General features: G+C 43.6%; 3 protein-coding genes across 8 annotated transcripts; 2 read left to right on the forward strand and 1 right to left on the reverse strand.

Moving 5' to 3' along the window:
- The first annotated feature begins 810 nt into the window (after nt 1-810).
- On the forward strand, nt 811-35,997 carry TNFAIP8L3 (TNF alpha induced protein 8 like 3). 2 transcript variants are annotated; one of them, XM_058155960.1, is made up of 2 exons: nt 811-1,100; nt 32,672-35,997. In XM_058155960.1, the coding sequence occupies exons 1-2, from the start codon at nt 1,049-1,051 to the stop codon at nt 33,232-33,234; spliced, it is 615 nt and encodes a 204-aa protein (XP_058011943.1). In that variant the 5' UTR covers nt 811-1,048; the 3' UTR covers nt 33,235-35,997. The 2 variants fall into 2 exon arrangements, with proteins under 2 accessions (XP_058011943.1, XP_058011944.1); XM_058155961.1 differs by lacking the exon at nt 811-1,100 and adding an exon at nt 19,217-19,308.
- Nucleotides 35,998-37,337: 1,340 nt separating this feature from the next.
- On the reverse strand, nt 37,338-64,609 carry AP4E1 (adaptor related protein complex 4 subunit epsilon 1). Of its 2 annotated transcripts, none has more exons than XM_058155954.1 (21): nt 64,157-64,609; nt 62,599-62,670; nt 62,018-62,141; nt 61,317-61,390; nt 59,385-59,506; nt 58,253-58,412; nt 56,482-56,648; nt 56,186-56,259; nt 55,649-55,771; nt 55,438-55,547; nt 54,292-54,435; nt 51,884-51,992; nt 51,660-51,778; nt 50,895-51,194; nt 48,486-48,600; nt 46,906-47,032; nt 44,636-44,897; nt 42,390-42,947; nt 42,082-42,266; nt 41,726-41,883; nt 37,338-39,639 (listed from the first exon to the last, which is right to left on the reverse strand). In XM_058155954.1, exons 1-21 carry the CDS (start codon nt 64,496-64,498, stop codon nt 39,479-39,481), a joined length of 3,606 nt encoding a protein of 1,201 aa, XP_058011937.1. In that variant the 5' UTR covers nt 64,499-64,609; the 3' UTR covers nt 37,338-39,478. The 2 variants fall into 2 exon arrangements, with proteins under 2 accessions (XP_058011937.1, XP_058011936.1); XM_058155953.1 differs by having other exon boundaries at nt 55,438-55,565.
- On the forward strand, nt 64,518-110,174 carry SCG3 (secretogranin III). 4 transcript variants are annotated; one of them, XM_058155956.1, is made up of 13 exons: nt 64,518-64,621; nt 72,990-73,031; nt 73,832-73,884; nt 77,459-77,504; nt 77,621-77,845; nt 81,927-82,069; nt 83,147-83,308; nt 84,134-84,287; nt 86,564-86,680; nt 101,590-101,664; nt 102,343-102,468; nt 106,140-106,220; nt 108,115-110,174. In XM_058155956.1, exons 2-13 carry the CDS (start codon nt 72,995-72,997, stop codon nt 108,231-108,233), a joined length of 1,338 nt encoding a protein of 445 aa, XP_058011939.1. In that variant the 5' UTR covers nt 64,518-64,621; nt 72,990-72,994; the 3' UTR covers nt 108,234-110,174. The 4 variants fall into 4 exon arrangements, with proteins under 4 accessions (XP_058011939.1, XP_058011940.1, XP_058011938.1 ...); XM_058155957.1 differs by lacking the exon at nt 64,518-64,621 and adding an exon at nt 69,240-72,351; XM_058155955.1 differs by lacking the exon at nt 64,518-64,621 and having other exon boundaries at nt 69,240-73,031.
- Nucleotides 110,175-112,374: the final 2,200 nt, after the last annotated feature.

Consider the following 112,374-nt stretch of genomic DNA (forward strand, 5'->3'; position numbering starts at 1 on the left):
AACACTGGAAACTTTTAAGAAGATGTTGGATAACCATTTGTCTGAAGTGGTGTAGGGTTTCCTACCTGAGCAGGGGGTTGAACCAGAAGATCTCCAAAGTCCTTATGATTCTTGATGAAGGTATCTTTTCTTTTATGTATACTGAGAGCCTATGCACCAAGACAAATTCCTTGTGCGTCCAATCATACTTGGCCAATAAAAAATGCTATGCTATTCTATTCTATTCTATTCTATTCTATTCTATTCTATTCTATTCTATTCTATTCTATTCTATTCTATTCTATTCTAATGATTCGATTGCTTATTTGTACCCTATGACTATCATTAAGTGTTGTACCTTATGATTCTTGATGAAGGTATCTTTTCTTTTATGTACACTGAGAGCATATGCACCAAAGACAAATTCCTTGTGCATCCAATCACACTTGGCCAATAAAAAATGCTATGCTATTCTATTCTATTCTATTCTATTCTATTCTATTCTATTCTATTCTATTCTATTCTATTCTATGATTCGATTCTTATTTGTACCCTATGACTATCATTAAGTGTTGTACCTTATGATTCTTGATGAAGGTATCTTTTCTTTTATGTACACTGAGAGCCTATGCACCAAAGACAAATTCCTTGTGTATCCAATCACACTTGCCCAATAAAGAATTCTATTCTATTCTAGAAGAGGAGGAAGGGTAGCTCCAGAAACACACCGTTCCTCCTCAGGCGCCCCTCCCACTTTGTGTGTGTGTGTGTCCCCCGTCCCCCACACGGCAACCAGCACCGCCCACCTGCCTTTTGGCTCCGCCCGAGCCGGCGACAGGCGCTTTTTTGGCGGAGAGAGGAGCGGGCTGGACCTCTCGCCGTGGCTGCTGCTGCTACTGCATGCGCTGGAAGCGACCCGGTGCGTGGCTGGATCGTCTCTCCTCGCTCTCTCGGGACTCCGCGGTCCTGCAAGCGGCCGGGCGGCGCGGAGGGCTTGGAGCTCCTGCCAAGGGGCTGCGCTGCCAGCTCCACTCGGTGCCCTGCACCGGAGGCTCCCCCCCTGCACGCCATGGACTCGGATTCCGGGGAGCTGAGCGACGGGGACCTGGTCTCCGCCGCGGGTAAGGCAGGCGTGGGCTTTCCGATGGAGGCGGGAGGGTGGCACGAGGGAAAAGACGCGGGTGGAAATCGGGTTGGCTCGGGAGGAAAAAAAAACCCCTCTTCTTCTGGCTTCACGCCGTCTTGGTTCCGATCCCGGTGCGCGAGTGGGCTGCAGTCCAGAGGGAAAATACTTTGCACATGCTCAAGAGCCTCATTGTTGGACGGGCCTGCCTGAGCGCTCCTAGGGAGATTGGTCCTGCAGGTAACAGACGCGGAGGGTGGGGGGAGAGGTTGTTGGTGAGAGTCGATCTCTTTCCCCGCCGCCTGTAGCGTTTGCTTCCTCGGAAGGAAAAGACGTTGGCAGGGTCGGCGAGTTCTCACGCTTTCCTAAACCCTGGTTTCTCGGATCGCCCAGAGTTTGGCTGCGTTCCCAGCTCTGCCGGGGTAAAACTACAATGTGGGTAGGCGCACATTGCGCGACCTCAAGGTACGTGTTTGACGCGGAGGAATGTAGTTGGCGAGTGCTGTGACCGCTTGCTCTCCGAGAGAGGAGGTCCACTCTGTCTATGCTCAGAAGCATGCTAAGTAGGGGGTAGGACTAGAAGACCTCCAAGGTCCCTTCCAACTGTTATTCTATTCTATTCTATTCTATTCTATTCTATTCTATTCCTCTCCTCTCCTCCTCTCCTCTCCTCTTTTCTTCTCCTATTCTATTCTATTCTATTCTATTCTCTTCTATTCTACTCTTCTCTTCTCTTCTCTTCTCTTCTCTTCTCTTCTCTTCTCTTCTCTTCTCTTCTCCTCTCCTCTCCTCTCCTCTCCTCTCCTCTCCTCTCCTTCTATTCTATTCTATTCTATTCTATTCTATTCTATTCTATTCTATTCTATTCTATTCTATTCCATTCCATTCCATTCCTCTCATCTCCTCTCTCTTCTCTCTTCTATTCTCTATTCTATTCTTCTCTCTCTCTCTTCTCTCTCCTCTTCTCTCCTCTCCTCTCCTTCTATTCTATTCTATTCTATTCCATTCCATTCCATTCCTCTCCTCTCCTCTCCTCCTCTCCTCTTCTCTTCTCCTCTCCTGTTCTACTCTTCTCTTCTCTTCTCCTCTCCTCCTATTCTATTCTATTCTATTCTATTCTATTCTATTCCATTCCATTCCATTCCTCTCATCTCCTCTCCTTTCCTCTCCTTTTCTCCTATCCTATCCTACTCTTCTCTTCTCTTCTCTTCTCCTCTCCTCCTATTCTATTCTATTCTATTCTATTCTATTCCATTCCATTCTATTCCATTCCATTCCATTCCTCTCCTCTTATTCTATTCTATTCTATTCTATTCTATTCTATTCTATTCTATTCTATTCTATTCTTCCCTTCCCTTCCCTTCCCTTCCCTTCCCTTCCGTTCCGTTCCGTTCTGTTCTGTTCTAGAAGACTACTGCTTGATCGGGTTTAAAAAGTGCTTGGGATGGAGGGCCTTGGCTGGACTTGGTGACCAAGAGGTTTCCAGAATGGTCACCTGTCGATCAGGAAGTTCATTATGCATAAAACTAATTCTAACTTCTAAAATGAATTAGATTGTCACTTGTTGTGTTTCAGCAGTGATAAATGGGTTCCTTGGTAGAACATAATATTTGTAATGTGTAATAATTGGAGTCCAGGGACCAGAATTCAAATTACCACCCTGTTATAAAACTGATGGATGGATCCTGCAGTTGTGTGCAATTCACAATTGTTCTCATCCTAGTTAAAAGTACATATATTGCGCCATGAACTCTGTGGAAGAAGGTTGCAGCTTATTTATTTTTTTTAAGTTATGTTTTGTTGCTGTTTCCAGGTCAACAGGACTAATTTAGGTATTTAGAGTTCTCTACACTAGTTGTGCTATCGTGGCTTTTTAAAAAAAAATTGGAAGGGTGGTCTGGAGTGGGTTCGCATCTTATACTAAGCCAGGCCTTGTTTAATCGTGGTTTATCAAAGCACCACAATTAGATTCATAGCCATGTTGAGGAATTCATCAGGGCTAACTTCACACAACATGTGGAAACCACGATAGGATTTGGTTCCTGGCAGGCTGTGTGATTTCAGCCCTTCTTGCATCCTGGACATAAACTGTTTCAACTCCTACCCTCAAAACGACGCTATAGAGCACTGCACACCAGAACAACTAGACACCAGAACAGTTTTTTCCCGAAGGCCATCACTCTGCTAAACCAATAATTCCCTCAACACTGTCAGACTATTTACTGAATCTGCACTACTATTAATCGTTTCATAGTTCCCATCACCAATCTCTTTCCACTTATGACTGTATGACTATAACTTGTTGCTGGCAATCCTTATGATTTATATTGATATATTGACCATCAATTGTGTTGTAAATGTTGTACCTTGATGAAGGTATCTTTTCTTTTATGTACACTGAGAGCATATGCACCAAGACAAATTCCTTGTGTGTCCAATCACACTTGGCCAATAAAAAATTCTATTCTATTCTATTCTATTGTGTAAAAGAGTGGATCTTGCATAATAATAACAGTAACAGAGTTGGAAGTGACCTTGGAGGTCATCTAGTCCAACCCTCTGCTCACGCAGGAGACCTGTAGTAGGGATTCAAACCGCTGAACTTTCTGACTGACAGGCTCAGCCACCGAGCCACCTGTTAGGATCAGACATCAGCTGAATCTATAGTTTGAGAAGGGTTTAACTGCCTCCTTGATGAGGATTGACCTCAGACTGAGAGAAAATGAGGGAAGCCGAAGGCCAGTGAGATTGAAAACTCAGGATCAAAAGGATGTTTCTATGCACATCACAAGATCTGTGCACATCATACAAATCAGAGCAGTGTTTGTTGAGGTTGGCAACTTTATGATGTGTCGGATTTCAGCTGCCAGAATTCCCCAGCCAACATGGATTGCATCATGCCATGTTTGTGTTACAGTTGCTTACATCGGGACTTTGTATGTTTCACAATGTTTTATAATGTTTCAAGTAGTTTTAATCGTAAGAAGGACCGCGAGCAAGCCATCGTTACAGGTATATATCTACATATGACAGGAACTGGAAATACCTCACAGGAGCAGCTGAAGGCAGCTCATCCAGTCAGGAAATCCATTTCAAACTACAGTAATCCTGTCAAAACTGCAGCCATAACCCTTGTAATATCTTCCCTTTTTCATTAATACAACTGTCACATTTTATAACATTATAAAACTTTATTAACCTTATAAGTATACATACATACATACACATACATTAAAACAATATAAACTGCTTCAAGTAGTTTTAATTGTTAGAATGACCCCGAACAAGCCATCATTACAGGTATATATCTACATATGACAGGAACCAGAAATACCTCACAGAAGCGTTTCCAGGGCGTCTGGATCTTGGACAAGTTGAAGAAGGCCTTCATTCGGTCCCAATCCAGAACCAACTGCCTTTTAAGTGTGGCTTGTTTTAGCCATGGTTTATCAACACACCATGTGAAGCCATTTTGGGAATCTGTGAACTCTATCTTTTAAGGCAGGGGTCTCCAACCTTAGTAACTTTAAGACTTGTGGACTTCAACTCCCAGATTCTGGGATTTGGATTTGGATTTGAATTTGAATTTGGATTTGGATTTGGATTTGAATTTGGATTCTGGGAGTTGAAGTCCACAAGTCTTAAAATTTTCAAGGTTGGAGACCCCTGTTTTAAGGCAAGGTGCCACATGGCAACCTATGGCATCTCGCCAGGGCTACACCAAGATCCCCAGTCCCTTCACTTTCAAATATATTTGCCTTGTGACATGTCTAGTCCACAAGCTTTACACGAGCCTCTCTCTTATCCCAGTCCTCTGCTGGAAAAAAATACAATTTTTTTGTTTTTAATTCTCTGACCTGGTGGAAGAAAACTTTCCCTGATACAAATTTCTCTAGGAAGGTGGTATTTGAGGTTGTTCTGCAGCTGGGGCTGGTTTTCTGAAGCCTCTGAAAAGCAAGTATGATTCTCAGATTTTGGCAATTGGGCGTTGGGTCGAAGCTACATAAACCAGCTGTTTTCCCTGGATGGAAACCAGATAAGGTTTCCAAACGAGACCGGATGGGCAAATCTGCTCTTGGTAGAGGCAATTCCTGTAAAAGGATTCAATGAGTCACACTTATTCCATCCAGTAACAAAAGTTGGATGTCTATGGACCGATGTGTAGCGATTTAAGAATGTATATCCTTGTAGGATTACAACTATATCTGTGCTTGGAGATTATCTTAACTTTCAGCTGATCTCGACTGAAGTGGAAACTGAGTGTTAACAGAACAACAGAGTTAGAAGGAACCTTGAAGGTCTTCTAGTCCAACCTCCAGCTCAAAGAGAAAAACCCAATACCATTTCATTCGGTTTTGGGTGCCACAATGTAAAAAAAGGATGTTGAGACTCTAGAAAGAGTGCACAGAAGAGCAACAAAGATGATTAGGGGACTGGAGGCTAAAACGGTTTCAGGAACTGGGTATGTCTAGTTTAATGAAAAGCAAGAGTAGGGGGAGACATGATAGCAGTGTTCCAATATCTCAGGGGCTGCCCCAAAGAAGAGGGAGTCAAGCTATTTTCCAAAGCACCTGAGGGCAGGACAAGAAGCAATGGGTGGAAACTAATCAAGGAAAGAAGCAACTTAGAACTAAGGAGAAATTTCCTGACAGATAGAACAAGTAATCAATGGAACAACTTGCCTCCAGAAGTTGTAGATGCTCCAACACTGGAAGTTTTTAAGAAGAGGTTGGATAACCATTTGTTTGCAGTAGTGTAGGGTTTCCTGCCTAAGCAGGGGGTTGGACTAGAAGACCTCCAAGGTCCCTTCCAACTCTGTTATTCTATTCTAGTCTATTTCAAACAAATGGCTGTCCAATCTCTTCTTATAAACTTCCAGGGTTGGAGCACCCACAATTTCTGGAAGCAAGTCCATTCCACAGATTGTTTTCACCGTCAGAAAAAAAAAATTTCTTCTTCCAGGTTACTTCTGTCCTTGATTAGTTTCCATCCATTGCTTCGTGTCCTGTCCCAATTGCTTGAGGTTTGCAAGTTTTCATCAAATCCTGATATTAATCTAAGAGTTTTTATGAACTGTGGTTTTAATGTTGTACCTTGATGAACGTATCTTTTCTTTTATGTACACTGAGAGCATATGCACCAAGACAAATTCCTTGTGTGTCCAATCACACTTGGCCAATAAAATTCTATTCTATTCTATTCTATTCTATTCTATTCTATTATTGTTTGCCTACCTCTGGGAGAGGAACATAAATATAAAATAGATCAGGGGTGTCCAACCTTGGCAACTTTAAGCCTGGAGGATTTCAACTCCCAGAATTCCCCAGCCAGCAAAGCTGGCTGGGGCATTCTGGGAGTTGAAGTCCTCCAGACTTAAAGTTGCCAAGGTTGGCGACCCCTGAAATAGATCCTTTAGCTGTCTCTCTCTCTCTCTCTTTCTCCCCTGCCACCATCACAGCAACAGTATCTCTCAAACTTGGCAACTTTAAAGTATGTGGACTTAAAACACTCAGAATTGAATTGAATCTGTTTCAAGTTAGAAAGATAGTTAGTTCGCCCTGTGTCATAAAGCCAAAAAATTTTCCTGCATATCTCTCGTTCGTATCACTAGGGCTCAGCCTTAAGAGAGCAAACCAAAGACTAATATTTACAATAAGGGATGAGTCCTGAGTAAATTGTTTAAAAATCTGCTTCTATTTTGGTTACAGGATTTACATTCACGTTACATGTGGATTCTGGAAAAAGCTGTTGTAAGAGGCCTGGCCTCGATACAACACATTTATATTTATATAAATGTATTCATGTAAACACATTTATATTCTCAACGTTGCACACTTTTTACCAATGTAATCACTAGGATTTGATGCTGGTTTTCTCTAAATGGTTTGCTATGAAGGCAAGCTATTTTTTTAAAAAAAAAGTTTAAAGACACAAATGGTAATGAAAAATGGCAGCAGACAATAAAATGCATTTTTCAAAAGTATGCAGTGGAAAGGCTATTTCTTTTAAAAAAACTTATTAGCCAGGAACTGAGGAACATTAAAATATCTAATCTTCTCAACATCTACTAGAGCCAGAAATATAGTAGATGGAGTACAGTGGTGGGATTCAATTTTTTTTACTACCGGTTCTGTGGGCGTGGCTTGGCTTGGTGGGCGTGGCAGGGGAAGGATATTGCAAAATCTCCATTCCCTCCCCACTCCAGGGGAAGGTTCCTACAAAAATCTCCATTCCCTCCCCACTCCAAGGGAAGGTTACTGCAAAATCCCCATTTCCTCCTGATCAGCTGGGAGGCAAAGAATAGATGGGGGCGGGGCTAGTCAGAAGTGGTATTTACCGGTTCTCTGAACTACTCAAAATTTCTGCTACTGGTTCTCCAAAACTGGTCAGTATCTGCTGAATATCACCATTATTTGTCCCAACTTCTGCCAACCTAGCAGTTTCGAAAGCACGTAAAAATGCAAGTAGAAAAAATAGGGACCATCTTTGATGAGAAGGTAACAGCGTTCTGTGCACCTTTGGCACTGAGTCATGCCGGCCACATGACCATGGAGACGTCTTCGGACAGCGCTGGCTCTTCGGCTTTGAAACGGAGATGAGCACCGCCCCATAGAGTCGGGAACGACTAGCATGTATGTGCGAGGGGAACCTTTACCTTTACCTTTATGGGCTTTTCAGGCTATAAATTCAGACTTGAAAACTTCTTGTTATATGCTTTCAATACCCAGAATTTCCTGGATAGCATGGACGTTGCTAGGAATTCTGGCGGAAAGTGTCAACACTGAGAAATCCATCTGGGATCTTCATCCATCCAAAGAAGAAGAATTATTATTATTTTTTTGTCCAATCTGGAAATGGGCTAAGAAGAAGAGTTTAGAAATTCAAAGGTGCTTTTTTTCCCAAGAGGCCCAGTGGACTTTCTTGTTTTTTTTCTTAGAAGACGTTTCGCTTCTCATCCAAGAAGCTTCTTCAGCTCTGACTGGATGATGGGGAATGGATGACATCTCCATAGACTGTTAGAAGTTCATTACAAATGTCTTGGTGAAAATCAGATTAAGGTCGAACGCGAACCTGTCAGTCAGGCAAACCATTTCATCATAGGCATTTGTAGCTGTTATTGTCGTGTCCCCCTCCCCCTCCAACGACCGGGTCTAGGAAGTCCGTATCAAGCATGGCCATGAAGCCTCTGCAGCTTTCAGATTTCTCAGGGCAGGCAGGAATCCAAGTTGTGACTTCAGCAAACGAAAGGAGACTTTGCTTGACTCAAAGTTGCTTGACGCAAGCTGATCCTTTATATAGGCTGTGGGGTGTGGCTCCATGACTCCGCACTTATCCAGGCCTGCCCCTCCCTTCCTTCTGCTGACATCGCCTCTCAGATCTCCGGAAGCGGGGATCCGTCCATTGTGAATTCCCTTCCTCTGGATCTGCTGCCGGTAATTCTAGCACGTGGCTGGCTCCCTGCTCACACGCTGTAGGAGTGAGGTTTGTTTGTTCATTCCTGACATTCTGTCTGGGCATGGGGCCAAGGCTGGGGGCTGGAGGCATGCCAAGCCATTCCTCTTCATTATCAGACTCTGAATCTGATAGCAGGCCCGGGAGGCGACAGGAGGGGCCCGGCTGAGGAGGGGAGGGCGAGGCACAACAGTTATTCTCCAACTATATCAAGCTGGTGAAACCATTAAGGCCATGGAGAAAACCTTGTGTGTTTCATCAGGACCATCCATAATCAACCAATAAACCATAATCAATTGATGGAACCGAAGTTGCCTTCAGAAGTTGTGAGAACTTCATCACTGGAAGAGGTTGGACTGCCATCTGTTAGAAATGGTGGAGGAAAGTGCATGCGCGCGCCGGGAAGATGATCTTCCGGTTTCTGGCATGCGCATGCGCATTGGCCACCTGGTGTTGCAGTTTCTGGCATGCATGCGCACGCGAAGACGAGCTGGCCGATGCGCATGCATGTACCGGGAACCGGAAGAGCAGTTGCATGTGTGAAGACCAGCTGGCCAGTATACCGGAACCCGGAAGAGCAATGAGTTACAGCTGGCATGTCTGGAGAGATGGCTCTGTTTGCCACTTCCAGCATGCATGCCATAGGTTCGCCATCATAGGTATAGGGTTTCCTGCTTGGGCGGGGGGTTGGACTAGATTAGGGGTCTCCAACCTTAGTAACTTTAAGGTTTGTGGACTTCAAAGCTGGCTGAGGAACTCTGGGAGTTGAAGTCCATAAGCCTTAAAGTTACTAAGGTTGGAGACCCCTGGACTAGATGACACGGTCCCTCCCAATTCTGTTAATCTCGATGAGGCTGGTCAGATCAAGGCAAGAAGTAACTCTGGTGTAACCAACAGGTAACCAACTGCTCACTTTCCCAATTCTACAAGGTCCCTCCCAATTCTGTTAATCTTGATGAGGCTGGTCAGATCAAGGAAAGAAGTAACTCTGGTGTAACCAACAGGTAACCAACTGCTCACTTTCCCTGCTTCCCAATACAGATACTAGACTTACACTAGAGATAGTTCTCAACTTACAACCAGTTGTTTAGTGACTGTTCGAAGTTACAACGGCACTGAAAACTGTAACGTATGACCAGTTTTCACATTTACGACCATTGCAGCATTCCCGTGGTCACGTGATCGAAATTTGGGTGCTTGGTCACTGGTATGTACAGGTAGTCCTCAACTTACAGCAGTTCGTTTAGTGACCGTTCAAAGAACAACGGCACTGAAAAAAGGGGACTTATGGCTGTTCTTCAGGTATGACCTTTCCAGCATCCCTTATGATCGTGTGATCAAAATTCAGAGGTTTGGCAACTTGTTAGGGTTATTGACCGTTGCTATGTCCCGAGATCACGTGATTCCCTTATGTGACCTTCGGACAAGCAAAGTCAACGGGGAAGCCAGATTCACTTAACAACCGAGTTACTCACTTATCAACCGCGGTGATTCACTTAACAACTGAGGCAAGAAAGATCGTAAAATGGGGCAAAATCCACTTAAGAAATGTCTCGCTTAACAACAGATAAGTTGGGCTCAATTGCCATACATCGAGGACTACCTGTATTGTGGTTGTAGTCTTCTGTATAGGACAAACTGATGATGTCTTTCCTGATTTTTCCACTTTCCCTCAAACTGGAATAGTGCTGATGGATTTCTTGGCCGCCGTTGATTCTTAGAGACCACATAGATACATTTCTCCATGATGAACTGATCTGGTCCTTCAACTTTTCCAATGATGCAACTCATCCCTACGGTCTATCTCTCTTGTTACTGGTCAGCTCCTCCTCCTCCTCCTCCTTCTTCCTTCCATCTTTGACAGCATTACAGCCTACTCCAGAGAGAAGCTAAGAAGTCTTTGCATGTAATGTGCCTGGAGAAGTGTCTAATTTGAGTCTAATCCTTTGTGCCTTGAATGAGGATGCTGGGTTGACTTGTTCGGTGATCTACTAGCTTGTATCCTTGGCTGTCCATTGGTTTTCTCGGAAGTCTTCTCCAGCATCAAAGTTCAAAGCCATAAAAATGGGGTAGTAGCTGAAGGAAATAGCCAAGCAGCAGATGTTCACAGTCATAGGAACTGGGGGATGAAATTGCTCTGTGACTGTTAATTAGTATCCAAAGAGACATTTCCTTTCAAGAGGTTTAAAATGTGAATGGGGGAAAAAAATTGAGGATAGGAAAGAACAGTGGGTGGAAAACTTAAGCTGTACTTTGAGAAGAACATGTCTGTTCAAAGATGATGGAGAAGATCTAGGAGTACTGAAATAACAGAACAACAGAGTTGGAAGGGACCTTGGACGTCTTCTAGGAGCCTACCCTCTGCTGAAGCAGGAAGTCCTATACCATTTCAGACAAATGGTTGTCCAGTCGTCTCCTTAAAAACCTCCAGTGTTGGAGCAACCCACAACTTCTGGAGGCCAGTTGTTCCATGGATTAATTTTTCTCACTGCCAGGATATTTCTAGGTTGTGGTCACATGACCGGGGGGCTGTCAGAACCTTGGAATCAGGTTGAAAATGACCCTAGAGAGGTCATCGTAACTTTGAACCATTGCTAAGCAACCGGTCATAAGTTAGAGACCAGGCATGATGCAATTGTGGACATAAAAGAGAAAAATGTCCAACTTTCAAAAGTGGCTGGATGCTCTACAGAATGAGTTGGAACACAAACTAATAAGATAACTTAATAAATAAAAAGTCATTAGAAGGACCGGACTAAATGTCAGAAAAGGATAACCTGGTTTTCGAGTCCTCTGCAAACTTTTTCCTGAATGAGGTGTTGTGAAATCGAAGGGATGGGGTAAATCAGAGGTGGGTTTCAGCAGGTTCTGACCAGGTTTGGAGAACCAGTAATGGAAATTTTGAGTCGTTCGGAAAACCAATAGTAAAAATTCTGATTGGCCCCGCCCCCATCTATTCTCTGCCTCCCAAGTCCCAGCTGATTGGCAAGAAATGGGGATTTTGCAGTAACCTTTCCCTGGATTGAGGAGGGAATGGAGATTTTACAGTATTCTTCCCTGCCACGCCCACCAAGCCATGCTACACCACCAAGCCACACCCACAGAACTGGTAGTAAACAATTTTGAAACCCACCACTGGGGTAAATGCAGTTAAATCCAGAAATGACACTAAGTATTTCAGTAGTAAATATTGGGTCTTATCAGAGTTGAGTTCTACCCATCAATCTTCCAAGGCAAAGAATAATGTGAACACCCTTCCCCTCTGAGAATGCAGAAGCAGCAAAACCAACAAGAATAGAATAGAATAGAATAGAATAGAATAGAATAGAATAGAATAGAATAGAATAGAATAGAATAGAATAGAATAGAATAGAATAGAATTCTTTATTGGCCAAGTGTGACTGGAGACACACAAGGAATTTGTCTTTGGTGCATATGCTCTCAGTGTACATAAAAAGACAAGATACATTCAAGAATCATAAGGTACAACACTTAATGATAGTCATAGGGTACAAATAAGCAATCAAATCATACTAGGAAACAATCAATATAATTCGTAAGGATACAAGCAACAAAGTTTCAGTCATGCAGTCATAAGTGGAAGGAGATGAGTGATAGGAACGATGAGAAGATTAATAGTAGTGTAGATTTAGTAAATAGTTTGACAGTGTTGAGGGAATTATTTGTTTAGCAGAGTGATGGCCTTCAGGAAAAAACTGTTCTTGTGTCTAGTTGTTGTGCAGTGCTCTATAGTGTTTTTTTGAGGGTAGGAGTTGAAACAGTTTATGTCCAGGATGTGAGGGGTCTGTAGATATTTTCACAGCCCTCTTCTTGATTTGTGCAGTATACAGGTCCTCAATGGAAGGCAGGTTGGTAGCCATTGTTTTTTCTGCAGTTCTAATTATCCTCAGAAGTCTGTGTCTGTCTTGTTGGGTTGCAGAACCAAACCAGACATGCCCAGTTTGGTTAGTTTCAACTTGGGTTTGTTTTCTGTAGTGGTTTGAGCTCCTTCCGTGGCTCCATGGAAGGGCTGATGATGGACAGGTGGGAGCCATGGTGTTGCAATGGTTAGAATGCAGTACTGCAGGCTAACTCTGCATGCCCACTGTCAGGAGTTCAATCCTGCCCGCCTTGAGGTTAACTCAGCCTTCCATCCTTCCCGAGGTCAGTAAAAGGAGGCCCCCAGATTGTTGTGGGGGAAATATACTGACTCCGTAAACCACTTAGAGAGGGTTGTAAAGCGCTATGAAGCGGAATATACTGTAAGTGCTACTGCTAATCTGGGGCTTGGCTGAATCATTGTCTAAACCCAACCAAGTTGCCTTGTTGACTTCAAAGAATAGGAGGAAAAGGCTTAGAATTGATATCCTGACACAGGCAGTTGTATTTTGCAGGTGGCCAACCTTCTGAATATGTTTATTGTTTTTTTTACACACATATACAAAGCTTCCCTAGCTGTATCAAGTCTCTAAAACATGCTACCAAGTGCAGGGTTGAGTATATGGAAAGGCACCGGTTCTGGCCGGCCCTACTGAAGTCTGATCTGGTGTTTGTGTTTGTGTTTGTGTTTTATTTATTTATTTATTTATTTAATCACATTTGTATACCGCCCTATCTCCCGAAGGACTCAGGGCGGTTTACAGCCTAATAAAAACATACACATGAATACAAAATAAAACACCAATTTAAAAAACTTATTAAATAAGGCCGAATATTAAAAATTGCAATAAAAATAATAAAACCCCATTAAAACCAAATTCAAAATTTAAAACTCTAGTCCAGTCCTGCGCAAATAAATAGATGTGTCTTAAGCTCGCGGCGAAAGGTTCGAAGGTCGGAAAGTTTGTGTTTGTGTTTGTGATGTGTTGTGTTGTGTTGTGTGTGCTGTGCTGTGCTGTGCTGTGCTATGCTATGCTATTTCTATGGTGCAAATCCAGAAAAAGTGTCAATGCAGTCATCAGTGTTAATGTGTTCCATGAAGATACACTACAGATAGTCCTCAACTTACGACAGTTCACTTAGTGACCCTTTGAAGTTACAACAGCAATGGCAAAAAGTGACTTATGCCCATTTTTTCACACTTTAAGACCATTGCCGCATCCCTAGGGTCACGTGATTTACATTTGGATGCTTGAGAACCGACTCACATTTATGACGGTTCCAGTGTCCTGGGTTCACGTGATCCCCTTTGGTGACCTTCTGACAAGCAAAGTCAATGGGGGAAGCCCAATTCACTGAACAACCAGGTTTCTCATTTAACAACTGCAGCGATTCCCTTAACAGCCAGATAAATTGTTAAATTAGTAATTGGGTTGTTAAATGTGGCAAGAACAGTTATAAAACTGTTGTGCAACTTGGGCGTTCTCCTGGATGGACGGCTCTCGTTTGAAGACCAGTTGGCAGCCGTCTCCAGGAGAGCTTTTTACCAGGTTCGCCTGGTTCGCCAGTTGCGCCCCTTCCTTGACCGGGATGCCTTATGCACAGTCACTCACGCTCTTGTCACTTCTCGTCTGGATTATTGCAATGCTCTCTACATGGGGCTTCCCCTGAAGTGCACTCAGAGGCTTCAGTTAGTCCAGAATGCAGCTGCACGGGTGATTGAGGGAGCACCACGTTGCTCCCGGGTAACACCGCTCCTGCACAGTCTGCACTGGCTACTTGTGGTCTTTCGGGTGCGCTTCAAGGTGTTGGTTACCACCTTTAAAGCACTCCATGGCTTAGGGCCCGGGTACTTACGAGACCGCCTGCTGTTACCTTATGCCTCCCACCGACCTGTACACTCCCACAGAGAGGGTCTTCTTAGGGTGCCGTCCGCCAAACAATGCAAAACAGTGTCGGCTGGCGGCCCCCAGGGGAAGGGCCTTCTCTGTTGGAGCACCTACCCTCTGGAACGAACTTCCCCCCGGTTTACGCCAATTACCTGACCTTCAGACCTTTCGCCGTGAATTGAAAACATATCTGTTTATCCAAGCGGGACTGGCTTAATTTTTTAAATTTTTTAAATTTTTCGAATTTTAATAATTTTAATTGGGGTATTTTATTTATGGGTCAAATTTGACGGTTTTAATTTTCGGCCATTTATAGAATAGGTTATTTTAACTGTGGTTTTAATTTGTATATTGTACTGTTTTAATCTGGCTGTACATTGCCCTGAGTCCTTCGGGAGAAGGGCGGTATAAAAATCTAAATAATAAATAAATAAATAAATAAATAAATAAATAAATAAATAAATAAAATGGGGCAAAACTCAATTAACAAATTTCTTACTTTGCAACATGAATTCTGGGCACCGTTGTGGTTATAAGTCTAGGACTACTACCTGTAGTCGAAATGTCTCTTAGGAAGAATGGAGTTCAAAAGTTCCTAATCGGGCAGAGAGGGGAATCCAGGGGTTGGCTGCAGCTTAGAAAATAAAAGGTAAAGGTAAAGGTTCCCCTCGTGCATTTGTGCTAGTCGTTCCCGACTCTAGGGGGCATCTCTATTTCAAAGCCGAAGAGCCAGCGCTGTCCGGAGACGTCTCCGTGGTCATGTGGCCGGCATGACTCAACACCGAAGGTGCACAGAACGCTGTTACCTTCCCACCAAAGGTGGTCCCTATTTTTTCTACTTGCATTTTTTACCTGCTTTCAAACTGCTAGGTTGGCAGAAGCTGAGACAAGTCACGGGAGCTCACCCCGTTACACGGCAGCACTAGGGATTCGAACTGCTGAACTGCCGACCTTTCGATCGACAAGCTCAGCATCTTAGCCACTGAGCCACCGCGTCCCTCAGCTTACAAAATACAAGCCTGAAAGCTCAAATGAGCTCTTCCTTTGGCTGCATGCATGAGGCCTGCAAGGGGGGAAAAAAAGATGGCGAGAAATCCAGAAGCATTCTCAGAGTTTCCACCAAAATCGGTTACTCTGAACGTTAGAGTTGGCCCGGGAGAGAAATTGCATTTAATTAACTCTCCGGTTCTATTGCAGCCAGGGATTGGGGGGATGGAGGAGGCTGGCAACGGCTTTTCCTGCTGCTCCCCCCCCCCTTTTTTTTTTTTTTGGTGGGATGGGATACAACTTCAGCCCAGTGACTGCTTGGCAGCTAGCCGTCCAAACGGAGTTTGCACCCAGCTGTGGAGTTGTCTAAATCGGTTTGCGGTCCATGAAATTCCTTTCGCTGCCAGCTGAAGCCCCTGAAACCATTTCCGTGTTTTCTTTAACTCCTGACATGAAAAAGTGGATGCTCGTTAAATTATCCCATGGACATCTTCTCCAGATTAGTGGAAGGAAGATAAATACTGCCAGGAAGCGCCCAGTCCTGCATTTCAACGTTTATTTATGAGAGTGGGGCTATGACTGGGGAAGTCAGAGTATATAATTTATTTGCCTGGTGTCGTGTATCTTTTATGATCTGATTTGCAACATCGAGCCATCATTTTTCCATAAACTGTTTTGGTCATACTTCATGATCTGCCTTCTGTGAAAGCTTCAAACGTCCAAAACAGCAGTATTCCCTCTAGTAATTGGAACAGGTTTATTTTAATGGGTTTGAACTGAAATTGCCTCCTTCTCTGACTCGGTTTGCAAGTAGCAAAACTGAGTAGAAAAAATGCTGCATAAAGGGGAGGGGGTCTGCATTTAAAATGGGGGGGAGAGGGGAGCTACAACCCAAAACCAAACAAGATATCAAACCTAGGGGGAGGGATAGAAACATTTTTATGTTACTCTCTTTGATTTAAATTCAGGTAAAATTAAATGAAATTAGTTATTGTGGATATGACTCCTCGGCGTTCAGACGGATTGACCGCCAAGTGCCTTATCTAAGAGGGACCATGCGCAGTGACTCAGCAGTTAAAGATCCTGAACTTGTCACCTGACAGCCCAGGTTCGAGACCCGAGCTCCACACGATGGAGTGAGTTCCCATCCTTGCCTCAGCTCCTGCCAACCTAGCAGTTCGAAAGCATGCAAATGCGAGTAGATTAATAGGTACCACTTTGGTGGGAAAGTAACAGCGTTCCATGCCCCTTTGGCATACAGCCATGCTGGCCACATGACCACAGAAAATGTTTTTGGATAAGGCGGGCTCCCTCGCCCACGAAACAGAGATGAGCACCATGCCCTAAAATAGGACACGACTGGACAGGGAAACCTTTAACTTTTATTCTGTACTTAAACCATGGAAGAGCTGTAACAATCAGAGAGGACTATATCTGTTGTCTGGCATTTTTTAAAAAAATTATTTTTACATACTAACAAATTTGTACAGCCTAAGCTTTTGTGAATCACTTCAATAGATGCATGCAGGGGTGGGCTGCTGAGGGGTTCGCAGGGGTTCGGGAAAACCTCTAGCTAAGATTCTGCGCAGTTCGGAGAAATTCCAGTCTTGGCTGGCTCTGCCCACCCCACTCTTCCCAGAAGTCCCCCACGCAGCCCATTTGGACGCAGGTAAGTGCGGTGGCTCAGGGGCTAGGACGTTGAGCTTGTCGATCGAAAGGTCAGCAGCTCAGCGGTTCGACTCCCTAGTGCTGCCGTGTAACTGAGTGAGCTCCCGTGACTTGTCCCAGCTTCTGCCAACCTAGCAGTTTCGAAAGCATGTAAAAATGCAAATAGAAAAAATAGGGACCACCTTTGGTGGGAAGTTAACAGCATTCCGTGAGCCTTTGGCCTTGAGTCATGCCGGCCACATGACCACGGAGACGTCTTCGGACAGCGCTGGCTCTTCGGCTTTGAAATGGAGATGAGCACCGCCCCCTAGAGTCGGCAACGACTAGCACATATGTGCGAGGGGAACCTTTACCTTTACCTTTAAGTGCAGGGCGTGCATGGAGCCTTGGGGAGGATGAAAAATGGGCCTACTGGAAGTTTGGGAAGGCCGGAAACAGGCCCATTTCCGGCCTCCGGAGCCTGGGGTGGCCTTTTTCACCCTCCCGGAGGCTCAAGGAAAGCCTCCGGAGCCCAAAGAGGGCAAAAACACTCCCCCACTCCACGCCATGGTGCAGGAGGCCAACTAGGCCACGCCTACCATAGCCATGCCCACCCAGCAACGGGGCAGAGAAGCCCTTGCTAAAATTTTTGAAGCCCACCCCTGGATGCATGGATTATTTGACGCACGCACTTGTGTAAGAGGGGTACAGGGAGCCAGAATTGCACTTGGAGAGCAGTGATAGTAAGAAAAGTAGCGAGCTGTGGAACTCATGAGTACCAGGTGAAGCAACAGCTTCAGCTAACGCAGAGGTGAAACCTCATTCTTGGTGCTTGTTACTACTCCTTGTGACTAATCGTGACCAACGAACATTATTTCCACCCAGCATTGCAGGCAGAATAACTGCATTTTCTCCTCCCGTCGCCAGATATCCAAAGACCTTGTTGTTGTTGTTTTTAATGCCGGTATCTGTTTCCACCAAGGCCAGCTTGCCATCACGCTGGCTGGTGAGGTGGCGTTTTCATGTTAGCTGGAAGGAGGTGTAATTTAGAGCAGTTCTGGATGTTTCATAATAGAGACCAGAAAGAAACCTTGGTTGCTGTGGAAAGCAGTTTTGTTCTCTGGTGTGTTTTTGGTGTTTTTTTTCCTTTCCTTTCCTTTTTTTCTTCTGCTTCTTTTGTGTGCTGGAGAAGACCTATGAGTCAGCCAAGATCGGAGGCCTTTTAAGAAAAGGACTTTGCGTGTCGCAGTGGATCAAACAATTTGGTAAACTATGTGGGCAGCATAAGAGCAATACATAACCCTCTGCAGAGACTCACTCGTGGGTCATTTTTGGGACCCAAAAGGATTAAGAGTTGGCTGAAGGGTTGTCATCTCACAAGCATCTCAAGGACTTGCCCTCTCGGCAGGCCCGGCTTAGCATTAAATTAAAAATTCTGTAACGGGATCCAACTGCGTCACCGTGCATTTAATGAATGTTGGCACCGAAGCCTTCACTCTCCAGATGTTAGATGACTACAGCTAAATTTGAATCAGATGTTCTGGTGGGGGTTGGGTAAAATAACAACCAGATTTGGCCCATTATAGCCAACTATAACTAGGAACGCGGTGGCTCAGTGGCTAAGACGCTGAGCTTGTCGATAAGAAGGTCGGCAATTCAGCGGTTCAAATCCCTAGTGCTGTGTAACGGGGTGAGCTCTCATTATTTGTCCCAGCTTCTGCCAGCCTAACAGTTCGAAAGCACGTAAAAAATGCAAGTAGGAAAATAGGGACCACTTTTGGTGGGAAGGGAACAGCGTTCCGTGCCCCTTCGGTGTTTAGTTATGCCGGCCACATGACCACGGAGACGTCTCCAGACCGCGCTGGCTCTTCGGCTTTGAAACGGAGGTGGGCACCGCCCCCTAGAGTCGGGAACGACTAGCACGCCTGTGTGGGTAACCTTTACCGTAGCCAACTATACATCTTATGGACAAATTCTTTATGTAATTGAAAAATGAGTGCAGAAAGAGAGAGAGAGTGTGTGTTTGCTAAATTGTTTTATTCTCAGTTGTTGCCTACTGACAGTTGTCACCAAGACAACTGCATAGCTGTTTTCATGACTTGCAATACGGTCACATAGCAAGGGGAATGTTAAAAAGTCGTATTAAGGAATTCCTGTTTCCCTTTCGAACAATGAAGCTGAAGAGGAATGAGTAACGGGTTTCCATCCGTTCGTTTGCCTTTGATTCACACCGTTATAGGGTGGTTGTTTTTTAGCAGCCTTTTTAGTCTTTGGATGGGAAGAGAAGCTATCTTTCAAAATCTCAACTTTTTGGAAAAGAGGGTGGCGAGAAGCCACTATATTTATGATAATGTGAGTATAAATTCCGTAATGAAAATAGGAACAGATGTCAAACAATGTACTCATGATTCATCCTGCATAGTAAATGTTAGTATTTGATTTGCTGTTTAGCAAGTTGAGCCTGGCTGATATGAACAATAGATATGCAGGAAAAGTGGTGTTTTATTGCAGGGGTCTCCAACCTTGGCAACTTTAAGCCTGGTAGACTTCAACTCCCAGAATTTGCTGGCTGGGGTATTCTGGGAGTTGAAGTCCTCCAGGCTTAAAGTTGCCAAGGTTGGAGACCCCTGTTTTATAGCATTGGGCAAACTCTACATTTCTAACTTGAAAGATCTCTCATGCCTCAGCCAAAACAATATTTAAAAGTTCTTCGGGGTTACAAATGGAGATAAAAATGAGATGCACGTTGGTTTACACACTCCTGATCAGATTCATAAGCTTTTACAGTACAATTGTTAAATGGAGGAAGGAAAACAGAGCAAAAGGAAGTCAGAATCACAATGTGGAAATTACTGTGATCCTACTAGGATCCTACCAATAAAACCAGTGCCTCTCTCTTCTCAGACTTTGCTTGTGCATCTATAAAAATTAAGGGGGAATCATCTTTCTGTAAGTTCAGGAGAAAACAGAAACAGAATAACAGAGTTGGAAGGGACCTTGGAGGTCTTCTAGTCCAACCCACTGCTTAGGCAGGAAGCCCTACATCATTTCAGACAAATGGTTACCAATCTCTTCTTAAAAACTTCCAGTGTTGGAGCATTCACAACTTCTGGACGCAATTTGTTCCACTGGTTAATTGTTCTCAGTGTCAGGAAATTTCTCCTTAGTTTAAGTTGCTTCTGTCCTTGATTAGTTTCCACCCATTGCTTCTTGTCCTGCCCTCAGGTGCTTTGGAAAATAGCTTGACTCCCTCTTCTTTGGGGCAGCCCCTGAGATATTGGAACACTGCTATCCTGTCTCCCTTAGTCCTTCTTTTCATTAAACTAGACATACCCAGTTCCTGCAACCATTCTTCATACGTTTTCACCTCCAATCCCCTCATCGTCTTTGTTGCTCTTCTCTGCACTCTTTCTAGAGTCTCCACATCTTTTTATACATCGTGGCGACCAAAACTGAATGCTGTATTCCAAGTGTGGCCTTACCAAGGCATTATAAAGCGGTATTAACACTTCACGTGATCTTGATTCTATCCCTCTGTTTATGCAGCCTAGAATTGTGTTGGCTTTTTTGGCAGCTGCTGCACACGGCTGGCTCATATCTAAATGGTTGTCCAGTGGGACTCCAAGATCCCTCTCACAGTTACTACTATTGAGTGAGGTACCACCTATACTGTCCCTGTGCATTTTGTCTTTCTTGCCTAAATGTAGAACCTTCCTTTTTTCCGCATTGGATTTTGTTTTGTTAGATAGGGGAGTTCTTAAGAAAGAATCTTCACCGAGTTTATGATTCCCAGAGGTGGGAAGGTACGTCCATGAAACTCTTGGATAAGGCTTGAGGGTCACTTAGTGAAGTTGAAGAGGTGTCACACTTGATGGCCATAGTCTACAACAGTGGTAGTCAACCTGGTCCCTACCGCCCACTAGTGGGCGTTCCAGCTTTCATGGTGGGCGGTAGGGGTTTTGTCCGATACTGAAGCACTTTCCTTTTTTTTAATTTAATTGACTTTTTAAAAAAAATTCATAGCATTATTTAAAAACATTTTCATTAAGTTTTCATAAAATTCCCCATGACAATTTAAATTTCTGAAAATATACTATTTGTATCGCCCGCACATAACTTTAGTTCATGTTACGTAAGTGAAACTAAATGGCGCTATAGTGCGACCGCAAATAAAAGAGTCTCATCCCAGAATAGCTTGCGCATCTCCCCCCACACCACCCAGCTGTAACAGACAAGCAGAGCTGGTAGCCGGCGGCCCGTCCCCAACCCAATCCACGATGTGCGAGAGGCATGCGCAGATGACAATACACGACGCATTACTGTGGAACCGGTGGGCGGTTAGAAAATTTTACTACTAACAGAGATACAAAAATGGGCGGTAGGTATAAAAAGGTTGACTACCCCTGGTCTACAACATATTAATCACAGCTCTTTGGCTTCGTATATGGTGTGAATCAAAAACCCAAGATGTGACATCCACCAGCGTAGAACCTGATAACCCATTAGTACTGATTCATAATGCAACGTTTTGGATATTTAGCTCGCAATGTTATGGAACAGTGTTTCACAACCTCAGCGACTTTAAGATGTCTGGACTTCAACTCCCAAAATGTGTCTGGATTCACTTCCATCACTGGGCTGGAAAGCTGGGCCTGTTGGATTTCTGCCTGCCGAGCAGCTCTTACAGGCAGTGCCAGCTATGAAGTAGCTATGTGGCAAGCTGGCAAGCTGTTGCCAAGAACAACCAAGCTTTATTGTAACAAGGAAATCATCTTTTTTTTTTCCCCTCTTCTTTTTAACGGTCCTTATTAGCAGGCCAGGAAAGAGTTTAGAGGTTGTTTGTATTCTTCCCAGGGTAATTTTCCAATTTGTATATGGGGGGGGGGGAAATGGGTTGCTTCTGATGTTACTGGGGAGCAGGGGAAGATGATAGTTTTAAGATATAAGATGGGTTTAATTCAAGAAAAAAGATTGGGTCATGGCTATCATTTACACAGCAAGCATAGAGTAGACGCTACTCAGATTGCAACTGACATTGTCTGCTTGCCAGATTTTATGAATGGAAGGACGGGCATGAATGAACCCTGGAAGAGCTGGTTCTGTCTTCAGTTGCCAATTTTCTGTGCAACACTTTCACAGCAAACCCCCCAAACTCCTTCCCCCCCCCCGCCCCTCTACTCATTGGCCTCCCCTACAAACTGCCAATCTGGAAACCTTGGCTGTAAGGTAGGAACCCTTCATCAGCAAATCTAATCAGAAACCATTTATGGAAGAAGGACCGTTGGCAAATGAATACCCATATTGGAGAATGGTGGAGTGCTAAACCTCAATAGGTTGCTTTCATCAAAACAGAATGGGCCCCCTCTGGAAAATGGGTAAAACTTAACTTCCAAAGCAGTAGTGTAAGAATAACTCCTGGAACTAAACAAATATTGAGTTGTTCTAATTGGTCTTGCTTCCTTTTGGGTCCCCTATCCATGATATATCCTGAGAGTCTGTATAGGATTCGGGTAAGATATAAATAGCATTGATAAATAAATAGGTTGTTATCCACCTTTATTCTGTGCAACTTCGGACAGCAGACGTACGGTTCTCACAACAACAGCCCTGTGAGGTAGGTTGAGTGGAGAGAGGGGAGCTGGCTGAAAGGGACATAGCCAGCTTTCATGACTAAGGCAGGATTAGAACTCATGGTCTCCTGGTTTCTAGTCCAGCACCTTAGCCCTTATAACAAACTGGCTCATAGAACGTAGAATCATAGAGTCGGTAGGGACCTTGGAGGTCTTCTAGTCCAACCCCCTGCCCATGGCAGGAGATCTAGATACCAATCTTGCCTCGTGTGTTTTTTTTTTATTTGCATTTATATCCCGCCCTTCTCTGAAAACTCAGGGTGGCTTACACTGTGTTAAGCAATAGTCTTCATCCATTTGTATATTATATACAAAGTCAACTTTTTATTGCCCCCAACAATCTGGGTCCTCATTTCACCTACCTTATAAAGGATGGAAGGCTGAGTCAACCTTGGGCCTGGTGGGGCTTGAACTTGCAGTAATTGCAAGCAGCTGTGTCAATAACAGACGGACTTAGTCTGCTGAGCCACCAGAAGCCCATCTTTTTCATCTTGTCTTTGTATCTACGGTGCTATGTAGTGTGTGTGCATGTAAATGTGTATGAATGTGTACGGGGGGGGGGCAACCATTGGAACTTTGGAAACTGTTTGTAAATAGCTTTTGGGTAGGAGTCTGGCGTAACGTAACATCAATACAATTGAACATCAATACAATTGAACGTGTCCAGAAATACTTTACAAGGAGAGTTCTCCATTCCTCTCTAAACAACAAAATACCTTATCCCACCAGACTTGAAATCCTAGGCTTAGAAAACTTGGAACTCCGTCGCCTTCGACAAGACCTAAGTTTAACTCATAGAATCATCTACTGTAATGTCCTTCCTGTTAAAGACTACTTCAGCTTTAATTGCAATAATACAAGAGCAACCAATAGATTTAAACTTAATGTTAACTGCTTTAATCTAGATTGCAGAAAATATGATTTCTGTAACAGAACCATCAGTGTTTGGAATACTTTACCTGACTCTGTGGTCTCTTCCCATAATCCCAAAATCTTCAACCAAAAACTGTCTATTATTGACCTCACCCCATTCCTAAGAGGACCATAAGGGGCGTGCATAAGCGCACAAACGTGCCTACCGTTCCTGTCCTATTGTTTTTCTTTTCTTCTTCCTATATATATATATATATATATATATATATATAGGTCTTTGGTTGTTCGGGTTTTCTCCCGTGTAAAATTGGAAGTGTCTTGGCGACGTTTCGACGAAGTCTCATTCGTCATCTTCAGGCTTCAGCTTCGTGCTTCTGGGAGCAAATGAAAACCTCAGAAAACAAATATATATATATATATATATATATATATATGCTTATTCCTCCTAATATTTACTCATATATATGTTTATATACTATATGACCTTTCTATATGATACTTACATATATCGTTGTGACAAAATAAATAAATAAAAAAAATAAAAATAAAACGTCAAACTCTTTCTAAGCAATCAGTCATAAATTGATTATATGCTGCCGCTTCCTCTCATTATTTCCCAAAAGTTCCTGAAGTAGGTTGGTCAGTTAGGTTATTGGCTCAAAACTATTATTTATTTATGTATTTATTTATTTAATTAGATTTTTATACCGCCCTTCTCCCGAAGGACTCAGAGCGGTGAACAGCCAAATAAAAACAACTAGTACATAAATAAGCTTAAATACATATTAAAAACTAATTATAAACTGGCCAAATTTAAAATTAACACTAAAATAAACAGTCCTAAAACCCCTCTTAAAATTCTCTCAAGCTAGCCCTGCACGGTGGAATAGAAAAGTCTTGAGCTCGCGTTTAAAAGACCGGAGGTCGGGGAGTTGACGCAGTCCTGGGGGCAGCTCATTCCATAGGGCTGGAGCCCCCACAGAAAAGTCCCTCCCCCTGGGGGCCGCCAGTCGACATTGTTTGACTGACGGCACCCCGAGGAGGCCCTCCCTATGGGAGCGCACAGGTCGATGGGAGGCTATATAGGTGGCAGTAGGTGGTCCCGAAGGTAACCCGGTCCTGTGTCATTGAGTTAAGCTTCCACAACCGCAGTGGACTTGAAGCCGGTTCTCACTAGCATTAATCTAATGCTGTCGTGGTCATTAGGACATTGCCAGGGGATCCATTAAATTTAGTTTTCTCTAGAGGAACAACTCAAATTGGGATGGAAACATGACCTGTGGATTCTATTTGTTGGTTTTCTGCTAAAAGTGAACCTGTGCCCATAAAAAGCGGCAATTTTACCGTCTGGAAGTCTGAAAATTCAATCCTCCGATTTATTAATTGGCTGAATTTGGCCTAAACGAGTTTCTGAAGGGGTGCCTGGAGGGGAATGTAAGCATTTTTTGAGATCCACATCACTTTCCCAAGTATTATTATTATTATTTTTGAAATAATAATATCATTATGCACAGTCACTCACGCCCTCGTCACTTCCCGCCTGGATTACTGCAATGCTCTCTACATGGGGCTCCCCTTGAAGAGCACCCGGAGGCTCCAACTGGTACAGAATGCGGCCGCGCGGGGGATTGAGGGAGCACCTCGTAGCTCCCATGTAACACCTCTCCTGCACAGGCTGCACTGGTTGCCGGTGGTCTTCCGGGTGCGCTTCAAGGTGCTGGTTATCACCTTTAAAGCGCTCCATGGCATGGGACCGGGATACTTACAGGACCGCCTGCTGCCACCAGTTACCTCCCATCGTCCTGTGCGCTCCGCTCTCACAGGGAGGGCCTCCTTAGCGTGCCATCAGCCAACCAATGTCGGCTGGCAGCCCCCAGGGGAAGAGCGTTCTCTGTGGGGGCTCCAGCCTTGTGGAACGAGCTGCCGGTGGGACTCCGTCTTCTCCCTGATCTTCGGACCTTTAAGCGCGAGCTCAAGACCTTCTTTTTTCACCAAGCGGGGCTGGCCTGAATGATTTTAATACTGTGGGTTTTTAGTGGGCTTTTAACAGGGGTTTTATTCTATTTTGTAATTTTCTTACTTAATATTTTAACATACAGCGATCGAGTTAGATTTTTAAACTGGATATTGTATTTTAAAAATTTTTTGGATTATTGGTGTTTTATTTGCTGTACACCGCCCTGAGTCTTCGGAGAAGGGCGGTATAAAAATTTGAAAAATAAATAAATAAATAAAATAAATAGTTCATCCGACAACGTATCAAGGATGCCCAAAGTTGGCATCCCTGGGGTTGGATCCATTGTGATGAATGGCCCCTTGGTTGTTCCCCTTTAAAACGAAAGGGTCACAAAAAATAGTTTCCATGCCTTAAAAGGCAAAGGCTTGTTAGGGCAAGAAACGCCATGAATTCTCAGCTGAGACCACTTGAGATGGTTGAGATTCTGGAACAACAAAAAGGGAGGAACAGGTGGGTCAGAATTAGCCTTGCGAACAACAGTCTTTGCCGACATTGAGAAGACTGCAATGAACAGAAACAATACTTGAGAGTCAGATTATATTTTTAGGAGGATCAGCGAGGAGATATTTGGGTTCTTCAAGACACTTGGATGTTAAAAGCCACGAGATGGAGAGAAAGCGAGAAAGTCCTGAAGCTTTCGTGTCTTGGACGTAGCAAAAATGGGTCAATCTATCTTATCGCGGCTTAATGTCCTGTTGGAAGAAATATCCATCTGGGTTCAGTTCCAAGTGGGGACAAAGACACTGGAAACATGGAGGCTGCTTGGAAAGATGGTTTAATGGTGGCCAGGATCACATGGCTTGAGATCCTGAACAGAAAAGGGCTGAGATCCTGTGTGCTCCCTGGTTTTATGCTTTTTCTGAACTTTGAACTTTCTAGGGCACAGGAAGAGTACCCTGATTGGCTGTCAGACTCCCAGGGGGTGGGGGTCTTAGCTAGCCTTGCTGGCTGATGTAATCTTCCCAGGTGCCATGTGGTGAATTTCAGTTGCTAGATGGGTTCTATTATGATGCAGATGATGGTTGACAAAGGTGGGGGGAAATGAGTGAGCTTAGCTGAGGCTTTAATGGCCCATTGACAAAGGTGGGGGGGAGTCAGGAAGTTGCAGGGAGCTGCTTTGTCTTTAAAACATGTTTCTCCATTTCTCATCCAGGGAAATATATTTAATAGCCTTTTAAATATTTTCTAAAATATTTCATTCTTCTAGGAGGGGGGTGGGTGCTAAATTCCTACAATCCATAACCCAGAACAGTGTCTTGATTGAACCAGGTTAAAATACGTTGGATTTGTGTGATGGGTGAATCCCACAAATCAAACCTCACGTAGAGCAGTGTTAAGAAGGAATTTGCAGACCGATACTATGGACTTTTGTATTCATTTGATTTGTTGTTGTTGTCGTTCGGTCACTAAGTTGTGTCTCATTCTTCGCAACCCCATGGACTATAACATGTCAGGCCCCTCGGTCCTCCCCTGTCTCCCAGGGTATGCCCAAACTCATGTTCATTGTGTTGATGGCAATATCTAACCATCTTATGCTCTGCTGTCCCCTTGTCCTGTCCCCTACAACCCTTTGTTAGAAATGGTGTAAGGTTTCCTGCTTGAGTAGGGGGTTGGACTAGAAAACCTCCAAGGTTCCCTTCCAACTCTGTTATTCTTGGCTATCATATGGAAGCGGTTTGCCAATGGTTTCTTCTGAAACTTCCTAGCCTTCAGTCTTGTGTGTAAATATCCACAGCTTCCAGCTTTAATTGGCTTAGCTTGGTAGATGTTTGACAAGTTTGGGGTTGCAATTAGAATTGCTGGAGACAAAGAATTACACAGCAGATCAGACTTTAGAGTTTAGCATTATGAGTGAACAATGCTGATGGCTCATCCCCATTTCTATTCAGATCTATTTCCATCCCTAAGTAACAAACACGGGCTATTTTTAAACAATAATCAAAGAGAAATATAAAGCATTAAACTCAAGGCTGACTAACAGTCTATACCATGCCTTGAATGTTGATGAGAATTGGGGTGGAGGGGCATGGCTGATGACTGCTTTCTTATTCAGAATTAGTCCCAACAACCTTAATCAGCTTTCGTTCCAATTAAACATGAGTTTACAATTATTGCTCTGATGAGTTTCCAACAACAGGCTAGGCCGCTGCGGTTGGGATTTGGCCTTCCAGTGTTCTAAGTGAATACAAACGTTTTGGTTTGTTAAAACCATGATTTTAAAATTCTGTCTTAGCATGATTCTGAACCTAAGTTTCCTAAGCAAGCAAACCATGATTCTGGACCCAGTGTTCTAAAACTTAGCAAACCTTTTGAATCCAGATGTCTGTGGAGATTCCAGTCATCCAGGTCACGTTTTCAAGAGGCAACTGGAGTTTCTAGTTTTTCTTTGAAGACGTTTCGCTTCTCATCCTAGAAGCTTCCAGACCCGACACAATGTAAGCCGCCCTGAGTCTTCGGAGAAGGGCGGGATATAAATGTAAATAAAAAATTTAAAAAAAGCGAAACATCTTCAAAGAAAAACCAGAAACTCCAGTTGCCTCTTGAGAGAAAAAAAAAGGCAACTTTGGGACAACCTTGAACCCAGAGTTGTAGACTGTATTTCACACTTGCTATACCCCGAGAGCTTTTATGTGGTGTGTTTAGTCTTAAGACTAGTCAAAGCAATGCTTCAGTTCCCCATCAAGAGAGTTTGATGTATTTATTCTAACTAGAATTATTACACTTAGCATATTTTTTTTTCATGAGCATATTTCTTCCTGACGTTTGTTTACATCCCGTATCAACAGTGAGTTACTGCACTGTGAAAACTATTTAAACATTTTTGCAAACTATGAGGTTCAGCTTGTTAAACCAGATTGCTTTGAGCCAAGGGCAGCGCATTTTGTTAACCCAAATTGCCATGACAGTGAGTTCCGGCGAAAAGTGGGGAAACGCAGCTTTATTCCATCCACATTTATCTGAAGTACGGATAGTCCTTGACTTACGACTAGAATTAGGACGCAGAATTGCTAAGTAGCGTGCTTGTTAAGTGAGTCCTAATTGATTTTTGCTACTGCTGTTAAAGCAAATCACTGTTTAGAATCAAGATCACGTGAAGTGTTAAGACCACTTTATAATGCCTTGGTAAGGCCACACTTGGAATATTGCATTCAGTTTTGGTCGCCACGATGTAAAAAAGATGTTGAGACTCTAGAAAGAGTGCAGGGAAGAGCAACAAAGATGATTAGGGGACTGGAGGCTAAAACATATGAAGAACGGTTGCAGGAACTCGGTATGTCTAGTTTAATGAAAAGAAGGACCAGGGGTGACATGATAGGAGTGTTCCAACATCTCAGGGACTTCCACAAAGAAGAGGGAATCAAGCTATTCTCCAAAGCACCTGAAGGCAGGACAAGAAGCAATGAATGGAAAGTAATCAAGGAGAGAAGCAACTTAGAACGAAGGAGAAATTTCCTGACAGTTAGAACAATTAATCAGTGGAACAATTTGCCTCCAGAAGTTGTGAATGCTCCAACACTGGAAGTTTTAAAGAAGAGATTGGATAACCATTTGCTGAAGCGGTGCAGGGTTTCCTGCCAAATCAGGGGGTTGGACTAGAAGACCTCCAAAGTCCCTTCCAGCTCTTGTTATTCTATTCTATTCTACTGCAGTCCTTAAGTAAGTCATCTGGTCGTTAAGCGAATCTGGCTTCCCCCATCGACTTGACTTGTCAGAGGCCAGCGGAGAAGGTTGCAGATGGCAATCCCATGACCCTGGGACACGGCAATCGTCGTAACTACATGCCAGTTCCCGATTATTATTTTTATCATGTGACCAGCATGATGCTGCCATGGTTGTAAGTTTAACAGTCTTTATTAATTCAGCCACCGCATTGAATAGTGAAGGAACAGATTGGTTTTGTGCATTGTATATTTGCACGCCTGTAGTGCCTATGTTGAATAGGAACCATATTTACATGCAAATAACATAGCTGAGCTACCCACGTATGGGGGGGAAAAAAGCCCTGTTAACACTGTGTACATTTTATTCGGCCATCTGGAGATAAAATATTTTAGGAATCTCACAGATGCTCACATAGTCTGCGTTTATGATATGGGAAGGGCGAAGGAAATATTTTAGGAAGGTTCCTTTTAAAGAACATTTCGTATCCTTTCTATAATTATAGTCTCGGTGCTTGTATCAATAATAGCCCTGAATATCTTCTGCTCTTTCTGATCCATTGACCTGAAGTTCACACAGATGCAGAATTGAAATATATTGCCCGCCTCCACACAAGTGGTCATGTAAAAAAAAAAAAAGGATTAACTTGGTTACTCAACGATTGGTTACTCAGCTTTGCTGGCTGAGGGACTCTGGGAGTTGAAGTCCACAAATCTTAAAAGAGCCAAGTTTGCAGATAGTTCAACTCCAGGCTACAAATATCTTCTATTAGAGTTGAAAGCACTGGAAGTTTATTTCATGCTGTCTATACACAAGAATCTGATCTAATGGTCAAGCCAAATTGGTGCTAGATAAGAGCCAACGGATGTCACGAGGGCCTGGATTTAGCTCTCTTGTGGGAAGGTAATGACTCCAAACTCATGACGCCTTTGACCCTGCCCTCATCTGCTACACCCACTATCTAAACTCTGGTGGTCTCACAGAGATGTTCTTAACTGAATCATTACTATTCCAGTCTGTTTTTCTTTAACAAACCGGCCATTGGCCTGAACTCAGACATGACCATCATTGACTAGCTAATTCTCAGAACATGGAGATAAAATAGTGAGGCACATTGGGGTGGGGGGGGAGAATCTTGACCCCTCTCAAAATGAATGCAATTGTCCATTTGCAGGTGAAACGCCCCATTCATTAATAGTTTCTATTCTTAATTTTTATGTCTTCAGACATTTCCACAATTGTTTAGAATATTAAAAATGTGCTGAGGAGGATCGGCGGTGCTGGCCTTCCCCCCGCCCCCCACTGATCTGCTAACACCCTCCTCTCCCTGTAATCTAAATAGATATTAATTCAAATAAATAGTGGGCTACTTTAGAAGTCTTGGGCAGTTAAGAGCAAAGCTCAAAAACAGCTCGTTTGAATTCCAGAAGCAGTTTCAGAGCTGGACGAAAAAGAAAAAAAAAGTTTTCTTATTTTTTTCGTTTGGCTTTGAGAAGCTTCAAGAAATTGTCAGAATAAATCCACTTGTAAAAGGGAGATTTAAAAAAAAATTAGGAACATACTGCCACATGTGGTGGATGTGCCCTAAAATAAAAAACGTTTTGGTGCAAGATAAAGAGCTGGTTGGAAGAAATCACATTACAAAAGATACAATCCAAACCGGATCTATTAGGAATAATAGATCCAAAAGTAGAGAAATCTTCGCAATACCTAATACTTCACATACTAATGGCAGCAAGGGTTATCATTGCACAAGGGTGTAAACAAACTAATACACCACCAGAGGAAATAGTGATTAAGAAAATTTTACAGTGTGCAGAAATGGATAAATCAACCATGAAAATTAAGGAAAGAGAAAATTCGGACTATTATAGATTGTGGAACAAATTCTACAAATGGTCAGAAAAAAGAAAATCTAAATAAGAATTGGAAAAATGTAAGTTAATATCGCTGAAATAAAGAACTATATGTTACCAATTATTGTTAACCTCATAGTATTGATTGTGTAAATAAATATAATGTAAATGTATGTATTTGGTAGACGAATTGAACAAAAATAGACAATATGCAGGTCGATACAGAAGGCTATAAAAATAGCATATAATGTATTGTTAATGTTTGTCGTGTTTTTTACTCTTGTTTTTGTCCTTGTTCTTTTTTATTTTATTTTTTTCTGTTTTTAAAAGTAAAAAAGCTTAATAAAAACTATTTTTAAAAAAATTCAAAGGAAGGGATATAGTTTTGCAGATGCGCGACAAACGCAGCTCATCGCAAAATGCGTCTGGAGCACCAGATCGTCAGCTTGAAGGCCAACAACAATGAAAGAAGAGCGTTAGAGAATACCATTAAATATTTATATGCTTTGACTTTTAAGCCCTCCCTCCCTTTGTGGCTTTTGGTAGTTTTCAGGGAAATGGGACTCCCTGCCACTGAACACAAAGCAACAGTGTCTCTCAGTGACCAAAACGGGCACATCTTTGAAGCAACTTGGGTATAGCGAAGAATCTGACAGCTTTCACTGGCTTTGCTTAGCCAATTCTCACCGCCTACTATTTGTCCTGCTTTTCTAAAAAAAAAAAGGGGGGGGAACATACCATATGGCTTCAAAAGCCTCTGTATGCTTCCCCCTCAATTCTACACAAGGTTAGTCAAGTACAACCAGTTGGGTTTGCAATTCTGCCCATATATGGATTATTGGTGGCTTCTGATTGCCATGGAAAAGAGAGAGAGAAAGACTAAGCAGCAAAGGTTTAAAAAAAAATAGCTCGGTCGCTTTTCACCGGTCGCTTTTTTTAAGCTGTCATTGGCTATTCCAGATTCTCAAATGATAAGGTATGTGTGCCTTCTAATATGCATATGAGAAATGGCCAAAGGGCATGTCACTTCAACACTTGCTTTCTGTCCATCCACATTTGTAGGAGAAGAGCAGGCAGAGCTGGGAGGGGTGGAGTTAAGTACGTCATCAGTTTCGAGTCTTTGCATTGCCCACAAACAGTCCAAGTCCAACCCTCTTTTGAATTCCATTGACCTTTATCTGGTGCCAATTTAATTATGAACTTTAGTTGATTAGATTCTTGTGTGTAGGCTTGAACAATAAATCTACATTGTGAGATTATATTATTATCTGATTGAATATGAAAAATGTTGAAATGAATATTTGGTATTATTCGGTAGCTGAATAGCAATAGACTTGTGTTACAGTGCTTTACAGCCCTCTCTAAGCGGTTTACAGGGTCAGCCTATTGCCCGCAACAGTCTGGGTCCTCATTTTATCCATCTCGGAAGGATGTGAGGCTGAGTGAACCTTGAGCCTGGTGAGATTCGAACTGCCAAATTGCAGGCAGCGGCAGTCAGCAAAAGTAGCCTGCAGTACTGCACTCTAACCACTGCACCACTGCGGCTCATAGCTTTCTTCTCCTAGATTATTAACAAGTATGAAATAAAGGTGACAGCGCTTATGTTAAATTATGAGATATATTACAAATGACTTGCAATTCATTCTCTCTTTCTCTTGTTGACGTGTTGTGTTCTTTAGGTCCTGATCACTTTAGTTCCAAGAGTCTTGCTTTACAAGCCCAGAAGAAGATTTTGAGCAAGATGGCGAGCAAGACGATGGCCAACATGCTCATCGACGACACCAGCAGCGAAATCTTCGACGAGTTGTACAAAGTGACCATAGAGCACGTGAAAAACAAGAAAGAAGCCCACAAGATTATGAAAGACTTGATCAAAGTCGCCATCAAGATCGGGATTCTCTACCGAAACAACCAGTTCAACGCGGACGAGATGGAGATCGTTGAGAAATTACGCAAGAAGCTGAATCAGGCGGCCATGACCTTGGTGAGTTTTTACGAAGTGGAGTTCACCTTTGACAAGAACGTTCTTTCGGGACTGTTGAATGAGTGCAAAGACCTCGTCCATGAACTTGTAGAACGGCACCTGACAGCCAGGTCTCATGCACGGATCAACCACGTCTTTGATCACTTCGCCGCTGTTGAATTCCTCACTGCTCTCTACAGCCTAGATGGAGAATGCCGTCCACATCTCAAAAAAATATGCGATGGGATCAACAAACTACTTGATGAGAAGGTCCTCTGAAACTCGGCTTTCCAAGACTTTTAAAGAACAGATCAAATTAAGAGATGCAAACAGAGTTGAGAAAGGAATACAAGAGCCTGCTGCTTTTTTTTATAATCCCCCCCCCCCGACAAAATATCTTAGTAACAAAATACATTTATTCTGGAACATGTTCACATTCCGCTTGTAAGGAAGCGAGATGTACTTCACCCCACAAATAAAAAGAAACATTTTCGCACAGAGAACGGTTTACAATGCAAAAGGAATTGTGCGAATTGGAATTCAGCGCTACAAAATAAACGATCCACTTCGGAGAGCAAATAAAATGGCCCACCTTTTCATTGCAGAAGAAAAACTTTTAAAATGGAAAGAGCGAGTGCCAAGCTTCGTTTTAAAAGAAAAACCACACGATCCATACTGAAAAAATGAGGAAGAACTCTTAAGTGCAAGAAAACCCAAAGCACACGAACAAGGTTGCTTTTAAAGGGCATAGTGTTTCCACTGAAAATAATGGAAAAATTGGCACGATTCTCTTAATGAAGGATAATCTCAAGACTCTAAAAAAGAGGAGCGATTAAAGAAAGTTCATTCCGTAAAGTCCTCACGCGTTGCTGCAGTCAGTACCAAAGCGAACGAAATTCGCTTCTAGAGCAGAGAAAGTTTGAAACGGACACAGGCCCTTTCGGAGAGATCTTTTCATGCTCAGCTGCAACAAGGGATGTTCTGAAATTGAGCAGACATTCCAGGTACGGGAGACCTCCTTGCAGCCTTCCATCATCCCCTCAGTGTTCCATCAGAAGGACTGCTCGCTTGGAGAGTCACCGGAGAAGAACGGACAACTGATGAGTGATAGACACCTTGGGTGGGATACAGGAGAATGTAAGGGAGGCCAGAGAGAAGAACAGCAGATGGCCTTCTGCTGAAAGAAATGGGCCAAGCCAAACTACATCCACGCTGTACCAAAAATATACTTGGTAATGCCCATGTTGACCCAAGGTACCAACACGAGGATTATTTTTTTTTACCATCTCCTTGGAGATATACTGTATTTTTGGGACTATAAGACACACCTGAATTTAGAAGAGGAAAACAACAACAACAACAAAGTTTTTAACCTATCTTTTTTCGGCCCTTTTCCAGTCCTTTTTCCGGCCTGTTTCGGGGGTGGGAGTTGGCCCATTTTCAAGGCTTTTTTCAACCCGTTTTCAAGGCTTTTTTTGGCCCATTTTTGAGGCTTTTTACAGGCCATTTTGGGGGCTTTTTTTGCCCATTTTTGAGGCTTTTCTCGGCCTGTTTTCAGGGATTCTTTGGGCCCATTTTCAAGGCTTTTGTGGGGCTGTTTTTTTTGGAAAAAATGGGCCAGAAGAAGCCTCAAAAATGTGCTGAAAAAAGCCTCAAAAATGGGCCAAAAAGCCTCAAAAATGGCTGAAAAAAGCCCCCAAAATGGTCCCAAAAAAGGCTGAAAAAAGGCCCAAAAACAGGACGTGCAGAGCCCAAAAAACAGCCAGCGGGTGGGCAGGGCTTCGGCAATATTCGGTCTATAAGACACACAGACATTTTCACCCCCTTTTGGGAGACAAAAAAGTGCATCTTATAGTCCGAAAAAAAGGCTGGTTGCTTAAGTTTGCCCATTTTTTATAACCTTCCCCCTCCCCAAAAGTGTTATCATTCTGGTCTGAAAGGCTTATGTGATTCACAATTTCCGTTCAGGAAGCTGACACAAGTATATAGCAAAATGTTTAGACAAGAGCTGATAGCTAATTATTTCACAGCATCAAAAGAACAGCCATCCCTTGTTAGATAGGACAACATACCTAATCTTGCTGACGACTCCCAAAGTCAATCTATTAAAGCTCAGCGAGTGGGTGCACAAAAATACGTTTCTAGCGAAAGAAAATGCAACAGAGAATCTGCAGAGTAGCCATGGCGCGTTAAGCCGAGATGGCCATGCCACAGGCAAGAGACGATACAATATTTGCTTGCTTTCAGGTAAATACTTGTAATTGCATGAAAGCAGGTGTGAATATTTTAATTGCATGAAGTGCAAGTTCGTACAATTTCATTATTCACGACAGCGAATACTGTAATTGCATGAAAGCAGTCCTATTTTAACTGCTTCATCTTACAGAAAGTGACTTTTAACAGGAGCTAAATCAGGTTCTTGGCAAACCATGTTTTTGCATAATGCTTGCTTAATCGTCTGTGCCAATGTAGCCATTTAGACACACACACACACACACACACACACACCCATAGGACAAAAAGATGGCTCAAAGCACAACTTAAGAAACCGGATTGAAAACGGGGTCTAATTCTGCCACCTTTCAGTGTTTGTCTTTATCAAATGGAAAATTAGCATCAAATCTTTTTTTGAATGTACAAGCAACTTCTCTGGAAGCTTGCGCAGTTATCCATATCTACTAAATGTTGAGCAAAACTCTTTTTTAAGTTACTCACTGTGGCCAGACTCATCCAATTACTTTCAGCCAGGCAGGCGTGTTACCTCTTGCACATATTGGTGTTCAGACTTGGGACTATTTTTTTAAGGAGTCAAATGTCTTGCCATTTATATTTATATGAGACTTGGGTAGCCTTAAACATACGCAGGAGTATTTATGTATTTCCCAGACTGGTTCTACGCTGTATGTTCAATGTGTTTACTTTTATATTGGGGTGGGGTTACCATGTAAAACCATTGGTTCCACACTATCTATGGTGTTCCAGTCAGACATAATGTTTCCTTACCATAAATTATACATTAAATGATTTGTGATGAAAAGGTTTCCTCTCCTCTGGGATTCTATTTATTGTTGTGGCCCGCCAGCGGCCAGTGGAGCAGGCAGATTTGGACAGTGAGGTGGTTGGGGAGGAACATGGGCCAGTCCTGGAGTCTGGGGAAGGCTCTGATGAGTGCTCTGCGTCGGAGGCAGAGAGGGGGACAGGGCCGTATGCCAGTTATCAGCTGCCTTAGGAGTCAGATGTCAGTGAGGCAGATGAACAGCTGGAGCCTGTTCCCAGTATGTGCGTGTGCAGAGCTACCAGGAGAAGGGAACAGCTGAGGAACAAGGGTCGACTCAGGAGTAAAGCCACGGGTGGACAGTGAATGGCCCCTCCCTTAGGGAATAAAGAGGAGCGAAAGGGGAATGGAGTTTGCAGGAGACAATTAGTTCGCTTAATTGGTTCGTGATTCTCGGAGACTTCTTGCCAAGTTTTGAAGGTATCGGCCTGGCAGGTCTCCAAGCCAGATAAGGTCTGTGACTGTAAATTCTCCCTTGAAAGACTTTGCTGGGTGTGAATGAGAGAAATTCACAGTAACTTAATAAAAAGCGATTTTTGTCGGGACAAGGAGTCTGCTTCATGCTCTTGGGAAGCCTAGGTCAGAACATATATTGCTATTTTAACTTTAATCCCTCTCGCTCACGTCTATCTTCTGCCGTTTGGTGCCTTCCAGAAACAATGGGGACGTAACTACAAGAACCTTTGGCTATGTGATTTCTGGTAAGGAGTCCTTGCGGGTTTTACTCCACCAGTTGTAGCCAACTTTAGGGTGGGTTCATCTCCATTTCCAGGCCTTTGAGCCAACACTGTCCAAAGACGTTTCTGTCGTCACGTGGCCAAGCATGACGTCATACCATAGCACAGAGCGTGTGGTGAAACACAGACCACTGTTACCTTCCCACCGAAGTAGTATCTATTTAATTTATTTGCACTTAATGTGCTTTTGAATTGCTAGATTGGCAGGAGCTAGAAAAGTGACAGGAGCTCACACCATCACACGCTGTTAGGATTCAAACCACTGGGGCACAGACCTTCTCCAGTGTCTTTGAAACCTCTGAGCCACCACACCTCCATGTGGATCTGGAGAAATGATAACCCTATTCAGTTCATGGTTGGAATGATTTAGGATAGAGCATGGTATTTTATCCAAGGACCAAAGATCCTCGCTCTGCCACACCTAATCATTGTGAATGATATAAGTAATAAGACATGTTTAAGCCAGCTGGGTACCATACCTATATTTGAATACCTGGGGTTAAAATGATCATTGCAACATGCGTAGATTTTGCATTACACAATAATAGTCCTTTGATCTTATAAATGGTCCAGAGACGGATGCACAACAATTTGGTGCAGCAGGATAATTTATTACATTGCAATTATTTTAAGTTAGGTGGTAATAAGAACAGTAAGAAACCACTTCTGCAGACAGTTTGAAAATAAAACGGAAGTAGAGAGGGTACAATTAAGGAAAACCCAGTAAGATTCACGCACCAAGCTTTGTTCCGTTAAGATCCACATACTTGGCAGAGAAGGACAGTAAACATTTGGGAAGGGGAATGAACAGGAGGCTCTGCAGTGTATAGATGGATAAATCTTTATATTGGGAAATGGGCAAGAAGCTTCTCAGCCTCCAAATATGCCTCAACTACAACTGCAAATTATAATGGAGAATTCTGGGAGTTGTAGTTGAACAAGACGTGGAAGGCCAGAAGCTTAAACGTCATTTGATAACAATGGTTAAAAACTGCATAGACTTGAAATTATAGCTTTCCTAAACTGTTATAGGATAAATCCTATAATATACCATTAACAGTCATATAGAAACAATTATTTCCAATGTATTCATTCTTCTAACCCCTAAATTCCTGTTTTTAATCCATAAGGCGTATATAGTAAACATGATCATAGTCTCCAACTTTGGCCAACAAAGTCTCCAACTTCGGCCATTTTAAGATTTGTGGACTTCAACACCCAGAATTTCCTATCCATCATGCTAGCTGGAGAATTCTTAAAGTCGCCAAGGTTGGAGACCCCGATTTAATACATTTCTTTAGTGCATTTTAAAGAATTCCTTTATGACAACACTGAAAAAATCAGGAGAAAAAAAAAACCCTACCAAAATTCAATCCCTTTGTTAGTTAATTGCATTCTACTTTCTTAAAGTGAGAAGACTGAAAAAGTGGATGTTCTACTGTCAAAACCACGTGCAGTTCACAAAGGATATTCTTGTATTTTCTCTCACGGCGCCTTGCAAACTACTTAGCAACACAGTCTTCTTCTATCCATTAACTTACACCTACATATTCATATCCATAATTGTATGTTTTTCAGAACAAGCTACATTACCAGGACTAAGAAATGGTAAGCAAAAGAAGTTAATGGCATCAGCTATGAAAAAAATAAATTATATACCTAGTGTTCCTCAACTTTTGCAACTTGAAGCTGTATGGACTTCAACTCCCAGAATTCCCCTGCTAGCAAAGTGTAATAAAAAACCCACAAAATGGTGGCATATAAATTAATCATAATTTTATATTGCCAAACAGTTGCTCACTCTCTCTCAGCCGAACCTACCTCACAAGGTTGTTCATGAGGAGAAAACAGGAGGAGGAAGGAGTATTAAATATGTTTGCCACCTTGAGTTATATATTTTTTTAAAAATCATGAGGTCCTTCCAAGTTCATCTTTTTCATATAAATAAAAGTTAAGTATATTTATACGTTTTCACATGGCCATAGATAGTGGGAAGATGAAGAAGGACAGCCCACCAAGTCAGAAGATCTGGAAGTTGACGCGAAAACTTTAGAAACTCTGTATTGCATACCTAGAATCACACGGCCCATCTCAAGCTGTGTTGGCAAAAAAGGTACTTCCTTGATCACACACACACACACAAACAAAAAAAACTTGTCATCCTACTATATATCCATACCATAAAAACATTGAAGACAAGGCTCCCCAACTTTGATGACTCTGACTGTTGAGGTACAGTCAATGGTGCCAAGTCAAGAACTTTTCCGCAGTGTCATGACCCAGCCATGATGCATTGATGGGGCAATCACGGATAAACTCATAAACTGAAGATAATCCCTTCCTGATCATGATCCGCAGGTTGTTTCTATAAGAAGCCACCTCAAGACCTTCAGCAAAATAAGCAGAAGGCAGTTCTCTGCACTAGGGAGAATTACTTGAGTAATTCAAGTAACTGATCCTACGAATAAATCCCGTGAGTTATACAAATACATTAATAGAAAATATGAGCCTTGCATAACATGTCTCAGTTCAGCTACCCGTACCTTACTGCCTGTCAATGTTAGGCAAACATCCTTGATGGGTTTACCCCTCCCACTGGAAGGTGAGCCACACTTGATGCCAAGATACATCTTCGCTCCATGGAGAACAGAAGTTGGGTTTGGTAAACCCAACCAACGCACAACCACACCCTTTGTTCATACAAGTCCAAAAAAGGAGACCGTGCGATTTTTCAGGATTCTTCCATCACCTTCTGACATTGATAAAGTAAACAGTCTGGTAGAGCAGAGCAAGGTGATCTGAACCACAAGGCCAATGTCCCACCATGGAGCCGGCAGTGGAGAAGACACGGGGTTGATGGAAGCAGTCGACAAGCGGCTATTCCTTCATTTCCTAAAAGAAGGCATTTGGAAAGTTCTTAATATCGGGGTTTCAAGCGCAAAGGCTCAGGACCACACATGAAATGGCAGTTCAGGAGATTTATCGCTCGGGCCTATATACAAGAATCTAATCCACTGAAAGTTCAGTGCCGCATTGGCGCTAGATAAGGGTCAACAGAATGCAAGAAGGGTTGGGCTTAAAACCATTTGTGTCCACATAACAACTCTAAACTGATGACGTGCTTAACTCCTCCCGCCCCAGCTCTGCTTGCTCTTCTCCTACACCAGGTCCTTTTATGGCACAAACACTGCAACGCATGTCCCAGATTGCCTATGGACAGGGGTTCTCTGCTCTAATGACCAGCTGAGTGGGCGTGGCCATGGTAGGCATGGCCAGGGGCGGTGACAGGCAGCACTCAGCCTCCTGCACCCCCATGGGAGCAAAAATGGGCTACGGGGGGGGATGCGCCGTCGCTCTCCCCTAGACCCCATTTTGGACCTAGTTGGCCTCCCTGCAACCCCCTGGAAGGCAAAAACGGGCCTAGGAAGCCTCCCTGAAACCTCCTGGGAAGCGAAAATGGGCCTAGGAAGCCTCCCTGCACTTACCTGGGAGCCAAAAGAGGGCGTGTGGGGACGCCTGGAAGGGGTGGGGCAGGAAGGGGCGGGGCCAGCCAGCAATTTAAATATCAATTTGCCTGAACCGGCTGAATCCCACCACTGCCTACGGGAATTTCCAATAACTTTCTGCTTCAAAGGTGTGGGTGGGTGGAAATTGTGTGATTTTTGTTTTGTTTTGTTTTTTGGATCCTAAGCTACAGTATTACGCTTTATGAATACTGCTAGCTAAGGCTGGATTAAAATACTCATTTCCCAAAACACACTTTTCTTTTCTCCAATGACTGAGGAAACAGCTGGCTCTGATTCCTGTTCAACTGTCACTCCCTGAGGTTTCAATTTGGATGTAGAAAGGGGAGAGAGACAGACACACAATTATTGAACATTTTCACAACACTGAGAATTTGAGGGAAGTGGAAAATAACTACTGACTTCTTGTCTGTATTTCCATGTTCTTGAAACTCTGAATTTCAAATTTTGAAGGCCCAAATATTTGAGAAAAACCCAAATGGTTTTCATCTCAGTCAAGAGCCAAACCATTCCAATTTTGGGGAAATGTGGTTTAATCTACTGGCACTAAATCAGAACTTCAGGATCATGCCTATATATTTTGGCTACTGCAGTAGCCGTGGTGGCGCAGTGGTTAGTACTGCAGGCTACTTCTACTGATCACCGACTGCCAGCAGTTTGGCAGATCGAATCTCACCAGGCTCAAGGTTGACTCAGCCTTCCATCCTTCCGAAGCGGGTAAAATGTGGACCCAGATTGTTGGGGGGGGGCAATAGGCTGATTCTGTAAACCGTTTGGGATGGCTGTAAAGCACTGTGAAGCGGTATTGTTGTGTCCTCCTCGCCTCCGTCCGAACGATGGCTTAATTAGCTGGCTGTTATCAGCTCTGGCAGCAAAAGAATCAGCATCTGCCAAGAGCCCTCGATAGCTGCCAAGACGCTGGTGAGTCACAACCTTCAGCTCTAGTCAATCCGTGGATTTGCCTGATACAAAGAGACACACCAGCTCTTGCTGCCTTTTATATCCTGTGGGGTGTGGCTCCATGACTCAGCACTTCCTAGGCCTGCCCCTCCCGTTTCTGTCCTTCCCTTCTCTCCTGCCTACGAAACTTGGGATTGAGCCAAACCTGATTGCTGTCAGCTGGGTCTGCAGGCGTGGCCTGGGTGGGGGAAAGAGTCAGGAGAAGGAGGCCTCGTTATCTCTTTCGCTTGGCCTGCTTCTGGCTCCTGGAGCTGATCCAGGGAGGCCGGTGCTTCCGAGGTAAATCCTGACGGCCCTTCCCCCTCACTGTCCAAATCACTTTCTGGCAGCAGGCCCGGCTCTGAGTCACTTTCTGGCAGCAGGCCCAGCTCCAAGGCACTTTCGGGCATGGGGCCAGGTTCGGGGGCGGGAGCCACAACAGGTATATAAATCTAAGTGCTATTGCTATTGCTATCATATATGTCATGAATCTGAAACAATTTTAAGTTACATACCTATGATGTCAACAATATGTAGTTTCAGTTTTTGCTGAAAGGTGTCCAGCATCAAGGACAGAGTTCCTTGAGAAGATGCCACCTTTAGATTTTGTCTGACTTCGTTTGAAATGGAGAGCCACAGGTTTCCGAATTCATCCGTGCTCATCTTCATTGGTCTGCAAACAGGGTTGTCGACAGAAATGAAGAAAAGAAAAAAGTGTACAAAAAAGAGGAAGGAAAAATCGGTCCATTAAATTTAATATTTAACACGGAGGCGTTGTGTGTTTATATGTTGCGTGTTTGTCAGATTGTGTATCACAATAAAACAATAAAAAAAGTTGTTGTTTTTAAAAAAAGAAAATTATTTTATATACCTAATAAAATCCAACAACTCTAAAGAGATAGAAAATCTGAGACGGACGTCCAATTCTAGCGGATAACTGATGCAACCAAAGATGTTTCCTGAAGAGCAGGGCTTCTCCATCTCTACGTACCTCTGGAAGCTTTCCATTTTTTCACTTTCTAACACAGCAAGTTGGCAGTCAAGGTTTTCTACCATCTTCAAGATAAAAAGGAAAGGTGGGGAGGGGGGAGGGGAGAAACCAACATGGGTTAAAGATGCTTTGTCAAAATCAAGCCAGTGGGATAGCAGAACGAGCCAAAAGGACGGTAAAACGGTTACCTTAAAATGTTCGGAGTGTTGGAATTCCAGACTTACATCTTTCAGAACGGAAGAGCTTTTATTGGCGAGACATAAAAATATCAGCAGGTGGTCCTCTTTCCAGACCTTAGAAAAGTATACAAGCAGGGATTCGTTGCCGCAAAGTTCTGAAATATCCAAATGAGGATGCTGGGCTGCTTCTTCTGGTAGACGAGGTGTGAGTGAAAGTTGCTTCTGAACTAGAGCGGGAGAACTTGGGGAAGGATGAAAAACATCCACGTGATCATGGGTGAATGAAGAAGAGGGCGAAAATGGGTGATCCAGGGACTTCTCATTCAACCCACCTTCCGGCAACGAATGGGAACGATCGAGCATCGTCTTGGATTCAGGGATTTCAGGAGAATGTAGGGAAGCCTTCCGGAACTTGAGGTGTCCGTTGCTTACAAACGGGTCCTTCTCTCCGGTTAACCCTTCCTGAAATAGGGAAGTGGTAGGGGCGCTTTCCATAGGCAGTGAACTCTCTTTGTTCATTTTCGATTTCTTTGTAAACTTCTGGGCTTCGGAGTCCGTTTTCCCCATCTTAACAAAGACAGGAAAGACGAGAGAAAGGAAAACAGGATTTAAACGAAAGCAGAAGTCTGAATGGACCATCTCAGCCAAAGCAATAAAGGTTGGGAAAGGGAGGGGAGGGAAGGGAATCCTAAAAAAAATGTACCATGCATAAAAGGTAAAGGTTCCCCTCACACATATGTGCTAGTCATTCCCGACTCTAGGGGGAGGTGCTCATTTCCGTTTCAAAGCCAAAGAGCCAGCGCTGTCCGAAGACATCTCCGTGGTCATGTGGCCGGCATGACTCAACACCACAGGTGCATGGAACGCTGTTACCTTCCCACCAAAGGTGGTCCCTATTTTTCTACTTGCATTTTTTATGTGCTTTCGAACTGCTAGGTTGGCAGAAGCTGGGACAAGTCACGGGAGCTCATCCCGTTACGCGGCACTAGGGATTCGAACCACTGAACTGCCGACCTTTCGATCGAGAAGCTCAGCCTCTTAGCCACTGAGCCACCGCGTCCCTTGTACCATGCATATTAAGCTTCAATTTAGAGCCAATTTGGTGTAGGGGTTAAGGCGCTGGGCTAGAAAGTGAGAGACTGTGAGTTCAAATCCCGCCTTAGCCATGAAAGCCAGCTGGGTTACTTTGAAGTAATCAACAGGAGTTCTACTTTCCCCTTGGGCATGAAACCGGCTGGGTGATTTTCAGCCAATCACCAGGAGACTTGAGAGTTCTAGTCCTGCCTTAGCCATGAAAGCCAGCTGAGTGACTTTGAGCCAGCCCTTCTCTCTGAGTCCAACTCACTTCCCAGGGTTGTTGTGGCAGGGAAGATAGAAGGAGGAAGGAGCATTAGGTATATTCACCACCTTGAGTTATTTATAAAAGTAATAGGGGCAGGGCAGGGCAGGGCAGGGCAGGGCAGGGCAGGGCAGGGCAGGGCAGGGCAGGGCAGGGCAGGGCAGGAAAGGAAGGAAAGAAGGAAGGAACGAAAGAAGGAAGGAAGGAAGGGAAGAGGGAGACAGAGGAAGGAAGGAAGGAAGGAAGGAAGGAAGGAAGGAAGGAAGGAAGGAAGAAAGGAAGGAAAGAAGGGAGGGAGGGAGATGCAATTTAGCCAGTTTACCAGATTAGTGTTGCTTTGTGATCCTAGCCTGACAGACAGGAAGGAAGGAAGGAAGGAAGGAAGGAAGGAAGGAAGGAAGGAAGGAAGGAAGGAAGGAAGGAAGGAAGGAAAACGCAATTTAGCCAGTTTACCAGATTAGTGTTGCTTTGTGATCCTAGCCTGACAGACAGAAAGGAAGGAAGGAAGGAAGGAAGGAAAACGCAATTTAGCCAGTTTACCAGATTAATGTTGCTTTGTGATCCTAGCCTGACAAACAGAAAGGAAGGAAGGAAGGAAGGAAGGAAGGAAGGAAGGAAGGAAGGAAGGAAGGAAGGAAGGAAGGAAGGAAGGAAGGAAAACGCAATTTAGCCAGTTTACCAGATTAGTGCTATTTTGTGATCCTAGGCTGACAGACAGGAAGGAAGGAGGAAGGAAGGAAGGAAGGAAAAAAGGAAGGAAGACGCAATTTAGCCAGTTTACCAGATTAGTGTTGCTTTGTGATCCTAGCCTGACAAACAGAAAGGAAGGAAGGAAGGAAGGAAGGAAGGAAGGAAGGAAGGAAGGAAGGAAGGAAGGAAGGAAGGAAGGAAGGAAAACGCAATTTAGCCAGTTTACCAGATTAGTGCTATTTTGTGATCCTAGCCCGACAAAGAGCGCTGAAGCCAGCTGCTGCTTTTCTTTCGCCCCTTCTGTGTGATCCGTCACTTCTTCCTTAGGCTGCGATGGGAAAGTGCTAGCCACCGTCTCTACTGATGGGACACCCTGAAGAGCAGCCTCCGTGGTTTTCTCTTCTTTCTCTTCTTGGTTTTTCTTCTGGGGGAGGTAACCTTCTTTGCTCCACAACTTCTTCACGCCGTCAAGCTTCAGACTGCTGTTCCTAGAGAGGGGGATAGTGGTGAGAATCAGAGAGTCCTAGGGCTGGAAAGGACATTGGAGGTCTTTCGCTCCAACAAGACGACCTCCAATATTTTTATACCGTGGTGACCAAAACTGGATGCAGCGTTCAAAGAATGTCCTGGGGACATACAAGCAGGGATTCGTTGCTTGTTGGACTAGAAGACCTCGGAGGTCCCTTCCAGCTCTGTTATTCTGTTCTCTTTTGCTCAATTCCCTTCCCAAGGCAGGAGATCTTATACCATTCCAGACAAAGGCTGCCCAATATTACCTTGAACACCGCCAGCGATGGAGCACTCACAAGTCCAAGAAGCAAGCTGTCCCACTGATTAACATAACATAATATAACAACAGAGTTGGAAGGGACCTTGGAGGCCTTCTAGTCCAACCCCCTGCCCAGGCAGGAAACCCTACACCATCTCAGTCAGATGGTTATCCAACATTTTCTTAAAAATTTCCAGTGTTGGAGCATTCACAACTTCTGCAGGCAAGTCGTTCCACTGATTAATAGTTCTAACTGTCAGGAAATTTCTCCTTAGTTCTAAGTTGCTTCTTTCCGTGATCAGTTTCCACCCATTGCTTCTTGTTCTACCCTCAGGTGCTTTGGAGAATAGTTTGACTCCCTCTTCTTTGTGGCAGCCCCTGAGATATTGGAAGACTGCTATCATGTCTCCCCTGGTCCTTCTTTTTATTAAACTAGACATGCCCAGTTCCTGCAACCGTTCTTCATATGTTTTATCCTCCAGTCCCCTAATCATCTTTGCTTCTCTTCTCTGCACTCTTTCTAGAGTCTCAACATTAATGCAATATTCCAAGTGTGGCCTTACCAAGGCATTATACAGTGGCACTAACACTTCACGTGATCTTGATTCTATCCCTCTGTTTAATCACTCTCACAGTTCCCACAAAGTTCCTATAGCTTCCATTCAGGGGTGAAATCTATTTACTTTCCCTACCGCTTCGGAAGTGCCCGTGCGCACCATCGTCACGCCGATTTTAGACCCTCTCATCATGTGCAAAGCCTTCTGGGCATGCACAGAGGGTCAAAAGCAGTTTACTTTCCTTGTTAAAACCAGGAAGTAACAATGTCCGGGTGAATAGGCGGAGCCTCATGCTGCTGCCGCTACCAGTTCGGCGAACCACGTGCCAAAGCCGCTACCAGTTTGAGCAAACCGATAGCATTTCACCCCTGCTTCCATTTCGTCAACCATTTCAATCCTATAAGCAAGAATTGAGTCCAGTGTAGATGTCCTTCTAGTTGTCTCTGTCGTGTCCTACTCCTCCGCTGACGGCCGGGTCAGGGAAATCCGAATCAGGCGTGCCTCTGCAGCTCTGCCAAAGTCCTAACAAAGTCCTCAGGGCAGGCAGGAGACCAGAAAGTGACTTCAGCAAGATATGTTTAGACTTTGCCTGACTCAGAGAATGCCAGAAAGCAGATCCTTTATATAGGCCATCGGGTGTGGCTCCATGACTCAGCACTTATCCAGGCCTGCCTCTCCCTTCCTTCTGACGCCACCGCCTATCAATTCCACTCCAGTCGGCAGCTGTTGGTAATTGACCTCCCTCAGGCTCACATGCTGTGGGGGAGGGGGAGGGGGTCTAGTTGCTCCTTTTGCCTGGGCATGGAGCCAGGGCTGGGGCCGGGAGGTGCTTCCTCCTCCTCAGCCTGTCTGGGCATGGAGTCAGGGCTGGGGCCGGGAGGCATACTAGGACATTCCTCAGTGTTCGGAAGCAGATAAGAAGGCCCTGGCTGCGGTGAGAGCGGGCAAGACACAACAGTCTCTTCCACCTTTTGTATGGCAAAGTTGTCAGCAAGGCACATCAAGAACCTGTCAGATCTCCCTCTCGCTTCAAAATTTTAGTATTACCGATAACACTGCCCTGACTTTGACAGAAGTTACCGTTTGATGGCCAAACACATGTGTGGCAAGTTATGAATGGCGGGCAGGCTGTGTTTCAGAAGTTCTTGCTGAAGAGACAAACATACTTACTCTTTCTGTCCTGTCTCAACACTATTATCCGAGCCCAGAGAAATTCCGGTTGGAGACTGTCTGCCGGCAATTCTTGATACAGGGAAGCTCTGAGAAAGGGATTCTCCGTAGGGTTCAAAATTCAAAGCTGCCAAGAGAAATAACAATCATCGATGTCCGTCAAGCCAGAACATAAAATCTACTGCAAAAACTTGGAAAAAGTATTCGGTTAAGCAATCAATCAATTAATCAATCAAAAACTTGGAATAGTGCATTCAGTTTTGGTCGCCACAATGTAAAAAAGATATGGAGACTCTAGAAAGAGTGCAGAGAAGAGCAACAAAGATGATTAGGGGACTGGAGGCTAAAACATATGAAGAACGGTTGCAGGAACTGGGTATGTCTAGTTTAATGAAAAGAAGGACTAGGAGAGACATGATAGCTCTCACAGAGAGGGACTTCTCAGGGTGCCGTCCGCCAAGCAATGTCGGCTGGTGGCCCCCAGGGGAAGGTCCTTCTCTGTGGGGGCTCCCACCCTCTGGAACGAACTTCCCCCGGGTTTACGCCAAATACCTGACCTTCGGACATTCCGTCGCGAACTGAAGACACATCTTTTTATTCGCGCGGGGCTGGCTTAAATTGATTTTAACAAATTTTTAAATTCTTAGAAATTAATTTTAAATGGGGTTTTTTAGCTTATTATATATTTTACTTCTCAGGCCAATTTTAAAATAAGTTTTTTAACTGCATTTTAAATTTGTATATTGTACCGTCTGTTTTATTCTTGCCTGTACACCGCCCTGAGTCCTTCGGGAGAAGGGCGGTATAGAAATCAAATAAATAAATAAATAAATAGCAGTATTCCAATATCTCAGGGGCTGCCACAAAGAACAGGGAGTCAAACTATTCTCCAAAGCACCTGAGGGCAGGACAAGAAACTAATCAAGGAGAGAAGCAACCTGGAACTAAGGAGAAATTTCCTGACAGTTAGAACAATTAATCAGTGGAACAACTTGCCTCCAGAAGCTGTGAATGCTCCAACACTGGAAGTTTTTAAGAAGATGTTAGATAGCCATTTGTCTGAAGTGGTGTAGGGTTTCCTGCCTAGGCAGGGGGTTGGGCTAGAAAACCTCCAAGGTCCCTTCCAACTCTGTTATTCTAATCTATTCTGTTCCGTTCCGTTCCGTTCCATTCTATTCTATTCTCAATTCAACTCAAATCTTTATTGTCAGTGCACAATGTGATTGGGGGAGCTCCCTCAGTGCAACCCCCCCAACACAATACAACTCACAGTGAAGACAGAAAATCCCTAACCCAATAAATCATATTAACAAAACCCCCAGTCCTATTGCACCAGTGCTATGCTATGCTATGCTATGCTATGCTATGCTATGCTATGCTATGCTATGCTATGCTATGCTATGCTATGCTATGCTATGCTATGCTATGCTATGCTATTCTATTCTATTCTACTCTACTCTACTCTACTCTACTCTACTCTATTCTATGTGCTATTGCTATTAATCATTCTCACTGTTAGGAAGCAATTAGGAATTAGTGAGGAAGCAATACATGATCTTCATTTCTTAGAAAGCAATCACCTTTTTCCTGAGACAGTTTCTCTTCCTGTCTTTGATGATGAGGTTTATATGGCAATGCACCCCGGTTGAGTCCTTCGGCCACAAAGCCGTCTAAGAAAGACAAGGAAGCGTCGACCTATATAGAATCAGACATGAGTTGAAGATTATTATTTGGTTAGATGTTCTGAAAGGAAACCTAATTCTGGATTATTGTTATATATATTTTTTTCTTCCTCCAGCAGACTGGCAGACGTGCCAGATCCCGCTGCTCATTCACAACATGCGGCTCTGGCAGCATCAAGGTACAATGAGGTCCTTGCAAGAAGCTAATTGGAATCAGATGTCCTCAACGAGAAGTGGACTAAGTGCATAAGCCTGGGCATTAGGTTTTATTATTATGGAAAACGATAATAATGTCCAGAACAGTCTGTAGTGTTCCAAGTAAAACGGCTCACCGAGATCTTTTACTTACTGAGCAAATTTAAAAAAAACAACCTTCCCTTGCGACCACAATTAAGAAGTCCTTACGACCACAATTAAGCCTAAAATTTATGTTGTTAGGTGTTCTGTCCCCCTCGCCTCGGTCCGAGCGATGACTTAATTAGCCGGCACTATCAGCTCTGGCAGCAAACTAGCAAGCGTCTGCTAAGTGTCTCTGTTATCTCCCTTGATGTCGATGAGTCAACAAACAGTACTTCAGCTCTAGTCAAGCAGTTGATTTGCCTGCTACGAAGAGGCATAGCAGCCATCGCTGGTTTTATATCCTGTGGGGTGTGGCTCCATGACTCAGCACTTCCTAGGCCTGCCCCACTCCTGCTTCTGTTGTTCCCGCCTCTCCTGCCTACGAAACCTAGGGTCCAGCCAGGCCTGATTGCCATCAGCTGGGTCTGGAGGCGTGGCCTGGGGGGGGGAGAGTCAGGGGACGGAGGCCTAGTTATCTCCTCCACCTGGCCTGCCTCTGGCTCCTGGAGCTGAGCCAGGGAAGCCAGTGCTCCCGAGGTAAGTCCTGATGGCCCTTCCCCCTCACTTTCCAAGTCACTTTCTGGCAGGGGGCCCGGCTCGGGGGGTGCAGATACAACATTAGGTGAGACATTTGCTTAGGGAATTTTGCCCCCTTTTTACAACTTTTCTTGCCTCGGTTGTTAAGTGAACCACTGCAGTTGGTACGCTAGTAACCCAGCTGTGAAGCTGATCTGTCAAAATCCATTGACTTTTTTTTGTTTTGTTTACATTTATATCCCGCCCTTCTCCGAAGACTCAGGGCGGCTTACAGTGTGTAAGGTAATAGTCTCATTCTATTTGTATATTTACAAAGTCAACTTATTGCCCCCCCAACAATCTGGGTCCTCATTTTACCTACCTTATAAAGGATGGAAGGCTGAGTCAACCTTGGACCTGGTGGGACTAGAACCTGCAGTAATTGCAGGCAGCTGTGTTTTGATAACAGGCTTCTTACAGCCTGAGCCACACCACGGCACGACTTTGCTTGTCAGAAGGTCCCCATAGGGGATCACGTGACCTTGGGGCATAGCAACGATCGTAAACATGAACCCGTTGCCAAGCTTCTAAATTTTGATCACATGGGGATGGCTGGAAAAATGGTAGCCATGAAAAACGGTCGTAAGACACGTTTTGTTTCACGGCTGTTGTAATTTTGAACGGTCACTAAATGAACTGCCAAGGACTACCTGTATTATTAGCCTTTCAACGTAGTCGGACGATACCACCAGGACTATTAGCTCTGTCTTTACTTGTAAGGTTACAATAACAGAGCTCTGCAAGTTTGAAAGGACATCTCCCCACCCCACACCACTTGTATTTAAGTCTAAGAAACTAGGTGGGGTCCCTTCTGAGATTTTGCCACAGCCCAATTCCTGTTGTTGACTCTTGTTTCCTTTTATCCGACCATGGCCTGGTCTGCGGCTCTTCCTCCTGCCCCCAAGGTCATTCTCACCAGTGGTGGGTTCAAATTTTTTTACTACGGGTTCTGTGGCTTGGTGGGCGTGGCATGGCTTGGTGGGCGTGGCTTGGTGGGCGTGGCAGGGGAAGGTTACTGCAAAATCCCCATTTCCTCCCGATCAGCTGGGACTCGGGAGCCAGAGAATCGATGCGGGAGGGGCCAGTCAGAGGTGGTATTTACCAGTGGTGGGTTGCCCCCGGTTCGGACCAGTTCGCAAGAACCGGTAGTAAAACCAGCAGGATGCTCCACCCACTGACCTGGACATCATCAGGAAGCTTCTGCGCATGCGCAAGCAAAGCGAGTGCACGCGCAGCCCCGTTGCAAACCGGTAGTAAAGATAAGTAGAACCCACCCCTGGTATTTACCAGTTCTCCAAAAGACTCAAAATTTCCACTACCGGTTCTCCAGACCTGCTGAATACCCATCTCTGGCTCTCACATACCATTACATCTATGGTAACAAGGACTCACCACCATGTTCTTACAGCTCGCATCAAGTGGAAACAATCTCTTCATCAATTCTTTATTTTCATAAAGGCATTTTAATTCAAACGCTTGCTGCCTCATGCTGGTATCCAAAGATGCACTGAATTCCAAGAGAAATTTCTCCACCGTCTTCGAACTGGTAGTACGGGAAGCTGTTTTAGAAATTGCAGCCATGATCCAAACCTTGGTTTCACAAGTGGCGTTGCTTTTAAGGATCCGATACAAGCTTGCTAAAACAACTTCAGGGTCCACGTTTTGCAGGAGGTAACTGTACTCCCCCAATACCTGTCAGGAGAAATTTAGATCATCAGGATTAGTCAATAGCGGAATGTCGTTTTTACAGCACAGCATTCTAATCATCCTTTAACAACCCCATAATCCCTTGTGGGGTGAACTGAACGGAGGGGAGTGTTTACTGGCCGGATACCCTTCCTGTCGCCAGGGCAGAGTTATATTCAGCAGATATATTCTCATTATGCCCAGAGAGAGGAATATCTACCTCTACCTAGGATCGAACTCACAGCCTCCCAATTGTGAGGTGAGAGCTCCACCTCTAGGCCACCCGAACCACTCATAGCACAGTGTTCTAAATTGTAAATTTAGAATTGTAAATTCTGATTTGGAACTTCTCTAGCTTAAGAAGCTGTTAAACTGTCAACGTTCATTTTCTATTATGCGAAATAGAAACATTCAGCAAAAATGTATTTCTTTAAAAAAATATATATATATCTACTCTTTTTTTCTTCTTACCCAACTCATCACTTGAATAAATTTCTGTGGATAAACTGCGTTTTTGTCCTGTAATAACGACAGGTAAGATTGGACAGCATGAAACCGCAGCTGAATGTCTTCCTTCTCATCTTCAAAGCCTAGGAAAAAACAGGGTTTGTTTTTTTTAAAAAATTGCTGGAAATTATTATTATTATTATTTTTAATAACAGAGTTGGATTCATTCTCGCCCACGAGTTGCTCACCTTCTGCAAGAAGTCGCAAGAAACTGTTCAGAATGTCAGGATGCATTTTATCTCCTCCTACGGAAAACACGGCATTCATAGTCTGGATGAACCATTCATTGTTTGGAGCATATGTGCCAGGGACATTAAGGAAAAGACACAATAGTTCCATCCAGGCAGCCTTAAGTGTTCTATTGCGGCATCAAATGTTCTACTGCAGAGCCAATTTCCAGTAAAGAAAAATCAATTTAATAAAGAATCAATTTCTTTATTAAAGTTACTTGTGCGCGAAGAAGGGAAGCATTTATTAAAAAGTTTTCAGGAAACCTGAAATGATAGCAAGGCGTTCGCACAAGTCCGAACCTATTACAGGTAAAGGTAAAGGTAAAGGTTGCCCTCGCACATATGTGCTAGACGTTGCCGACTCTAGGGGGCGTTGCTCATCTCCATTTCAAAGCCAAAGAGCCAACGCTGTCCGAAGACGTCTCCGTTGTCATGTAGCCAGCATGAGTCAATGCCAAAGGCGCATGAAATGCTGTTAACTTCCTACCAGAAGTGATCCCTATTTTTTCAACTTGCATTTTTACCTGCTTTCGAAACTGCTAGGTTGGCAGAAGCTGGGACAAGTAATGGGAGCTCACCCCATTACACGGCAGCACTAGGGATTCGAACCGCTGAGCTGCTGACCTTTTGATCGGCAAGCTCAACGTCCTAGCCCCTGAGCCACCATGTCCCTTCGACACCGTGTCCCTTCTATTACAGGTAGTCCTTGCTTAATGGCTGTCTTATTTACTTATTAATTTATTATTTAGATTTTTATACCGCCCTTCTCCCGAAGGACTCAGGGCAGTGTACAGCCAGAATAAAAACAGTACAATATACAAATTAAGACAAAAGTTAAAATAACATATTCTATAAATGGCCGAAAATTTAAAACCGTCAAATTTGACCCATAAAATTCATAAAAATACCCCAATTAAAATTATTAAAATTCAAAAAGTTTAAAAATTAAGCCAGTCCCGCTTGGATAAACAAGTGCGTTTTCAATTCACGGCGAAAGATCCGAAGGTCAGGTAATTGACGCAAACCAGGGGGAAGTTCGTTCCAGAGGGTAGGTGCTCCGACAGAGAAGGCCCTGCCCCTGGGGGCCGCCAGCCGAAATTGCTTGGCGGACGGCACCCTGAGAAGACCCTCTCTGTGTGAGCGTACGGGTCAGTGGGAGGCATAGGGTAACAGCAGGCGGTCCCGTAAGTACCCGGGCCCTAAGCCATGGAGCGCTTTAAAGGTGGTAACCAACACCTTGAAGCGCACCCGAAAGACCACAGGTAGCCAGTGCAGACTGCGCAGGAGCGGTGTTACACGGGAGCAACGTGTGGCTCCCTCGATCACCCGCGCAGCTGCATTCTGAACTAACTGAAGCCTCCGAGTGCACTTCAGGGGTAGCCCCATGTAGAGAGCAATGCAATAATCCAGACGAGAAGTGACAAGAGCGTCTTGCTTAGCCACCGCTCGATTACAACCAATCACTGCGATGTTCCTGGCGTCGTAGGACTAACATTCAGGTGCTCGCAACTGGGAGGTCTTTACAACCATTTCAGCATCCTGCAATCACAATTGTCACTTGTAAGCTCCGTGGCTGTCTTCTGGGAAGCAGAAATCAATGCAGAAACCAGTAGTAAAATCACAAGTCACAGGGTGTCTCATTTGGTGTCAGAGTTGCCAGTCCTGGTTTAGAATAGAAGAATAGAGTACAGAAGAGGAGCAAAGTGTAGAGGAGAGAAGAGGAGCAAAGCTGGCTGAGGAACTCTGAGAGTTGAAGTCCACAAGTCTTAAAAGAGCCGTGTGCATGCGCGTGTGTCGGAAACCCAAAGACCAGCTGGCTGTCTTATGCATGCCTGTTTTTTAGCTCTTTTTTTGGGGACTGTTTTCAAGCTGTTTTTCGGGCCATTTTCAGGACCGCTTTTCGGGCTGAAAAAACAGCCTGAAAACTGGCCCAAAAACAACAGAAAACCAGCCCGGAAACAGCCTATAAAGAGCCCCAAAAAATGGCCTGAAAATGGCCTGCAAATATCCTGGTTTTTGGTGCTCCAGCACTCGCGAAGACCAGCTGGCCAGAAGCCAGAAGAGCAGCTGGCGATGGCGCACGTGCCCACTGGATGCCACCTCTGGCACACATGCCATAGGATATAGGTTCTCCTGGGGCTGGACTGGAAGACCTCCAAGAGCCTGTCCTGTCCTATTCGATTCGATTCGATTCTCTGGGTTAATTTCAAGGGTCCCGCGAGACAGACCCTTTTAAAAAAACCTGAGTTTTAGATGCAATAAATCGGAACCACCATCAAAAGGCTGTATCAACAGGAAAACAATTAAAATGGGGAAAGATGCAGAAATACATCTGATCGAAACAGGCACGCCCAGCAAGTAAAAGGATATTTTTCAGCTAATTCTGCTATTTTTCCAGCAATGTTGATGATGGTATATTCCTCTTTGCTCTGATTTATGTAGTCGAGCATCTTCTGGACAATGACGGTGACGTTTTGTTCATTGGTTATTCGATACAGAAGTTCCAAGGTCTGAAGGAGAAAGCAGAGCGGGTAAAAAAGTGAAATGGATCAAAAAAATAATCAGCTGCATTCAGTTTAAGGACCAGTTAGTGCAGTGGTCAGCAACCTGCGGCTCTGGAGCTGCATGTGGCTCTTTCACCCCACTGCTGCAGCTCCCAGTCACTCAAAATATCCGTCACAACTGCCAATGTGTGACACCCGCCGGCACACAATTTATTGAGCTTTTCAACCCCCAGTAGGCCAACCATGGATAAATCCAAGAAAAGAAAAGTTTCAGAAGAAAACAGAACGTTTAATTCAACTACATCTGCTAGTTTTGTGGCCACTCAAGAAATAGTCAGGCACCGGAAGGGTTTTGTGGCTCCCGGAGTTTTCTTTTCTGTGGGAAACGGGTCCAAATGGCTCTTTGAATGTTTAAGGTTGCAGACCAGGGATGAAATGCTCTTGATTTGTACCGGATCATCCGATCCGGTAGCGATGGTGGCGGGTGGTTCGGAGAACCGGTAGCAAAAATCCCTGCCCCCACCCCCCGCGATTATCAGAGGGTTGTTTTTTTTTTACTTTTAAAAGCATTTTTTTTCGGCTGAAAAAATGCTTTTAAAAGTAAAAAAAAAAGCCTCTGATGATCGCGCGGCTCACCTGGGATCATCAGAGCCTTTTAAAAGCATTTTTTCAAAAAATGCTTTTAAAAGGCTCCTCTGGTGATCCCAGCTGAGTTGCCTGATAGTCAGAGGCTTTTAAAAGCATTTTTTTACAACCTCTTTGGCTCTTTTTTTACAACCTCTTTTACTTTTGCTTTTAAAAGTAAAAAAAAAAAGTTGGCCATGCCCACCCAGTGACATTACCACCCCCACCAAGCCACACCCACAGAACCAGTAGTAACAAATTTTACATTTCACCATTCTTGCAGACCCGAGTTAGTGGAATAATCAAAGAAATGAAATTATTTATTGATTACATTGCTAACAGTGCATGACTCCCTAACAATAACCTTAACTTGGTTTTTATTACCTCTCTTTTAATAATGGGATCAGGATGTTCCAGACACTCAATTATTGTCATTTGGTGTTGCAGAGCAAGGTTGGGATCTTGCTGGATTACATACGTTAAAGCCTTCAATCCTAAAGTGGGGGAAAAAACTGGAAAGTTGGAAAAATGAAACCGTAGGCATTTGGCATTTGTTCCGCTGGGTTGAAGTCGGGGAGGGAATGAGAGAACTTACCCAAATATTTCAAATTAATTTTAGGGGATAAGACAAATTTCCCAATACATTTGGCGGCCTTCTCAAGCAGGTCAGGTTTGGGGTGGATTGCGTAAATGGTGTGGACGCATTCAAACAGAATTGCTGCAGAAAAGGAAAAAGAGAACATGCGAGACTCGAGGCATACAAAATAAAACAATACCAACAACCACAACAACAAAACAACCCTGCATGTACAAAAATAAAATGAATATATCATTGACACCGACGCTGACGGTTCTAAGTTTGTTTCTCTTTTTTTTTTTTGTCTTCTTCTTCGTTTTGTATTTTAACTTTGGAAATTAAAAAAAAAATATAAAAAGAATAAAATATGGATACATGAATATTCAAAAAAAGCCAAGCAGCTAACAGAGGCAGGAAAGTATCTGTGGTGCATCAGAACAAATACATCAATATTCCTATCGATAAAAGAATTATGTCTGCCACCAGCAGGAACGTCTAATATTACAAGTGACACATTTTGTTCTCCTTACATTAAAACAACCTTACTTCACCTACCGTAGGTAATGTTGTGATTGATTTCTGCTCGCCTTAAAGATTCATCTAAAACATCATACATTAATTCACTGGTCCTGACAAAGGAGAAGGAAAATATTCAGTATCATATTTTTTTTTTAAAAAAAGAAAGTTTATTGTTCCACAGCTCTTTATCCGACTTAATACTTAATTATTACTATTACTTAATTCAATAACCCTGAATAATTATTTAGCGTGCACCGTATTCATATCTGCAAACTGTATTGCGAATAACACCTTTCTCTACCCCTTTCCATATCGAAGTTGTGAGAATTTACCCTGGGTCATCTTTTCCGAGTAGCCGCAATATTCTTAAAAGCTGGATTTGCAACCAAGGGGCTGGAGTATTGTGATAGTTATAATCCACCGGGAGCTTTCCGCCAACCACCTGCTTCAGAATTGTTACAAAGCTGCTTGTCAAATCCTTATATTCCGAGGAATCTTCCTAGACAAAAAAAAAAATACAACACACACAATTAAGATTGAACTGACAAGTCAGGAATTAACAGTATGCCATTTGCCCCGCAGGTCATTAAAGTGTGAACACTAATGTTTTAACAATTTCTCACACCAGGGGGTAACTGACAGTTAAACACAAAACATGGAATAATCACACAGTGATCAGGAAGTACAAAATCTGCTTAAAATGATACATATCTCTAAGGGTATGTCCAGTTTAATGAAAAGAAGGACTAGGGGAGACAGGATAGCAGTCTTCCAATATCTCAGGGGCTGCCCCAAAGAAGGGGGGCCTTCTGGTGGCTCAACAGACTAATGCAGTCTGTTATTAACAGCAGCTGCTTGCAATTCCTGCAGGTTCAAGCCCCACCAGGCCCAAGGTTGACTCAGCCTTCCATCCTTTATAAGGTAGGTAAAATGAGGACCCAGATTGTTGGGGGCAATAAGTTGACTTTGTATATAATATACAAATGGATGAAGACTATTGCTTAACACTGTGTAAGCCGCCCTGAGTCTTCGGAGAAGGGCAGGATATAAATGCAAAGAAAGAAAGAAAGAAAGAAGAGGGAGTCAAACTATTCTCCAAAGCACCAGAGGGCAGGACAAGAAGCAATGAGTGGAAATTAATCAAAGAGAGAAGCAACTTAGAACTAAGGAGAAATTTCCTGACTGTGAGGACAATTAACCAGTGGAACAATTTGCCTCCAGAGGTTGTGAATGTTCCAACACTGGAAGTTTTTAAGAAGATGTCGGATAACCATTTGTCTGAAGTGATGTAGGATTTCTGCCTAAGCAGGGGGTTGGACTAGAAGACCTCCAAGGTCCCTTCCAACTCTGTTATTCTAAGAGGGTTTACATCAGTGGTGCAGTCTACACTGCCCTTAAAACGTCATCTAAAGATTCCACTTTTTAAAAGAACCAAATGTCATTTTTAAAAAGGATTGAAATTTCACAGAGCTGTCAAACCTTGCAAGGATTCAGTAACATTACATAAGATTTAATTAGATATTAAAGATAAGATTGCGAGAATATTTTAAGACTCCAATTGTTTCTCTCTTGCCCACCATGGCATAATTTTATTTTGGGACGTGTTCTATTACAGCAAGCTTTTTGTTCATTAAAGAGAACACTGGCCCTTATAATACTAGTTGACACAGAGATATAATATCAATAAGCGGACAAAGCAATTACTGAGACCGTAGAATTATGAGAAAGAACCATAAAAAACATTGAATTAACAGTGCGAAAAAGGATTGGAATCTCCGAGCTAAATGCCCAAATCCCTACGATCTGTTATTAAAAATAATGAAAGAAAAAAAGAAAAGCTACTAAAATTTACATTACAGATAAATATTATTTTCCAACTTTCCTGCGTTGTTCTTTGACTCACATACAATATTTATAAGCATGTAAAATGTGTTTTGATTTCAATCTTCAGTCAGTTCTCTTCCCCTTTAAAAACCATACTCTAAATATTTATATTTCCCTCGTTGAATCATTTCTAGTGTGGATGAAAGCCGATCTTGTTTACATTCTGTCAGGGAATATGTGCTGTCAACATTAACACCCTAAGATGCTTAAGAATCCCACCTTCACCATCTGTAGATAGATGTGCAAAGAAGCTGCCATGACACCCACATCTCTATCACAAAGCGCCCTCCGGAATTTGTCGTGAATGTGCTGGACTTGATTAGGAGCAATTAAGTAGAACTTGTACAGTGCCTGGACGGCTTTTCTCCGAATAATTTCTCTAAAAAAAAAAGAATCGGATTGAGTTGAAATGAGCTCTTACATCCAGGCTGACCCTGAGCTGTGTGTTTAGAGAAGCTATCTAAGGTCTCATCAGCTTCACATGTATAGTCAGCTGCCACCCTATGCTTGATTGTCCCTCACTGCGGTGACAAGACTTCCATGAACTGGGGGGGGGGGGGGAGGAGAGAAGGATAGGAAAATGAAGAGGGGATTGTGGGGAAACTAAAGTAAATGTTGTATCTCCTTAAGATGCTGCCTCAAGGTCACTCAACTGGGGAGAAAGAGGGGGCTAAATTGTGCTTGAACTTACTGTTAGGAAAACATATTGCCTGAACTGGATTGGTTTCATTGGGGGCAGCAATGAGAGGCAGTTAAGGGAGGGAAGAGCAGAACTTAGGGATTTTGGTGCGCGATTCTGGCTTCCCACTACTGCAATACGCTTATTTATTTATTTATTTATTTATTGTTCAAATTTCTATACCGCCCTTCTCCCAAAGGACTCAGAGCGGTTTACAGCCAGAATAAAACAATCAATCAGTTGATTTCTAATCAACTAGACCAGGGGTGAAATCTACTTAGCTTCCTTATCGGTTCGGAAGAGCAGGCGCCCCGCCTGCGCATGCGCAAAAGGTAAAACACACCGGGCAGGTGGGTGGAGCTTTGCTCTGCCATTGCTACCGGATTGCCGAACCACCGGCCACGATCGCTACCGGATCATGCGATCCGGTCCGAACCGGAAGCATTTCACCCCTGAACTAAACCAGAGGTCTTCAAACTTGGCAGCTTTAAGACTTGTGGATTTCAACTCCCAGAATTCTCCAGCCAGCTATGCTATGCTATGCAGCTATGCTATGCTGGCTGGAGAATTCTGGGAGTTGAAGTCCACAAGTCTTAAAGCTGCCAAGTTCAAAGACCTCTGAACTAGACCTTTCTCACCGTTGGGAGAAATGGAACCAAGGTTGAAACGTACTTTGAATGCTGAAGTTTGTCTTCTATGAGTGGAAGGACAGCAGGAATCATTTCTTGGGGGAAAAGCTGGCTGGCTGCTGTGAGGGCCATGCACACCTCCATGAGGTTTGTACTCTGTAAATCCTGCCACACAGAGTAAAAGAAATACATGAAATAGGTTAACTACAAGTAGTCCTTGACTTACCACCACCATCGAGACCAAAATTTCTATGGCTGAGACATGTGTTAAGTGAGGTTTGCCCCATTGTACGACCTTTCTTGCTGCCTGGGGGCCCCCAATATTTGGGGGGTCTTCTTTTCAGCTTTCTCCCCCAGGCAACTTGCTGAGCAACCCACCTGCCCATTATCTCCTGTCCTTTCCTTCTCCATTTTCCATTGAGCCACGGTGGCACAGTGGTTAGAGTGCAGTACTGCAGGCTACTTCTGCTGACTGCTGGCTGACTGCAATTTGGCAGTTAAACTCTCACCAGGCTCAAGGTTGACTCAGCCTTCCAACCTTCTGAGGTGGGTAAACTGAGGACCCAGATTGTTGGGGGGCAAAAGGCTGATTTACTAAACCGCGTAGAGAGGGCTGTAAAGCACTGTGAAGCGGCATATAAGTCTAAGTGCTATTGCTATTGCAGACTAACTCTGCCCACTGCCAACAGTTCGATCCTGACCGGTTCAAAGCTGACTCAGCCTTCCAACCTTCCAAGGTCAGTAAAATGAAGACCCAGATTGACCCAGACTCTGTAAACCGCTTAGGAGGGCTGTAAAGGAATGTGAAGCGGTATATAAGTCTAGAATAGAATAGAATAGAATAGAATAGAATAGAATAGAATAGAATAGAATAGAATAGAATAGAATAGAATAGAATAGAATAGAATTTTTATTGGCCAAGTGTGATTGGACACACAAGGAATTTGTCTTGGTGCATATGCTCTCAGTGTACATAAAAGAAAAGATACCTTCATAAAGGTACAACATTTACAACACAAATGATGGTCATACGGTACAGTTTAACACTTAATGATACATTAAGTATCATTAAGCGGACTGCTATTTCTATTTTCACAACTCCCTTCAACATCGTGTATCACTCAAGTCATCCACTAAACCTCTCTACACTTTCTCTGGCTGGATAAATGCCAACCACCAGACATTAAGCAGAAAGATAAACAAGACATTATCTTGTTATGATAAGGGTAGGGCCAGTTTATATGGGTGAAACAATCTAAACTAACTTGCAATGTTTAAAAGAAAGTAGTGCAGTGATCAAAGAAAGTTTACATTCAAACCACGCTTTGTTGCTTTCTTGTAAGTAAAAAAAAAAATTGGCCTTCCGTAGATCCCGCTACCAATGAAAGGGCAGACTTTAAAAGTATTAAGCACAATTTTTCTGTGCAGATGGGTCTGTCTGTTGCCAAGCTCTTGTTGCTATGATTCACACAAATCATTAACTCGTAGTTAGGCAGAAAGGAACCTCAGCAGATCTTAAAATATTCCTTCTTTCTCCTCCATAAAGGTAAAGGTTCCCCTCGCACATATGTGTTAGTCTTTCCTGACTCTAGGGGGCGATGCTCATCTCCGTTTCAAAGCCGAAGAGCCAGCGCTGTCCGAAGACGTCGCCGTGGTCCTGTGGCTGGCAAAGGCACACGGACGCTGTTACCTTCCCACCAAAGGTGGTCCCTATTTTTCGACTTGCATTTTTTTAGGTGCTTTCGAACTGCTAGGTTGGCAGAAGCTGAGCTCATCCCATTACACAGCACTAGGGATTCAAACCGCTGAACTGCTGACCTTTCGATCGACAAGCTCAGCATCTTACCCACTAAGCCACCAGGTTCTCCTCCATAGGCAAGCATTTAACAAGCATTCTGCTTTCCCTTAACCCTAGTTGACCACGTCAGCTCAAGAAATCATGGCTTAAATAAAGCATGCTCTGCGGAAACCATACCTTCACCACCGTGTTCACCAGCAGAACCAACAACTCATGATTTTCATGCAGAAATAAAGAAATTGCCAAATAACCTAAGAAAAAGGGGGAAAATGTTCTGCATTAGGACATCAAATACTGTATTTTTCGGACTACAAGACACATCGTTGTATAAGACACACCAAGATTTCGAAGAGGTAAACAAGAAAAAAAAAAAGGTTTTGCCCTCCCCAGCCCCCAGGAGCTCTCTGCAGGCCTCCCAAAGCCTCTGCACGCCCCGTTTTTGCAAAAAAAACAGGCCCATTTTTCACCAAAATGGGGGCGTTTTTGCCCTCCCCAACCCACAGGAGCACTCTGCAGGTCTCCCAAAGCCTCTGTGCACCCTTTTTTTGTGAAAAACAGGCTCGTTTTTCGCATAAAACGGGACGCATGGGGCAGGGCTCTGGGAGGCCAAAAATGGCTGTATTTGGTGTATAAGACGCACCAACATTTCCACCTCTTTCCACCTCCGAAAAGTATGGAACTTTTCACCTGTCTCTATTCTACAAGTTCAGATCAATTTATAGCAAGAATGACATAGGTCTCTTCACAAAGCTCACGAATACTGGCAAGCTTTGGTAGATAGCAGGCCAAATGCCTGTTTCACCAACGTAAAGAATATACAAGGTATTATGATTTATGGATTTGAAGATACATAATACATAATTCATGAAAATACCTACCAACTCTTTTCTCAAAAAGATTCCCTTGCTGTGCCAGCTTAATGGCATGGATGTATCCAAAAGAGGCTTCATAGCCCAGCATCTCACAATAGATCATCCTCACCATACATTCTTTCATCAATTTCTGAAGAGCAGAAAATGATATGCAATGTCTTTTCAGAACAATATGGTATTGCTGTTTTTAATTAGTTAATTTATGTCCCACCTCAATCAAATATTTATTACGGTCATAAATCAGCATAAGGAGAGTAGGTTATAAACAATAGTTTAAAAACTAAATGATATAAAAACGATAGTTATAAAAGGTTAAAAAGCATAGAAATACATACGTGTGTTTGTATAGCTAGATAGATATAGATGGAGAGAGATTAATTGATTGTAAATATACATATATAGTTTGTGTATGTGCGTGTATAAGAGTCTAAAAAGAATCTGAAGGGTAAAATGGAAATGGCATTAAATGGGAAAAAATGAGTATGAGCTAGTAATTGTAAAACTTACTGCAGCTTTACAAGTTATCAGCACTGGCTAGAGGAGAGAGAACAATAGATATTACATTTTATTTTGTCTTTAAGACCTACCAGATTTGTAGTTGGTGCAGAAACAGTGGCTTTTAAATTATTTAATTCCTGGTGGATAAGTTTTTCTTCTTCCTAGCAGTGTATAAAATTGAAAAATGGAAATAAGCTAAAACTATTTCTATAACAGCCCTTGTTGACTCTGATATTATTTTCACTTGGCAAATTTCGTTGCCTTAAAAAAGCAGGTAGGAAAGAAGACCGAACGACTATAACACACACATACACACACACACACACACATCCCTCTTTAATTCAGGGTGAGAGGAAGGGGAAATGGACCCTAACCCTAAGACTATCACTAAGTGTTGTATCTTTTTATTCTTGATTAATGCATTTTATTCTCCTTATCTACACCGAGAGCATACGCACCAAAGACAAATTCCTTGTGTGTCCAATCACACTTGGCCAATAAAGAATTCTATTCTATTCTATTTTTATTCTAAAGGTAAAGGTTCTCCTCGCACATATGTGCTAATCGTTCAGCGCTCTCCGAAGACATCACCGTGGTCATGTGGCTGGCATGACTAAACGCCAAAGGCGCACGGAACGCTGTTACCTTCCCACCGAAAGTGGTCCCTATTTTTTCTTCCAGCATTTTTAACGTGCTTTCGAACTGCTAGGTTGGCAGAAGCTGGGACAAGTCACGGGAGCTCACCTCCTTACATGGTGCTAGGGATTCGAACTGCCGACCTTTGTGATCGAAAGGCTCAGTGTCTTAGCCACTGAGCCATCGCGTCCCTGTATTTTTTTTTATTCTATTTCTCCTCCTCTTCCTCTCCTCCTCCCCTCCTTCTCCTCCTCCCCTCCTTCTCCTTCTCCTCCTCCCCTCCTTCTCCTCCTCCTCTTCTCCTTCTCCTCCTCCTCCTTCTCTTCCTCCTTCTCCTTCTCTTCCTCCTTCTCCTCCTCCTCTTCCTCCTCCTCCTCCTTCTCTTCCTCCTTCTCCTCCTTCTCCTCCTTCTCCTTCTCCTTCTCCTCCTCCTTCTCCTCCTCCTCTTCTCCTTCTCCTCCTCCTCCTTCTCTTCCTCCTCTTCTTCTCCTTCTCCTTCTCCTCCCCTCCTCCTTCTCCTCCTCCTCTTCTCCTTCTCCTCCTCCTCCCCTCCTCCTTCTCCTCCTCCTCTTCTCCTTCTCCTCCCCTCCTCCTTCTCCTCCTCCTTACTCTTCTTCTTCTTCTTCTTCTATTCTATTCTATTCTATAATTCTATTATAATGCCTTGCTCCCCTGGCAAGAGACGAAGCAGGGGAAGAACTCTGAACTCTGCACACGCCCAGGGAACTCTCGGGGACGCCACTGAGCCCCGGGGTGTGGGGGGGCGGCCGCCTCCTTGCCAAAGGAGAGAGGGGAAGGAGAGTAAAGAGGGGGTGGGGAGGAATCAGCCTGGGCGCGCGGACAGCGCTTCTCCCCACCCCCACTCCCCACCCCTCCCCACCCGCGGCGTGCACGCGCCTCGCTTCCCGACCGGGGGTGCGCGCGCATGACCCCCCTCTCTCTCTCTTTCCCCCCCCCGCGTCCTTCCTTCCTTCCGCCAAGCCGGTGCTCGCGGGCGCCCGGCGGCCTTACATGCTTGGAGGCGAGGGCGGTGATGCTGCGGATCAGGCCGCCCAGGCGGGAGGCGGAGGCGCTCCGTCCGGGCCGCGCCGGGCCTCCTCCTCCTCCTCCTCCGCCCAGCCCCGCCGCCGCCTCGTGCTTCTGCTGCTGCTGCTGTTGGCCGAGCCAGCCGGGCAAGGCGCTGAGCAGCGTCCGCTCCACCACGTCGCTCATGCCCGGATTGCAGCCGCCGCATCCCGGAAGGGCAGGCCCGACGCTGGCCTCGGCCCCCCGGCCGCCGCCCCGGCGCTCATTTCCGGGCTGGGCCTGGCCGCGTTCCGCCTCCCGAGGCGCTCTCTCCCCGCCGAGGCGCATGGGAGGGGTAGTAGTCCCTCCCGCGGCAGAGGGGACGGGGACGGGGGGCAGGCGGGCCTTCTCCGGGGGAAGCGCCTTACAAAAAGGCTCAGCCCGCTTGGGGGGCTCTTTAAGGACGGAAAGGTAGGAGAGGGGCAGGTGTGTGGGGAACTACAAGTCCCATCGTCCTTCTCCGGTTGCCTGCTAGGAGCCTTTTCTTTCCTTCCTTCCTTCCTTCCTTCCTTTCTCTCTGTCCCTTTTTCCTTCCTTTCTGTTTCCTTCCTTCCTCTTTTTCTTTTCCTTCCTCCCTTCTTCCTTTTTCTTTTTTTCCATTCCTTCTTTCATCCCTTTTCTTTCCTTCCTTCCTTCCTTCCTCTTTTTCCTTTTCTTTCCTTCCTTCCTTCCTTTCTCTTTCTTTGATTCCTCTCCCCTTTTCATTCCTTCCTTTCTTCCTTCCTCTTTTTCTTTTCATTCCTTCCTTCTTCCTTTCTCTTTTCCATTCTTCCTTCTTTCATCCCTTTTCTTTCCTTCCTTCTTGCTTTCTCTCTCTTCCATTCTTCCTTCTTTCATCCCTTTTCTTCCTTCCTTCCTTCCTTCCTTCCTTTCTCTTCCTTTCTTCCATTCTTCCTTCTTTCATCCCTTTTCTTTCCTTCCTTCCTTTCTCTTCCTTTCTTTCCTCTTTTCTTTTCATTCCTTCCTTCTTCCTTTCTCTTTTCCATTCTTCCTTCTTTCATCCCTTTTCTTCCTTCCTTCCTTTCTTCTTCCTTTCTCTTTTTCCATTCTTCCTTCTTTCATCCCTTTTCTTTCCTTCCTTCCTTCCTTTCTCTTCCTTTCCTTCCTCTTTCTTTTCCTTCCTTCCTTCTTTCTTTCTCTTTTCCATTCTTCCTTCTTTCATCCCTTTTCTTTCCTTCCTTTCTTCTTCCTTCTTCCTTCTTTCTTTCCTCTTTTCCTTCCTTCCTTCTTCCTTTCTCTCTCTTTCTGTTCTTCCTTCTTTCATCCCTTTTCTTTCCTTCCTTCCTTTCTCTCTTTCCATTCTTCCTTCTTTCATCCTTTTCTTTCCTTCCTTCCTTCCTTTCACTTTTTTCACCTCCCTCCCTTTCTCTTTCTCTGCTCCTTTCGTCCTTTCTCTTCTTCCATTCTGTCTCTTTTCCTTCTTCCTTCTTTTCTCCTTTCTTTCCTCCCTTCTTTCTTTCTTTCTTTCCACAGGTGCCCATCTCAATTTTACCTGACTCTAGGTGCCTTACAATAAAAGTGAAAAAAATATACTGCATACAAAAATAAAACACGTGCCACTGCCAAGCCAATCATCCCCAGCCAGAAGAAGGGCCCATGCTCAGGGCCCCAGCTACAACGAGAGTTTGTGTCTGTCCGTCTTTATTCATTTAGTTAATGCATTTTCATGGTTCCTATCCAAAGTACACAACTGAGTATTTTGACGATTGAAAGTGGGTGTGAAGTAGAGCCATTTGGTTAGATCTTCTGGTCAAGAAATGGTGAGAAGCCTGATGATAGTTATTGTTAGAGAAATGGTTACTAGTTACTATTTAGTATAAGTTGATACTCTAACATCATTATGTATCTTACTTCACTTTAAAAAGTTGCCAGTCACTACTTTTTTATTCTTTTTTTTATTTCCCCCCCCCCAATCCCCCTCTAGTCCCTTTCCTATCCCTTTTCCCCCTTTTTTATATTTTACATTAAGAAAAAAAACTTTTAATAAAAATACACTATTAAAAAAGAAACCTGAAGATGGCACCAAAAGACAGCTTTCGAAAATAACTTCAAAGAGTTCAAAGCTTTTGGAACATCCTTAATCATGCAAATTGGTCATATCGCAGAAGTGGGAGATAACCCTTTTCCTTTTACAAGACAGTCTAAATCGGGGTGTCCAGTTGTGGACTTCAACTCCCGGAATTCCTCAGGTGGGGGAAGTTTGGGAATTGAAATCCACCAGTCTTAAAGGTTGGACACACTTGGTCTAAATGCAGAGTTCCAAGTTTCTACATAAGTCCCTTATTTAGAATGTTAATCTTTAGCTAGAAGGTCAAATTTATTCAGTTGGATTTTAGCCACAGTTCCTTCACCAATTTATCCATGGCTGGAGTTTATTGCTGACCCCTCCTTAAGTCACTGAACTATTAGAAAGAACCACAGCACAATCAGAATTGTGCATATGGATCCTGTTCCTAGACTTACTTTCCAAAGTAGCTTTAGGCTTCCTGTGGATGTATTATTTAATGATTAAATTGTTACCCACCTTAGTACATTAAAAATAATTCAAGGTGGCAAACATACATGTATAATGTGCCTCCTTTTTTCCCCACCACAACAATCCTGTGAGGTGGGTTTGATTGAGAGAGAGGGACTGGCCTAAAGTCACTCATCTGGCTTTCATTCCCAAGTCAGGACTAGAACTCACCGTCTCCTGGTGATTGGTTCAAAGACACCCACTTAGTTTTCATACCTAAGGCAGGACTAGAACTCACCGTCTCCTGGTGATTGGTTCAAAGACACCCACTTAGTTTTCATACCTAAGGCAGGACTAGAACTCACTGTCTCCTGGTGATTGGTTCAAAGACACCCACTTAGTTTTCATGTCTCAGACAGGACTGGAACTCACCATCTCCTGGTGATTGGTTCAAAGACACCCACTTAACTTTCATGCCTAAGGCAGGACTAGAACTCACCGTCTCCTGGTGATTGGTTCAAAGACACCCATTTAGTTTTCATGCCTTAGGCAGGACTAGAACTCACTGTCTTCTGATGATTGGCCCTGAGTCACCTAGTCAGCTTCCATCCCTAAGGCAAGACTAGAACTCACCAACTCCTAGTTTCTAGACCAGCACCTTAGCCATTACACCAAACTGGCTTTTTTTCTCATTTCCTAGACTGGCATACCAGGTGGAGCTGATGCCATGTGCATGTACCTCTCTCATTTACTATTCTACAGTAATGAGCCTAAAACATAAGATGTGTCAACATTACTTTTGGCTTTAAATTACGCCTCTCTTTGCCCAGGAAATCTGTTTGCCCAACACTGTAATAGAAGCTTAAGTGCAGGAGTTTCCATTACTGTGATTCAGCATTACGGTGTGGGGTTTGTGCGTTGCTGCTCTTTCAGCTACCATCTGGCCATCTTTTCCTTCCAGTGCCTCAAAATAAACAAAATGTTAGCTGATGCGTTCTAGAATATCCTTGGGGATGTGTAGGCGTGCGATTTTATTTTCTCCTAACCTCCTCCTGGGTCCTCCGTTCTCTACTTTGAAACAGAGTTGAGGTTTGGCCTTATTTCCCACATCATTTCCCAACCCTGATTATTCTGGGTTTCCCAGCAAACATTGGTACTTTTCAAGAAATGACTAAAGCCAATAAGTATCTGAAAAAAAGCAGGACAGATCAAGTGTTTCACAGACAGACGCCATAAGAACACCGAGTTTCTACCTGTAAGTAGTTTCTCTTCTATCCACTCAATAGGTATTTTTTTGCCTTCAGTTATTTTTAGGTGCCTCTCTTGAAGTTGGCCCAGTGGAGCAAACTTACCATTACTAAAATGGGGATCCCTACATCATTTTTTATTATTATTATTATTATTATTATTATTATTATTATTATTATTATTATTATTATTATTATTATTATTATTTAAATTTATTAAATTTTTCTCCCGAAGGACTCAGGGCGGTGTATAGCCAAAGATAAAACACAATATATTTACAATTTAAAACAACATTTAAAACATAGCAGATGATAAAAGGCTGATAATTTAAAAATTTAGATTTAAAATTTAAAATGTAAAATATTTACAGAACCCCAAATTTAAAATTCAACACTATTATGCCAGTCCCGCTTGAATAAATAAGTGTGTTTTAAACTCACAGATTTAAGCTCACAGATTTAAGTTTAACAGATTAACAGATGAGTTGGAAGGGACCTTGTAGGTCATCTAGTCCAACCCCCCCCCAGCCCAGCCCAAGCAGGAGATCCCTTACATTTGGAGTCGACAGCATGTATGAAAAGTCAGAAGAACATGGAAACTGATAATACAGATAGTTTTCAACTTACAACAGTTCATTTAGTGACCGAAGTTACAACAGCACTGAAAAAAAAGGACTCATCACCGTTTTTTAAAACTTACAACCGTTTGCAGCATCCCCACGGTCACGTGATCAAAATTCAGTGCCTTGGCAAATGACTCACATTTATGACGGTTGCTGTGTCCTGTAATCCCCTTTTGCGACCTTCTGACAAGCCAAGTCAAAGGGGAAGCCGGATTCATTTAGCAGTCATGTTACTATAACTTAACGGCGACATGGTTCATTGAACAGCTGCGGCAAGGAAGGTCGTAAAATGGGGCAAATTTCACTTAACAGCTGCCTCGCTTAGCAGCAGAAATTTTGGGGTCGGTTGTGGTTGTAAGTCGAGGACTGCCTGTAGTGTTCTGGAGACCAAGGATGAGACTTTTGAGCCCCTGTGAAATTTAATGAGGCGAATTCTGAGTATGAATAGATTGCCTTTCCTGTATAAACATATATAATTATTATAATTATTATTAATTAGTCTTTTAATTTAATTTTTAATTGTACATTGTTCATTTTTATCCTGGCTGTACACCGCCCTGAGTCCTTCGGGAGAAGGGCGGTCTAGAAATCTAATAAAATAAATAAAATAAATAATAATAATAATTATTATTATTATTATTATTTAATTTCTATACCGCCCTTCTCCCGAAGGACTCAGGGCGGTTTACAGCCAGATAAAATAACAATCAAATACAGTACAATAAAACCAGAATTAAAAAACTTATTCAATTTAGCCGATAATTTAAATATAAAATAAAATAACATCGTAAAACCCTATTAAAAATCCTAATAAAACCCGTTTTATGCCAGTCCTGCGCGGAAGAATAAATATGTCTTCAGCTCACGGCGAAAGGTCCGGAGGTCGGGAAGTTGACGAAGTCCTGGAGGAAGCTCATTCCAGAGGGTAGGTGCCCCCACAGAGAAGGCCCTCCCCCTGGGGGTCGCCAGCCGTCATTGTTTGGCTGACGGCACCCTGAGGAGACCCTCTCTGTGGGAGCGCACCGGTCGGTGGGAGGCAAGCGGTAGCAGTAGGCGGTCCCGTAAATATCCCGGTCCTAAGCCATGGAGCGCTTTAAAGGTGGTAACCAACACCTTGAAGTGCACCCGGAAGACCACAGGCAGCCAGTGCAGCTTGCGCAGGAGGGGTGTTATATGAGAGCCACGAGTGGCTCCCTCTATCACCCGCGCAGCCGCATTCTGGACCAACTGGAGCCTCCGGGTGCTCCTCAAGGGGAGCCCCATGTAGAGAGCATTGCAGTAGTCCAGGCGAGAAGTGACGAGGGCGTGAGTGACCGTGCATAGGGAATCCCGGTCTAGAAAGGGGCGCAATTGGCGGACCAGGCGGACCTGGTAAAAAGCTCTCCTGGAGACGGTCGTCAGGTTGTTCTTAAAAGACAACCTCCCATCCAGGAGAACGCCTAAATTGCGCACCCTCTCCATATATGTAATTTTGGATTGAGGCATTTCTGTGTGCATGCACATGTATAGTTAATATGGTTGATAGTTCATAAATCATTGGCCCTGTGAGGGATCCAGCTCAGATTTGCTTTCATAACTATTTTTATTGAAACAATATGCTGTTGAATTGAATTTCGGCTATAACTTCTGTTCTCTTGTTCATATAACTGTTCAGTTTCCTGCCACATGCCTTTCAGAGGTACAAATAATTTTAATCCATCCATGGTACTCAGACATAGCATTTATCTCTAATAACAGCTATTGAAAAAAATATAAGCCATAAGCGGATACTGTCATGGTATTCAGAGATAAGTACGTCTCCTGCCCTTATTATGGTCAGAAAGTCATTGAAAACCTGGCTCTTCTCCCAGGCTTTGGGCAAATCGTGGCTGAGCCGCTATAGATTATTGCATTGTAATTCAGAGTCTTCGTGCTTAACATCAGTTTCTTCTTGGAATTATTATTTTTTTTTTAATATAAGCCACCCAGAATCATCTGGAGTCATGTCACCTCTAAACTGAAGGAAAATCATCAACACCATCTTACTTGAACTCATTCTCCTGTTCCTTTCTTCCATCTTTTGCCACCCAGGCCAATAGTGGGTTTCACTTACTTTCACTACTAGTTCGGAACGGTGACTGTGCATGTCTGTGTGCGCACACTTTACTTGTGTGCGGCACTTCTGCGCATGTGCAGAGCGCCCGTGATGACATCCAGGCAGGTGGGCGGAGCCTCCCAACACCGCTGCTCCCAGTTCGCCCGAACCGGGCTGAACCGGTAGAAAGCCACCACTGAACCAGGCCCTGTGCAACCCCAATCTGTTTTACGTCAATATAGTAGCTGTATTAAAAAGTACCCTGATGATTGGAATTCATTTGTTGCTCTTAAGAACCTGTTATGCTCTCCTCTCTCCATGGTCTTTTGCAAGTAATCAAGTAAACAAAAGAGGGGACTATCTAGTATAATTGTTGTTGCTTTAACCATTCAGTCATGTCCCACTCTTGGTGATTTTACATAACAAGTGCTTTCCATGCTAGACTGTCAAACACAGCTTCTTTCAGTTGTTGGATGTTCATCGTATAATACAATCTATTTATTCCTTAACAGAACTCTGCCCTGTGCACTTTTGACCTTACCAGGGGCTCCCTGAAAGCCCCACAAATCAGCTGTCTCTAGATGAATTTATCTTCCAGGTTCTCCTACATGCTCTTCCTTCACCTTCATTGGGACCACAATTCCTGCAGTGTTCAGGGGCCATGATTGCTGGGGATGTTAAGAATCTATGCTTGCTCATTTGACAAATATTTTGAGGAATGAAAAGGGGCCAGAATGGTGAATTTGCCATATGCAGAAACTGTTGTACAGTTGTACTTTATTTTTATTTTTGTATTTATTTGTCAAGCATGTATAAGGTAACAGATATAAGTATAAACATGATTATGAATACAGGGAATGGATAAGAATAAATGGGGACAGTTGGACAGGGACGGTCGGCCCCTTATAGACCTCTTAGGAATGGGATGAGGTCAACAGTAGACAGTCTAAGGTTAAAGTTATGGGGGTTTGGGGAAGAGATCACAGAGTCAGGTAGTGCATTCCAGGCATTGACAATTCTGTTGCTGAAGTCGTATTTTCTGCAATCAAGTTTGGAACAGTTTACCTTAAGTTTGTATCTATTGTGTGCTCATGTATTGTTGCAGTTGAAGCTGAAGTAGTCATTGACAGGTAGGACGTTGTAGCAGTTAATTTTGTGTACTACGCTTAGGTCAGACCGAAGGCAGCGTATTTCTAAATTGTCTAAGCCCAAAATTTCAAGCCTGGTGGCATAAGGGATTCTGTTGCGAGTGGAGGAGTGGAGGACTCTTCTCGTGAAATATCTCTGGACTCGCTCAATTTTATTAATGTCCCATATGCAATGCGGGTTCCAGGCAGATGAGCTGTATTCGAGAATTGGTCTAGCAAAGGTTTTGAATGTTCTAGTTAGCAGTACAATATTACCAGAGAAGAAGCTACGCAAGATTAGATTAACAACTCTGAATGCCTTTTTGGTAATGCTGTTACAGTGGGCTCTTGAAAAGAAACCCACTGTAGCACCCTTCCTCCTTTTTGCTGCTGCTAACTTATCTTCCTCGGAGGAGGAGAGAAGTCTTGAAACAGCCTGTATCTTTGATTTTAAAAACACCCAACACAAAAAGACACATTCTCCTTGCCCTGTGAGTTGGGGCAATCAAAGTGCCGTTTATCATAAACGTCAGCTTACCCTGGACATCACTTTCAAGAGGGAGTCAGTGTCACGTGTCCAGCCATGATGTGCACCCGTTTCTCTTTCAGAATGAGGTCAGCAGGGGCATCTTTCTAAAAACAAGGTTGTTGGTTTTTTTTTCCTATGGGCAAAACACGCTTGGAAACAAAGAATGTTTTCATACTGGGCTTTAACGCTTTCCCCCCCCGTAGTTCTTTCCAGCAAGTGAGGCTGGGCTGGAGAGAGAGCGGGAGCACCGCACGCATGCTCCAGCATCCGCAGCCCTCCCCCCCCCTCCACCATCCCTTTCTCATCCCTGATCTCCTCCCCTCCTCTCTCCTCCACTCCTGCTTGGAACTGCCAAGAGGGAAAGGAACTACCTCATCTATCGATAGGGAAAGGAAGGGAAAGAGGGGGCTGTTCTGTCATTGGGGATCTCTCCAGCATCCTCCCAAGTAGTTGGTTGATCCAGGAGCCGCTGGGTTATTTCAGCACCAGCAGCCCTGGACAGCTCCAGATTCATTGAACTGGTACTTCGAGCTGCTGGCTGAATCCGCCCAGAGACCTACGTCATCACACAAAGAAAAAGAGGCGAAGAATCCTTGCTGGGCGCTCCTTTGATCTGCACAACACCCTGCTTTTTCCCCTGGAGCCCCCCCCAGCAGGGTTTCCTCCTAAACCATGGGCAGAAAGATGCTCCTCAGCCTGTTAACCATGTTGTCCTTGATCGTAGGCCAAATGTTTGGCTTCCCGAAGCCTGAAGGCGCAAGAGAAGGTAGGCAGACCAGCTTTTCTTTGGGGCTGGTGGTCTCATTTTAAACTTCCTAATCTTTCAGTAGTTGTCGTGTATTATTCGTACCCTTCATCGCCTTGCAACGTGAAGGAAATGACTTAAAAGGGAGGTGGTGAGACTGCTGAACAATTTTTAAAGAATAGAAATTATACCACGTTGGTTCAGTTTGGTTCCGGAATCTATGTATACGGAACACAGCCCCTAGATTAAAGCGGACACCTGTGCCAAGTTAAATAAGACAAGGGGGAAAAAAGGGAGGAATTTCAGAAAAATTGGAGGAAAAAGTTTGGATTCCTTTTGTTCTAGATTTCTTTTTCATACTGGGCCTGTTTGATTTGCAAGGAAACATTTTCCCAATCCCTCCCTGTACAGGTTTCTCTTAATGTCATACAATCTTTTAATCTCTTGATTATTCCAAGCTGATTACGTTGCTGCTATTTTAGTCCAGCCTTTATGAGATTTTTTAAATATATATATATATATTTGTGTGCATCAGATGATGTATGATGACAAATAACAGTGAGGTCCTCTTGTGAAGGGATATCCAGGGCTAATTTCATTAATTAAAAACAAAATCAAATCAATTTGTTTTTTTCCGCCTGCTGATCAGATTCCTCTGGGACTTGTTTCCGCATTTTTAAACAAGTAGAGTATTATGGAAAGAGGTCGGGATGAATTTTAATAATATGATTTAGTATTATATACGTAGGTTACGTGCGAGAGAGAAAACTTGAAACCCTGATTGTACCACAGCTGTCTAAATGTGTATGTCTCTATTCCAGATAAAACAGTATACAACAGAGAACTAAGTGTAGAGAGACCATTGGAAGAACAGGTAGGTAAAGCAAGTTTCTACACAAATATATTTCAGTACTGTAAAAATCAGCAGAAACCTGAGCCTCTAACGGAGGCTTAGGAGAATCCTCGTGATCTAAAGAAATTAATTTCGTAGCACTAATCAAAAACCAAACAAACCAAAAATCCTGTGCCACGTAAATACTTATTAGACCTCAATCCCTGCCGAAGTTGATGTATACAGTACTTTGTCCAGGAGCTTATCTGCAATTGCATCCTTGCTACGGGATGAGCTTTTAGCTGACAAGTGACTAATTCATCACTGGCAAAAAAAAATCAGATTCATGCAACCAATGACGTAGATATTCACGCACCACAAGCGCACAGGAGAATAACTGTCAGTCTTCAAAGTGCTCTGGAATGCTCAAATTGTTTTGCTAGTTAGCCATAGCATCAGGGGGGAAAAATTTGAGGGGGAGGCAAAAGTCCTACAAATTTGCATCCAGTTTTGGTCGCCACGATGTAAAAAAGATGCTGAGACTCTAGAAAGAGTGCAGAGAAGAGCAACAAAGATGATTAGGGGACTGGAGGCTAAAACATATGAAGAACGGTTGCAGGAACTGGGTATGTCTAGTTTAATAAAAAGAAGGACTAGGGGAGACATGATAGCAGTGTTCCAATATCTCAGGGGTTACCACAAAGAAGAGGGAGTCAAGCTATTCTCCAGAGCACCCAAGGGCAGGGCAGGAAGCAATGAATGGAAACTAATCAAGGAGAGAAGCAACTTGGAACTAAGGAGAAATTTCCTGACAATGAGAACAATTAATAAGTGGAACAACTTGCCTGCAGAAGTTGTGAATGCTCGAACACTGGAAATTTTTAAGAAAATGTTGGATAACCATCTGACTGAGATGGTGTAGGGTTTCCTGCCTGGGCAGGGGGTTGGACTAGAAGGCCTCCAAGGTCCCTTCCAAATCTGTTGTTACATTATATTATATATTATATTAAAGTTTTGAGGATTCCCAAGTTCCAATCCACCTGTAATGACCACATTAGCCTTTGAGGAAGAAGCACGCGGGACTGAACCAACTCTGCGATCCTATTGTTTCTAATGTCGAAACAAGGACAAACATTAGGTTTTAAACGGATATTTTTTTTCCTGCCCCGCTTGAGATACCAACTCAACCACTTCATGTGCACACAAAAAAGCAATTCCTCCCCCCACCCCACCCCCGAGTTACTGCCCATCCTCTTCCACTTATGAAATCAATAAAAGCATCAATGGCAGAGGTGGGTTTTCAGCAGGTTCTGACCAGTTCTGGAGAACCGGTAGCGGAAATTTTGAGTAGTTCGGAGAACCGGTAGTAAAAATTCTGACTAGCCCTGCCCCCATCTATTCTCTGCCTCCCGAGTCCCAGCTGATGGGGAGGAAATGGGGATTTTGCAGTAACCTTCCCCTGGATTGGGGAGGGAATGGAGATTTTACAGTCTCCTTCCCCTGCCATGCCCACCAAGCCACGCCCACCAAGCCAGGCCACACCCACCAAGCCACGCCCACAGAACCGGTAGTAAAAAAAATTTGAAACCCTCCACTGATCAACAGGCATGTTCAAAATGCCTGATTTCTTTCCTTGTTAAGGCAGACGAAATGGCTCCCTTGACTGTCTTTTGGGACCTAGGATGGGGGTGGGGGCATTTATTTTGCTTTATTTTACTACATTTCCACAAACTGGCTACCGGAAATCTTACTTTTTTTTAAAAAAAAAAAGGGAGGTAAATAAGACCTTCTACATTTTGGAATCCAGTAGCAATTAACTATCCAGTAACTTAAAGAGGCACAGGGAAAAATACATCAGAAGTAAAAACCCACCAAGCATCAGAGAACGTAAAGCAAACATTAAAGAGAATATAATTATCTCCCCCCCCCCGCTTAAGTAGAGTGGAGATGATGCATTATACTAAGGCAAGCTAATCGCCCATTCAGTTCAGTATTGCAAGCTAGTTGCCATCTGCTCATTTAAATTAATGATTGATTTAAGGAATGAATGAATGAATGAGACTAGGACCTCATGCAGGCAAAGTATATTGAATCCGAATCAGAATAGAGCTGGAAGGAACCTAGGAGGCCTTCTAGTCCAGCCGCCTGCTCCAGCAGGAGACCTAAATCATTTCAGACAAGTGACTGTCCAGTCTCCTCTTGAAAAACCTCCAGTGATGAATCACCCACAACTTCTAAAGACCAGCTGTTCCACTGGTTAATTGTCTTCCCTGTTAGGAAGTTTCTCCTTAATTCCAGGTTACTTCTCTCCTTGGTTAGTTTCCACCCGTATTTCTTGTCCTGCCCTCTGGTGCTTTGGAAAATAAGTGCCTCCTCTTTGTGGCAGCCTCTCAAATACAGGCTTATTGCCATTGTCTGCCATTGGCTTATCATCTCTTCTTCAGAAAGGTTTAGCAATTAAATAATTGCTAAATTTATTCCATGAAGCAGGGGTTTCCAACCTTGGCAACTTTTAAGACTTGTGAACTTCAACTCCCAAAACTCCCCAAAATAATTTGGGAGTTGAAGTCCCCCCAGGTCTTAAAGTTGCCAAGGTTGGAAACCCCTGCCGTAAAAGATGCTTCCGAAGTTAGAAGCCACCACTGCACCTTCTCCATCCTTATCTGCCATTTATCAAAGTTCAAAAAACCAAGGCCAACAGTAGCTAAGCAGCTAGCGATCATCTAAGTTAGGGGTCTCCAACCTTGGCAACTTTAAGCCTGGTGGATTTCAAGTCACAGAATCCCCCAGCCAGCAGTTGAAGTCCACCAGGCTTAAAGTTACCAAGGTTGGAGACCCCTGATCTAAGTCATGGACACCTTATTTCCTTCAGACTGAAATCGAAATGTGGCCTTTGGGTAACAGGTGGGAGGCCCCATTAATCTCCAAGAGGTTCCTATTTTTCTCTTCACCTCACATTCATTGTAAATTAATTAGCGACAGCTTAGAAATGCCTTCAGATTTCGGGACGCAGCATGTGGCTCCAGACTGTAGCTGTGTACCTTTGATCCAGGGGTGAAATGCTCCCAGGGATTTTTGCTACCGGTTCTCCGAACCACCCGTCACCATCACTACCGGATCAGCCAATCCAGTGGTGGGATTCAGCCAGTTCGCACCTATTCGGGAGAACCAGTTGTTAACTTTCTAAGCAGTTCGGAGAACCAGTTGTTGGAAGATATCTTATTTTTTCCACTTTACAGGGCTAATCCTGTAAGGAAGGCAGGAAGGAAACATTCTGGTGTTTGTAGCTTAATCATTATGGCCCTGCTTACAGAAACTGCCTCTTTGGTTAACCTTTGTTACATTGTAACAGCTAAGGCGAAGCGCCCATTGACGTGAGTGACGTAGAGTTGGCCACTCCCACACGGTCACATGACCACCAAGCCACGCCTACCCAGCTGGTCATTAGGGCAGAGAACTGGTTGTTAAATTATTTGAATCCCACCACTGAGCCAATCCAGTCCAAACCGGGAGCATTTCACCCCCGCGTCTAGCCCAGTTTACTTCTCTTGGGCAAATCAAGGGACCCCAAGAAGCCACCTCACTCAGTCTTGTCTCTCCCTCCCCCCCACAACAGATTGCTGAAGCAGAGACCAACAAAATGAAGAAATCACTCCAGACAGGTGAGACCTCTTTTCTTATTCCTGACTCACTCGCTATTCCTTACGCTTTTTTTAAAAAAAAATTCCTGATTCACTCAGACCGCTGTGAGATAGTTTCTCACTCGTCTGTATTCCAGATCTTCCAGACAATAAGCCAGAATTCAGGAATTATTCATTTGTGGATGACTTGAACCTGCTGAGATCTGTTGTGGAAAAAGACAGAAAGGAAAAGGAAATGGAATCGGTCAGGAGTCCCCTGTATCACCAACAGCTTGCTCTTGACGATGCAGATTCCACCAAGCGACGCAGGCTGGTGGATGACTATGACTCCACTAAAAGTGATGTGGATTATAAATACCAAGGTACTGCACTAGCCTTCACCGGCCACGATCACGCTTTGAATATTCGTCTTAACGTACGCAGATGAGCCGAACAGCTTCTCTGAATGCGCGACATCACAGTAGAGTCATCAATCTTAGCGGAAAAGCAACAAGAGTGCCAAGATGGCCGCGGGCCAAGTACCGCTGACGTGGGTAACGGAACGATATTTAGGAAAAAAGAGGAGAGAGTGAGATTCAAACTCTTATGCAATAGTGCAGAATGCACTTAACCGTGGCTTGTTACACAAAACACACTACCTTAGGGCAGGGGTCTCCAACCTTGGCAACTTTAAGCCTGGAGGACTTCAACTCCCAGAATCCCCCAGCCAGCAAAGCTGATTCTGGAAGTTGAAGTCCGCCACGCTTAAAGTTGCCAAGGTTGGAGACCTCTGCCTAAGGGCATGGGTTGCCAATCCCCAGGGCCGCAGCCCTTCAGAACTGGGCTGTGGAAGTGGTGAACACGCACACATGTGCCAGCAGCGGGTGAGGGCACACGTGCATCTCCATTTGTGCGAGTAGTGGGGGTGTGTGCCCACCACTTGTGCAAATTTGTTTAACAAGCCACAGTTAAGTGCATTCTATGCTAGAGATGCACCTGCTCGCCCACCGCTCACATAGAACCATTCCTTTTCCCCCCTCGCCAGTCCAGAAAGATGGAAAAGTTGAGGGAATACTGCCTTAGGGCACACATAACCACAATTTCATACTTCAACGCAGGGGTGAAATCTGCTTACCTTCCTTACCAGTTCGGAAGTGCATAAACCACGTGTGCACATGTCACATGCGCAGCGCACACCCTCTGTGCATGCGCAGAGGGTACAAAACACATGACTTCCTTCCTGGTTAAAACCAGGAAGTAACGACAGCCGGACGGGTGGGTGGAGCCTCGCACCGCAATTGCTACTGGTTCTCCGAACCACCAGCCAAGATCGCTACCGGATCAAACCGGAACCATTTCGCCCCTGTTTCAATGGCTAAGGAATATAAACAGTTCAAGTCCAAAGCTAACCAATAGCATAACGCTTGTCTGATATGCAACTAAAGTCACAGGTTCATAACTGAGTTTCTCAAATTCTGGTTTTTGGGTAGCTAAAGTGGCACCATTTAAGAAAGAGACCATAGATCAGGGGTAGGTGACTATGGCAAATTTATGACCTGTGGACTTCCAATTCCCAGAATTCCTGATCAATGCCAATTCTGGGAGTTGAAGTCCACAGGTTAGGAAGTTGCTCTGTTGCAGATTTTGGTGTGTGCGGAGAAGTAAGTTTACAGAAACGTTGTTGTTGTTGTTAGTCGCAAAGTTGTGTCTGACCCATCGCAACCCCATGGACAACATTCCTCCAGGCCTTCCTGTCCTCTACCATCCTCTGGAGTCCATTTAACCTCACGCCGACTGCTTCAGAGACTCCATCCAGCCACCTCGTTCTCTGCCATCCCCTCCATCGTTCCCAGCATTAGGCTCTTCTCTAGGGAGTCCTTCCTTCTCATTAGGTGGCCAAAGGATTTGAGTTTCAAACTTGGCAGAAATACCAAAAGTTCAAAATTTTAGGATTCCAAATGGAGATGATGAACACCCAAAATAAACAAGGCCTTTTACCTAAGTGGAGAAGACTCGTTTGAAGTAAGCAGGTGCCTTCAAGTTCTCGATTTCTTGAATTCTAATTATAAGGCTTCTGGAGAGCATCAGCTTGGCGAACTCTCTGGTGTTGCTGGTACATCTGATTCTACCGTAAAGCACATTTTGGTACAGGAAGAACATTTCTGTCTCTTAACGAATCTCAGTCTGTTCTCATGGATGCCATCCAAATGCAGTGTGTAATCCCCATATTAGAGAAACCGTGGAATACAAAAAAATAGAAACCTGTTAATTTATCAGCATTACGTAAAGCAATTTCTTTCTGCGTGCACGATGTAAATTTTCCATGATGTTCATAATTAGCACTAGTCTTGACCTTTTAAAAAAGGACAGGAAGAGGCAGTGACCCCTGGTATGAGCAGAATCTACTTATATTTAGGGGACACAGTGGCTCAGTAGCTAAGACGCTGAGCTTGTTGATCGAAAGGTCAGTAATTCAGTGGTTTGAATCCCTAGCATCGTGTAACGGGGGTGAGATCCCGTTATTTGTCCCAGCTTCTGCCAACCTAGCAGTTCGAAAGCACGTAAAAAAATAGAAGTAGAAAAAATAGGGACCACCTTTGGTGGGAAGGTAACAGCGTTCCGTGCGCCTTTGGCATTTAGTCATGCCGGCCACATGACCACGGAGACGTCTTCTGACAGCACAGGCTCTTTGGCTTTGAAACGGAGATGAGCAACACCCCCTAGAGTCAGGAATAACTAGCACCTATGTGCAAGGGGAACCTTTACCTTTACCTATGAAGCACAGCGTTAACTAAGCTTTGCTTATATAGAATGCCCACTCGAAATATGTAAAGAGGGTAACTGCATACATACACAAACTGGGGGATAATCTACAAAGCCATGCAAAACACTTAACATTGTTTGTCCAGCGGGAGCAGAAGAGCAGAAAATTTGATCTGATGCAGAAGTTCAATATACTGTAACTGGCCTAACATTTGTCTTTTCAAAATCACAGAGTTGGAAGGGACCTTGGAGGTCTTCTAGTCCAACCCTCTGCTTAGGCAGGAGGAAACCCTATACCAGTGATGGCTAACCTTTTTGCCATCGCGTGCCAAAAGCGGGGGGACTGCGGGGGATCGTGCGCGTCCGTGCCCACACCCATAATTCTATGCAGCCTCACCTGCATGCACATGCGACCACCACCCCCGTGACCCCCACTTTTGGCACGCAACGGCACAGTGGGCCTGTTTTTCATCCTCCCAGGCACCAGAGCCTTTCTAGGAGCCTGGGGAGAACGGAAAAAGGGCCTCCCCCCACCCCAGGCCCTTCGGAGGCTGGAAACAGCTTGTTTCCCTACTTCCGGTGGGTCCAGAAGGCCCGAAAATCAGCTGGCCAGCGCACGCATGCGCGCCAGACCTGAGCTCACGTACCCACCAATACAGCTCCACCACAGGTGGCACTCATGCCATAGGTTTGCCATCACAGCCCTATACCATTTCATACAGAATAGTTGTTTCCAATAACGATTAGACAAATTTGAGTCTAATCATTATTGTAGGGCAAAAATTTTTATTTTCCATAATAATTCCCACAATTTGACCAGTGTACAATACAATCACTTATCCAACAATCGATCCTATACTCAAATTATACTCAATCAGGGCTGCTCGACCGCCACTCCCTCCCTTAATCCTTTCTACCCTTCTCATCCTTCTTCGACTTTCCCCACCATCCTTCTCCTCGCTTTCCTACTTCCCCTCCTCTTTCCCACTTCTCACTACCATCCTTTCTAACCCTCTATCTTCTCCTCCTTCTTCTCCTCCTATCCTTTCTTCTCCCTCCCTTCTTTCCTACCTACCTATCTGCCCACCTACTTTCTTCCTTCTTTACTCCTCTTTCCTTTTCCTTTCCCTTTCCCTTCAGGAGTGGTTACCGAGCAGTCCCGACTTTACACCATCTAATCATTATTGCAACTAGACACAGGCCCATTTATACTGTTAGGGCACAGCGCAGTTCTCCAGGCCTCGAGCGTTGGTTCACAGAGTCCTCCAGGGTTGGTTCATAAATTCTAAAGTTTAATGGATCAGAACAAAAACCTAATGAGTTGTAATCGTCTCTATTATTAAGTGCAATCATGGTTTAATTTTATTTAATTTCAATTTAACGTAAAAGGAAAGAACAGATATATATATATATATAATTTTATCGTGGCATCACAATTACCTTTGGGAGGTGGGTGGTCCCCAGAATGCCATTCAGGCAGAATGAAATGTGGACCGTAACACTGGAGAAAATTATACTCCGTGAATTAGACAGAACGACACATACGCCTCAAAGAGATGTCCTTAAGAGAGAATTTTCCCCCCCAGGTCTCCTTCTCCAGGAGATACCAAGGCTTGGACCTGAGGCTTTGTATTCTACCACTGACCTACATCTGTCCCCAAAGCATCATTTTATTCTCCCCCCCCCCCGTTATTCTTTCAGATGACCCCGATGGACTTCATCAGCTCGATGGAACCCCATTAACAGCTGAGGATATCGTCCAGAAGATTGCCATGAGAATTTACGAAGAAAATGACAGAGGGGTCTTCGACAAGATTGTTTCCAAGCTTCTAAATCTGGGCCTGGTTAGTGTTTTGGGCCCCTGTTTCATTACACAACCTCCTCGATTTTTCTTCCCTACCTCTTGTTTGGGGTTCAGAGACGACTTTGGAGAAAATTTTAGAGCGAATGAATTCATTTTTTAAATAAATAATGGGGTATTTAACCGATGAGCCAATGGTGGAGCAGCAGTTAGAATGCAGCATTGCAGGCTAAAACTCTGGCCACTGCCAGCAGTTCGATTCTGACCGGCTCAAGGTTGACTCAGCTTTCTGAGGTCGGTAAAACGAAGACCCAGATTTTTAGGAGCAATAGGCTGACTCTCGAAGACCCAGATTTTTAGGAGCAATAGGCTGACTCTCTAAACCAGGGGTCTCCAACCTTGGCAACTTTAAGCCTGGAGGACTTCAACTCCCAGAATTCCCCAGCCAGCAAAGCTTCACAGTGCTTTTACAGCCCTCTCTAAGCGGTTTACAGAGTCAGCAGCTTGGCCCCCAACAATCTGGCTCCTCATTTTACCCACCTCAGAAGAAGGGATGGGTGAGTCAACCTTGAGCAGGTCAGGATCGAACTGCTGGCGGTAGACAGAGTTAGCTTGCAATACTGCATTCTAATCACTGCGCACCATGGAAGGAAGGAAGGAAGGAGGGAAGGAAGGAGGGAAGGAAGGAAGGGCAATAGCAATAGCACTTACACTTATATACCCCTTCATAGTGCTTTTACAGCCCTCTCTAAGCGGTTTACAGACTCAGCCTATGGCCCCCAGAAATCTGGGTCCTAATTTTGCCCACCTCAGAAAGATGGAAGGCTGAGTCAACCTTGAGACTGGTGAGATTTGAACTGCCGAACTGCAGCTAGCAGTCAGCTGAAGTAGCCTACAAGTACTGCACTCTAACCACTGCGCCACCTCGGCTCTTGGAATTCAATGGATTCAATGCGCATCAATGAATTCAATGCGCATCAATGAATTCAGTGGAATTCATCTGGATTCAAATGTGGTTTCTTTTTGCCTATCTGTCTCAAAAGCACGTGCTTGTGGCATGCAAAGCTCACTGAGAGAATCAAAAAGTCATCGTTTCTTCTTTCCTGCTCCCCATCCCCAGATCACCGAAAGCCAGGCCTACACCCTAGAAGATGAAGTGGCCGAAGCATTGCAGCAGCTGATTGCTAACGAAGCCAAAGATCGGGAAAAGGCCTCTGAGGGACTTGAGGGTCTCCCAAGCAAGAGTAAGAGTCAGACCAAAGAGAAGCAGAAAATAAAACCGGTAATACTTCTTAATTACAACCCATTTTTATGGGAAAGTTCAATGGCCATTGGCTACTTGTCAACCATTCTTTTAGGAAATACACTGCAGCATCTAGGTTGAAGAACATTTCCATCGCTGAGAGACCCAACACTGAATATCCTAAAATAGTTTTGTCTTGGTAGGATCCAATATGGATTGAACAGCCCATATGACGCTATAGTTCGATCCTAGGTAGAGGCAGATATTTCTTTCTCTGGACACAATGAGAATACATCTGCTGAATAAAACTCAGCATTGGCAACAGGAAGGGCATCGGGCCAGTAAACACTCAGCTCCCATTCATTTGCCCAGACTCCATCCCACAAGGGATTATGGAGTCATTAAAAGACGACGATATATTATACTGTAGGATATTTCATATGTAGGATGATCCCAGCCAATTCTATTCCACAGGATGGCTGCAAGATGCTTTTGAATATATTTATTAGCAGTGGATAAAAATAATGGGATCTCTGTAGTTCACTTCCAGTATTTGGTACTTAAAAATTAGATTTATATGTCTAGCTATCATGACTGTTGAGAGTCAGTTTGGTGTGGCTAAGGCACCAGGCTAGAGATTGGGAGGTTGTGAGTTCTAGTCCCACCTTAGATACAAAGTCAATTGGGTGACTTAGGCCAGTCATTTTCTTTCAGCCCTATTTTGTGTTAATTTATTTAATCCCTTTGGTGAGCAGAAGTGGACTAATTCTCTGTTCAGGCATTTCCTGCTGTGCATTTGGTTGGTATCAAATATTTTGGCTGTGAAATCCAAAGATATGTCCTTCTTTATTTTTTTTTATAAAGGTATTAAAAAATACTGATCGAGATGACACCTTGGATAATACATGGGCAGCCACCAACATCTTAGAAAGAAGAAATGAATTGCCCGCCGAGGATCGTTTTCAGGATCTCCAATACTTCCCTAATTTCTATGAGCTATTAAAAAGCCTTAACTCGGGTGAGTTTCCTATGGATCGATCATTTCAAATATCAGAGTTCTCCCATGTTTTATTTATTTTTTATTTTGGATTTAGAATAGAATAGAATAGAATAGAATAGAATAGAATAGAATAGAATAGAATAGAATAGAATTTGATTTTTTTATTGGCCAAGTGTGATTAGACAGACAAAAAATTGTCTTGGTGCATATGCTCTCAGTGTACATTAAAAAAAGATACATTCATCAAGAATTCTAAGGTACAACACTTAATGATAGTCATAGGGTACAAATAAGCAATCAGGAAACAATATCAATATAAATCGTAAGGATACAAGCAACAAAGTTACAGTCATACAGTCATAAGTGGAAGGAGATGGGTGATGGGAACAATGAGAAGATTAATAATAGTGCAGATTTAGTAAATAGTTTGACAGTGTTGAGGGAATTATTTGTTTAACTTTAGCAGATCTCGCCATAGCAGCTCTGGGCAGCTTACACATTTAAAAACAATACAATAGAATAATAAACATTTGTGAAGTCAGATCAGTTTAAACAAACTATAATGCCTCATGGACTCTGATATTGAAGAATGCATTTGCATCCCTTCAGGCTATTTTGTGTTTCAGTTTTTCAAATTGTTACAAACTGACACAAGTTACTTGCCGAGCTGTGTTCAAGCCAGTGGTAGGTTTCTACCAGTTCGCCCCGGTTCGGGAGAACCAGTAGTGGCGGTAGCGGGAGGCTCCGCCCACCTGCCCGGATGTCATCACGGACGCTCTGCGCATGCGCAGAAGCACCGCGTATGAGCTCCCAATTCCAAACCAATAGCGAAGGTTAGTGGAACCCACTACTGGTTCAGGCATCCCATTTGCTTAACTGTGATTTGCCAGCTGCCGTAATTTAGGATCACAAAGCCCAGGCCTAGATTTATAAAATGCAGCGGCTAAACATGTTCACACAGCTCATTAAATCAAGCCGGAGCAAACAACATGATGATGGCTTAGCGTGAAATATGAATCCATTACCTGATTTTTCACTTATTGCTCAGATCATTAAATGGCGACAGTCTGGGAGAGAAGCAATAAATAAAAGCCCATTAATTTGGAGTGCTTGTTGGAGAAGAAAGGCAGGGTCCAAACGAATAGAAATTAAATGAAGGCTGAGCTATCGCATTCTCAATTCTATATAGATCAGTGACCGTAATCCTCAGCCGTCACGATCTGCATTGGTCCAGAATAGCAAAAATGCACAATCTACTTATGCAGATTAAGCCATTCAGCATTTTTCAGCAGGCCCATTAATTCAGATTCAATCTACCATGCAAATAGTCCCCTCTCCAGTGGTGGCATTCAAAAAAATTTATTACCGGTTCTGTGGGCGTGGCTTGGTGGGCGTGGCCAAGGGGTTTGACAGGCAGCACTTGGCCACCTGCACCCCTCTGGGAGCAAAAACTGGCTCTGGGGGGACGGCGCCCCCCCTGTGCTCCATTTTGGGTCTAGGAGGCCTCTCTGCACTTACCTGGGAGCCAAAATAGGGCACGTGGGGACTCCTGGAATGGGCGGGGCAGGAAGGGGCAGGGCCAGCCAGCAATTTTACTACCGGTTCTCCCAAACCGGTTGAATCCCACCACTGACCCTCTCCTGAAAATCAAACTGGCTGTTGTGTCTGTGCCCCCCGAGCCCGGCCCCCTGCCAGAAAATGACTTGGAAAGTGAGGGGGAAGGGCCGTCAGGACTCAGGAGCACCGGCTTCCCTGGCTCAGCTCCAGGAGCCAGAGGCAGGCCAGGTGGAGGAGATAACGAGGCCTCCGTCCCCTGACTCTTCCCCCCCCCCGCCCACGCCTCCAGACCCAGCTGATGGCAATCAGGCCTGGCTGGACCCTAGGTTTCGTAGGCAGGAGAGGCAGGAACAACAGAAGCAGGGGTGGGGCAGGCCTAGGAAGTGCCGAGTCATGGAGCCACACCCCACAGGATATAAAACCAGCGAGGGCCGCTATGCCTCTTCGTAGCAGGCAAATCAACTGCTTAACTAGAGCTGAAGTACTGTTTATTCCTGGGTGACTCATCAGCATCAAGGGAGATAACAGAGTCACTTGGCAGATGCTCACTAGTTTGCTGTCAGAGCTGATAGTGCCGGCTAATTAAGCCATCGCTCAGACAGAGGCGATGGGGGACAGAACACTGGCTGAGAGAGAGGGAAAACATTCTGATCAATAGATAAGAGTATTTTTTTAAGTTAAACAATCGCAGTACCCTCCCTTCCAAGAGACCTCGAATCTGTTTACTCTTCACGCAGAGGAAGAAGTGAAAGAAAAGGAAACCCTGATCACAATCATGAAAACGCTAATAGATTTTGTCAAGATGATGGTTAAATACGGCACCATCACCCCAGAGGAAGGGGTTTCGTATCTAGGTAAGAGCATATGAATAATTCTTATAACCCCTTTTTCGCTCATGAATTGCACCAGCTGAGATTTTTTTTTTTTAATCTCGGATCTTGTTTGTATCAAAGTATACTGGCTGTAACTGAAAGATGTATCAAAACGCGACGTTTTGATCTCTGAAGTCTTCAAAATGAAAGGAGCGGAATTAGGAAAACTGGAACAGGTTTCATAAGACTATTATTATTAATCTCTTTTAATTCATTATACATGAAACTCAGTCAGCTGGTCATTTAAAAATGTGTCACAAATACGATTGACAGGTGCTAATGGTTGATACCAGTGGTGGGTTGCTACCGGTTCGCCCCAGATCAGGGAAACTAGTGGCGGTGATGAGAGGCTCCGCCCACCCACCCGGACGTCTCTGTGCATGCGCAGAAGCGTCACACGTGAGCAGAAGCGTTGCATGTGCATGCAAATGAACCGGTAGCGACAGGATTTGAATCCCTCTGCTGGATGATATGGGTTGCTGCCAGCGTCCTAGGTATCAACCAAGTATCTTCTTAAAATATATGATGTTCTGAGTACTGCAGTTTTTTGCAATTCCAGTACTGCAGGTTTTTGCAATTTTGCAATTTCTTGATGTGTTTATTATTATTATTATTTACTTTATTCATTAAACATGAAACTCAGTCAACTGAACATTCAAAAATGCATCACAAATACCATTGACTGGTGCTAATGGTTGATACTGGTTGCTGCCAGCATCCTAGATATCAACCAAGTACCTTCTTAAGATGTATGATGTTCCGAGTACTGCAGCTTTTTGCAGTTCCGCTGGTGCTATTGCAGGAAGCTGCAATTTCTTGATGTGTTTTGTAAAATTCTTGGACATGGTACCAAATGCCCCGATGACAATGGGTATCACTGTTACATGTTTCATCCATAATCGCATAGTTTTGATGGCCAGGTCGCGATATTTCATGATTTTTTTCCAGTTCTATTATTATTATTATTTACTTTCTTCATTAAATGTGAAACTCAGTCAACAGAACATTCAAAAATGCGTCACAAACACCATTGACTGGTGCTAATGGTTGATACGGGTTGCTGCCAGCCTCCTAGGTATCAACCAAGTACCTAGGACACTGGCAGCAACCCGCATTATTGTTGTTATTGTTGTTGCTGCTGCTGTTCTTGTTATGTCCCTGACTGGTAAGGTCTCTCTTTTAAAGGGCTGCCTTACTATGAAACTATACAGTTATTATCTATTGCAGCAGAAACTGTTTCTTGAATCTAACAAGGGGTGAGTTGGCACATTATGTCTGGCGATGGCATATATGCTTGATAATTGCTGGACTGTGAAAGATTGAATGACCTTTCACTCAGGAGCCTGTCTCAGACAGATGGATTTCCAGCTTGTTGTGGCTCTAAAATTAGCTGTGGACTGCACAAAGTCTTGATTTGTAAATGTTCGGATTGTGTTTTGTACAACAATGTACATTTTGGTTAGAGCACCCCAGTCAAAGCTCTGAAATATTTCTATACTTAAGCCAGTACAGGAAGCGTTGCATAAGCTTTCGGTCTCTCTCTTCTGTTTACTTATTGAGCTGTTTCAAAACGAGGAACTGGGTATTAATTAGAGGCTTGACTTGTTTGCTGGTGAATGGTATTTCTTTGAAAATGCAGATTTAGAAGGAGGACTAAATTTAGGCTTGCTGTAAATGAGACTGGAGGGGGAGGGGAAGGGATGCATCCCTTTGAAAACTGTTAAGGGAAATCAGAGCATAATTTATATTATATCCTGCTCCCTAATTCTCTACTAAGAAAAATAGCCCTCCAGATTTTGCTTTAGACGGGGAGTCCTCGACTTATGGCCACAACTGAGCTCATAGTTTATGTTACTAAGAGAGACATTGGTTAATTGAGCTTTTATTTTATTATTTTATTTTATTTATTTGCATTTATATCCCGCCCTTCTCCGAAGACTCAGGGCGGCTTACACTGTGTTAAGCAATAGTCTTCATCCATTTGTATATTATATACAAAGTCAACTTTTATTGCCCCCAACAATCTGGGTCCTCATTTTACCTACCTTATAAAGGATGGAAGGCTGAGTCAACCTTGGGCCTGGTGGGACTTGAACCTGCAGTAATTGCAAGCAGCTGCTGTTAATAACAGACTGTCTTAGCAGTCTGAGCCACCAGAGGCCCTCATTTGCCTCATTTCACGAATTTTCTTGCCACCGCTGTTAAACGAATCACTGCCGTTATTAAATGAGTCACTCGGTTGTTAAGTGAATCTGGCTCAGCTGTCAGAGCAGAAGAAGCTTCTTGGATGGGAAGCGAAACGTCTTCGAAAGAAAAAACCAGAAAGCCCAATTGCCTCCTGAACAAGCCCCTTTCGGATACCCATGACCTGGATGACTGAGAATCTCTCCAGATGTCAATCACCGAGATTCCTCCTCTAAATGAAAAAAAAACCTTCTGGTGACTTATATTTTTTGACATTTAACATCCCCGAGAAATGAGACACAGCCAGCAAAAGGGAACTCAACCCCATGCTGGGCCACCAGAGTGCGAACAAGCCCCAGGAAATGACAATTACTGTTTGCGGTCCACTTCCACCCTACTAGTTAGAAATGGCTCCACAGGCAACCGTTATATTTTGTTATAAAAGCCGCCAACTGGAGCAGAAAGCCCTCTTCTCCAAGATTTCTCTGTTGCACTATATTTAGCATCTCTACCGAGAAACAGCTCTGTGTTTTTTGACCTTCAAAACACTTTTGGAGCCTTAAGAAATGATGAAATGATTTATTTATTTATTTATTTATAATTACATTTCTATACCGCACCATCTCCCGGAGGACTCAGGGCGGTTTACAGCCGAAATTAAAATACCCACAACAATACAATATAAATATAATAAATAACAATATTTAAAAACAATTAAAAACAAATATTTACCGGCCGAATCACTAAAACGGTCGAAGACCAATTAAAACCCATTAAAATTTTGCTAAAATATGTCGGTGAAATAATAAGGTCTTCAGTTCACGTTTGAAGGCCCAGAGATCGGGGAGTTGGCGTAACCCCGGAGGAAGCTCGTTCCATAGGGCTTAATGAATAGAATTTTTGTTTTTTATTGGCCAAATGTGATTGGACACACAAGGAATTTGTCTTGGTGCATATGCTCTCAGTGTACATAAAAGAAAAGATACGTTCATCAAGGTACGTTCATCATGATGAACTTAATATAGCCATTAAATGGGGAAAAGGCGATGCTGGTTGAGAATATTGTCCACCTGTCTTGGAGGCCAAACTAACTATCGGTGTGCAAGTTACCAATCAGCTTCAGGATTCTGTAGTGTTTGGGGGGGGGGGAACCAACCATTCAACCACAACCATAATTAATTTGTTAATTAATTAACAAATGCTCTGTCTTACACATTGGCAAAAAGAATCAGAACACAAAATACAAACTGAGTGGACACGACCTTCACTCTGTCAAGGACCTTGGAGTACTCCTATCAAATGATCTAAGTGCCATAGCCCACTGTAACAACATCGCCCCACAGAACTGGTAGTAACAAATTTTACATTTCACCACTGATCTCACCCCATTCCTAAGAGGTCTGTAAGGGGGCATGCATAAGAGCACCAGCATGCCTACCGTCCCTGTCCTAATGTTCCCTTTAATTGTATTCACTTTATGTATTCAATTCATGCTTATACTTCTATATATTATCTAATAAGTACTCAACAAAATAAATAAAAATAAATAAATAAAAATCTCTCCATCCGCAACCAAACCCAGGGATGTCTTCGTTTGGAACTGCATCCAATGAGCAGTTATGAAATCAGGGCCAGATTTAAAAGCAGCTGCCTTAAAATATCCCTGTTTGCTTTGAATGCTGGAGCTTCCAGCTTAAATGATGGGATGCAAAACAATAAATCTTTTACTAGCCAAGTCATTTTTTTTTCTTTTTTTTTAGTTTCTTGCATGACGGCTTGCGAAGGCAGGAAGTTTAAAAGCCGTGTCTATGCAAAGCTGGAGAGGGACTTGCAAACCCTCTGGCATGATGTCACTTTTTTAAAAAAATCTTGTGCTAGATTGGTGAAATGGGAAAGGCAGAGAGGGAGGCCTGGCCTGTCACTCAGTAATCGATGTTGTCAGGTCTCTGGATGAGCAGTGAAGGATTTTGCATTCAAGAATAGTCCTTCCGTTGCTCCAATGGCTCCAATCCTCATAAGCCACCATATGCAACGGTAGGTGCTCCATCGCTGGAGGTTTTAAAGAAGAAATTGGACCACCATTTGTCTGAAATGGGAGAGGGCTGTGATGGCAAACCAACAGCATGTGTGTCAGAAGTGGCACACAGAGCATCTGTCGTGTCCTACCCCCCACTCCGACGAACGAGTCAAGGAAGTCCGTGGCAAACTTGGCAACGAAGCCTCTGCAGCTTGCCAAGTCCCTTCGAGGTTTATCAGGGCAGGCAGGAGTCCAAGTTGTGACTTCAGCGATAGGGTCCGGTATCAGCAAACTCGATAAGACTTTGCTTGACTCAAGGTTGGAATGCCAAAAGCAGGTCCTTTATATAGGCTGTGGGGTGTGGCTCCATGACTCAGCATTTATCCAGGCCTGCCCCACCCCTCCTTCTGCTGGCGTCGCTTCTCAGATCTCCGGAAGCGAGGGTCCTCCCTCCCTAAATTGTCTTCAGCTGGATCTGCTTTCACTAATTCCAGCACCTGGCTGCCTTCCTGCTCACACGCTGTAGGAGTGATGTTTATCGGGCTTGTCCGTTCACTCCTGGAATCCTCTCCGGGCATGGGAACAGGGCCAGGGGCTGGAGGCATGACAGGCCGTTCATCTTCATTATCAGACTCGGAGTCTGATAACAGGCCCAGTTGGAGACAGGAGGGGCCCGGCTGAGGAGAGGAGGGAGGACGAGTCACAACAGCATCTCTCTGGGGATGCGAGCTGTCACCCGTTGCTCTTCCGGGTTCCGGTGCACCAGCTAGCACGCAGGAGTGTCGGAAACGGGAAGGACAGCCGCCATGGACCCATGTCCCCTGGCACGTGTGGTGTCGCCCATTCCTCTTCCAGGTTTCTGGCGTGCATGCACAGGGTGTCAGGCCTGGAAACCATACTAGGCCTTAGGGTTCCAGACTCTGCCACATTTTTCCCCTGAGGAGAAGAAGGGAGGTTGAGGGGTATGGTGACATTCTTCAAGCGGTCAAGGTCGGATGGTGTTCACATCTGCAGGAGGAGTGGCGGGAAGATATTCGAATGAACTGGGAGAACGTGGGACCATGTGACCAGCAAAGGGGTTAGGGGGGTGGGACTCTTGGGGTTTGTATAACTGGGGAAAGAATCCAGAAGTTCAGTTTTGGAATTTCACTCATCGTGTGCCAGTTTCCTTATGCTAGTAAAGAACTCTGAAAGACAATGGCTTCTGAGTTTTTTTTATGCAGAGGAGGTTTTTCTGGAACCCTGACACAGGGACGATCAGCTGGCCTTTGTACATGGGGCAGTGCTGGAAACCGGAAGAGCTGGTCTTCCGTTTTCCGGTGTGAGCATGCGCACCTGCCAACTGATCGGTGTTTGTGCGTGCGCGGCAGTAACCGGAAGTACGTTTACGGAGGACGGAAGTACTCCTTTTCCTGGGCGCGGTCCAGACGACAAAAAGTGCTCCCTTTTCGAAACACAGTGCCTAAAAGATTTGCTATCACTGCTCTAGACTCAAAGCAAGCAGGAATATTTTAAGGCAGCTGCTGTCCATCCAGTTGTAATATTTTTTTTAAAGTTCACTGGATGCAGATCCAAATAAAGGCATTCATGTATTTTGATGCAGATGAAGAAAAGATATCATAAAGGAGCCACTGTCCTGCCAATGTGCTTATTTTTTTATTTTCTCAGCCCCCGAATGCAAGAAAGATGTGGAGAAACCAAAGAATTTCATGCTCTTTGTACTACTTTCTCTGAATATGTTATGAGGGCAAATCCCCTCTTGAGATTTCAGCCCATGACATATGCTTCAATTCTTTTAGCTGCGGGTGGGGAAAAAAACTGCCTGAATTGTTTCAAAGATTACTGCAACCATGTTTGTGAATCGCGTGTGTGTGTTTGTGTGTATGTATGTATGTATGTGTGTGTGCATGCAGGGTGTATATGTGGGGCAAATATCAGCATGCAGAGAAAAGTGGAAACGTCTGGTAAAAAAAGGATAGGAATATTTCCAATAATATTCCCAATTATTCTTTCTGATCCTCGCATTAAAGGGTAGGAGAAATGTTGCTGGAAATTATGAAATTTCCTCATCTGGGTCCAAAACTTCTTTCTTGCAGAGTTTTCTCCTTCCAACTTTGCACAATGGGTATATTATAATAATAATAATAATAACGGAAGGGACCTTGGAGGCCTTCTAGTCCAACCCCTTGCTCAGGCAGGAAACTCTACACCACTTCAGAGAAATGGTTATCCAACATTTTCTTAAAAATTTCCAGTGTTGGAGCATCCACAACTTCTGGAGGCAAGTTGTTCCACTGATTAATTGTTCTAACTGTCAGGAAATTTCTCCTTAGTTCTAGGTTGCTTCTCTCCTTGATTAGTTTCCACCCATTGCTTCTTGTCCTGCCCTCAGGTGCTTTGGAGAACAGCTTGACTCCCTCTTCTTTGTGGCAGCCCCTGAGATATTGGAAGACTGCTATCATGTCTCCCCTCGTCCTTCTTTTCATTAAACTAGACATACAGAGTTCCTGCAACCGTTCTTCATATTGTTTCTGGCTGTAATAATTGCTGGTTATTAGTAACCAATTAAAACTGTAAATGCTGATAGTTGGCGTTAACTATCTTCCACTGTGACTCCATGGGCGGAACGCCATTTGCCGTTTGCATTGATCCCCACATTCACACCTTCCTCCGTCACTCATGATTCAGCCACCACATTCTTGGGCCTTCTTGCAAGTGAGTTTGGACACGTTTTGATGAGGAGGGACACAAACAGAATGCTACTATCCCATCTTCCCCCATGTTTTGCTCTTCTTTACCAAGGTGAGCCAATCTCACCTCCTACGTACCCTTGAGGATAATGTGGAGAGCCATATGCCAGCCGGGGGGCGAGGTTGAAATAAAGGCAAGGAGGGGGCAATGCCAAAAAAAAGGGAGTCAGTCACCCATTCTGTTTTTGCCATCCCTGTCTCTCCATTCCTTTCAGATACCCAATCTCTCTCGTTTGATCCATGGAGTTGGTTGCCAGTATTACAGAGTTCTGGATTAAAGATAAAGGTTTCCCTGCCTGTTGTGTCCAACTCTAGGGTACATTGTTCATCTCCCTTTCTTGGCCGAGGAAACCAGGGTTGTCCAAAGACTATTTTTGTAGTCATGTGGCCAGCATCGGGGTGAAATCCAACAGGTTCTGGAGAACCGGTAGTGGAAATTCTGAGCAGTTCGGAGAATTGGTAGTGGAAATTTTGAGTAGTTTGGGGAACCGACTATACCACCGCTGGCGGACCCAGAGTGGGGAGGGAATGGGGATTTTGCGGTATCCTTCCCCTGCCATGCTCACCAAGTCACACCCACCAAGCCACACTACGCCCACCAAGCCACGCCCACAGAACCGGTAGCAAAAAAATTTGGATTTCACCACTGGCCAGCATGGCTGTATGCCAAAAGTATATGGAATGCTGTTACTTTCCCACTGAAGTGGTACCTATTTATCTACTCTCATTTGCATGAGAGTAGGTGGCCAGAAATTGGGGCAAGGAATGGGAGCTCACCCCGTTGTGCGAGGATTAATTCTGAATGAATCACTTGCAAAGGTCTTTGTGATACCAGGTTGAAGGTCCTGTTTGGTCCATAGGTTGCCCATTCCCTGACAGTATTGCCTTACTGAGAGGTGTCAAAGGTATGTACTACATATTGTGTTTCTTTCAATGAATTGTAAACAAATGTAAGCAAGAGCTCCATGGTTTGGTGCAGTGTTTTCCTGATCCTCAACCAAATTTATTTGCTTTCCGCCATCCTTGTCTGATGGAGTAGTAAATGAAGAGTAATGAGAGAAAAAATATTATAGGCTGCCTTTTGATTGACATTAGAAGCTCTGTTAGAATTAGGCTTTCAGGTGAGATGAAGTACTGGAACTATGTCAGTTGTTTTGCTGGATTCTGAGTAGAGAAGAATGTGACCCTATTAGTTTTCCTGGAGTTCTTACTGGCTTTTGATACCGTTGGCCATGGTATCCTTCTCCACTGCCTGGTGAGATTGAGCCATGAGGGCTACGTATATCCTGCATCCTCAAGGCCAAAGAGAATTACTGTGCAATACTTAAATGTTGGCTTATGTTTCCATAGAGTTCTACTTTCTCCCTCATGCTGTTCAGCCTCTATGTAAAATTGCTGGAGGAATCATTCCATGGTCTCCCAACCACTCCTGTTCCTTACCCATCCAACTTCAAAGACGTTTTTCAGCTTCTTGATAGACTCCTAGTATTTGATGTATTGTGATCCAGTCCCGAGCAGGTAGCAACAAACGCAGTCCTTAGTAAAAATACACTTTATTCATTAATTCATTCATTCCCAGGGCCGGGTAACTCGAAACAAAACAAAGGCTTCACCAACAAACAAACATTCTTCAGTTATCACAAACCTGAGTTCAGTTTGGATAACTGCCAAGGTCCTTTCTGATAAATGTCCAGAGCAGAGAACAGAGCAAAGAGCGTAGCTGCAACATTGCTTTCCGGCAAACTGAGACACCGGTGCTGGTCTCCTGTTAAGCCTTATGGGAGGGGCCAATCATCTCTTGGCCCTACTCCCAAGCTGTCCTCTCTGCTTGAGCCACTCCTGCCTTCTGGCAGCTCTTCTGCGGGCATTAGGAACAGGCTCATCACAGTCCGATTCTGCCGACAGCTCCGTAGGCTGCTGACGGATCACAACATGATGGTGGTTTCATAACCAAGTATGCTTCAGGTCCAGCCTTTGGGTCTGAGCTCAGTCAAGAGCAGCCACTGCTAAGACACTAAACTATCTTATGTCAGGGTCCCAATGAAAGAAAGCTCCAAGGCTTGGATTTCCTCAAAGTTACTTGTTATTAGAGATGTCATAATGGCACGTCTGGGAAAACCCGAATCTGAAAGCTTCCAGGTTTTCCCCACCCAAGGGAAAGTTCAAATCCCTGCCCAGCACCTTCATGTTCATCACATGGTCGAATCATCCACCGTCCACACTGAAGACACTTCCCAGTCATCCGACTCCAGTTGCCAGGGCACTGCGTCCTTGACTGTCTGAGAAAGGAATGTTATTTTGACTACATATCATCTACACTCTATGCAATCCCCCCACAGAAGAAGATGTGGCAGGCCTGAAGGCCCAAACGTAAAAGATGGCTTCCAGGTCTGACATCCTAGTTGTCAAGTTAAAGAATAGCCCTATCTCAAAGTGATCTAGAGAAGAATAAAACTAGATTAGAGCTTATGGTGTCATCGTTTCTGGTCTACTACTCTAGGAGTAGGCAGCGACATAGACTTCAGCAAGAGATGAGTTATGGATGGCAGGATTTACATTTTATTTTTGTAAGAAAGAAATGCAGTTGTACTAAAACATTCTGGGATCAGCTGTTGGTTTGAGTCAACTGAATCAGAATGTGCTTGCTGCCGTTCCCAGTGGGGTTTTAGAAGATGATGATCTATTATTTTAATAATTCATCGATGCATGCTTTGATGTCTGGACTCTAGCATACTTTAATTCGCCCCTTCTTCTGGAACAACTTGTTCTCATGCATAAGAATTGTCTCCTCTCTAATTAGTTTCCGTAAAGAAATTTTAAAAAAATGGCTCTGGGAAAGAGGTTTTGTAGGGAAGGTATTAGATGTTGTTATCTAGCCTTTCAGTGTCATATAATGTTTATCATTTGTGATGGTTCAGTTGTTTATAATCCTCTTGGGGGTGTATGTTTGTGTATGCTACTGTGTGCTGTAAGAAGTCACGTGGCCATACAAACACTAGTAATAAATAATTCTGTAAATATTCCTGAGTTGCCAAATTATGTAGATGAGGGATGAGTCAAGAGAATAGACTCCTTTCTTTCATCATAATTACAATAATTTATCCTTGGATAGGTAGGTGTTTATGGTGGAGGGGGGGATATTAGCCTTTTTTCCCCCCATTGCGGATGACTGAATTCCACAGAAACTCCAGTTTTGTTTCTAAATTACAGTGACGAGTGAGCAAGATTTAAAATTCCTCCTTTGGATCCATTTACTTGGAAGGAATGCGCTATTTCTGAACAGAGATAAACAAGACTCTGTTGCTGTCTCTCCTTTTAATAGCTGTCATTGGGTGACGAGAAAGATGTTATTATTGTTGATTTTCGGTTAAAGCTCCCATCCCTCAGGAGGATGGGCACCTTCAACTTGAAATCAGACTATATTCCAGATAGTAAGATTTACTTCCAAGCGAACCAGAGAGTGTGTCAACCTGTTCTCCAGAGCACCCGAAGGCAGGAGAGGAAGCAACGGATGGAAACCAATCTAGGAGAGAACCAACCTAGGACTAAGGAGAAATTTTCTGACAGCGAGAACAATTAATCAGTGGAACAAATTGCCTCCAGAAATTGTGGGAGCTCCAACACTAGAGGGTTTTAAGAAGAGATTGAACAACGATTTGTCTGAAATGTATTGGACAGGGCAGTGGTGGGATTCAAGTCATTTAACAACTGGTTCTCTGCCCTAATGATTTCTTCCAATGACCAGTTTGCCAAACTGCTCAGAAAGTTAACAACTGGTTCTCCCAAAGTGGCGTGAACTGGCTGAATCTCACCACTGGAGCAGGGGTGTCAAACTCAAGCCCCGGGGGCAGGATCTGGTCCGCAGGGTGCTTAGATCTGGCCCGCGGGATCCCCTGGAAACAGCGAAGGACTGGCCCGCGGTGCTTCTGCCAGCGAAGACGGAGCTCGGGCAGCATTCCCGAGCTCCGTTTTCGCTGGCAGAGGGTTGGCAGGAGGCCACCACAGCCGAAAATGGAGCTTGGGAGCCTGTTTTCGCTGGCAGAGCACTCGGGCAACCACAGGCGCCCCCCGACATGAGTGACGTCGAGCTGGCCACACCCACTCTGGCCACCCCCCCCCCGAGGTCCGACACAACCCGGACGCGGCTCTCAATGAAATCGAGTTTGACACCCCTGGTATAGGGTCTCCTGCCTGAGCAGGGGGTTGGACTAGAACAGGGGTCACCAACCTTTCAGACCTCAGGGACCGCTAAATTCATAATTTTAAATCCTGCGGACCAGTAATATGAATTTTTTTTAAAGATAAATAGTATTTATTTATTTATTTTTATTTATTTATTGGATTTATTGGATTTATTGGATTTATAAACCGCCCTTCTCCCGAAGGACTTTATATTTAGTGCAATATAAAAATGCAAATAATTTTTCTACGGACCACCAAAATTTTCTTGCGGACCACCAATGGTCCACGGACCACTGGTTGGTGACCACTGGACTAGAAGACCTCCAAGGTCCCTTTCAACTCTGTTATTCTGTTCAGAGGGCTTCACTATCAACTGTAAGATGACTTTGGGAAGATATTACTAGCAGTGGCAGCATTTTAATTAACGGTACTTTTTAAAAAATAGGCTTGGTGGGTGAAAGGTCTTATTCAGTTTTTTTTTTAAAGTTACCAAGGCAACCAGCCTAACTGACATCTGATCTTATAAAAGCCCTACTAGGACAACTAGTTGCTTAGCTACTGTCCTGGGGAGTGACATTTAACGACTCACTGCATTAGAGTAATTGAAAGTCAATACAAGGTGTTGGTTACCACCTTTAAAGCGCTCCATGGCTTAGGGCCCGGGTACTTACGGGACCGCCTGCTGTTACCTTATGCCTCCCACCGACCCGTACGCTCACACAGAGAGGGTCTTCTCAGGGTGCCATCCGCCAAACAATGTTGGCTGTCGGCCCCCAGGGGAAGGGCCTTCTCTGTTGGAGCACCTACTCTCTGGAACGAACTTCCCCCCCCCGGTTTACACCAATTACCTGACCTTCAGACCTTTCGCCGTGAATTGAAAACATACCTGTTTATCCAAGCGGGACTGGCTTGATTTTTAAATTTTCAAATTTCTGGATTTTTAATAATTTTAGATTGGGGTATTTTAGTATAGGTCAATTTGACGGTTTTAATTTTCGGCCATTTTTGAATATGTATTTTAATTGTTATTTTAATTTTGTATATTATTGTTTTAATCTGGCTGTACACCGCCCTGAGTCCTTCGGGAGAAGGGCAGTATAAAAATCTAAATAAACTAAGCTAAACTAAACTAAACCGGACATGCAACATATCCAAACTGCAGCTAAGGGATACCTACTAATATCATTTTGACTGAAAAGAGCCAGTTTGTTGCCCCCCCCACCCACCCTTTTTTTTTCTAAGTTTCCATTTTTTTCCCCTCCCCCTTTTCCGTTTGTCTATGCAGGAAAGCAGCCAAAACGCTTTAGGCAAAATTTAGCCCAAGAAAATGGATTCAGCAATTTGAGACGCCATCCAGGGGATTTAAGTTAGAGAGCAACACCACAAACCATGCACATCAAGACCCTGGAAAAGTTTTTTTTTTTTAATGTGCTTGTAATAAGGACGTGTGTATTTAAAAAAAATTAAACTTGAGATTCCAGTTTCTGCTTGGTTGGCGGTTGTACGTTTTAAACACATCCTAGTTTTGATGGATGCAAAACTTAACAATGCAGTACAAGTCCGTCCTCGGCTTAGGACCACAAATGAACCCAAAATTTCTGTTGTTGAGTGAGAAAGTTGTTAAGTGAGTTTTGACCTGTTTTACGACCTTCCTTGCCTCAGTTGTTAAGTGAATCACTGCAATCGATAAGTTAGTAAAACAAGGTTATTAAGTGAACCTGGCTTGCCCATATTCCCACATGATCATAGGGATGCTACAAAGGTCAGAACTGTGAAAAACGGTCTTAACAGTGGTGAAATCCATTTTTATTAACTACCGGTTCTGTGGGCGTGGCTTGGTGGGCATGGCTTGGTGGGCATGGCAGGGGAAGGATACTGTAAAATCCCCATTCCCTCCCCACTCCAGGGGAAGGATACTGCAAAATCCCCATTCCTTCCCCACTCTGGAGCCAGCCAGAGATGGTATTTGCCAGTTCTCTGAACTACTCAAAATTTCCGCTACCGGTTCTCCAGAACCTGTCAGAACCTGCTGGATTTCACCCCTGGGTCATAAGTCATTTTTTTCCAGTGCTGTTGTAACTTTGAAGGGTCACGAAAGGAACTGTCGTAAGTTAAGGAGTAACTGTACCATGGCAATCAATTGAAGAGGCCTACACCGCCATGCCTGGGACAACGTGACAATGAATGTAGACTTCCTTCCTAAAATAATTATCCTTGACAGCCACAGCAGAGCTATTTGGCAGTCTATATATAGATTTTTGTTTCTATCCGCACAGTATATTTAACAGGGTTAGGCGTTATTGAGTCAGTTAATTAACTCCTAGAAATAATCCAGAGTAGAGAAGATTTAACTCTTGTCTGTCCCCGTCAATGTTACGGAGCCACTTATTGGAGAGTTAATTGTTCCTTCCTGGTTCCTGAAACGACTTAGATGAGGGAATCGAAGGGGAACTTAGCAAATTTGCAGATGATACTAAATTGGCAGGAATAGCAAGCACCCTAGAACCATGATGGCAAACTTATGGCGCGCGTGCCAGAGGTGGCACACAGCACGCTCCCTGTGGGCACGCAAGCCTTTGCCCCAGTTCAGCTCCATCGCACATGCGCGCGCACTTCTCATCAGCCAGCTGGTCTTCGGGTCTCTGCCACATGGGGGCAGGGCACATGCAGGGGCCTGCACATGCATGCACAGGGGGTGGGGAGCATGCGGGGGGGCGTGTGCATGCGCAGGGGTGGGAAGCATACATGGGGGCCGGGCACGCATTGCATTTTGGGGGTTCAGGCGCGCATGCACTTTGAGCACTTGGTCCGGAAAAAGTTAGCCGTCACTGCCCTAGAAGATAGGTTCAAGATCCATCTGGATCTTGACCGACTTGAACACTGGCCGCTGTCTAACACAATGAAATTCAATGTAGAGAAAAGTAAAGTCATACACTTAGGCAAGAAAAACCAGAAGTAAACATATAGACTGGGTCAATCCAGGCTTAATAGCAGTGACTGTGAGAGGGATCTTGGAGTCTTAGTGGACAACCAGCTAAATATGAGCCAGCAGTGTGCAGCGGCAGCCAAAAAAGCCAGTGCGATCCTAAATTGCATTAACAGAGGGATACAATCAAGATCAAGGGAGGTACTAATACCACTCTATAAAGCCTTAATAATAAGACCACACCTAGAATACTGCATCCAGTTTTGGTCACCACAGTATAAAAAAGATGTTGAGACTCTAAAAAGAGTGCAGAGAAGAGCAACCAAGATGACGAGGGGACTGGAGACTAAAATATATGAAGAACGGTTGTAGGAACTGGGCACGGCTAGTCTAGTGAAGAGAAGGACCAGGGGAGACATGATAGCAGTCTTCCAATATTTGAGGGGCTGCCCCAGAGAGGAGGGGATCAAGGCAAGCTGTTTTCCAAAGCACCTGAAGGCCAGGCAAGGAATAATGGATGGAAACTAAACAAGGAGAGATTCAACCTGGAAATGAGGAGAAATTTTCTGACAGTGAAAACAATCAACCTGTGGAACAGAAGTTTCCTTTGGAAGTTGTGGGAGCTTCATCACTGGAAGCTTTCAAGAAGAGACTGGACTGCCACCTGTCAGAAATGGTGTAAGGTCTCCTTCTTGGGTGGGCGGTTGGACTAGATGACCTACAAGGTCCCTTCCAACTCTGTTAATCTGTAATCTGTAATAATCTAACAGTGTTTGATTCTACACAGGAGCTCAAGAATGAGAATTTTTATGTTTTTTTTTCTGCCTTCCAGAAAATCTAGATGCCATGATCGCCCTGCAGACAAAAAAGAAACTTGAAAAATCCAGTTCCCAGAACAAGCTATCAGGTATAATTTTGTGATTAACGTGTTATTACATCATTTTTCCAGTTAGTTTTTCCTGTGGATTTAGCCTGAATTATAATTTGGCAGTTGTTTGAATAAATAGCAATCAAAACAGAAAACCTATTTAGAAATCTGTTCGTATGACTCTAGTTTTGCCACAACCAAAGTTGTTTGTACACCCAAGCAGGGGTGGGCTTCAAAAATTTTAGCAATGGGTTCTCTGCCCAGTTGCTGGGTGGGCGTGGCCATGGTGGCTGTGGCCTAGTCAGCCTCCTGCACCATGGTGGGGAGGCAGTTTTGCCTTCCCTGGGCTCCGGAGGCTTTCCTCAAGCCTCCAGGATGGCAAAAACGGCCTCCCCAGGCTCCGGAGGCCCTCTGGAGGCCCATTTCCAGCCTTTCTGAACTTCCAGTAGACCCGTTTTTCGCCTTCCCTGAGCTTCCATGTGCATCCTGCACTTGCCTGCATCCAAAATGGGTCGCATGGGGACTCCTGGGAGGGGAGGGGTGGGGAGGGCCAGCCAGGAGTGGGATTTTTGGGTTCTCTAAACTGCACAGAATCTTAGCTAGAGGTTCTCCCGAACCCCTGCGAACCCCCAGCAGCTCATCCCTGCACCCAAGTGTCTGTGGAAAGGCGCTACGGTTCAGACGATGTAAAAATTATTCCGCTTGTGATCCCTCTAGACAAGAGCACTGAGGAAGCCGACAGCACAAAAACAGGCACAGCCAAAATGGAAAAAGAATACGAAGCCCTGAAAGATTCCACAAAAGCCGAGGAAGAAAACACAGAAAACAACGAACAACCCAAAGGTAAGTAGTTGAACGTGTATGTAAGATAGCAATAGCACTTAGACTTATATGCCGCTTTATAGTGCTTTACAGCCCTCTCTAAGTGGTTTACAGAGTTAGCACGTTGCCCCCAACAATCCAGGTCCTCATTTTACCAACTGTTGTGGCCCGCCAGCGGCCAGTGGAGCTGGCAGCAGATTCGGACAGTGAGGCGGTTGGGGAGGAACATGGGTCAGTCCTGGAGTCTGGGGAAGGCTCTGATGAGGGCTCTGAGTTGGAGGCAGAGAGAGGGCCAGGGCCGTATGCCAGTTATCAGCTGCCCTCGGAGTTAAACATCAGTGAGGCAGACGAACAGCTGGAGCCTGTTCCCAGTGTGCACATGCGCAGAGTTGCCAGATGAAGGGAACAGCTAAAGAACAAGGGTCGACTTGGGAGTAAGGCCACAGGTGGACGATAAATGGCCCCTCCCAGAGGAAATAAAAGAGGAGCAAAAGGGAAGTGACTCCTTACCAAGTTTTGAAGATACCGGCCTGGCAGATCCCCCAAGCCAGATAAGGTAAATTCTGTAAACTGTAAATTCTCCCTTGAAAGACTTTGCTGGATATGAATGAGAGGAAATCACAGTAACTTAATAAAAAGGGGTTTTTGTCGGGACAAGGAGTCTGCTTCGTGGCTTGGGGAAGTCTAAGTCAGAACACCGACCTTGGAAGGATGGAAGGCTGAATCAGCCTTGAGCCGGTCAGGATCAAACTGTTGGCAGTCGGCAGAATTCGCCTGCAATACTTCACTGTATTCAGTGTGCCACCAGGGCTCCTTATGGTGGCATTGCTTCCAAACTCTTTATCTAACATAGTGTTGTGTCTCGTCCGATCTCACCACAGCCGGGGCCTTCTTATCTGCTTCCGAACACGGAGGAATGTTCTAGTATGCCTCCCGGCCCAAGCCCTGGCTCCATGCCCAGACAGGCTGAAGAGGAAGAAATACCTCCAGCCCCCAGCTCTGGCTCCATGCCCAGGCAAACGGAGCAACTAGACCCCTCCCCCTCCTCCACAGCATGTGAGCCTGAGGGAGGTCAATTACCAACAGCTGCCGACTGGAGTGACCCTCGCGTCAGAAGACTTGATAGGCGGAGGCAACAGAAGGAAGGGAGGGGCAGGCCTGGATAAGTGCTGAGTCATGGAGCCACACCCCATGGCCTATATAAAGGATCTGCTTTCTGGCATTCTCTGAGTCAGGCAAAGTCTAAACATATCTTGCTGAAGTCACTTTCTGGTCTCCTGCCTGCCCTGAGGACTTTGCTAGGACTTTGGCAGAGCTGCAGAGGCACGCCTGATTCGGATTTCCTTGACCCAGCCGTCAGCGGAGGAGTGGGACACGACACATAGGTTCATAGTGTGGGTGGCTGCCAAATACGGTCAGCCTTATCATAATGAGAGGTTTTTGCAACAAGCGGCAGAGGTTCTTGCATAGATTGGACACCGTCATCTGTTAGTTCGGTTCTTGATGCTTTGATAATGACCCAACTAACTGCAGTGGAGGTAATCCTCGACTTACAACCATTCATTTAGTGACCGCTCGAAGATACGACCGTGCCAAACTCCTGGTACATATAGCAGGGTTTTTATGATCTAGCACGTTTAGAAACGAGCAGGGCCTTTCCCTGCACTCTGGAGCCCAAATGTTAAGTTCTGCAAGTCTAAATGCAATGAAATCAATACATCACTCTTGGCTGAGATATTCATCTAACTGTACGTATCCTTTTTCGAAACATAAAATCGTTACCAAATGCAGTAGTCTGCACGGGGAGCATATTGATCGGCCGGTAATGTGAGATGTTGTTTTAAAATATAAATAAGGGCGATCAAAATGCTGAGGGTCATTTCCAGGATGAATGTTATCTCCCCCAAGTGGGTCTGGATGAAATATAGAGGATGTATGCCATATCCCCTCCCACCCAGACTACTTCTGCTGTCTTATACCAGGGGTCTCCAACCTTGGCAACTTTAAGACTTGTGGACTTCAACTCCCAGAATCCCTCAGCCAGCAAAGCAAAGGTGGCTGAGGAATTCTGGGAGTTGAAGTCCACAAGTCTTAAAGTTGTCAAGATTGGAGACCCCTGCCTTAAACACAGTATATTACTATAAGCCTGCAGGGTTGTTGTCGTTTTTTTACTTTTTTAAAGCATTTTTTACTGCCTATTTGTCCAAGCTGGTAGTAAAAAAATGCCTAAAAAGTAAAAAAAAAAAGTTCTGACAATCTCTTTTTAAAGCATTTTTTTTATTGAAAAAGTTTTACAAAGCTTTCCCCTCTTCCCCCCCTCCTTCCCCCCTCCCTTCACAAACCCCCCTCCCGCCCCCCCCCGACTTCCCGGAACAAACACAAGGTGTGCTTAAAAATAAAACAAACATATGCTAAAAAAATTTCCCTCCTAACTCAATTATACTCCTACAATTCTCATCAATTCCTAACCTCCCCCAAAACAATCAGAAATAATACATCCTAGTCATTCAAAGGCAGTCTGATAACCCTTAGTCTGATATCTGTTTTGGATATAGTCAATCCATTTTCCCCATTGATTTAAGTATCTTCCTTGCGTATTGTCTTTCAAAAAGGCTGAGATTTTTGCCATCTGAGCCAAATTGGCAACTTTCAATATCCATTCTTCTATTGTGGGTACTTCTTTTTTCTTCCAATACTGTCCTATCAGTAAACTTGCCCGCTGTTATTAGATTTAAAATCAGTTTAGTCTCAATTACTGTACAGTCCGTGATAATTCCCAGCAGAAAAAATTGCGGCAGGAACTTTATCTTCTTTTTCAGAACATTTTGTCTTTTTAAAGCATTTTTAACTATCGGTTCCGGAGAACTGGTAGTAAAAAAATGCTTAAAAAGTTTAAAAAAACACAAAGTTTTGACGATCACATATCGCTGAGCTGATTGTCGGAACTTTTTTTTTTTTTTACATTTTTTACTACCAGTTTGGCAATCCAGCCCAAACCGGTAGCATTTCACCCCTGCCTGGATGACTGAGAATCTCCATAGATATAAGAGCCTTTAGTTGTTTTATTCTCTCTACAATAGACCAGATTTCTCCCCAGAAGAATATTTTAACTCCTAGTATTTAATTAACATAACATAATAACAGAGTTGGAAGGGACCTTGGAGGTCTTCTAGTCCAACCCCCTGCCCAGGCAGGAAACCCTACACCATTTCAGACAAATGGCTATCCAACATTTTCTTTAAAAATTCCAGTGTTGGAGCATTCACAACTTCTGCAGGCAAGTTGTTCCACTGATTGTTTTAACTGTCAGGAAATTTATCCTTAGTTCTAAGTTGCTTCTTTCCTTGATTAGTTTCTATCCATTGTTTCCTGTCTTGCCTTCTGGTGCTTTGGAGAATAGCTTGACTCCCTCTTTTTTGGGGCAGCCCCTTGGACCATTGCTATCATGTCTCCTCTGGTCCTTCTTTTCATTAAACTAAACATACCCAGTTCTTGCAACCGTTCTTGATATGTTTTAGCCTCCAGTCCCCTAATCCTCTTTGTTGCTCTTCTCTGCACTCTTTCTAGAGTCTCAACATCTTTTTTACATCGTGGCGACCAAAACTGAATGCAGTATTCCAAGTGTGGCCTTACCAAGGCATTATAAAGTGGTATTAACACTTCATCTTTTTTTTTTCTTGTTACCTTTGAAGGAAAAGCAGACGCCTATTTGGAAGCCATCCGAAAGAATATAGAGTGGCTAAAGAAACATAACACACAGGGAAAGAAAGATGGTAAGATTGAAGAAGTGGACTGTGGTATGGACAGGACCAATCCTGAGAATCCTATTTTCGATTTCTGCTAAATAAAAAGCTTGATCACATAGTCTGAGAAGATGGAATATATGGAAAGACATACAGGTGGATATATGTACGGGTATGGAAGATACAGACGGGCATGGATGGGAAGTGACATTGGTTCTCTTAAATTTTCTACCGAATTTATCAGCAATTGGTAATGGGCTTTGCTTATTAGCGTGCACAGGACAACCCAATTCATAATAGGCAGAATGGCAAAAAATGTCCGTTTGGAAGAATGGATTAGTTTAACAACTGCATGGTTCCCTTAACAACTATGCGATTCCCTGAACTATTGCAGTGACTCACATTACGACTATCATAAAAACAGTCTCCCCTTTAACAACTATGTCTTATGATGGAAATTCTGGTTGCGACTATTCAAGTGTAAATACCTACGTGTAAATTGTTAAATAACAGGTAATTGTCCAGAGCTTATTTTCTCCTTTGGAATGTAGATCAGAATATTCCATTCAAAAGAGAATGGCAGCTTTCGAATCCAAAAATATTGGAAGTTCCTTCTAGAGGGAAACTGATTTTTAGATAGGTAGGTAGGTAGGTAGGTAGGATTAGATTAGGATTAGGAAAGATTAGATAGCTAGGATTAGATTAGATTGATAGATAGATAGATAGATAGATAGATAGATAGATAGATAGATGATAGACAGATAGATAGATAGGATTAGGATTAGGAAGATTAGATAGCTAGGATTAGATTAGGATTAAATTAGATAAGATAAGATAAGATAAGATAAGATAAGATAAGATAAGATAGATAGGTAGGTAGGTAGGTAGGTAGATAGATAGATAGGATTAGATTAAGATAGATAGATGATAGATAGATAGATAGATAGATAGATAGATAGATAGATAGATAGATAGATAGGATTAGATTAGGATTAGATTAGGATTAGATTAGGATTAGGAAAGATAAATAGATAGGATTAGGATTAGGATTAAATTAGATAAAATAAGATAAGATAAGATAAGATAAGATAAGATAAGATAGATAGAATAGAATAGAATTTTTATTGGCCAAGTGTGATTGGACACACAAGGAATTTGTCTTGGTGCATATGCTCTCAGTGTACATAAAAGAAAAGATACGTTCATCAAGGTACAACATTTGCAACACAATTGATGATCAATATATCAATATAAATCATAAGGATTGCCAGCAACAAGTTATAGTCATACAGTCATAAGTGGAAAGAGATTGGTGATGGGAACTATGAAACGATTAATAGTAGTGCAGATTCAGTAAATAGTCTGACAGTGTTGAGGGAATTATTTGTTTAGCAGAGTGATGGCCTTCGGGAAAAAACTGTTCTTGTGTCTAGTTGTTCTGGTGTGCAGTGCTCTATAGCGTCGTTTTGAGGGTAGGAGTTGAAACAGTTTATGTCCAGGATGCGAGGGATCTGCAAATATTTTCACGGCCCTCTTCTTGATTCGTGCAGTATACAGGTCCTCAATGGAAGGCAGGTTGGTAGCCATTATTTTTTCTGCAGTTCTAATTATCCTCTGAAGTCTGTGTTTTTCTTGTTGGGTTGCAGAACTGAACCAGACAGTTATAGAGGTGCAAATGACAGACTCAATAATTCCTCTGTAGAATTGGATCAGCAGCAGATAGGATTAGATTAGGATTAGGGTAAAATAAGATAAGATAAGATAAGATAAGGTAGATAGTCTTTCAAGGAGAACCTGCCTATATCAATCCTTTCCCCTAAACTCCACTGAAGATGTTACCTAGTCTGGTAATGAAACGTTCGGAAACTCAACCCAGAAGCTTGGAGAAGGAAGCTTCACCTCCCCGTAATCCTTTCTATTTCAGATTACGATCTTTCTAAACTGCGGGATTTCATAGACCAACAAGCCGATGTTTACGTGGACAAGGGCATCCTGGATAAAGAAGAGGCAGACGTGATTAAGCGTATCTACGGCAGCCTGTAGAGGAAAGGAAAAACCTCCCGAAGACTGTACGGCATTCTAGTCTAGCTTCACCCACATCTAGTTCTAAGACCTACAACTTTCTTTCTCCCCACCACATCCCGGGAAAAAAAAAGAGGTGATTAGAAAGTATTCTGTCTCCATTGTACTGAATTTTATCCGGGTTAAAAAAAAAAAAACAACCACCACCAACCCACCACCACACCCTATAATTGCATATTTGTTTCTTCTCAACTTTGATCGCTCTTCCCCCCCCACCCTAAAGTAAACGAGCTGCCCACTTTATAGATAACAGGGTAAAACAGCTGCTTACATCATGTCCCCGTTAATTTATCCAGCGGCTCTTTCAGATTATATGGTTTGGAGAAAAGAGCCAGTTTGTTTCATCGTGAAGTGGCTTTTAAGAGATACTGTTCTGGGGGGGGGGAAATATATGATAAAGGGCCTTACTAGGGGACAACCCAAGTGAATTAACTCAGTTTAGCTCAATTTTGCATTTCTTGCGAAGAAATCTCATCTTTGCAATTCTCTTCTCTGGCACCTCTTGTTTTGTGTCCCAGAAAAGTATTGTTGGAATGCTGTAATATATTCATTTTCTTGCTTTTGGCGCATTCCGCTTTGTTCTCCCGCCTCGCCCCCCCCCACCCTATTTCGTGTGCCATCGAGTCATGGCTGTGTGTTTTAACCCTGCATCGGCCTTCAAAATAAATCTTTACAGGGAGAAAGAACTGTATTGTCACCGTATTGCTACGGTCAGGTACAGTAGCAACGGTTGTCCTTCACATCCTCCATCGTTCTTGGTTAAGTGTTATTTCTCTGCATGTATAAAGAACAGTTCTTGATGTGAGTAGCTTAATGATATGTGATTAACCGTTTCTAAGGGTAAAAAAAGGAGGTGAAGCAAGGTCCTTGAGCTTAGAGGTGTGCTTAGGATCAGACATTTATACATATGAGTGATATGCTAGGATTGCGGGAATGCAGTATCGTTTAGCAACACAAGGTTTCATAAATGTCTCGTTTTTGTAAACTTTTGGTTTAGCCTGAGTTTACACTGAAGATCCACGCTCCCTTTCTATTTAAAGAGATATGCGTTTACACATTTTACACATTTTATTTCATTTTTTTTAACTAAGGCACAATTGGGTTAAAGCAACATGCTAAGCCATAAGTCACAATCCACAATGCTGGTTTAGTTTGATCAGCCGTGGTTTGTGGATTAAGCCATAATTGGATGGGCTCCATACAGTGCAGCAAGGCATAAATCACAGTTCAAAAATTAGAATGGCTACATTCACAAAATATTGCATCCCCCTCCATAGTAAATGTTGAATAATTCTTGAGAAAAGTATATCCTGCATTTAAGTCCTCATTATGAACGTGACATGAGTAGACTTCTATTTGTCTTGTAATAATCAATTTATTTTTGTTTTGAGATTCTAAATTTATTGAACATTAACATGCAGTGAGCATGCTAGTCAGAAGATGGGCTGATTCTGCTTAATTTCTCCATTAACAGTACAAGTAATTAATTTCAATAATTGGAAATAAGATTTTCTGGTGCGCAGCAGTGCAGTCGTAAAGCATGACATCAGGTGGCTGCACTGCTTAGTGACAACAGTTATGGTAGTTCTCAGTTACTGTCATTAAGTGAAGACCATGGTCACCTTCGCATGACTACGATGTCTGAGATCCTGCTGGCTTCCCCATTGATTTTGTTTATGGGAAGCCGACAGGAGATCACAAATCGTGATTATTGGCACATGCATTTGGCAGAACTTTGAGAACTGGTTATAAGCTCAACATTGTTACAAGTTGAAATGGGCACTGAATGAGTGGCCATTCAATAAAGACCACCTTATGTTTACTTGTTTTGTTTTCCCCCCTAAACTGCCCTGATAAGTTGCAGCGATAAAATGTTTTAGAATAGGGATCTCCAACCTTGGCAACTTTAAGCCTGGAGGATTTCAACTCCCAGAATTCCGGCTGGGGTATTCTGGGAGTTGAAGTCCACCAGGCTTAAAGTTGCCAAGGTTGGAGACCCTTGTTTTAGAAGCAATTTGGACTGCAACTAGCAAATGCAAAATAAATTTTGATAAATAAATCTTCACGGTCCCTGCTGGAAGCCGACACTGACGAAGCTATGGGAGAGAATCCCCCAAATATGAGGGGGTTCACAAGCCATGAAGACTGACTTTCATCGGCTGAGACTAGCAGAACAGCCCTATCCCTTCTGTTGCAATATCATGGCAGAAAAGTTGAATAAGGAGGCAAGACCGGTGCTGAAATTCATACAGTTACAATTGCCAGCCTCCTTCATAAATGGATGTTTTAGGTAGAAGTATTTGGTTAATTTTTTTGTGCAGCTTCTAACTCGGAATACATCCTTTTAGCACCATCTGGATAATAAAAACTCTAAAAGAGAAACTTAATGTACTCTGCAGACATACTAGTCTCGTATTCCCCAGTACATTTTAAACAGTCATTAAAAGAATTTGCATTTATATGAGATGGGAAGGAGTACAGCAGAGACATTAAGAATGCAGCCCAAAGCATATTTACTCAACAGGGAATATTACTTCTTCTGAATGGATATCCACTAGCTTAAACTTTGAAGCAGGATAAAAACATTGGTGTCAATGATTTATAAATCTGTTCTTCAGGGACAGCCTACATACATAATTGCAGGTTACAAATGGTGATCCCAGAATGCAGTTGTCATAAACACAAGCCAGTTGTCAAGTTGCTGAATTTTGATCACATGACCATGGGGATGTTACAACGGTTATTAAGTGTGAAGTCACTTTTTTCAGTGCTGAATTATAATTCAGCGCTGAATAGTTATATATTGATTACCCGTAATTAAATAGACTGATGGACAATTGACAGATGATTCAATCCTAAGGCTAGTGAATTTTAAGGGTTTTTTAAACTGTGTTATAAATTCAGATTCAATGCCATGTTTTTCATCACAGTGTTATTGTTTATGTCAATTTTCCCCTGCTTTCTTCTGGGAATTGAGGACCGACTGCTAGCATACTATGGGACATAATATCAGTTACGGCATTTGGTAACTTTATATGATAAAAGCAACCAGAGAACAACCACCTTTGTGCATCACCCTCCTGGCCATGGCATGTACAGAATGGAGCGATCCGTTTTTAAAAGCAGTGCAAGCAATGCAGTAACATAGTATTTAAAGGCATAATGCAGACTTGATATTTTTGCCATTTTAGCATATAAAAACAATTGCTAGACACATTTGTTATTATCTCTATCCCAGGAATGGGAAATAAAAATATCCTGCACTTCCCTAGTTCTAATCTCACCAATCCTTTTTAAATAACCTTAACATCTTTTAGATGCTCTGATGTGTCTTTACACCTTTTTACCTTTAAAAAAAAAATCATTGTTGGGAAAAATGTAACAAATGATCACATATATTGCATTCAAAATACACTTTTCTAATAGAATCCTGTTTCTGATACTGTACTTTATTAAATGCTTTGCTACAAGACAAAGTAATGCAGATTCTTGGTTTTGTCTTCATGTGGTACCACTTTAAATTATTACTTTAAAAATAATAAACTGGGGATCTTACTACTGAAGTTTACAGAAACGCACCTAGCAAGAAACGTTGTTGCAATGCAAAATGGACTGATTTTTCGAGGCGAGTTATGATTAAATACTGCTAAGAACAGAAATAGAACACCTAGGAATAGAAAAATGTCTTTTAAAAGTCTGTTTCTGTAAAATTATAGTTGAAAATGACATTCCCACCCCCCCAATTGACAGATTTGTCACTTATAAATTCACTGTATTCCCAATATAATTCTACATAAAGATGTCTTTAAATCCGATATCGGACAAGTTATGATCATTCTTACATTGAGATTCAAAATAGCTTCCTTCAAACATCAAAATGCTTAAATGATACTTTAAAGCATATCAATGGCTCTTCTTTCAAAATAGCTAAAGATAGAAAGCTGACAGTAAATCTACAGGATGAACTTGAAAGTTTCAGCCCATTTGAAAACACACTTCACAGTGTTTGAATAAAAGGAGAAATAATTAAACATGAAATGTGTCATAGGCCAAGATTCATTTGATGTTTAAAGTAAAGCCAGATAATACAGTATTTGCTAGA

The sequence above is a fragment of the Ahaetulla prasina genome, chromosome 13 (assembly GCF_028640845.1).
Source record: "Ahaetulla prasina isolate Xishuangbanna chromosome 13, ASM2864084v1, whole genome shotgun sequence".
Classification (NCBI taxonomy): domain Eukaryota; kingdom Metazoa; phylum Chordata; class Lepidosauria; order Squamata; family Colubridae; genus Ahaetulla; species Ahaetulla prasina.

Excerpts from the sequence above, each read along its gene's own strand:
- TNFAIP8L3 (XM_058155960.1), top strand. The coding sequence starts at position 1,049 with ATGGACTCGGATTCCGGGGAGCTGAGCGACGGGGACCTGGTCTCCGCC. Across the intron at positions 1,101-32,671 it reads GGACCTGGTCTCCGCCGCGG|GTCCTGATCACTTTAGTTCC; the intron begins GTAAGGCAGGCG and ends TGTGTTCTTTAG.
- AP4E1 (XM_058155953.1), bottom strand. The coding sequence starts at position 64,498 with ATGCGCCTCGGCGGGGAGAGAGCGCCTCGGGAGGCGGAACGCGGCCAG. Across the intron at positions 55,566-55,648 it reads AATTAATTTGAAATATTTGG|TTTTTTCCCCCACTTTAGGA; the intron begins GTAAGTTCTCTC and ends CCAACTTTCCAG. Across the intron at positions 54,436-55,437 it reads ATCCCATTATTAAAAGAGAG|ACCTTGGAACTTCTGTATCG; the intron begins GTAATAAAAACC and ends TTTCTCCTTCAG.
- SCG3 (XM_058155955.1), top strand. The coding sequence starts at position 72,938 with ATGGGCAGAAAGATGCTCCTCAGCCTGTTAACCATGTTGTCCTTGATC. Across the intron at positions 84,288-86,563 it reads ATTAAAAAGCCTTAACTCGG|AGGAAGAAGTGAAAGAAAAG; the intron begins GTGAGTTTCCTA and ends CTCTTCACGCAG. Across the intron at positions 86,681-101,589 it reads GGAAGGGGTTTCGTATCTAG|AAAATCTAGATGCCATGATC; the intron begins GTAAGAGCATAT and ends TCTGCCTTCCAG.